The sequence below is a fragment of the Lissotriton helveticus genome, chromosome 6, assembly GCF_964261635.1.
Source record: "Lissotriton helveticus chromosome 6, aLisHel1.1, whole genome shotgun sequence".
Taxonomy (NCBI): Eukaryota; Metazoa; Chordata; class Amphibia; order Caudata; family Salamandridae; genus Lissotriton; species Lissotriton helveticus.
Window position 1 is genome coordinate 652,033,384 of NC_136067.1, and position 144,179 is coordinate 652,177,562.

General features: G+C 44.4%; 1 long non-coding RNA gene across 2 annotated transcripts; it reads left to right on the top strand.

Annotated features, from left to right (window-relative positions):
* The first annotated feature begins 18,744 nt into the window (after positions 1-18,744).
* On the top strand, positions 18,745-84,307 carry LOC144762838 (uncharacterized). Of its 2 annotated transcripts, XR_013596150.1 has the most exons (4): positions 18,746-18,777; positions 40,005-40,093; positions 57,273-57,302; positions 67,493-67,586. It is a non-coding gene; the product is annotated as an uncharacterized LOC144762838 (long non-coding RNA). The 2 variants fall into 2 exon arrangements; XR_013596149.1 differs by lacking the exons at positions 40,005-40,093; positions 57,273-57,302; positions 67,493-67,586 and adding exons at positions 83,355-83,570; positions 83,650-84,307 and having other exon boundaries at positions 18,745-18,777.
* Positions 84,308-144,179: the final 59,872 nt, after the last annotated feature.

Genomic DNA, 144,179 nt, shown 5'->3' on the forward strand with positions numbered 1-144,179 from the left:
TCTCCTTTCCCTTGGCAATGAAGCAACCACTGCAGGCCAACCCAGCAAACAACACACTAGAAGAGGGGCATTACAACTCCTGCAGCTTCCTTGGTTCTTCTCCTTGGCAGAAAGGTTTCTTGTTCGAGAAGTGAACTAATTTCTTGGGATCAAGGTCCCAATATTTATACCCCAAAATCCTTTGTTCTCTGTCCAAACCAGTTCCTGAGCTCTTTGTTTACATGACTCTCTTCTTCTTTTCACTGTGCAGGGCAGAAACATCAGACGCCCCACAGGAGGTGGAGCCAGCACAGGGGAGGGAAGATACAGCTCTGGAGCACTCTGTTGACATGATTCCTCCTCTCCATTCGCAGTGCAGGGCAGAGACATCACACAAGCCACAGGGGGTGGAGCCAGCACTGTAGAGGGAAGGCCCAGCCCTATTCAGGTCCCAGGTGCAACTCCTCCCTCCCATCTAGATGCAGATCTCTCTGTTCACCACCGGGCTGCCCCAGCCTGTCTCCTGGAATCCCCAGCCCTGTCACTCACAAACCCAGACAAGGAATACACAACCCAGCAGAGGCAGGCTCAAATGGTTAGGCAAGGAAATACCTGCTTTCTAAAAGTGGTATTTGCAAACTCAGAATATTAAAATAAACTTTACTAAAAGATGTACTTTATTATTCTGAGTTCAGGCATACTAAATTCGAATTTCTACCTTGTTCCCTGAGTCAGTTAGGATTATAAGGATGTAATAATCTAGCTGCTCATTGTGACCTATGAGAACAGGTAACCTTCAATAGTGAAAAACGAAAATGGCTGTAATTCACTATTAGAACATGCTACACACATCAGAGCATGCCCTACCTTATAATTACAATGCACCCTACACTTGGGCCTACCATAGGGGTGTCTAATATGAAGCAAAGGGAAGGTTTAGGGACTGGCAAGTGGGTGCACTTGGCCAAGTCGCCATGGCAGTGCTAGAATGCTCACAGGCCTTGCAATGGCAGGCCTGAGACACACTTTACAAGCTGCTTCTGTGGGTGGCAAAACCAGTGCTGCAGGCCCACCAGCAGCATTTGATTTACATGCCCTGGGCACACATGGTACACTGTACTAGAGGCTGACAGATAAATCAAATAACCCAACCATGGAATAACCAATTAGTACATTAATTTAACATAGGGAGCACTTGCACTGTGGCACTGATTAGCAGTGTCACAGTGCCCAAAGCATAAATCCAGCAAAACATATCAAAACAGAGGAGGCAATCCATCAAAAATGGAAGGGAGACTCACGCCAATGATGCCAGGTCTAACAATACCCAACAAACCTACCGAACTGCAGGTGCCAAGTATTAGTAGGGAGGTATCACACAACCACAATCAGCCAATCCCAATTGTGGTCATGACCACGCCCACAACGCTCGCCCCTCTCAGAGTATACAGCGTGAAGTGTGGCGATCTTTAAACATACAAACTGCGGAGTCGCGAGTTCCATAAGGTCATACTCTTAGGGACAACGGTCAAAAATCAATCAGAATAACATCACCAATACCTGTGTCTTTAACAAAGAAACAAAGGTATTATGTTCATCATCATCTGCCCACCTCTATCGCGGTCCTCTCAAAGTGAACATTCGTGAGGTGCAGACAACTTTAAGCATGCAAAAGGCAGAATTATTACATTTTCATAGTGACAGTAACCAGTAAGCGACTTGAGTAAAAGGATAAATATTTCAAGAATCCAAGGTGCAAAACATTAGCTGAGATGTATCACATGACCACAATCAGACAATACAAATCGCGGTCCTGACCACACCCACAACACTCGCCCCACGTAAAGTACAGCCATCTTTAAACATGCAGAATGCGGAGTCGTGACTTCCGTAAAATCATAATCCGAGGGGCAGCGGTCAGGAATCAACACAAATAGCATCACCAATATCTATGTCTTTAACAAGGAAACAAAGATAGAATGCTCATCATCGTCTGCCCACACCTACCGTGCCTCTCAAAGTAAACACGTGTGAGGTTCAGCCATCTTAAAACATACAAAGAATAAAATTATTACATTTTGATAGGTCAGAAAACAGTAAGCGACCTGAAAAAAATGGTGTATAAGTAAAAGAAGAAAAATATTCCAAGCAAGTTGAAGAAGCTTAACCAGCAGATATAAAAGAATCAAGCTGGTTATGAAAGCGATAGTCAAAGGACGGCTTGAAGGTATAACTAAAAAAACATCACCCAACGTTATAGGGGATGTGAGATTAAAAAATAAACAATAATAGCCTCCTTACATATCACAGTCATACATTAGAACTTATATATCAAATAAGGGTTGTACATACTAGTAAACAAGGTTCAGTATAATTATAAACAAGAATAAAAGGACCATTAGCAGGATACAAGAAATGTGTTTTGGTTTGACCATGGACATTTCACTCAGATTGTCACTCATCAATGTTTTGTCATATCTTCCTGCAATTAACTTAAAAAAAATGAAATTCATCATTGGTATGGTGGCCCTGGACAATCGCCCATAACCGACAAATCCATTTAGCTTCCCTCTGTCTCAGGAACAGCTCTCTGTCCCCTCCTCTATTGCCCATTCTGACATATTCAACCCTTTGAAGCCAAAAGCTGAAATCAGTTGGGAGAACTTGTTTGTAATGTTCAGCCATGGGATACCTGATGTCTCCATTTATAATGGCTCTACAGTGCTCCTGTATTCTAAATTTCAAACATCGTGTTGTGATGCCCACATATATCATGTGTGCAGTTAATAATCTGGTTAACATTGTATCGTTGTATGGTGTTAAATCAAAACTCTTTAGTTTTATTCTTCCCATATAGGCAAATATTACAAGAATTACATGTGGAAAAGCCATCATGTTTAGGAGGCAGCCATGTCTAAACCCGTTTAGCTGATGTTACATAACTGGGCCAGAGTTTGTCTTTCAAAGTGAACCCTCTCCTGTAGGTTACAGAGGGGTTCTGAGTTAGTGACTTTTTTAGGCTTGGAATATAATTCAGTAAGTGCCAATTCTTCTTCAGAATTCTAAAGATTTTATCACTGTTGATGATGTATTTAGTAATAAATCTGAGATTGTTATTATGATTGTCTTTTTTCTTCACACATGTGTTGGTCATAAATGCTGCGTTTCTATTCAGCTGTTGTATCCTGGTCTCAGCACTTTGCAATTTTCTCATTTTATATCCCCTCTTAAGGAACTGTGTTCTGGTATCCGCAATGTTAGCTGGAAGGTGGCAACCTCACTGCAATTACGCCGTACCCTTACCATTTCCCCATAAGGGATGTTTGTGATCACTGTTTGGGCATGCGCCCTTGATGCATGCAGCACTCCATTAAAAGCCGTTACCTTGCAGAACAATGTGCTTTGCCCCACTCCATTATTTACATAAAAGTGCAGATTTTTTTTCTTTTTAAAAGAATTTCTTAAATGTCCTCATGTCACGACCGATCAGCAGTTATTGATGTTCCCTTCCTGAGTGCCCGTAATCGGCTCTGGATGAATCAGAATTACTAGGTTATTTCAAAAGTTACCCTGCCCTCCCTGTTACTGAAATGAGAGGGTGTAATAATTGGACAAAGAGGTCTTCAATATTTTAGCAAGTTCTAGAACCCAAGACTATGTTTATCCATTTCCTTTAAAAAACCCACAGAGATCTTCCAACTCTGCCAAGAAGGGGTCTCCGGTTGAACCCAAAGTTTACAGATTTCTCTTCTTGACAATAATATTAAGTAGAAAATCAAATAATGGCAGTTTACTTGCAGATCGTACTTATCTTTAATCTACTGGGAAATCCCAAACATAATTAACTCAGGGCTTACCTCTATGTTGACACCCACGGAGCGCAAAATGGTCCTACTCACTGCTGACCAGAATCCTCCCAATTTAGAGCAGTTGGCAAACATATGCACGTCGTCAGCATCTCCGCTGCCACATCGCTTGCACCTTAGATCTGTGCCTCCTTTTATCTTTCCCAGCCTTTTTGGGGTCCAGTAGATTCTATGCAAGGTAAAAAAGTGTTTTTTTCTTTAACACAGCAGGTTTAACCACCAAGTAAAGTGTCGCGCAAGACACTTGCCATAAATCTGACACCTCCGTGATTGGCAAGCATCCATCCCATACACTATGTGGTGATTTCATTTCCGCCAGATCTGCGTTCAGAAGCAATTGATACCATAATGCCACCTCTTTTTTCCTTGCCGTTGCGATCTGAAGTTCTAACTCCATTTGTTTTGAGACTCTTTCCAACCCATCCTGGCTCTTAAGCCAGGAATTGATCTGGTAGATTTTAAATCTGGATATTGTCATTTTTGTCTTGTAAAACCAGTAGCTCCAGGTTAGGTTTTGTCCATCATCTATCAGTTGACCCCACTGCCTAACTTATTTATTCAGTGGATTTGCTGGGCTAGCTACTAGACATTCCAGGGTACCTGGAGAGACCCATATGGGGGACAATCTGCTGTAGTACGGTACCCCCAGGACTGATCTTATCTCATACTAAGTTCTTGCCATTGACTGGAGACATTTTAATCTGACTTTCTTTGAAAATTTTGGAGCCCCATATTTATAAGAGAAACCATCCTTGGGGAGGCCTACCAGCATAAATTTAAACATAACCCCTATTAGAGAGTCATCAGGTCTTTGTAAAAGCATTCTGCTGTTTTTAAGTTGGAACACCCAACAATAGATCTGAAAGTCGGGAAGACCCATACCTCCCACACCCACTTTCTGTCTCAGCTTTTTCCATGAGAGGCGTATTCCTTTGCTTGTCCATATGAAGGGGGAAATCTTCCCCTGCAACTTCAGGAGTGTTTTCTTTTTGAAATGCAATGGGATATTGTCAAAGAGAAAGGTGAGTTTTGACAGGATGGATATTTTCACCAAATTAGTCCGACCGTATATCATAAGTTGGACATTCTGCCATCTTTTTCATAATATGTCTATCTACTTTCCTACTCTTTCCAAATTAACAGCCACTATCTTCCCAAGATCTTTAATTATTTTAATCCCCAAGTATCTCAATTCCGCCACACATTTTATTTCTCCACTATCTTGGTTCCATATCATGACTTCTGTTTTTTCTTCGGTTGCCGCATATCCCGCCAGTTTACCAAATTCCCTCACTTCCGCCATAAGATGCGGTAGAGTTGATACCACGTCCGAACTATAAACCATAAGGTCATCAGCATAAAGCGAGATCTTCCTAAAATATGCCCCAATTTTAACGGATTTAATCTCTTCATTTAACTTTAAACTTTGAGCAAAAAGGCTCTATGTAGAGATCAAATAATACAGGATACACAGGACAGCCCTGTCTTGTACCCCTCTCAATTCGCACAGGGGAAGACAGGTTATCATTAACTAGAATCGTTGCCGTTGGAGCTCTATAGGTTTAAAAAATAGTGTCTATCAAATTTTCACAAAAACCAAAATGTTCTAATGTGATCTTTAAATACTTTCAATTGATGCAGTCAAATGCTTTTGCAGCATCTACCGTGACAATTGCTAGAGGTACATTATGCTTTATAGCTAAATCTATGGAGCCTATCAGGGGATAATTAAGTTCATTCATATATCTCCCAGGGAGAAAACCTTTTTGGTCTTGGTGAATCAGCAGCCCCATTACCTTATTCAAACGTGTGACAAGAAGCTCAGAAAATATCTTATAATCATTATTAAGTAATGATATTGGGCGAAATGATTGGCAATATGTTTAGGTTCATGCCTGGCTTCAAGATTAAGGACATTACTGCTTCGTTCCATGTCATTGTGATGGGGCCTCCATCTATCAAGATAGAAATAAATAATTTGACCCACACTGGAATAATCTCTTCCCGTGATACAGAATATATTTTGAAAGGGATTCCGTCTGGGCCTGCAGCTTTACCATGTTTTTGCTTTTTCAAAATGTCCAGAATTTCACTACCATCTGTTTCTCGTCCTAAATAGAGGGCTTGAGCTTCTGTAAGTTTAGGAAGCTGCTTACCTAAGAGCCATCCATGTTTTTCTTGCTCGGTTACCTCAAAACCTTCTGTATATAACTCCTGAAAGAAGTTAGAAACACGGCTCTGATTTTTTTGCTTTCCTCAACTTCTTCTAGGATTTTCCCATTAAAGTTTTGATTTATTTCCAACCTTGACTTCCAGGACAGGAGCTTTCTACAGCATTACCCCTGTATGATATCCCTGGATCTGCTCACCCTCCACTGTTGAGTTACTTCCTCCTCCAATTTGATTCTGAACTTCAACCGTAGCCCTTCAAGCTTACCTACCCATTCCTTTCTTTCCCTTTCCAAGCCTTTGTTAACCTTTAATAGGTTTTCCATTTTGCTTATCTCCTCCTCTAAATATTAAGGTGTTTTTTCTCTTCCCTAAGCCTATATACTGTTAGATTTTTAACAATACCTCTAAGCCATGCCTTATAGGTGTTCCATACCGTGTGCATGGGGACTGACCCTAGATTCCATGAGAAAAAATCCTCAGTGTTACAACACACCTTCTCTATTATCTCGGACTGTAGCATAAACCTTCTGTTCATCGTCCACCTACTGATTGTTTGGGTATCTTTATTCTCAATTATTAATAACAATGCTGCATTATCCTAGAGATGTATAGGCAAATGGTCAATCCCGGCTACCAATTCCACTCCTTTCCTTTCCATAAGCAGGTAATCTATTTTTGAGAAATGCCCTTTCTTCTTACTGTCGAAGGAATAACGCCTAGTCTTACTCTTAACTCTGCGGAAGACATCACACAAGTAAAAATTCTCCATCATATCTAATAGGTATGCCCTCATCTCTGGGGGTGGAAATTTGAGTCCTAGCTGATGAGCTGTCAAGATCATTATTCAATAGAACATTAAAATCCCCACCAAGAATAATGGCAGGTTGAAAGTCGACCAGATTAGAGAAAAGCTTAGGCAAAGGTGTTACATCATCTTTATTTGGGCCATAATAGCTCGCTAGTGTATTTGTCGAGGGAGTTATTTTAATTTCGGCAATTAGCCAATTCCCCTCCTCATCAGCTCTGTATCTGAGAAGCTCAATCCCTGAGTTCACTTTTAATTTTATTACTATCCCTTTAGTACAATGAGTTTGGCCACTTTCCAATCCATCTTTGCTCGGACTAAAATTCCCCACATTCTTACCTCAGAAGATGCGTCTCCTGCAGCATAATTATTTGGGCGCTCTGATCTTTTAAATATAGCGCTATCATTCTCTGCCTTCTTTTGACCCACAACCCATTCACATTCCATCATAGAATCGTAAGATCTTTCTTATTCATACTTCTTCAACTTCCTCATTTCATATCCCTGAGGACCTTGTTTTGATGAATTATAACAGGCACTCCTTTTACTGACTTGAGGACAAAACATTTAAAAAAAAGTTTTTTCCCTATGCTCCCTACCACTTGTGCACCCTCCAGTGAAAACCCTCCCAAAAAGAAATATTTTATAGGCATCCTTGCTGCCAGGGTTGGATTGGGCAAGAAAATCGGCCCGGGCACGCAAAAAAAAAAAATCGGCCCCCACATTTGCATAATCACTCCTCGGTCAAATCACTGCTTTGGCGTAATCTTATAAAAAAACGTTTTTTTGGGGGGGGTAAAAAAAATGCACGCGTTAGTTTACAGTGGTGAAACAAGTTAGGCCACTTCTACTCAGGCCCCCTGCCCCCACTCGGTATGTGCACACATTAATGGGCCTGCGAGCGAGACAAAGGGAGTGACACCTCTGCCTTTTGCAAAACAGAGGTAATGAGCGCCCATCTGCCTCTAGAAAGGCCATCCAGACACCTACTGGGCCGCTGGCTGATCGAACAATAGAGACAGCGCCCAAATGACCACCCCAGACTGCTCAAAAAAGCAGCCCACAGCAGAACTCGGACGCCGGCCCCTCGGGCATTGCCCGAATGCCCATGTTACCAATCTGACGCTGCCTATTGAGCTTGTGCTTAAGGGAAATCAAAATTACCTATATTACCATCACCATCACCACCACCCGCCGCCTACCTTCTATCTATAACTAGTATTGCCTGTTTTCACTTCCTGGATAAATGTATCCACTTCAGCTGGGTCTGAGAAGTTGTGCATTTTATTCTGCCACATCACTTTTAATAAAGCCGGGAACCTCAATTGTACAGATGCCCCCAGATTCTTTAACTCATCCATTCTGTTATCCAGTTCCCACTGTGTATCGGCTGTCTCCTTTGAGAAACCCGACCTAACTTTGTAGGACGTACCCATTGCTTGTAAAGATTTTTTCTTTTAGGGCTAACCCCAAGAATTTTTCTTTTATCGAATACGAGAGAATGTTTACCAGGATATTTTGTGGTTTTTTTCGACCTGGGTGTAGTTTAGGAAAGGATCTCTATGCACTCGCTGAATTTCTGCTTCTAAATTTAACAGAGGGACCTCTTGCGGGAATGAACTACTCAGCAAGTTTATCACAAATGATTTTATATCTCATCCTTCCAACCCCTTAGCTACACTTAGGATTGTATTATTATTTCTCCTGGCGTTGTTTTCCAATCTTTCAAGCTTTTCTGATAGTTTCCTCTCTCTGTGTTTTAACCGCTCCATCTCTTGTGTATTTGTTTGAGCTTTAGCCTGTAGATCTTGAAAACCCAGCTCCAATTCTTGTGTTCGTATAGCAAGACCTTCTATATTTCCTTCCTGGTTCAGACAGGTTCCCTGAAATTCTTTCTAATTAGCTTCTGAAATATCGAAACGTTCTTTAATTTCTAGAGAGAGGCGGCACAGCATCTCCTGCAATGCGTTCTTACTATCTGAGCTACTGGTGCTCTTATAAGCTCCCTCTGGTGTGGCTAACCCATTGACCACTTGATATTGTACTGAAATATCATCTCCTTTGTCACAAACCGCAGAGGGTAACCACTCCGCATTCAAAGACAAGAATCTGTTTTGCGTTGTAACTATTGAGAGAACTGGGGATATTTCAGGCTCACTGGTAGGAATAGTTTTCGTGATGGACTTCTTTGCTCTGTTTTCCTGTCTTACTTTCCCCAGAGTATTAATTTTACCATCCATGCTGTCTATACCTCCCTCCGTGCCTTTGGGCTCGGTCCTGAGCTTAAAATAGGATCTAAGTGAGGGGGTAATTTTCTGAAGGTTTTCAGCTGAAGCTAATTTTTCCCCTTCAGCTGGCCTGTACTTGCCGATTTAGTAGTTGCTCTTTTGGGTTGGGAGTGCAGTTCTTTATTAAGGCAAATATTTGTTCTACCTTTCCTCCGACTGACCTGTAATTTTACAGTGGTTGCGAGGTAATCTTTTCAGTCCCACCACCCTCTTCCAAAACCCACGAGGAACAAATATGTGATCTTAATGTATAGCGTCTGTCCAGCGGGGCCTGAGAAATATCTATATTCTTGGGGCTAATTTGCTAATGTCCTGCTTACTTCTCCTGCTGTGGCACTACCCATAGGCCAATATGACCTTTTGTACCCATCTGTCCCGCACTATTGCTGTTCTTTTCATGGTTCAAGTGTTTGCCCACGTTCAATTTCAGGTCACCTACCGCCTTTCCATTGCTTGGTTGTTCAGCCAGCGTTGCAAAATCTCTTTCTGAGCACCAGCTGCTTGTGCTGCTTAAGCTGCTTGTGCTGACTCTGCCGGCTCTATACTCCTCACTTCCTCGTAGCTGCTGAGCCAGACGAAGCGCTTGCAGCGTGCCTGCCGCCGCGATCCAGGGAGGAGATCCCAGTGCCACCATTTGCTTCAGACCATAAGTTCCTCAAGAAATCTTCCCATGTATACGCCAACAAGGCAAACTGCACCGGGAATCGCCATGGTAAGAAAAGAAAAAGAAGCGCGAGGGTAAACGGCAGCAGCGGTGAGTACAAATTATATTTACAAGGTTCTCCCCCGCTAAGCTCCAGACTGGCGTCTCAGCCGGCCGCCATGTTTTCCCGCATAGAGCACCTACATAAAGTTGAAGATCAAGGAACCATGAGCCAGCATAGGAAGATGATTGATTTCATTGATCTACATAAAAGTGAGGATCAAGATAATCAATCATCTTCCTACGCTGGCTCATGGTTAGTCTAACACTGTAGGGATTATTGTTTTAAAAGGAGAAGTGCTCCAGAAGGGCCTCATCTGGGCCTGATCACAGGCAAGTAGTATCATCAATATACTGTCGTGGGGCTGAGCCTTGCATTCACACTGTGTTAAGTTGACATGAGCTTATTAGAAGCCTTTTTTCCTTTCTGCTGCCCTTTGCACACGGCACACATTATAATAAATGTTTAGAGTTTAGCAGAGTGTTGTGCTTCACACAAGAATAACATGTTTTTCTATATTAGCAGCCTTGCTTGGTAAGCATAGTCTGAACATTGAATGCCGAGGCCTTCAAGGTTATTTCAACACAGTGGTTGTTGTTCTGACTGATCAGCGCACGTTCTAGACATAACGTAAATGCAGCTGTGGCCACCTCTGAGATTGGCGCGTTTAATAATGCACTGCGTAGGCATGATCACACACACTTAGAGAACATTCGCATGCCGAGAGCTGGTGCAGAATCTGATGTGATCCACTTCTACTAAATACAAGAGGTATGGGGCCACCTATGTAATCCCAAGAGACCTTCTGTAGATATAAAATAACCTACTAGCAAGGGAGGGTGAAATATAGGTATATTTTAAACCTGTTTCCATTTAGCATTATAACATGCTTTCTCCCTTTGTATTTTATGGAATAGTAAATATGCTGATAATCTTGGTTCTGATAATATGCCTGCTTGTATTAGCTAAGATACTGCGTATGAGAACACGGCATTAGAAATAAATATTTCAAACTTGCACGTGTCTTCTTTTTACTCCCTGTTTTGGACTGGTATGAGAGTATAACGGAAGAGTGTTCATATGTTCCACATTGCCTGAGGTAATTTAAGTTCCATGTTCTGGGTTGTCTAATCATTGGTATTTTGGAAGAGCCAATGAGACACGGATGCTAGTCTGGTAGGGGATGTTTGGTACTAAGGTGAGTTTTTGGCAAACCCTAGTTCACTGAGGTTCCAAGTCTCTATGCACAGTTCTGTATAGGAGCAGAATCCCTGCTACAATACCTCCCCCAGAAGACTATATATTGAGTCCAGTAGGAGGCATCCCTACCCCATGCGTGCTCTTTCTCATACTAGCCCATGAAAAGGCAGGCATAAGAGGGTGCAAACCTAGAGCCCAGGGCCGTACCACGTACTTGATGGTACCACTGCCCGTCATGGAGAAAAAAAGTTTTGGTTAATATCAGCTCCATCATATCCAAAATCATGTTATTATGCACAAAATGGTCTGTACCCTCCTTATCCAGGTAGGAACGTTCCCTCTTCTGCCTGCCTTTTCATGGGCTGGTATGAGAGTGTCATGATTGGAGAAGTGTGGCTCAATGGTTAGAGCGGCAGACCCTGATGCAGAGGTCTATCCCGGACCAGGGTTCAATTCCCCACCTCGGCGAGTTTTGGGCTCAAAAATTCCACGGACCTGATAATTCTCGCCTCGGTGCCTATTCCAATCATGGAGTCCCACTCTGCAACTCTGGGCAATAGCTTGCTTAATCTCCACAACGGCCCCCACAACGCTAAGGATGCCTGGCCTCCACCTTGGGGGTGCCCAGGAGTGGACACCTCACAGGGAAAGCCAGGATGGGTTCCACAGCGGTATTCGTACAAGCGCCTTGAGACCCTTGCGGGTGAGTAGTGCGCTATACAAGTATCAATTTACATTTTTACATTTACATCCCTTATTTGGGAATGATAAGGGTCTGGAGTAATTGTAGTGAGGTTGCCACCTTCCAGGCTAGCATTCACGATATCAGAACATGGTTCCTTAAGAGGGGATATAAAATGAGAGATTTGTGAAGTGCTGAGACCAGGATACAACAGCTGGATAGGGACGCAACACTTAAGACCAACAAATGTGTGAAGAAAAAAGACAATCATAGTAACAATCTCAGATTTATAACTAAATACACCATCTCACTGTGATAAAATCTTTAGAATTCTGAAGAAGAATAGGCACTTACTGAACGATATTCTGAGCCTAAAAAGTCACTAACTCAGAACCCCTCTGTAACCTACAGGAGGGTTCACTTTGAAAGACAAACTCTGCCTCAGTTACGTAACATCTGCTAAACGGGCTGAGACATGGCTGTCTCCTAAACCTAGTGGCTTTTATACATGTAATTCTTGAAATATTTGCCCATATGGGAAGAATAAACTAAAGAATTTGGATTTAACACAATGCAACGGTACAATGTAAGCCAGTTTATTAACTTCAACACCACATTTGTTGTATATGTATTGGGCTGCAAATGTGAAATGATATATGTGGGCAGCACAAAACGATGTTTGAAACTGGGAATACAGGAGTACTAGAGAGCCATTATAAATGGAGACGTCAGGTATCCCATAGCTGAACATTACAAACAAGTTCACCCAACTGATTTCAGCTTTTGATTTCATGGAATTGAATATGTCAGGATGAGCAATAGAGGAGTGGACAGAGAGCTATTCCTGAGACAGAGGGAAGCGAAATGGATTTGTCGGTTACGGGCGATTGTCTAGCTAACAATACTGATGATGAATTTCATTATTTTTTTGAGTTAATTGCAGGAAGATATGACAAAACATTGATAAGTGATAATATGAGTGTAATGTCCATGGTCAAACCAACACACATTTCTTGTATCCTGCTAATGGTCCTTTATTTCTTGTTTTTAATTATATTGAACCTTGTTTACTAGTGTGTACACCACTTATTTGATATACATTTTCTAATGTATATCAAATTCTAGTGGAGTGGTGTGGCTCACTGGTTAGAGGCGGCAGACCCGGAAGCAGAGGACGGCCCGGGACCAGGGTTCTATTCCCGACGCGGCAGGGTTGATGACCAGGGTCAGCGGACTCGATAATTCTCACCTCGGTGCCTACTCTAACCAGGGATCACACTCGGCAACTCTGGGCATTAGCTTGCCTCATCTCCACAACGGCCCCCCACATACGCTGGGGATGCCTGGTTTCACCTTGGAGATACCCAGTAGGGGCCATCTCACAGGGAAAGCCAGGACGGGTTCCCCAGCGGTCTACAGCGCAGAGATACTCCTTCGGGAGTCGATTCTAGCGCTTTAGAAACCCACAATTAATTAATTAATTAATGTATGACTGAGATACGTAAGGAGGTGATGATTGTTTATTTTTGATTCTTGCATCACCTATAATGTTGGGTGATGTTTTTTAGGTTTCGACCTGGCGAGAGCACGCAGTGCTCCGCCCAGGGCGAAAACTTTTGTCAACAGTATGGATGTTCGGCCCGCCTCTGTTTCCCATTGGCTAGCTCCATAAATGGACGCTAGCCCTTGGCAAACAGAGGCGTCCGTCATCCTGCGAGGTGACTCGTGGGCGTTCCTGTGATCTTTTTCTCATCCTGCCCCTTTTTGCTCGTCATGCGGCGGTGGGCGGGGTTTATTTTTTCCGACGTCGAGGTTTCATTTGGTCATTCCGCCGCCGGAGGAAGTCAAGGTGAGTGCTTTTCTTGCCATTCCCTCCCCCCTCCCGCTGTCCGTGTGCCTGCCCGCCCCCCTCCCGCTGTCCGTGTGCCTGCCCGCCCCCCTCCCGCTGTCCGTGTGCCTGCCCGCCCCCCTCCCGCTGTCCGTGTGCCTCCCGCTGTTTTTTTTTTACACAATGCTAGTCCTAAATGAGTTCTGTTGGTAAATCTATAAAGTGCACTATAATAGTATAACGTTAGACGTTTTGTGGTGATTTCATGTTAAGTAGTTTATCAGCAAGGAGGGATGAGGAATTAAAGCGTCCGTTTCTTTCCCCAAAGTAAGTAATAGATTAATCAAGATGAAAACGGACACTTGTGACACTTCTCGACCATTGGCTAAAAAGTATATTGAAATACCCTCAAAAACTCAATGTTATATGGAATGCGGTATATATGTTTCCTCCGCCCCACATTGTAGTTATGGCAGTTATCATTGGGTATTCCAATTAGTGGTAATTTGCCAGCCTCAACCAGAGGCACCTCTGGTCTAGAGTGCAGTGTCCAGAGATGAAAAAGTGTGAAATCAAATTATTGGAAAAAAGGAAAAAACGTTAAAAAGGGGAAAGACACCCCAACTTTTGGTCGAGAAGTGTCACAAGTGTCCGTTTTCATTTTGATTAATCGATTTCATGTTAAGGTCTTCAGTACTCAGTATGGCAGCTCCATGCCGGGATTGCCCCCGAAGCGGGGATAAGCGTAGCAGAGCGGGCACACCGTAGCCTCGACGTAAAGCCGACAATACCGGCAGCCGGCCAGCAATGCGAGGATACGGGGCGGATGTAAAGCGCACCCAGATCGTCCGATTTTTAGTGGGATTATGCCAGCAGGGGCTGCAAGTGCTAACAGGACAGAGTAAGGGCGCAATCTAGGGGGGAAGGATGGACACGGCGTATAATCGGAGCAAATCGGCCCGAATATACAACTGCAATGGGGTTTGTCGCCCGGTTTAAATTAAGTCACGTTAAATGTCAACGTCAATGAATCATGCATTGAGGCATAAGGATGGTTTATTAATTTCATTGTTCCTCTCGCGCAAGTGGGTGCTGGGCATCATCTTTCAACTAAACGCGATTCAGCACTAATTCGGCGGTCGGCGCGGGTAAACGCGTGTATACCCGAAATCCACAGTAAAAATTTAGACCCGGTTAGATTAATTGCCTTTCATCAGAGGATCGGCCTGGGGGCTCCTGTTACGGTCATAACAGCAGGGTTTTTGCTCAACCCTACTAGGGACGGGAAGCAGAAGGAGGGTTCGAAGCTGCAGTAGGACCACGGCTAAAATAAACTGTATGTGAATTCTCCTCACACAAAACACTTTCATTTACGTTAACACCCATCCGGTTTGGGCAGGATAAGGAGCCCCCCCCCCCACCACCCTGTGGATGGCAGTGGATAGGACCAAGCGAGGCGGACGCCATATATACCCAAAAGGCAGGGTGAGGCCGCCGGGTGAAATGACGAGCGGCGGGAGAAAGGGGGTTCGGGCGATAGACCGATGGCAAATGATTCACCCAGCCTGCGATTAGGGGGGGGTCGGCGATGACGGGATTCGAGCCCCTCAGGCTATTTATGTTACAAATACGGGAGCAATTTCACTTTTAAGAAACGTGACTAAACACCAGGCGAGTTTATGCGGATTGGCAGGCCGAAAGGCGTTACTCAGAGTAACCTACCCTGCCCAACAAGTCATGCATTTGGACATTTACTTGCAGCGCTCAGAATTTTAAGGTTTCCAGTTTAAACGTTTTCTTGCTCCGTGGTGTTATTAAGCCTTCTGGAAGTCCCATGGAACTGAAACGTAGCATAATATGCCTATGGACTGCGAACTGAAGCCACTGTACATCCCTGAGAAAAGGGGGGTGGCTAACAGAATAGGGGACTAGGTCAGAAGAGGCAATAGGTCACACTTCTGAGGCTGCGGTAAAGTGTACTTTGCTTAGGGTCAGTTCCAGGTGGACTAAATCCCTCAAGTCTAGGCTGCCGGTAAGAGAGGTGATGTGACCTGCCAAGAGTGCTATCTCTCGAAAAGAGAGGGTTTCCTTTTACGTCAAACATATTCCCGTGCCTGGGAATGCCTTACACTCCCCGTGCAAACAACAAAAGGGGAGACCTTTTCTTAATTTAACTTTCTTGGGTTTTTGTTGTACACAATGCTAGTCCTAAATGAGTTCTGTTGGTAAATCTATAAAGTGCACTATAATAGTATAACGTTAGACGTTTTGTGGTGATTTCATGTTAAGGTCTTCAGTTCTCAGTATGGCAGCTTAGGTACGACAAGGGCAAGACTGGGCGCCCTCTGGGGTAGCGTCACTTAGTCAGTCTTCCGTGTGTATGGGCCTTAGTCTGTCCTCTGAGTTGGAAGTAGCGAGACCAGCCCGAGGGGTGGGCCCATGTGTGGGGGGGGGGCTCCTGTATGGCATCTGATGTAGTGGTGGGCGGGGGATGGAACTCTGACAGCAGCAAGGGCCAGCGGCAGCTCTGATCCCAGCCACCGGAGAAGCAGGCATCACACAGTTCATCACCACCACCCCCCTTTTCTGAATCATCACACAGTAGGCAGCTGTGTGGCTGTGGTGCCCCCAGTCGGCTGCAGAGGGACCACCCAGCACACGTAAGAGCCTTCTCACTGTAAGGCAGGTAGGCTGTCTTTTCTGTTCTTCCCTGCACCTCTTCCAATCCATGCTCAGCTTTCATTTTCTTTTCAGAGTTTCGCTTTTCTGTTGCCTGTTTTGTCTGCGAGATCGAAACTCCAGTTTATTCATTGCTTCCTGCTGAGAGATCAAGAACTTCGTTGGTCCCCTAAGGGGTGTGGTGTGCCATCTTAAAAGGGGTACCTCAAACTTCCACGGGTGTATGTTTCTCCGTAGCTGCTGCTTATGTCTGGCATTTCCATAATTTCTATGTAATTATGAGTGACATTCAACGACTATGAGTGACACTTTCTCAAGATCAAAATCAAGCGATGACCAAGAGTGGAAACATATCAGAAATTACACCCATTTGAGCAACGAGAAACTCAAAAAAGATCTTAAAACTGCTGCAAAGCACCAGGGAACTAAGGACACTGCAGGATGGATAAGTGTGTGTGCCAACCTTGCAACACATCTCACATTAGTGGCCTTTTTCTGTTAACACACATTTATTAGTAATGTGACTGGTAGCGCACTCTCTCGGTCCTGCATGGAATCATACTCGTAACTGTACACATTCGGTGTTTGACATCATGACGAATAAACCAACTACATGTGTGCGGAAAATAAATTAGCATGACAACCACCACTGCCCCCACCACTAGTGCACGTGCACCACACCTTCAGCATGCTTTACTCAAACCATTCTGATTTACTTAGGACTCAGGAGGCAGCTTTTGATTTGTTTGAGGATGTGTAGAAACTGATTTGTGGAAGAAACGTGAGCTGTCAAAAGTATTATGTTATGGAGACAGTCTGTGACTTGTATGTTTAATGAGTTTCGAATCTGCAGTTTCCAGGGATGTGATTGAAGGGACCAGGTAGAGCACGCTAGGACATGAACAGGCTCTGGTCACTTGTGTACATTTTGTGCCTTTGGGAGGAGTTGTGTGGTGGACATTGGAAGTCGAAACAATCAGCAGCCTGGAAAACAGTCGTTCTCTCCTAGCATTTCTACTGAGGTAGCCAAAACAATTCCAGGCACTGCTTATTATGTTTATTTTTGGCGATCCTGTGTCCCTTTTACTTCCCACATACACATTATGAAATCATGTAGTCCGACAGCTTATGGTCTGTCTGTGTGAACAAGTAGCTTTCCCAGCGCTCACGGAAGGAGCACAGTTATTACCACATAGTTGAAAGCCCAGATATGATTAAGTGAGCTTAGAGCTTGAATGCTGGTAAATACCTCACACATGTGTTCCTGCTGATGAGATGTTGACGACGTGAGTAAGCGTGTTCTCCACCACTGTATATTCAGGTGGGATGGCGTAGCCAAGAACACACTGACGGTGATAGTGTGGAAACTGCCACTTTAATTAAACAGGTGCACACAACTCAATCTAAAACCTTGGCACTGAGCCTTGGCACTGAGCCTTACATACCTTAATATCAGCTGCCTCTGTATTTCAAAGAGTGATGGAGGGTGTTTTGGTGTGTGTGTGTGTGTGACTGCTCCAGTGTGTGTGTGTGTGTGACTGCTCCAGTGTGTGTGTGTGTGAGACTGCTCCAGTGGGTGTGTGTATGTGACTGCTCTGGTTGTGTGTGTGTGGGGGGCTCTGGGTGTGTGTGTGTGGCTCTGGGTGTGGCTGGCTCTGGGTGTGTGTGGCTGGCTGGCTCTGGGTGTGTGTGGCTCTGGGTGTGTGTGTGGGTGGTAGTAATTGCTGTCTGCTGAGCTCGTCCGTAGGGTCCAATAGTTCTCACATTTGCGAGAGATTAAGCTATTGGCAATGTAAATGACAATGCCATTTATTTATCTGTTTTCAAAACCAACACATAAATACAAATTTTGTCATTTACAATGCCAATAGCTCTAACTTCTCCAAAGGTGAAACCGTTGCATTGTAAATGCTTGTTAGTTATACTTTCAGGCTGCCCTTTGACTGTCACTCTCATAACCATCTTGATCCTTTTGTATCTGCTGGTTAAGCTTCTTCAAAGCGCTGCGAGGCCTCCGGGTGGTTATGCGCTATATAAATGGAATTTTCAAATCAATTCAATTTCAACTTACTTGGAATATTTTTCTTCTTTTACGTATTCTCCATTTATTCGGGTTGCTTACTGTTTTCTGCCCCTATGAAAATTTTATGATTTTGCCCTTTGCATGTTTAAAGATGGCTGCACCTCACGCACGTTTACTTTGAGAGGCACGATAGATGTGGGCAGACGATGATGAGCATTCTACCTTTGTTTCCTTGTTGAAGATAGATATTGGCGATGCTATTTAGGTTGGTTCCTGAATGCTGCCCCTAGGAGTATGATTGTATGGAAGCCACAACCCACTATCTGCATGTTTAAAGATGGCCGCACTTCACGCTATATACTTTGAGAGGGGCGAGTGTTGTGGCCGTGATCATGACCACGATTGTGATTGGCTGATTGTGGTCGTGTGATACCTCTCTTCTAATGCTTTGCACCTGCAGTTTGGTAGGTTTGTTGGGTATTTAAATGCCATATGATGGGCGCGTCTTTCGAACGTGAACTGCAGTTAGACGAGAAAGGACACTTATCATGGTAGGTTTGGAAAAGGTCAGGCTTTTTTTGTAAACTGGAGTACCTGTATTCTTATTTAAATGTTTGGTGGCAAATGTGGAGTCGTGGGGCCTTTTTTATTTAAGGTTGTTTGGGCCATAGGTGTCCGTATTTAGGGAATGCTATTTAGTGCACCGTTTGTGTTTTAGATGGATTAATTTTTCCCATTTGAGGGCATTCCTGTGGATAAATTGTCCTTTCTAATTTGATATTCGTGGGTTTCTCCTAAGGTGATGGTTGAGATTAACTCTTGCACTTTCAAATTTGGTTTCTAAACACAGCAATTTGTGATTACAATAATGTGTTCTGATCTGCGAAGGTGAGTAGCTTGGCCCTAGTGTGATATTGATTGGGGTTGACTCTGTCGACTTCATGTATGACTGAAAACAACGGCCATTTTTCAACATTGTAATGTCCTTAACCCTTATTTTGGGTCTTTCTGGGGGTGTCTCCTTGCTTTGGGACATACACAATAGGGATTTCGACATGCGTTATATTTAAGTGTATCCAATTATGTTTTTAGGTCGAGCTGGAGATAGCAATGCGAAGCATTGCGTCCAGCTCGACAACTTATGTTGCCCGTCTCCTGGGAATCTGAGACAGGGATCGGCCACGCGCTTCTGGTATCTGAGATTTTTCCGTGTGTGCGCGCTTTTGCTGCTGGCTGCTTGCAGGAGATGTTATTGTGTGGGCGCGCTTTCGCTTTTGGTTATGTCTTTCGGAACACGTGCAGTGCTGGGCGCTGGCATTCTGCTTTTTTGGAGAGCGCTCGTGAGAACATGAAATGGTTACAGTTTGTGGGAACAGATTAAAATAAATGCTTACAGTTTGCGTTTTTTCGCTTTCAATTAAGTCTTTCTCATTACGTGCAGTGCTGGGCGCTGGCGTTCTAGTGTTTAGAACGCGCTTGTGATAACATATATAAAATGCTTACAGTTTGTGAAAACTTTCGGAAAAAATGCTTTTCCTTTAGTCCTAGAATCTCGTGTGGCGGCATGTTACGTGCATTTTTTTTTTTTATTCACAGCAAGTGCGAACAGACATTTTCCACCTGCTTTTAGAGACAGCGTGTATAAAATGCTTACAGTTTGTGAAAACATTTGGAAAAAATGCTTTTCCTTTAGTCCTAGAATCTCGTGTGGCGGCATGGTGCGTGCATCGATTTTTTATTATTCACAAGTGCGAACAGACATTTGCCACCTGCTTTTAGAGACAGCGTGATCTTAAGCCGTCTTTAAACAGTTAGATCTTGTAAAAGGTGTCGTCATGCTTCTTCGTTATGCAGTGCGAGTGCGAAGACTCAGCAAAGGGGGGATTTTGCAAGACGCTTTAAAAACAGCGTGATCTCAAAGTGCTATTAAATGGTGCGATCTTCAAAAAGTTGGCGCCATGCTATGTCTGTTGTTTTCTTTGTTATACACTAATAGTGTTGAAAGGCTCAACAAAAGGGTGTTGGGCGCTGGCGTTCTGGTGTTTAGAACGTGTCATTTGAAAATAAAATGCTTAGACTTTAGTCTTAGAATCTCCTGTGGCGGCATGTTATGTTCATGTTTATTTGTTGTTTAATGCTTTAGGTCGACGATAGGGCCATGCAAATGTGAGGTGCACTTTGCCACAAGCTGCCTATGACAACTTTTTTTTTTAGCAATTAACGTTTTTGGGGTGCAAAAAGGTGGTGCACTTTGCCACTAGCTGCCTAGGATGTTTAGTTATTTGTACTTTAGCCTAAAGCTGGCGCCATGCACATGTAGCCATCTTCTATTACCGGTACATTAATGCTTGCGTTTTCCCGCTTTTAATTGAGGCTTTCTTATTACGTTCCCTGCTCGCGCTGGCGTTCTGGTGTTTATAACGCGCTTGTGATAACGGTGTGCACACGTTACAACGCAACTTTTATAACGCATACTTTTACAACGCAATTTTTACAACGCATGATCCATTACAACGAATACCGTTACAACGCATTTTTTTACAACGCATATACCTTTACAACGCATACCATTACAACGTAAGTATAGGTAAGTAGGGTTTTTGGGTAAAGGGGTATTTTTAGGGTTCAGGGCTAGGTATGGGTTTTTGGGTAAAGCGGTATTTTTAGGGTTCAGGGCTAGATTTGGGTTTTTGGGTAAAGGGGTATTTTTAGGGTTCAGGGCTAGGTTTGGGTTTTTGGGTAAAGGGGTATTTTTAGGGTTCAGGGCTAGGTATGGGATTTTTGGGTAAAGGGGTATTTTTAGGGTTCAGGGCTAGGTTTGGGTTTTTGGGTAAAGGGGTATTTTTAGGGTTCAGGGCTAGGTTTGGGTTTTTGGGTAAAGGCGTATTTTTAGGGGTCAGGGCTAGATATGGGTTTTTGGGTAAAGGGGTATTTTTAGGGTTCAGGGCTAAGTTTGGGTTTTTGGGTAAAGGGGTATTTTTAGGGTTCAGGGCTAGGTATGGGTTTTTGGGTAAAGGGGTATTTTTAGGGTTCAGGGCTAGGTTTGGGTTTTTGGGTAAAGGGGTATTTTTAGGGTTCAGGGCTAGGTTTGGGTTTTTGGGTAAAGGGGTATTTTTAGGGTTCAGGGCTAGGTATGGGTTTTTGGGTAAAGGGGTATTTTTAGGGTTCAGGGCTAGGTTTGGGTTTTTGGGTAAAGGGATATTTTTAGGGTTCAGGGCTAGGTATGGGTTTTTGGGTAAAGGGGTATTTTTAGGGTTCAGGGCTAGGTTTGGGTTTTTGGGTAAAGGGGTATCTTTAGGGTTCAGGGCTAGGTATGGGTTTTTGGGTAAAGGGGTATTTTTAGGGTTCAGGGCTAGGTATGGGTTTTTGGGTACAGGGGTATTTTTAAAAATTAAATTAAATTAAAAAAATTAAATTAAATTGAAATTAAATAAAATAAAAATATATTAAATTTAATAACTTACATTTAAAAAAAAAATTATATACTTACCTATACTTACGTTGTAATGGTATGCGTTGTAAAGGTATATGCGTTGTAAAAAAATGCGTTGTAATGGTATTCGTTGTAATGGATCCTGCGTTGTAAAAGTTACGTTGTAAAAGCATGCGTTGTAATAGTATGCGTTATAACGTCATATATCCGTGATAACATATATAAAATGCTTACAGTTCGTGAAAACATTTGGGAATAAAATGCTTAGGCTTTAGTCTTAGAATATCATGTGGCGGTATGTTACGTCCATGTTTATTTTTTGTTTAATGCTTTAGGTCGACGATGGGGCCATGCAAATGTGAGGTGCACTTTGGCACAAGCTGCCTATGTCAACGTGTTTTTTGTGCAGACAACCTTTTTTTTGTGCACAAACGTGGTGCACTTTGCCACTAGCTGCCTAGGATGTTTTGTTATGTGAGCTTTAGCCTGAAGCTGGCGCCATGCAAATGTAGCCATCTGCTATTACCGGTACATTTGCTGTGCTTTCTTTCACTTGGTAAGTTGTTTTACGAGCAAGGTTGTAAATAGGTGGGACTATCAAGTGTGACACGGTGATTTGATTCCTGTTTCATTATGTTGGGACTGTGTTAAAACTCACAAAGGAACTTGAAAAGCCTTGAAAAGCTGTATGGAGTTCGAAACGCGTCGGCAAAAAGGAGTCTGAAAATTTCTTTAATAATAATCACTGAACTACAGAACTGATGAGTCTTGACATCTCCTTCTAACTGTGATTTTTTCCATTATTGTTCCTTATACTTCAACTCATTTATGGTCATTTAGGCAAGGAATTGTGACTTGCCCGTTGGAACAAGTGGAAGTAGAAATATATGTGATGTTGTGTACAGTGATTGTACTGTTTATGTAGTAATGTTCTTGTTTTTTTTTTTGGTAAATGTTATTGTCAAATTGTTGTTTATATATACTATATATGTTGTGTTTTTTACTCTGACATACAACTAAAGATTGTTTTTGAAAAGTACTTGAAGAAAAGGTAAATAAATATACCGCACATGTCTAATTAGGATTGATGTGTTGCTTATCAGTAAGAGCTTACAAGTAAGGTGGGGTGGCATTTTTTTGTGTGATATATGCACTGTTATTTAAAGCTTTACGTGGGATAAACTACCTAGCGTTATTCAAACGTAAGCATCTGCTATTAGGACTGAAAACTGCGCTTTAAAAACAGGTCTCCACTTTAGAGATGGTGAAAACAAGAGTTTGAATATGCCCCATATGGAGTAATTACTAAATTCTGTGTTCACATGTGTGCCCTAGCTTTATATTACGTTTTGTAAATGCAATTTTGGGGATGGATCTACTGCCATGCAAACATAGTCATCGGCTTTTAGGACTTTTTTGAAATACGGCATTTTTTTTAAAAATTCTTTTATTAATATAAAGGCATCGTAGTCAATGAGATCAATACAGATAATCGGCATAGTTACGTTTATACAAGACCAAACCGGCATCATTTGTTGTGGCATACCTGTTACATCATAATCACATTCTGTCTGTCTAAACCCTGCATTTGTATTACTATTCATCAGACACATATTACCAGTATTGCTTAACATGTTAAGTAATCGTGCTACGATGCCCAACCTGTAAAAATGTCTTGTAACTTTCAAGAAACATTCCCCCCCCACACCCCAACTCAGTGTCATCACTTTTATTTATGTTGCACACTTCTCCTCCTCCTAACAGGCCTCACCGCCCTATTGTCTTATCTCGGTGCAGTCATCCCAACACGTCGCCACAATTAGCACAGAAAATCAGAACCCTATAGCCTCAACCATCACTCCTCCTCATCCTCGGAGTCCAGGTCATCTCCCTCCGGTAAGGGTTCACAGATTTCCCCCCTGTAAACATTCCACCCTGTCCATACCTTGTTCCATTTGCGGGGTGCAGCTCGAAGGGCATACACAGTTCTTTCCGTGACCATCAGGATGTCCATGTGCTCAGCCCATCTGTCTGCAGTGGGCACGTCTGGAGCTCCCCATTTCTGTGCAATATCACGTTTCGCCACTGTCATAGCAAGTGTGGCCCAGATGATACCATATCTGTTCAGGTCATTGGGGTCCCATATGTTTAAAAGGCACCTACGCGGGTCTGGCAGAGCGGAGACCTTAAGTGTCTGGGATATGGTGCGCATTATCAGTGTCCAGTATCCCTGAATTTTGGGGCAGTCCCAGAGTGTGTGAAATAGTGTCCCTTCTTCCCCGCAACCTCTCAAGCAAAAGGGAGTGGGTGCTCTGTGTATTTTGTGGAGTAGAGTCCTGGTGTAGTAGATGCGATGTAAAATTTTCAGTTGTACTAGTCTAAATTTGGCCGAAATGCCTAGTTCCATTCCGTTTCATCCATCATTCCTATCTCCCCCTCCCATCGTTCCTTAAGTTTTGTCGTGGGGTCCTGTAAGTTGTTTATTAGTTTTTTGTAGGTGAGGGACGTGGCGCTCTGTAGCATGTATTCCGTTAACAGCCTGTCCTCAAGTGGCGAGGAGTCCGGCAGATCAGTGCCCTGCGGGATCGCTTGGAGCAGTGCATGTCTAATTTGGACATAGCGAAACGTTTCAGTGGGTCTGAGGTCATACTGTTGTTGCAGTTGTGAGAATGGGAGCACTGTGTCATTGTCCCAGAGGTCCCCCACCGTGGAGATACCTATCAGGTCCCACTGTGCGAACCCCTTGCATGTTCTAAGGTTTCCCAATGATTTCGTGTCCCACAGTGGCGTCATCTTGGTAATTTTCCCCGTCCAGCCCAGCCGTGCCTGCGCTATGTGCCAAAGGGCCGCTGTGTGTCGTGTCGGGCCGTGTAGAGTTTAAGCTGTGGTTTATTATACAGTACCGATAGCATGGAGTCTGACCCTAATTGTGCCCAATCGGCCCTGTATGCAGGGTCATTTCTCGGTGCGTGGACCCATTGGTTAATTATTTTAAGTTGAGCTGCCCAGTAATATACTTGAACGTTGGGAAGTGCGATCCCCCCCTCATACCAACTTTTTACCAATTTGTCGTAGGCTATTCGCGCTGCACCATTGCTCCAAAGGAGATTGGAGACCAATGCCGCAATCTGTTTGAAGTAACGTGGAGGGACAAGATGTGGGGCGTTTTCCAAGATGTAAAGAAATCTGGGGAGTGCCATCATCTTAAATAAGGCTGCGCGCCCCAGGAGGGTGAGGGGTAAGGTCGCCCAGTGCTTAACGTCAGCGCGCAGGCGGTCCAGAGGTGGTCTCAGGTTGCTAGTGAAGAAATCTGTCTCAGATCGCACGATGATAATGCCCAGGTACTTGAAGGAGGTCACCGGCGCCGCTAGAGGGCAATCATCCGGCAGGTTCGGTGCCGGACCCTTCAACGTGTAGATCATCGATTTTGACCAGTTCAGGGTATAGCCCGACGTCTCCCCATGCATGTTACAAATGTCCAGCAGAGCTGGGATGCCGTTATCAGGGTCTACCATGTAAATGAGCATATCGTCGGCATAGAGGGAGATCTTGTCTTCCCATCCCTCCTGCCACTGAATGCCTCTAAATAAGGGCGTGTTTCTGATCAGAATTGCCAAAGGTTCGAGTACCAGTGCGAAGAGCAGGGGTGACAGGGGGCACCCCTGTCTGGTACCCCTGCCCAACGGGAACGCCGGCGAGATGTGGCCATTAGACACCACCTGTGCCACTGGTTTAGTATATAGTAGCCGTATCCAGGCTATATATTTCGACCCAAAGCCCATACGCGTGAGCACCTCGAAGAGGTATTCCCACTCTACTAGGTCAAAAGCCATTTTTGCATCGAGGGAAAGGATCACCGCCCTCTCAGTGAGTAGGTGTGACCGTGCCAGCACCCCATGTACTCTCCTAAGGTTCAGCGCCGTGCTCCTGTGGGGCATAAAGCCTGATTGGTCGGGGTGGAACAGGGTACTCAGGTGCGGCATCAGGCGGTTGGCCAGAAGTTTAGCCAGTACTTTGGCTTCTGTATTTAATAATGATATTGGGCGATATGAGGTACAGTCGTCTGGGGGTTTACCCGGTTTAGGTATGGCTACGATCGTGGCCGTGCGTTGGTCTAGCGGCAGTTTAACCCGTTCCCTACTGTCCAGATACATATCCAGTAAGGGACTACTAAGTTCTGAGGCCATCGATTTGTACCATTCCACCGGAAGCCCATTAGGTCCCAGTGCCTTGCCTGATTGTAGTGAATGAATCGCTAACTGGATTTCCTCCTCCGAAGGATCTGCCTCTAAGTCTCGTGCAGCCTCTGGTGTTATGCCGGGGAGAACAATGTCTGCCAGCGACATCGCCGCCATTTGTGCAGTGATGTCGATCAGGTGTATATATGGTGTGAAAGTGACGTGCCAAAGCGCGCACTATGTCTTCTGGGTGTGTGAACACTTGGCCGTCGCTGCTAACGATCCTCTGAATCCCTCTCGCGCCTCCCTCCCTCCTATCCAACCACGCCAGCATTTTCCCCGCCTTGTCGCCAACTTCATAAATTCTATGTTTAGTGTTTGCAATGTAACCCTTCTCAGTCGTTCTAAGGTGTGTTTGATATTGCTGCTGTCGTAACTGTAAGGCGTGTGTCGTGGCCGGGGAAGGGTCTGCCATGTGCGCCGAGTTGGCATCGTGGAGTGCCAATTCGAGCTCCGTGAGCTCCCTCCGGGAATCACGCTTGTGTCCCGTAATGGCTGCTATCGCAGCCCCTCTCAGGACGGTCTTGTAGGCTTCCCATAGAATCGATGGGGAGGTCACTGACCCACTGTTCTCCGCATAGTAGTGTGTCGTCGCCAGTTTCAATTTCCGTCTTATTTTAGGGACCTTCAGATAATTCGGGTAAATGGGGTAGATCCTGGCGCATTTCCGTTCTCTAGTAGTAAGGGTGAGAACGATTGGTGAGTGGTCAGATATGCCCCTGGGTAGAATGTCGATCGTGTCCACTGTGCCCAGACCCTCCCCCAGGAACAGAAAGTAGTCAATGCGAGACAGGCTATTGTGGACTGCGGAGTAGAAGGTGTATTGGGTCGCTGCGGGGTGTAAATGTCGCCATATATCCACAATGCCTAATGCCTCTAAAAATTCAGGAAGGGGAGCAGGTCCTCTCGAGCGGGTCCTAGTGGGAAAGGCGTCTAACGCTGAGTCTACGATGGCATTCAGGTCCCCCCCAATGATTGTGTCACCCTCAGGGAGGTCCAGCAGGAATTTTCCCAGTGCAGGTAATGTCACGGAGTGTAGTGCCGGGGGGATGTATACCGAAACCACATTAAGCGGTCTACCCTCCCACTGGCCATGTATCGCTGCGAAGCGTCCCTGGTCGTCCGCAACATGTTTCGTGAGTATAAAGGGTGATGACTTCTTCAGCAGTATCCCCGTCCCCCTGGAACCCGAAGTGAAATCTGCATGTGTCGCCATCTTGTATCCGCGCCGATCAAGCACTTTGCAAGTCGTTCCCGTAAGGTGCGTTTCTTGGAGCAGAACCACATCTGGGCTCTGCCGTTTGATAGCCTGCAGTACCAGGCCCCTCTTTATTTTGTCCCCCAATCCCCTGACATTCCAAGTTAGCATGCGCAGAGGGGGCACCCTCACCGTTACTGTGGCATTCCCAGCGGGTTGAGTCTGAAGTGAGTTAGCCATGAGACCGTTGTGAGATCGTCAGTAGCAACGTGTCGGTGACTGTCGCGATGAGGGCGAGGAGTATGCCATGATCTAGGGTGGCTACAGGACGTGTGAAGTGAGTGATGACCAGAACCAAAAACACAAACAATACAACTTGAACCCCATCCCCCCTCCCTGCTCCCCTGCTCCACGGACTGTAACCCGCCCGTCTCCCCAACTTCGCAGAGTGCTTTAGTCCTTCCCCAACTATCTTACTTGCTCGTGGGGTTGGTGAGGCCCCTTCAGGCACTAAATGCGCCCACCCTACTCAGCGGCATCAAGTCCAAGGCCCGGCGCGGCATCCCCAGGCCATCTCATTGACCATCAATTCTCAGATTAGTGTTGGTCGCCCTGGGTTAGCGGATCTTGTGTCGAGTCGGATTCCGTTGCCGCCGTGTCGTCGCGGCGAGGCGGAGGGTCAGAATGGCCGTCCAATGGCGAGTTGCTGCGGTGATTAGTCCGATCTTTGCGTGGACGATGACGTTGACCCACCTGTCGCCAGCCCTCCAGCCAGTCGTGAGCAGTCTCAGGTTTATCGAAGAACCACGTCTTTCCATCAGCCACCACCCGTAGCTTGGCGGGAAACAGCATGGAGTACGGCAATTCCCTGTCTCGCAGTGCCCTCTTTACCTCCGTGAATGATTTGCGGCGTCTGGCCACCTCTGCCGTGTAGTCCGGGAAGAAGGATAAGGTCGCATTTTGAATCTTGACAGGTGGGGAGACCCTTGCCGCCTGCAGGATTGCATCCCTGTCTCTAAAATTGAAGAGTCTCGCCAGTACAGGCCTCGGCGCCGCTCCCTGTTTAGGGGGCCCGCCCGGAACCCTGTGTGCCCTCTCCACCGAAAAGAAATGGGATAGTCCTTTAGGTTTCAATTAGTTCTTGATGAGGTCCTCGACGTAGAGGTCCATGGCCCCTTTCCCTTCCGACTCCGGAAGACCAAGGATACGCACGTTGTTCCTTCGTGAACGCCCTTCTTGGTCGTCCAACTTGTCTTGCAGGAGTTTGGTGACTTTTTCCATGCGTTCCATGGCAATCTGGAGTTCGGATGTGTCCTCTACCAATGATTTCGTGACTACCTCCACTTGGGACACTCGTTCAGCCATTTTGTGAAAGTCCGCACGCAGGAGCGTGACTTCAGAGGAAATTGAGCCCACTGTTGACTTGACTTCCGTAAGGGTGTTCATAATGTCTTCCAATGTTATTTTTGCGGACCCTTCCGCCGCCGGGGTGGCACCCGTGGAGTTGCGTCCATTGTGCTGTGACTGTCCGTGTTGGTTGTAGGCAAATTTTTCCAGCCTGACCTGGGTAGATCCACTCCTGGTGCTTTTGCCCGCCATGATGTTGATACTCGTGGAGAACGGGTCCCCCCTCCGGGTTGTCGTGGATCGCTGAAGGCTATTGCCGCTCCACTCAGCACGTATGCCAGGGGATTGCAGGCAGTGGTGTAGTTCAACAATATACTTTAGCTGGGCCGGAGTCCTTCTATACCCCCAGCGCAGGCACACCGACCCTAGTGCAGGATACCACCGGCTAGCCCCAGTGCGTCCTAGTGTTGCAGCCGCCTAGAAGGCCGCCGAATCGGCTGTAGCGGCCTTGCTAGCCTAGTCCAGGAAGCGGGTGGGTAAAGAATTGCGTTGCTGGCAGGCAGAGGTTATGCCGTAGACAAGAGGGAGGCACGTTGGTATTCGCGGCCAGGGTTCAGGCTGTACTTAGCCAGACGGAGCATCACACCAGACGCATTCAGCCCCCTTAGCGTGAGACCTCGGTGTCGTGGTCAGAGAGGAGGCCGGGGACGCAGCAGGGTGCCCCTCACTGTGTGGTCGTGCTATTAACAGCTGGTCAGGATCGCCAGTTCAGCCTCCAGCTTGCCAGGTTAGTCGGGTGCCAATGGTACTCTCCGCGGTCACACGCGGTATAATGGTGATTCGGGCTGTCCCCCGGGGGCACCAGTCTCTTTCGCTGTCGGCTCACCGCTCACGCTCTTCTATGCACCTACCCCGGGCGGGGGGGTCAGAACAGGCGAGGTCCCCCGTTGGATCTCGCAGACGTGAGTCCTGTAGGTTGTGGCCGGAGGGGGGGGGCTCACCGTCTCTCAGGCCGCTCCGTCTCGTCCTCGCCCCCGCGCTCCTCCCGTCCCCGGCGCTGTCCCACGCCGACACCGGCAGGCGGACCGGGGTCCACAGTAGTTCGCCGCTGGTCTGAGGGCACCTCCGCTGCTCCGGTGACAGGGTTTGGCTGAGCGCGAGTTGTCAGCGGGGCTCCGGACAGGGTCGCTCACCGCAGGCCGGCCTGGGCTCACTTCCGCCGGGGCTCAAGGGGCACGCGAGTCCGGTGCTTCCCTATCAGCATCAGGCCCTCACGCGTCAGTGCTTGGTTCGGCGGGTTCCGGACCTCGGCGGCATTCAAAATTACTCCCGGTGCAGCCGCCCCGACCCCGGACTCGATTGCCGCCGCTTCGGGCGGGTGGTGTCTCGGATGAGAGTGCCGGATTAATGATTAGGCCACGGTGCCTTCAGGAGCTCTCGAACTAAGCAGTCGCCATGCTGGCTGCTAGCCACGCCCCCCCGAAATACAGCATTTTTAAGTGACTTTTTTTCAATGTTCGCCTTCTGTGTGTTACAGTTCAGCTTACAAAATCAAAACATGCCCTTTAAAAATAGGTCCTTAGTTTAGCAAACGTGAGAAGGGGAGTTTAAATATACTCCATATAAAGTCCTGATTGAAGCTTGTATTTACATCTGAGCCCTAGCAAAACTTTCAGTGCGTTTAACTGGAGGGGGGGGGACGTCTCAAAGTGGCATAGGCAATGTGATTAAGCATGTAGTTTTAGAAAACAAATGTTATTTCCTTGCTTACAAACAACGTGCTTTTCTGCACCAGAGCAGCATATCACTGTTATTTATTAAATGCTTTGGGCCCAAGGTACTGCCATGCAGACATAGAGTACACTTTGCCACAGACTTTGCTTTTCATAAACTATGCTCCTTACAGTTACTTCTTTTTGTATGCCCATCTATCCTACATACATGCCTTTATCGTTAACAAAGTATTTTTTGTATATCAAGCTATTTTTTGACACCTTTTACGTGCACATACAGCATCTCCAAACACCTTTAGTCCACAGAATATCTTATAATGCTTGCACCAGAGCAGCATATCACGTTTATTTATTTAATGCTTTGGGCCCAAGGTAATGCCATGCACACATAGGGTACACTTTGCCACAGGCTTCGCTGTTACATTAACTACGCTCCTTACAGTTAACTGTTTTTGTATGCCCATCTGTCCTACATACATGCCTTTATTGTTAACACAGTATTTTTAATAACAGGCTATTTTTAGACACCTTTTGCGTGCACATACAGCCTCTCCAAACACCTTTAGTCCACAGGCTAAATTATAATGCTTGCATCAAAGCAGCATGTCACGTTTATTTATTTAATGTTTTAGGCCCAAGGAAATACCATGCAAACGTAGGATACACTTTGCAGAGGCTTTGCTTTTTCATTAACTACGCTTCCTACACGGAACTCTTTTTTTATGGCCATCTATCCTACATACATGCCTTTATCGTTAACGCAGTATTTTTTGATTTGCACGCTATTTTTACACAGCTTTTACGTGCCTATACAGCCTAACTAAAAACCTTTAGTCCACAAGTTAACTTATAATGCTTGCTTGCATATTTTTCTTGTAAGTACGCATCAAATGTACTTTTAAATGCTGTCTCTTTCTTACAAATACAGTACAACTAAGTAACAAATACTAAATATTCCTGTGCTATACTGGCAAAGAAACCTCACTAAATATTGTATTTGCTATTCTTTTCATGGAACAGAAACTTGCCTACATTTCCCAGCATTTAACTAGATTTCAGAAAACGAAACTGCTTGAAGCTAACGTTTACCTTTGCCCTTTTCGTTTACATTGACAATTGGCAGACAAGCTTTTTTCACACTTAGCCATTTTTCTCACTATACCTATGCATTTCTTTCTCGTGTGGGCCTTGCATTTTTTGCCCTTAACCTCTGCTATCTGATCAAAAATCCTACTTAACCAGAAAGCTTTACCAGTTGTTAAACACATCGGTGCTTGCCCTAAACATCGACAAACTTTTGGATTTTATTCTCTGGTGATTTCTCCGATTCGGCTACATATTGGAAAACTTTCGGATTCGGTTTTCAATCTATTTGTAAAAGGTAAGCTTGCTTCCGACTTTTTCCACTACTTTTTGGGGGAAAACTTGATACTACTTACATTTCACTGAATATACTACAGTTAGTCTGAAATTCCCAAAATAATACATCTGTAACTATCTAGTTTGTTTTTGTTAAATTTGTATTTAAATACCGCATCCAAAACAGCACACTATATAACACTTATTATATATGCATTACAGACAACAGTTACACAAAAAAATAATTTAAGAACGCGCACATCTTAGACCATTTACATTACATTGTCTCCTACAGCGATAACACACTAGCATTAATTTCATTGTTGCATTCCATGGTAGTATTCTGATAATACATAAATATTTTTTGCCTTCGGTGTTGAAAATTAGTACGTTTTGGTGAACATTATCTGCGCCATCTTGCCTCTTCCCCTGATGCCACACTTTTGTCGTGCGCGCCCGCCATTTTTTTAAGATGCCCCGATCAGAACGAACCCTTTTGCATGCCGCTGGCCCCTGACATAGCCCTTCGCCTTCACTAAGCCTGCACGCTGACCACCCCCTGCTTGCACCTGCCTTGAGTCATAAACCCCTCTTCGGCGCTGCTCTGCCCCAGGCCCCCATCCTGTTCCCAGCGCGACACCTCCCTGCTTCCCTTTCATGATCTCCGGCCCTTAGATGCAAACCCCCTTTTCCCCGTGTGCCCGTTTTGTCTTCCCCGTTCCCAGGCCGACACCCAGCTCTGCCGATACCATTCCTTGCCCCTCCCCGTACAATAGAAAGCGTCCCCCATCAAAGGATCCCCGGGTTGATCAAAGCCCCCACTCCATGAGACCCGATCAAACCCCCCACATTCTGTGAATCAGCGGAATATCCAGCTGCGTGATACTCATCACCTGTTATGACTAGGGTGGGGATTTCAACGGTAAATGTGTGTGGGAACGGGCCCCAAAGGGGGATTCCGGGAATGTCTTTCCGTATATCAAAGCTTTGTCACATGTATGTAAACTATAATAAAAACCACAAACACTGTATATAAGGGGCCAGGCCTCAAACGTAAGTTAGAGCACCTCAGAACGATACCTTCTGTCCGTTTCGTTGTGTTCTCCTCCGGAGAGAATAAAAACCCTTGTTTCCTGCTTTCCAGTCTCCAGCGCCTGCCTCTTCATTGATTAAATAACTAGAGGGTCACAGAGGCAATACCGCCGGGCAAATATCGATTGTCCCCGACCCGACCCAGGTTTTTTACAATTGGCGTCCCAAGCGTGGGGCCCATCAGCGACTCGTGGATCCAGTGGGAGAGGTCCCGACGACAGAGTGAACGACTGCAACGATCGGGAGAGCTCTTGCCCAATAGACCCTCGTCTGGCAGCCGATCATCCGAACTTCACTAGTTCCGAACAGACCTCTCTCGAGCGATCTACGGTCCTGACTGGGAACCATCAGGAGTGCCGTGAGAAATACGAGAAAAAGAGGACGATCGGGCGCTGGATTCGGAAGACAAGAAACTGTCCATACGGTCCGGGTAAGGTCGTGTTACCACGACAAGTTGCGAAAAATTGCTTGATTGCTTGTTTGTTTAAAAATACTAGTATTGCTCTTTTTTATTTGTTTGGAGATTCACTGTCTGCAAACGGAGAAACAACGGGCTCTCTCTCTTTGCAAGCAGTGGAGGATAGGCAGGGCAGCAACCGTGCTTATTTTTTCTCCCCCACGCAATAATTACTTGAAACTGAACTGTTGTTCGCAAAACTATTGTTTCCTGGAGATTCCCTGTCTGCAAACAGGGAAGAGACCACCCTTTTTGCAGATAGTGAAAAGGGTAGGTAACGCAGATCTTTGCGGACCTACTCATTCTCCCCATTGTTATTTATTGGTCGTTTGGTTTTTATTATCATTTTTTTTTGATCCATGAGGTATTCACTGCCTGCAAACAACGTCGAATAGAAATATTCTGTACGGTCTTTGCACCTAGTGATAAGATAGGCAGTGCTGACTTTTTAGTCCCTCGTTACGAGCCGTCATGTCTGTCTTCTCCCCACTGATAAATAGCCTGTTTAGCCCGGACCGCGTATTAGAGGTGGACCATATAGCTCCACTAGAAGGCACCCCTAATAAGGACATGTTCATAAACTATGGATTAGTCACCATAGCCTATAATAAATTGTGGCACAGGTATACCGAAGAGAGCCAAGACAAACAGTGGCCACTGGCAGGATCCTTTGACCTTGATAAAATAGAAACGTTAGAAATAACCCTTCGAAATAATAAGACAACGCCAATTATGCTCGACAGTCTCGGTATGTGGCGCAGAGAGGCTACGAAACGACAGAGAAAAGACGAGGACAAACCAAGTAGAGAAATATACCGACAGGACAACCCCAGGACACCGCTACCCACAACTTATCCCCCGACACTGTGCAAAAGACGACTAGACTTAGGGCCAGACCAATGCGCTTTCTGTAGGTATGTCGGACACTGGAAAGCCCAATGCCCGACTCTACTGAGCGTGAGTAAAGGCAAAGGGCCGACAGGAACGACAGACCGGCAGTACGGGAAAAAGCGCGAGACAAAGAAGAACCCGACTTACATAGACAGACCAGACAGAACCACCACGTTTGATTATGCCCGATGGCACAGATTTCGCCAGGAAAATCTCAGCGGCATGCTCAAGTTCTCCTAGGTCGGGCAATGTCAAGACAGGAACCCAGCCTCGTTTCAAATTCACAGACGGAAAGAGATAATTATGACCAATAACTGTTTTATATTCGTCTTGGGTCTTTGTATGTCGTACTTGTACTGTCCCCCGTCTGAGTTTGTGTGTATGTAATGTACAAATCTGCGTCATCCCTCTACACGTGTTTCCGTGTTACTCAACCTCTGTTAGCAGAAACTTAGCATAAAAGCAACCTTGAAAGAAAGAAATGGTAAAACAAAATCCGTAGACCATTAATGAACTTGAACTTTTAATTTAGCACAACAAACAAGGAATAATAACGGTAAAACTGTAGAAAAATGAAAGTCAAACAGAACATTCGCCCCCCCCCCCATTCTGGAACCTTCCAAAGTTGGGCAGGGTTACGGCTACGCCCAACCAACGGCAACCCATATAAGGCGGGCCCGGCCGCCAACTCTTGGTCAGGAAATCTTAACGTATGGGGGAGCCGGAGGAGAGGCAGGAGCCAGCAGCCCGGGCTGTTGTAGGTAGTCCCGCCACATGTCCAGAGGAGAACGAGGCACCTTTTTTCCTTTTCTCTTCCGTAACAGCCGCAGCAGCTCTGGACGGCGGGATGTCCTGCACGTACCTCCACAACAATTTGTCCAAGTTGGGCTGGGAGGGAGAGGCGACGCGGACGAGCCTCTCCCACCTCCACCGGTAGGAGGTTTCCCAGCCCCCGGCCCGACGCCGAACACCCCCAGTCAGGCGATGGTGCCCATACTTCCACAGCACCGAACACACCATGGTGGCACCCCAGTACTTGCGCAGCACCGAACGTGCAATGGTGGCCATACTCCCACAGCACCGAGCACAGGACTTGGGGAACACCGGATGTGGAGAAACCTTCATGCGGGGCGATGAAAAGGAGCGGCATGGAGTGCACCGGGAGAAGGAGACGATGCGAACCAGTCTCCCTCGCCCCCCAGGTGGGGGCATCACAGCTGCACCCCAGCCGAACGTCCCGCTTTCACAAAACAGGGACCTCTTCCTTTCACTCCGAAGGGTCTCTTCCACTCTTGCAAACTCGACGAGAGTGGCCCCGGTAGGGCCTCAAAATGGCGTCTGGGTCCGCTGGAAGACGGGCCCCGGCCACTAGAGTAACTTTGACCAGCCATATAACTCGAACATTTGCCCCCTGGAGCACGAACCCCCATCTCCGACAGCATCTCCGCAGCCTTGAAGATCCTACAAAGGTCCCCGACGGAACCTTCGGCCTTTGCAGGTTTCCGGTAAGGGACGGCTGCCTTGATCGCCAACGAAACAAACATGACATTGCCACTCCTTCTGTTAGCATGAATTCTAGAACTGCCGAAAAGGACTCTGGTCCAAACTGCCAGTAATGGGAAACATTTCCCCTGATGCTGCTTCCGGACTGAGCCGGCCCCGCCCAAAATGGCGCTGGTATCAATCGGAACTTACGAACACCTCGTGGTGTTCCTTCGCACTAATATAAACTTGATGTTCTGAGATTTTATATGATCCTTTGTACACTTGGCTAGAAAAGACAAGGAGAACTCACTCGACGAACAGTATGAAAGGATCCCCGTTACAAATGTTGATTACAAATGTACAATGTATTATATTTTTATAATTGATGTAAACCTCATTTACGACGCACACGTACGGTATGCATATAGGAAATCTGATTACAACCATTGTGATTATGCTTCTAAATTATGAAAATAAATGCCCCCGAACCCCCAGCCAATTAATAGACGTTTTAGTTTCTTACAAATGAAATGAGTAAAACTTTCCGATGTTTTTGCTGCAAGCGACACCCCCCCACTGTAAGCACTTTAGCCGTTACCACGACCGGCCAAATACGACCGCACCCTCATAATCCACATGCTGAAATAATTTTACAAAATAAAGTTTTTGAAACTATGGACGAGTATTGCATGCTTTATTTTAAAAATGTGGGATCGGTGGGAAAGTTCTTTTCTGTGCACCCTACTCTGCTCTCTCTTTAAGGTTAAAAGAAGATGGTTGCCCAGCCCCGGAGGACGGATCGGATCGACAACACGACACTCCGCCTTCAAAGTACGCGACTGACCCATGAACTCTCGCGTAGAGGAAGACCTTGACTTCCAAGGATGGGTAAAACGAACGGTGTAAATGAGGGAATGTAAAAGGAGGGTGAAATGAAATAATATAAATGTTATAAAGTACCACGTTCCAAAGTATCAGGGACCCAAGAACCGAAGAACCTTAGAACGCCACAGCGTTGAAAGAGGTTTAAGGACCCCGATAGTGAGATACATCCTTTTGACTAGATACCTCGCACTAGGCACCTCTGGTTTCCTTTTTACGTTTCCCCGCACACGACCTATATGGACACACTACCCCCCCTCGACTCCAGAAACCATATCCCCGGGGACCCTGCCCCAAGGAGGAAAGACGAGTAAGAGGTAAGTAAAGGACTTATGAATCCATGTATTTGAATGCGCGCGAATGCTGTCTCCCCCACCCCCCTTTTTTCCTCCCTCTGCAGGTTACATCAGAGATTACAGCCAAGGTGTGGCGAAGATCTGAAGCCTCGCCATGTCTAATACACGAAGCGGACTGGCACCGCAAGGTGGTGTCTAAGCACGCCTGCAAACTACTCACGTATCGAACAAACCCGAAAGAAATTAGCACAACCTGATAGAAAGTGATCACCCTTAAACCAGACCGGACGAATGAACCCATGTCACGTATGATGCGAAACTATGAGGGAATGTGTGTGTGTGACTGAGGCGTTGACCCAACTGGTCGAAGGACCGAGAATGCGAGAAGTGCGACAAAATGGTACCTCCTTTCTTCTTTCCCTTTTTTCTCAAAGCACGTCCCCTCTACCCTGTCTAATGCTCAAACTGCATGATTACAAGATTCTAACGCAGACCCGTGAATGCCTTTTACTGTGTAATGCACTAAATAGCCTTTCTTGAATACACTGCCACCCTCTCTGTTGCACGTGTACTATTTAGTCTGCCGTTGCACTCTCTCTCTCTCCCTCTCTCTCTCTCTCTCTCTCTCTCTCTCTCTCTCTCTCTCTCTCTCTCTCTCTCTCTCTCTCTCTCTCTCTCTCTCTCTCTCTCTCTCTCCCTCTATTTTTGCACTCCCACTCTTCCGAGTGATTAGCCCCGAAATTGGCAGACTGCCACCCCTAGCACACCACCTAATTGGCTTCAAATACCGTCAGTATTTGCAACAAAAAAAAAACTTGTCTTTAATACAATCACCCTGAGGCCGCATCGTTACCTCTCCTTTTCCGCTAGAAGTCAATGAACCAAGGTTGGGCCGTAAGGGAAAGGACAGGTAAGACGACAGAAGTTCCCTAATCTGACCCGAAATAAGGGAACTACATGTCAACGGCTCCTATGGTATAAAACAAGGACCTCAGAATACGCGACCCTCCCCTCCCCGAATTGTCGCAATACCCAAACCGGAAAAATGATCACCCCTGTTACCTCCCCTGTATCAGCCGCCCAAAACTGGAATTATGACACTACCCCCCCCATTTCCGGTTGTGAGAGATGGGTCGATTTGTGCCCTTACCACAAGTTTCCTATGTCCCTGGTTGTTTCCCATAAAACCCCTGTCCTTCCTAATTAAGTAATCGGGCTATAAAAGGTTACGTAGGACCCAGAATGATGTTTTACAAGGTTAACAGACTAGTCCAAGGTAAAGAAATCATCAAAATGAACCCCGTAGTAGTTGAAAAGCAGGATGCATCCATAGAAAGGAAATGTTTAGCCATGTTCGTCTCTCAGCAAAATACCTGTGTAGTAACTAATTGTAAAGGAAAGTCATAGTAAATCCAACAAACCCGTCACCGGTCATTCATATGCCAGTTGTAAACACTAACATAACGGGCATTTTTCATTCTTTGCCTGGAGCTGGGAGAGAAATAGACTTTTTGATTATCTTCATCTGCAAATTCACTAAAGACTGTCTTTTCAAACTTGTTTAAGGGTACTGCTGTTGGAGGAGAGAAGGACCGGATGTGGGAGCACGAGGCCCGACTGCAGACTAAGGAACACCTGCGACATTAGCCAAGGCGAGACCACGACTGAAAAGAGCTGCAGGACGAGGCACTGTTTTCGACAACATGAGAAGAAAGGGTCGACCTGATGCCCCTGCTCGATGTCCAGTGCCTGTCGACAAGTCCCCGCTCTCTGAATTCGGTCACACGCCCGCCTATTCGAAGTCTCTCGTTCCCCTAGTTTGTTCCTAATTTGGCCTTGCTCCATCCCCCTTTTCCTCTGACCTACCCTATGGACTGTTTTGTACGCTCTCCTTCCATTTGAACTTTCTGACAATCACCTCAAAGGACACAGGGCGAAAAGGACTTTTCCGACCAGAAACGCGAGGAAAGGGTCGTGCCCTGCAACGCAGAACTTAGAACAGAGCTGGACTTGTAGCTCCACCGCCGGTGCTCAACAGCGCCAACGAAAGGCAACAAAGAATAATGAGAACTCGTTAAACTTCGAACATTTGACATCCCCAATCGCCGTTTCTGCTAGACCTCATTTCTCTCCCAGCCGCCATTGTATTGATCATGCTCCAATCCGAACCTGATATATATGTAATAACCTGCCAGTATGAAATATGCTTGCTGCTCACGCTACAGAATCGTTTTTGTATTGCATTTCTATGACTTTCCTGCTAAAACAAATCGATCAAAGTTTATCAAATAGGCTCACCTCCTAAAAACTAGAAATGTTAAAATGTATTGTTTACAACTCTTTTCCTCTAGGGTTCCTACCGTTTCCTTTCTCATGCCCATCACAATAGAACCAAGTAGAAAATGAACCAGCAAGATGTCTTGAATATGTTAAAGGGAGGACTGTTGAAAATTAGTACGTTTTGGTGAACATTATCTGCGCCATCTTGCCTCTTCCCCTGATGCCACACTTTTGTCGTGCGCGCCCGCCATTTTTTTAAGATGCCCCGATCAGAACGAACCCTTTTGCATGCCGCTGGCCCCTGACATAGCCCTTCGCCTTCACTAAGCCTGCACGCTGACCACCCCCTGCTTGCACCTGCCTTGAGTCATAAACCCCTCTTCGGCGCTGCTCTGCCCCAGGCCCCCATCCTGTTCCCAGCGCGACACCTCCCTGCTTCCCTTTCATGATCTCCGGCCCTTAGATGCAAACCCCCTTTTCCCCGTGTGCCCGTTTTGTCTTCCCCGTTCCCAGGCCGACACCCAGCTCTGCCGATACCATTCCTTGCCCCTCCCCGTACAATAGAAAGCGTCCCCCATCAAAGGATCCCCGGGTTGATCAAAGCCCCCACTCCATGAGACCCGATCAAACCCCCCACATTCCGTGAATCAGCGGAATATCCAGCTGCGTGATACTCATCACCTGTTATGACTAGGGTGGGGATTTCAACTGTAAATGTGTGTGGGAACGGGCCCCAAAGGGGGATTCCGGGAATGTCTTTCCGTATATCAAAGCTTTGTCACATGTATGTAAACTATAATAAAAACCACAAACACTGTATATAAGGGGCCAGGCCTCAAACGTAAGTTAGAGCACCTCAGAACGATACCTTCTGTCCGTTTCGTTGTGTTCTCCTCCGGAGAGAATAAAAACCCTTGTTTCCTGCTTTCCAGTCTCCAGCGCCTGCCTCTTCATTGATTAAATAACTAGAGGGTCACAGAGGCAATACCGCCGGGCAAATATCGATTGTCCCCGACCCGACCCAGGTTTTTTACATCGGGAAATGTTATATTTATAGAAAATAATCGTTTGCTACATTTTCTTACAGCATTTATTACTTCCCGGTACTTCGCCGCAGCGTTTACTGCATTAACGAACAAAAAACCCTATTCTGCAATCAACTTTACCAACAACAACGTGAGTACTTGCGGACCTTTTTTATATTCATTGCTTTTAAAGCGGCGTTGTAATTGTAATACATTGACATGCAAGTATACCAGTATTATGTGCTGCAGCGTCTAGCTTGCAAAGTACGGTTTCTGAAATATACATGCATTTTTACATATTTATGCATGCACGCGTGTAAATTTGCCTACAATATTAATGCCTCCATGAATAGACCTTCACTAGACATGCCGCCCACACCGTAGCGAAGATTCATATCAAGCGGTATTTTAGTGCATTTTTTAAACATCGCATTGCAATTAAAAAATACACAATATTAATTTTATGTCAGCTAACTTGGCGCACTAAACATCCAATTCCTATATTTCTACTTATCCTTAACAATTGCATACACACCGCCAAATACGCTACGTTTAAAAAATATACATGTAGTTTTAGCTATTTATGCATGCACGCGTGTACATTTCCCTGCAATATAAATGCCTCTATAAATAGACCTTAAATAGACATACCACCCACACCCTAGCGTATTCATAGCAAGCGGTATTTTAGTACATTTGTAAACATCCCATTGCAATTTTAAAATACACAGTATTTATTATATGTCGGCATACTTTGTGCTTTACAAAGACGCTATAGTCATGGCAATGCGCAACTATAAAAAACGGCTACTCTATTAGGCTGCAAATAATTACATGCAACTAAACGTACATACGCAACGTACTACCAACTCTACTCTGCAGAATACAGTTTGCCAAACTCGCATTTTATAAACGCACACGACAGCAGATTATGTCACTGTGCTACTCAGTCTGTTCGTTAAACGTACATATGCGACCCATACCGTAGCGAATATTAGTATGAAACATAATTTTGCTGTATTTGTTGGAATTCACATTGCACCCAAAAAATAGACAGTTAAAAGATGCCAGCATACTATGTGCACTAGACTTCCGATTTCAATATTAAAAGTTACCCCGAACAACGGCAATCACACTGCCAAAGACGCTATAGTCATCGCATATCGTAACTATAAACAACAGTCAGTCTGTTTGTTGAACCTAGATATAATACCCACAGCGCAGCAACTATTGATACCAAACAATATTTGTGTATGTTTTTAAGACATTGCATTACAATCAAAAAATGCACAGTTAAAATATGTCAGCAATCTCTGTGCACTAAAACTCAATTCCTATACTCCAGGTGGCCCCTAATAACAGCATTATTAACAACTGCTAGAGAAGCTATAGTCATAGCAAATCGTAACTATAAAAAACGACTACTCTATCGAACACAAATACATATCCTAGGGTTTAGAATGTGTAGCACACAATCTAATGAAGTACACTTAACTACATATAAATAATCATACAAACACAGCGTATTGCGCTTCTTCTCTGTAAAATACACTTTTGCAAACACATTTTGTAAGTGCACTCAAAATAATGCTATACACATGCTTCTTCAATATCGGCTTTTTATCACTGCATTACTAACTAAAATGCCATTTAATGGATAGCCAACAAAACTAACATACCATGTCTAATAGTATATTTCCTCACCAAAACAAACATTTACATATTTGCATGCGATAAAAGCCTTTGTACACGTATCTAAATACGCTAACAAATCGTAAAGAAAACATTACCTAGCGACGAGATACACGCGACACTCCTTTCACAAGCACCGCCGTAACGCAATACAATTTTTACGCGCGTTAATTCGTACGTTACGTTACGTAATACAATGCTGCAATATTATTGGCTGCACCAAACGTCTATCGTAAAATACACGTACACCTGAGAAGAAAACTAGACCGTGACATTTTGAAAATAGAGTTACTGTGCAACAGTATTTTTAGAGCCGCCACCTTTTTACAATCAGCAAAAATGCAACACATACACATTAAAACATGTACGTGAAACTAAAAAGAAATAAACACGCTTAAATATTTAAAAAAAACAGATTTTTAAGTGCGACTTAACCCAGGGCCCCAAAATGCTTTCATCTGTCCCTGTGTGTTCCTGTGGATGTTTGTATGCACGATGCTGTGGTGCTTCATGCAACCTGCGATTGTATTGTATTGTATTGTATTGTATATTGGATTTGTATAGCGCCTTATCACCCAGGGGTCTCTAAGCGCTAGCAGAGAGTGAGCACCATGCTCCAAGGGGAGAAGTTAGACATTACCCCAAGCCTCCTGAAACAGCACCGTTTTTAGCTTTTTTCTGAAAGATAAAAGATTTGTTTCTTTGCGCAGGCTCTCTGGCAGTTTGTTCCATGCACTGGGAATTGTATGGGAGAAAGTGCGCCCTCCAAAGGAGGATAGTTTAAAACGTGGACAAATCAGCAGAGCAGCATCTGCTGATCGTAAATTCCTGCTTGGGGCGTATGGAACTAAACATTTCTTGATATATTTTGGAGCTTGTCCGTACAGGGCTTTATGCGTAATGCATAGGCCCTTGAATTTGGCCCGCTGTTTCACTGGCAGCCAATGGAGTTTATGGAGGAGGGGGGTAGCCTGAGTCCTTCTAGGTTTGTTGAAGATCAGTCTGGCGGCGTCGTTCATGACTATCTGAAGTCTGCTCAACAATTTTCGAGGGATATTGTCATACAAGACGTTGCCGTAATCCAGACGTGCCAGGATCAGTGCTGATACTGCTCTTCTGAGCGTGTCTACCGTCAGGATAGGGGATAATTTGCGCAGTTGTCTCATTATCCCCACACATGTGCCCACTACGGCTGAGACCTGGGCAGACATAGTAAGGCTGGCATCAATGATCAGGCCCAAGCTTTTCACTGCTTCAACTGGTATTGGGGATGGCCCTAATTCGGTAGGCCAGAGGAGATCGTACCAGGGGCTGGATGCCGTTGTGATCGCCAACACCTCGGTCTTATCGGGATTTATTTTTAATGAGTTGGTCGTCATCCAGTTCACGGTGAATTTTAAGATATTCTGCATTCTCTGGTATGCCATTGGACAATTGTCGATTTGAATAATAATCTGCGTATCGTCGGCATAGTTGTATATACTGCAGTCCATCTGGTTTAATGTTGAGATGAGGGGTTGCAGGTAGGCATTGAACAGTAAAGGTGATAATGCCGAGCCCTGAGGGAATCCGCATGTAATGCCTGCTGCCTCCGATACCAGGTTAGCCAATTGCACTCTCTGGACCCGTGACTCAAGGAAGGATGTCAGCCAGGCATGGGCGGTGCCCTGAATACCGAGATCCCACATCCGCGACAACAATAGGTCTTGCTTGACCATATCGAATGCCGCGGAGAGGTCTAACAGCACCATGGCACATGGGTTTTTCCTATCCGCTCTAAGTCTCAGGTCATCCAGCACGGAAAGCATGACCAATTCCGTGCTATGGTGGGCCCTGAACCCAGCTTGGTTGGGCTCTAATAGGGAATTATTTTCTAAATGTTGAGAGAGGGTGGGCAGTACGTGTAGTTCCAAGATTTTTGCTAGGAACGGTAGTTGTGAGATGGGCCTGTAATTTTTTAAGATCTTGGTATCAGCCCCTGCCTATTTCAAAAGGGGTATCATGCGGGCCTCCTTAAAGTTGGATGGAACCTGTCCAGTTGTAAGTGAACTATTCAGGAGTGATAGTATGTCGTCCTCCAGCCCTAACCATGCTTGTTTAAAAACCCTTGGAGGACATGGGTCCGTCGGTGAACCTGATTTAACTCGGCCCATCACTGTTCTATCAGTTTCCTTAGTAAGTAAGGGTATTGAGATAAGGGGCTGGGTGACTGTTGGGGTAGTTTTTGTCGGAATATCGGGACAGTCCAGTCTGGGGGTCGTCTTAATTTCGGATAAAAGATCAGTTATCTTAGTAGTAAAAAAAGACTGACATTTTTGGCAGTCTTCTTGTGAGGAGGGGGGCTGTTCCTTCTTTTTCCTCAATTCCGACAGGACCTTAAAAATTTCTTTCTGGGGATTGGAAGAGGTTGCGATTCTGTCTTCATAAAACTCAGCTTTCCTAGCCCTAATAGCTTGTTTATATATAGTTAGCTCTTTGGCATATAAGGTTTGACTGTCGGAATCATACCCCTTGCGCCAGGCTCTCTCTGTCCAACGCAGGGAGCGTTTCAAGAGCCTTAGTGCCTCATTGAACCATGGTGCACTTTTCTCCTTATCTCCAATTTTGACCCTTCGTGCAGGTGCCACCACCTCAATGACGCTTTCTAATTTTCGTGATAGTTTGAGACTGGCTGTCTCAGTGTCATCCTCTGGTTGTCTATTAAGGTGAGGTGGTAGTCTATCTAAAGTGGAGATAAGTGTGTCAGTGTTGATTGTTTTCCACCTTCTCACGACCTGCCACTCAGCGTGGGTGGGGCGCTTTGCCCTGGAAATACTATTCTACCCTGCAACAGGTGGTGATCCGACCATATGCATGGCGATATAGTAATGGGGCCTAGCATTGGGACTGACGTCCAGATCAGGTCCAGTGTATGACCTTTCTCATGAGTCGGACCAGTCACCCTCTGGATTAGGTCTAACGAAGTCAAGGCCTCATCTAGTTGTTTTGACAGAGCGTCTTTAGGGGATTCCTCCCAATGAAGGTTAAAATCTCCCATGACCATGAGACCCTCATACCTAGTTCGTAGTTGGGGGGTAGTGCTGCTACCAAGTCGGGCATGGACGAGTCTTCTAGCCAGGTTTCCGTAACCCCCAAGACATCTAGGTTATCTTCTTGGAGCAGGGAGAACACTTCCAGATTGTGTTTTTGGAGGGAACGTGTATTAAGCAGAGCGATGCTCTGTGATGTTACTTTTCCAGATTCCCTCCTCAAGTTAGTTTTGTTTGTAGGTGGCTTAGCTGTATTTTTCAGCAGTCTTTCCTGCTTCAGTGTATCCAATATGCATGGGCATAGAAGACTGGTGTTCTTATTTAGTGCGAGCAGGGATTCCCTGGAATAATGAAGCCCTGGGCCAGGGATTGTGGCCCCTGGACCCGGCCGTACGTGGATGGGCGTAGACGGGCCTTACTCTGACGCGACTCCGGCGCGAGTCAGGCGCGTCCGCTGTGCGCGTTCGCTGCGCGAAGGCATGTCCATCCCCTTTTATGTGCGACTAGAGCGCACTCGATCCTACCCCACACACAAGATGGCCGCCGCTAATTTAATGCTCGGGACCGGCTCCACAGAGTCAATACTCGGCTGGGAGTGGTCCTGGGCTGCGGTAAAGAGGGGGAGCAAGGTAGTCTACTCTATAAAATACACTTTTGCAAACACATTTTGTAAGGGCACTCAAAATAATGCTATACACATGCTTCTTCAATATCGGCTTTTCATCACTGCATTACTAACTTAAATGCCATTTAATGGATAGCCAACAAAACTAACATACCATGTCTAACAGTACATTTCGTCACTAAAACAAACATTTACATATTTGCATGCGATAAAAGCCCTTGTACACGTATCTAAATACGCTAACAAATCGTAAAGAAAACATTACCTAGCGACGAGATACACGGGACACTCCTTTCACAAGCACTGCCGTAACGCAATACAATTTTTACGCGCGTTAATTCGTACGTTACGTTACGTAATGCAATGCTGCAATATTATTGGCTGCACCAAACGTCTATCGTAAAATACACGTACACCTGAGAAGAAAACTAGACCGTGACATTTTGAAAATAGAGTTACTGTGCAACAGTATTTTTAGAGCTGCCATTTTATGTAACCTTTTTACAATCAGCAAAAATGCAACACATACACATTAAAACATGCACGAGAAACTAAAAAGAAATAAACATGCTTAAATAGTTAAAAAACAGATTTTAAGTGCGACTTAACCCAGGGCCCCAACATTCTTTAAGCTGTCCCTGTGTGTGCCTGTGGATGTTTGTATGCACGATGCTGTTGTGCTTCATGCAACCTGCTATCTTCATCACACTTCATGTTCCATTATTACAACGTGCTAAGTGTCTGCCTTACTAGGCCAAAGAACCATTGAATATGTAAATAAGTTAGAGTTAGATATAGATTGCAGCGCAACAAACTCCTCCTTCGGCTATCTGCTGTCTTTTTTTTATCAAAAATGTCATAAGACTGTATTTTGTTGGTTTTTTTCGAGCGACTGGCAAGGCCTTCTATCAAAATATTGGCTGCATTTTGGGCCTCTTTTTATTTTACTTTGCAAATGTCTTCTCAAGTTTTACTGTTTCAGTGATGTTAGGTAAAATACAGCTTTCAAATTATACGACTCAACACTGTTCTAGCAAAGATTACAAAGGATTAACTTGCTGCCGTTTCAATGCACTCGGAGATTTTGCTGGTGGGGAGGTAAAATAAAAGCTATACGTATAGTAATGCGTTGGTGTTAAGTCACTAATGTACGGACGGGACACTTATTTGCTAATAATTAAAAGTGTGCAATTAATACTGCTTCTGTTCCCTTTTTTAATCGTATTTAAAAAGGCTTCATTTTTTCCCCATGCGACTGACAAATACTACCATCCAAATATTGGCTAGATTTTTGGACCTCTTTATTTTGCTTTGCAAATATCTTCCCGTGTTTTGCTGTCCTAATAATGTACTGTAAAATACAGCTTTTGAATTACACACAGTGCTTCTGTTCCCTTTTTTAATCATATTTAAAAAGGCTGCATTTTTTTCCCCATACGACTGACAAATACTACCATCCAAATATTGGGTAGATTTTTGGACCTCTTTATTTTGCTTTGCAAATATCTTATCGTGTTTTGCTGTACCAATAATGTTCTGTAAAATACAGCTTTTGAATTACATGCCTCACCATAGTTCTAGCAAAGATTAAAGAGGATTAACTTGCTGCCGTTTCAATGCACTCGGACATTTTGCTGTCGGGGACATCAAATAAAAGCTATACGTACAGTAATGAGTTAATGTTAAGTCACTAATATACGAATGCGCGCAGTTATTTGCTAATAATTGGAGGCGTGGAATTAATACTGCTTTTGTTGCCTTTTTTAATCGGGTTTAATAAGAGTGCATTTTTTCCCCATGCAACTGACAAATCCTGGTACCAAAATATTGGCAGTATTTTTGGGCCTCTTTATTTTGCATTGCTAATCTCTTCTCGTGTTTTGCTGTACCAATAATGTTTAATAAAATACACCTTTCAAATTACACGCCTCACTACAGTTCTAGCAAAAATTAAAGAAGATTCACTTGCTGCCGTTTCAATGCACTCGGACATTTTGCTGTCGGGGAGATACAATAAAAGCTATACGTACAGTAATAAGTTCATTTGAAGTCACTAATATACGGATGCGCGCAGTTATTTGCTAATAATTGGAGACCTGCAATTAATACCTCGTTGTTTTTATTTTAAACACTCCTCCCATGTACATCTAATTTTAACTGCGCTTGGCTCAAGTAATTATATTACCAAGTGCATTTGGGTTATGGGCAGACAGCAGCCCTTTGTCACCTGTGCAAACAATCTCGCTAGCCCCGCACAACACATTGCCATACCAGAGTTTGTAGGCATGGCTAGAAACGGCCTTTCTAGTTTGGGCAGTCTAGTCTGGTAGTTTGGGAGTAGCTGTGAAATAACTGAAAAAACAAAATAACTTACCTTACACGAGGCGATACAGCAAACAAACGCGACAATCATAGTCATAGCAAATCACAAATATAAAAAACATGCTACTTTATCATGGCACAAATACATTTAGTCATCTACAACATCTAGGATGTGTAGAACAGGTACTCTCAATATACAAACTAATTTACTACAATGCACACGTATAAATTTGCCTACAATAAAAATGCCTCCATAAATAGACCTTCGATCTGAACTATAAAATAGACATTGTAGCCTACAAAGTGTGTTTTCGAAATAATACATACAATTTCTGGTAAAAATGCATAGACGCGTGTACATTTACTTACAATAAAAATACATACGCTAATAGGCCTTCAATATAAACTCCAAAATACACATTAGCTAAGCAACTATATTAAAATTGCGCCTAGGACATACAATGTATTTGCCAATTTATAACACAACAAAATATGTCACTGTGGCATTTAGTCTGTTCGCTAACGTTACATATGCCACCCATACCATAGCAAATATTACTATTAAACTGTATTTTGCTGTATTTTTGCAACTTTGCATTGCGACCAAGAAATACACAATTAAAAGATGCGAACATACTGTGTACGCTAAACATCCAATTTCAATATTCGAAGTTACCTCTAACAACGGCAGTCACACTACGAAAGACGCTATAGTCATGGCAAATAGCAACTATAAAAAACACTTAATTTATTCGTTAAACCTAGATATGCCAGCCACATCATAGCAAATATTCATACGAACAAATTTTTTTTGTACGTTTTTTTAAAGATTGCATTGCAAGCAAAAAAGACATACTTAAAATATGTCAGCAAGCTGTGTACACTAAACATCATTTTCTAGACTACCCCTAATAACGGCATATACACTGCTAAAAAAGCTATAGTCTTAGCGAATTGCAAATACGAAAACAACTACTCTATCTAGCCACAAATAAATTTCCTAGTCTGCAGGGCTTAGAATGTGTAGCAGACATTTTAATGGCATATGTTTAGTTTAAACAAAAAAAAAAGCATACAAGCATAGCGTATTGTACCTGCCCTCTGTAAAATGAACTTTTGCAAACACACATTTTGTAAGCGCACTAAAATAATGCCATATGCATGTTTCTCCCAAAACAGCTTTTAGTTAATACCTTACTAACTTAAATGCAATTTAATTAATAGCCAACAAAACTAGCACGCCATGCCTAACAGTACATTTCCTTACTAAAACAAACATTTACTTATTTACAACCGAAACAAACATTCACACATGCATATAAATAAGGCGAAAATTCTAAAGAAATACATTACCTAGGAACGAGGCACACGCCGGGAACACGCGACACTCCTTTCACAAGCACCGCCGTAACACAATACAATTTTTACGCGCATCAATTAGCACGTTACGTTACGTAATGCAATGCTGCAATATTATTGGCTGCGGCAAATGTCTATCAATAAATACACGTACAGCTGAAAAAAAACTAGAACGCCACATTTCAAAAATAGAATTGCCGTTCAATAGTATTTTTATAGCCGCCATTTTATGTAACCTTTCTACAATGTGCTAACATGTAACACATACACATAAAAACATGCATGGGGATTAAATACCAGAAAAACACGCTAAAATAGGAACAAAAACAAAATTTTAGATAAAACTCCAGCTACGATATACTGTTTATCAGCTATCTTTATTACATATGCTCTTGCACTTTCTCTTAATATATCGTTTACAGATCAGTGTAACAAAAAATTTAAGCAAACGTTATTTGTTATTCGCGAAAGAATGTCTTTTATGTTGCCATGCATGTCCACTTGACATTGTATTACAGATTCAAAGCTGTTCCAATCAGTGGCCCCCAAAATTACCTTTAGCCCAGGGCCCCGAAATTCCTTTAGCTGTTCCTGTGCGTACCTATGAATGTTTGTATGCACAATGCTGGTGTGTTTCATGGAAGCCTATGATCTTCATTACACTTCATATTCATTATTACAGTCTGCTAAGTCTCTGTCTTACTAGACAAAAGCACTATTACATATGTAAATATGTTATCATTACATATAAATTGAACCGCACCAAACTACTCTTTGAACCATCTGCTTCTGTTGCCTTTTTTCGTGTGGGGAGTCTGAATAATACTTGTGGAGTTAGTGTACACGTAAGTTAGGAGCTGGTAGGTTCAAGTTCGAACAAGGTTGATTTGTTGAGAGATGTAAATACCTCTCGAAGTTTGAGCACAGATTTTGGCCTTACACTATGTCACGCAAAACTAATCAAACATGGGTCATCATCTATCATGACCGTGTTTTCTTCTGCAGTTTACTTTAGGCACCTGGCAAAGATGTTCTTGAGAGCTATATGTGGGAAAGCCGAGGACAGCGGACACCCTTTATTCAGTACAGATCACATGACCCTTCAGGACCAACTAGGGTTCGAACGATATAGCTAAATATATTAATTAAACAGTTTTTATAATGCAGACTAAACAAAGTGGTGTTAGTGCGCTTTACAGATCACAGGAAACAGCAATTAGCAAGCCCCACCAATTTAAGAAGAATTTCATAGTTACACACATAAGGAAAACAAACACAGGTGTGCAGAAAAAACTATTACTGAACACACAGGAATCCGTAATTTATAGGATGAATGTTATCTTAGTGTAGCTATGACCAAAAATTGTGGGGCTAGAGAACCTCTAGTTCCATCCCTCAGTTGGCACACACATTCACGATGTTCCTTTCGTGAAAGAAAACTACTTCCATTCAAAGTTCATTTTACATCTTGTGCATTTATTTAATGTTCATTGGTGTGATATATATTTCAGTTATTTCTTTTTCAAGTTCAAACAAATCCATTTATAAATCGGGCATGATTATTCTCCACATATCCAATGCATTTCGAGCATTATTGGCATGCTCTTCATCAGGGAAATAGACTCTCATACGTGACAGCACAGGGTGACGTTGGTCATAGTTGCGACGTCGCAGGACACTCGACGCCTCCTTGTTGTGCACCACCAAAGTGTATACCATAGATCACCAGTTGACTAAACTAAATAGCAGTGCATCTATCCAAACAGAACTATATCATCTTAGTGTAGCTGCCATACAACAGATGACTTTTTTTAGCTTTACTGAAGGCAAGCAGTTTTAATACAATTCTCAAGTGACTGGACAGAGATTTGTAAAGACTATGAATTTCGGTGCATGCTTTCTACATAGGGAGTGTTTTCAAGCACGTAGCCATCTATACCAGACATTGTATTTACAATTAAATATCCACTCCCAAAGCAGGCTGAGTATGCCTTTTGGAATGAGCATCATATTTTTAGACCAATGCCTACCAGACAGCATAGCTGCCTGGTTTGCAAAGACTTCTTTGGATCATTTGAACTGTTTCTCTAGAAATATATGCCACCCATTTCTTTTCATTGGCTTGTTGTTTTTGTGACTCACAGTTGCTTGCTTTTCATTTCCTGGCTTTATTTGTTTTAGGCTGACCAGTATGTCTTTTTCTTCACATGAAGCATAGATTGTTTACTGTCTTCTTCAATCAGTGCTTACTTTCAGCGAACAGACCATTGCATTTTTTTCATATATTGTCACATTTTCTGTGCATTCAATGACACTGATCAAATATCGGCCTATGTTCTCCAAGGGAGTTTGGCATTTACTTTTCTTTCTTTGACTTCAAAGATTTATGTGACGATCATGATGAGTACTGGGTGTGTGCTAGAAGAAGGCTGTATGATGCTATTATTTCCTAGCAAACAATTACATTTAAATGCCTGTGAATTGGCTGTGCGAGTGTTTCAGAATATATCAGAAGTAGAGAAGCACTAATTAAACAAACTTCCTTCTATGCTATGCCACTTTGATGTACACCACTCTAGGCCACATCATTTCACGCCACTTTACACCATCCCACAACAGTCTACTCTGCTCCACTCTATGCAACTGTATGCCATTCTACTCCTCTCCACTTTACGCTATATCAGTCTTCGCCACTCAGCTTTATGCTATTCCTCTTTATACCATTAAACTCTATACCACTCCACTCTATGACATATTACTCAATTATACGTCACTTTACTCTACTTCACTCTATAGCACTCCACTATATGCCACTCTATGCCACTCCACTCTAACCTACTTCACTGTACAACGCTACACTCTACACTACTCTATCACACTCTACTCCATTCTACTCTACTCCATTCTACTTTACTACACTCTATCACACTCTACTGCACTCTGGCACACTCTAGCCCACTGCACTCTATGCTACTTCACTCTAGGCCACTCTATTCCAGTCTGTGGCACTCCATCCCACAACACTCCACTCAACGATACTCCTCAAGATGCTGATGACATGATGAGAACTCTGACTATCTTAAAAAGAATTTAATCAGATGAACTCCTTCCCGGCTATTTTGGTCCTCTTCAGCAGTCAACCTTATAGTACCCAAATAAAAAAAAAATCTGCTGTGGTAGGAGAAGCTTTATCTATGGATTTACCAAATGGCAAGAACGCCTTACATCTATGCTTAAAGAATAGTCCATTCAGTCCTCTTTTACGATAAATTTCAAAACATTTTAACGTATAACTAATGCCGAAACTCTTCAACACTCAAGCGCTTTACAGAAATCATTTTCAGGTTTCAGGTTTTAAAGTCTTTATTTCGATATCAAAATCATAAAAGACGATATTAAAACACATTTCATTATAATTACATTATTTTTAAAAAACACTAACGCCATTGTTTAAAAAGTTATTAAACATACAGAAATACAAGACAAACCTGACCACAGCATATTAAAATTTATGAAACAAACAGAAAATGCAGGGAACATACCTCAGACTGTATACAGTATTACAGAATTAGTTGGGGGTAATGTAAATGATCCTTTGTAAGGATTTATGAAGCCCTGATATGTTGTCTACTTCTTGCCCTAATGGCCCAGGCCCACCCTAAGAATTTGGCTACACTCACCACGATCATTTCTGAGGTATTGGTTTTTAAAACCTGAATAGCCTCCGAGGACCTTCTGAAAGGGAGGTGCTGGAACAGAGGTTTTAGCCATTTGGTACGGGGCACTGAATAGATCGGGCAGGCGAACAGGAAATGGCCCTCTGTTTCTTTATAGCTTGTACAACAACTACAAAATTCGGTTGTTCCGTTAGCCCATTTTTTTGTAAAGGAGTTCAAGGGCAGTGATCCTACCCGAAACTGATGGTAAAGCTTCTTGTCCAGCTGTTTCGTAATAATGTCCCAGTAGATCTCACGGGATGGATCCAACTTAATAGTTAGGAATCTCCCCGTGAGACCAACAGAGCTGGAGGCAGTTATTAATGATAAGCGGGCCGAGGCCCAATACAATGACTTGAAATCCTGTTTGGATGGGAAAGCATTAGTGCTAGGGGAAATCCACAAATGTTCTAAACCCATTTCAATCAAGATGGTTTTTACGCTTTTTAGCCAGGGGATTCTCCCCGATCCCCCAATTGACCTAACTTCGGCCAGTTCCCTAGCAAAAAGGATAAGGTCAGGGGATGTCCATAAACGCCTCCAGAAGGCCACCAGTCTAAACCTAGCCATCTCATTGATAGGGTTACATCCCATATCCAAACACAGGGGTATAGAAGGTGAAGATTGGGGTAGCCCAATCAAGCCCCTTAAGAACTTACACTGGGTTCTGAATAGGCTGGAGAGATCAATATAGCCCCAGAGATCAGCACCATATAAAATTGCGGTGTTGATCTTGGTGTCATAAATTTTTAATGCTGGGGAAACACGTTTGGTAATTGATCTCCTTTGCTCACTCAGAAGGCAACCAGTGAGTCGGGCAAACTTGAGCTGTTGGGCACTGACCTGATCTTTCCAACCCAGACGACGGTCCAGGGTAACCCCCAGGTACGTCATGGTTTCAACTTGTTCCAGGTTAACTCCACTCAGGCTTACGGAGCTCCGGACAAAATGTCTCCTATTGAGGACCATGAACTTGGTTTTACCAACGTTTACCTTAAGGTCATTAATGGCACAAAACTCCTCGAAGCGGTCCAGCGCCCGCTGGAGTCCGCTACGTGTTTTCGAGAGGAGCAGAGTGTCATCGGCAAAGATAAGCATTGGAAACGTCAACCCTGCCAACAAAGGGGCGTCAGTGGGGGTATCTGCAAAGAACTTGACCACTTGATCAATAAAAAGCAGAAAAAGTGTTGGGGCCAGGACGCAGCCCTGGCGAACACCACGGGTCACGGGAAAGGATTTTGATACTTGTCCCTGGCCTCCCCATCTCACCCTAGCATAATTATCCTCATGCATTTTAACTATCAGAAATCATTTTCATTTCATTTTCTTTTAATTTACCAACGCATTATACCACTCCAAAGAACTCAATGCCATTCTATGCTACTCTACAACATTCTGTATAACTCTATACAACCCTACACAACTCCATAATACTCTGTACCACTTTACTCCACTCTACACTACTCCACACCACACCATCCCATACTGTGCTATTTACTCTACTCTATGCTACGCCACTTCACTCTATGACACTTTACTCCACTCTATCACACTCCACATGCCACAACTCTACTCTATGCCACTTTACTCTATGACACTGTACTGCGCTCTGCACCACTCCATTTTATAAACTTTTACACTACTCTATGCCACTCTACTCAATGCCACTCCACTCTATGTCACTCGGCTCTCTGCCACTCTACATACTCTACACCACTCCACCCTACGACACTTTACTTCAAATTATAAGACTACATTCAGCCCATAACACTTTAGTCTACTCTATTACACTCTACTTCATAAACATTGATGCCCTTCCACTCTACTTAACTCTATGATAATATACTTCATTCTATAGCACTTCACTCAACACCACTCCACTCTACCACCCTTAATAATGCTCCAGTCTACTCTCCTCAACACTAAAGGGGGGGAGTACCCTCTGTAAGCATGTCACCCCAGACATTGATACACCCACACTGTAATGTACACATGTAATTACTAACTTGCTAAATAGACAACAAGGAGACTTGCACACATTCAAATTCCACACACTCCTAGCTTATTACGAATTCTGCAATCTTCACCTCTTACGTATATAATTATAGCACTGTACACATGCTCTCCGCTGCGTCACTAATGTGTAGCTCAAATTTTACATGCATGCACATTGTACTGTATTACTATTATTTATAATGATGTATTTTTTGCAAGTATAGCTATGCGTCCTAAGTACTATGGTAATAAATTGCCGTTCATGCTACATTAACATAACACAACATGATGCAAGGGTGTAATTACTAGCTTACTAAATTAACAGCCGAAAGTGTTATGTACTTTCAAACGTCACCCACTCCTAGCTTATTACAAATTATGCAATTTTGGGCAATTATATATATTTTTTTTACAAAATAAATGATAACAGAATGTCATTGCCAGGTCCCTCTAAATAGCTTAGAAAGGTAAAACTTGAGGGGGGCAATGCAGGACAGACTATTTGATTTTTCATGCACTCTCTCTCTTGTTCTCTCTGTATTGCAAACTCTCACAAACATTCTTACTGTCACCAATATCTTTTTACACTCTTACTCTTGTATTCTCTCTTGAATACTCTCTGTCTCACTATCACTCTCTCTGCACTACTTCACTAGTATTCTCTCTATATTCTTCTCTATGTCACACTTTCTCAGTCACATTCTTTTGCTCACACTCTCTCACATTCTTTCTTTATAAACTTTAGTATACATGCACTCCAAAGTCTATTGTACACTGTCTGCTGACTTTAAGCTCTATCTTAATAGCACTGTGAATGCCCTGGGAACTACATCATTATAACACTGTACATATGCTCTCAGTTCTATCATAGTGCTATACATACATTCTAAACTCTATCAAAGTGATGCTATACATGCACTCTAAGCCTATGAATGTAGCACTATACATGCACTCCAAGTTCTATTGTACCACTGTCTATGCAGTCTAAGCTCTTTCTAAAAAGCACTCTGCATGCCCTCTTAGATATATCATTATAACGCTGTATACATACTCTCTAATGCATCATCAACATGTTGCACAAATGTTACATGCATGGCCATTCTGCTGTATTAATATTGTTTGTAGTAATATAATTTTGCAAGCATAACTGTATGTGATAAGTACTGTGCTAAGAAATTGAGATTCATGCTATATTCACACCTACACCATGATTAAGGGATCCACAGCACTTACGGACTTTTAAATCCTAACAACTCCCAGTTTATTACAAATTGTATGATCCTGGCCTATTAGCTATATCATTATAGCATTGTACACGTGTTGTCTGCTGCGTTGCAAATGTATTGCAGAAATGTTACAAGCATATACATTTTCCTGTAATAATATTAGTTATAATAATATATTTTGCAAGCTAAACTGTGCATACTAAATGCTGTACTGAAACATTGCAGTTCATTCTACATTCACACCACACCATAATGCAGGAGTGTAATTACTAACTTATTAAATAAACAGCCAGGAAACTTACAAAAGTTCAAATCCCACCCACTCCAAGCTTATTAAAAATTCTGAAATCCTTAGCTCTTACCTATATTATCATAGCACTGTACACGTGCTCACCAGTATGTCACCAATGTGTTGCACAAGTTTTAAATGAATGCGCATTGTCCTTTATTACTATTATTTATAATAATATATTTTGCAAGCATAACTGTACATGCTAGGTGCTCTGTTAATACATTGCACTTCATGCTATATTAACACAACAACATCATGATACAGGGGTGTGATTACTAACTTACTAAATACATAAAAAATGATAGCGAATTGTTATTGCCAGGTCCCCCTACATAGTTTAGGAATTGAGAACAACAGGGAAGCAATACAGAGACACTATTTTCTCTTTCATGTACTCTCTCTTATACTGTCTCTCTTGTTCACTCTATGTTACAATTTCTCACAAACATTCTCTCTCTCACCATTATCTCTTTACACTCTTACTCTTGTACTCTCTCTCACATACTCTGTGTGTCACTATCACTCTCTCTCCACTACTACACTCATATTCTATCTAGTTTCTTCTACATCTCATACTCTCTCACTCTCATTCTTTTGCTTGCACTCTCTCACATACTTTATTTGTACACTCTAGTGTACATGCACTCTAAGTTCTATTATAGCACTGTCTGTACACTCCTACCTGTATTTTAATAGCACTGTACATGCCCTGTCTGCCATATCATTATACTGCTCTACACATGCTCTCAGTTTTATCATATTGCTATACATGTATTCTAAGCTCTATCGATGTAGTGCTGTTCATGCACTGTAATCCTATCAATGTAACGCTATACATGCAATTAAGTTCTATCATAGCGCTGTCTGTGCGCTCTAAGCTCTTTCTAGATAGCAGTATGCATGCTCTCTTAGTTATATCAGTATAGCACTGTCCACATGCTCTCCACTGCATCACCAATTTGTTGCACAATTTCTTTATACATGCATGTTGTACTGTATGTTGCTGTATAACAACAAATTATATAAATACACGTATAAACAAAAACTTTAATGACACATTCATTTGTCTTACAGGTTCTTCAAACAGAAGAAGCTACCAACAAGGTAAACAACTTTTATTATAATAAATGAATGTCATTTACAAGTCATTATATATATATACATTCTTGAGTTGCTTTTGCTATTTTATGTTAGCCATACTATATAACACACAGTACTAGTAACACATTACTTTTAATGCATATTACAATACAACATTAATATATCGTACACATACCTATATGCATTAACACTTACAAAATTACATATAAAAAGTAATATTGATACACTTAACAAGTACAATTAAGGAGTAATACTTTAATACAGTATCTTATATAAACATATTAAAATGCATAACGTCATACAAGCTCAATACCATCAAGGACATGAATATTTTTCAACAAATTCAAGAGGTAAACAATGCTTACCAAATAGTATGTTGCTATTATTCACAACCACAATAAAGTAGCACATATATGGGATGCAGAAGATTTACATTATATAATGGACCTTGGAGATGCATTATATATACAAATGCACTCTATTAATAAACAAGATTTTATGCATCCTGATCTACCAAAATATATCACACATGGAAATGATGTATATTCAATTAGACTTGGGCAACCTTACTATGGTAACATATTTACACGTTTTGATTTATTATATCCAGACATACAGGAAGCATTAAATGTATCAATAACACATTCTGGAGTCTTACTTTGCATGGATATGTATGTTATTTCTATCTTTAAAAATGACGATAGCTATTTTATTTTTGATTCACATAGTCGAGATAACACTGGGAGGCCACATCCAAATGGCACATGTGTAGTGCTACAAAAAAAAACTTTTCAATTTGTAATACATTATGTTAACAGTTTAGCAAATTGCATAAAACTAATTAACGCAGTAGATGTCCAATTTGAATTAACGCCAATCAATGTTAGAAAAATACAAACAAAATCATTTCAAAAAGCTTTACAATTAGAGCACAAAGACACAAAAAAAGGCAACTTTTTTTGTACATAGCACAAACATTTTTGCACAGCCAAATAGCAATAGTAGCGAAACTGGAGAAGCATCAACATCCAAGTTACATGAAAGACAGACTAATACCAGTACATATACACAAGTAGGAAGTTCATTATTAAATAAAGTACCTGAAACTGTTACACAAACAAAAACAGATAAAAGAAGACATAATGCAAATAAAATTAATTATAAAGCTCATAAAAAAATTAAAAGTAGCACACTGTTAGAAAAAAATATAATACAAACTACAAATATAGGCAAGCAAACATAGGCAAGCGTAATTACCCAAGACTTTCCATTTACTGAACACCTGCACAATGTCACAATATGTGACCAGAAAGTAGTTAAAAAGAAAAACAGTAAACAAAACATAATTATAGAGAAGGCATTAACAACAAATATACTAACAGATATTAGCAATCATAACACTGAAATTCATAATGAAGAAAGTCGTGACAAAAATGCAATACAACAATCTGCAGTACATGAATTAGATGCAAATGAAACAAGCGTTCTTAATAGTAAACATACAAATAGTGACATATTAATAGAAGTAAATTTTAACATTATAGATACTGTCAAGAATGGAGCGTGTTTACCACTCCTTCACGGACGCACAGCGGGTTGCTTTTTAAACAAACGATGACTCAGTTAGATCCTTTTGAATCCGTATATTTATTCATTCCTCCAATGTTTAGAGTATTTCAAACGTGAAACAACAATCACATATAAGACACGTAAATGCCTTTCCATTTTTTCAAGTACTGCAGTTTGCCAAGCAGGCCTTTTTTTCCCGCAGCACGGCGGATACATTCAAATAAACATCCTTCATCCAATGCATTTCGGGCTCTTTCTCAGCCCTTTGTCAGGGATTAACTGCAAATATTTAAAGCAACATCATTACCACGTGAAACTCAATGTTAAAATTCACTGTACATAAAAACGTTTCCCATGTCTGTTAAGCCCCAGCCCTTATTAAACGGTTTCCCTCTACTAGTGCAGTACGTTGTTAGATATTTTAACAAAAGGGTATTAACCCCCACTTCAGCGTAAAACCTTCAACAAACTCTTTACTAGTTGGTTACCCTAATTCAAAGTTGTCTCATGACCCCTTAATCAACTCTTCTCTCCGTACCTACATTTTAACATTTTCAAAGCATTCCACCATTTTCCTTCCTTCCTTACTTCACCGTCTCATCCCTCTGACTCCCATTACTAGCTTTTTATACAGGTCATAATACACTCCACCCCCTGATTCAACCAATTATGAGGCACCCTTGTTTAGCCAAACTACATCTCCCAACATGCCTCCCCGCTATTAGTGGCTGTGTTGATGTCGATACACTGAATCGTACTGCTAATACTTGAAAGTTGACAAGTCAAATACACCGCCCACCCTAGAATGTATAGTACACGCTCAATTAGAACTATGACGCATGGTTGCATGACATAACGTTAAAACAATGAACAATCAAAATATCATTTCGCAGTGCTGATCCGAGCATAAATCACGAGTATCCATGTCCTTTAATAATGCGGATTTCAAAACCAGATGTCCATATGTCTTACATGTGGTTGTTCTGAGAATTTTTAATGAACCATGATGGGTGCAACATGTCCGGTAGGCAACCTAAATCAATTACATACATCTGTGACGAAATGCACACCGTATTTTATCCTGTTTAATGAAAATCGCTTTTTCTTTTTCCTGGAATTTCTCTCTCTTTGCGTGCATTTCGTCACAGATGTATGTAATTGACCACAATTCTCGGGCTGCACGCAAAGAGAGAGAAATTCCAGGAAAAAGAAAAAGCGATTTTCATTAAATAGGATAAAATACGGTGTGCATTTCGTCACAGATGTATGTAATTAACATTATAGATACACAATTGCAAGAAAACCAAATAGATAACATATATATTTGCAATCTTATATTTGCTATTCTTTATAGTAAAATTACAAATATAGAAAAATGGACTGTACAAGATATGCATAATATAATGCAACTTGGCAAAACAATGTATATGGACATGATACCTTTCTATCACAAACAAAACATGAACATTGAAGATATACCTAATTACATTAAATACAATAATATAATATATTCAATTCAGATGCAAATGCAACTGATACATAACATGTTAAAGAATAATACATTAGAAGTAAACATAACATTAGCTTTGAAAAATCCATTAGCTATACATGACTGTCATAATATCTTTAAATGCATTTTCTAATTGTCATTACTAAAACTAATGACAACTATTTTATTTACTATTCATATACAGCCCAAATTAAGCAAAAATCACATAGTGATTGTACAGCAATGGTTATACTCACAAAAACATATGCAAATTTCTTCCGATACATAACAATGCTTGCAAATAAAATACTACCACTTAATGATAATTTAATAATACTCAAAATAATACCCTTCACTGTAACTGCAATTCTTAGAACTTCATTTAAAAAAGCCCAAAAAAGATTAGCTTAAAACAAAAACGTAGAAACACCTAAACAAATGCATATACATTATAGTGAGAAATCATCCACTCTGATTATAGCTCTTATGCCTGCAAATATTGAAAAAAAATTTAGTGACATAGAAAGTGATAGCAATGTACAACTAACAAAAATCATTAAAAGTAGCATATTACCTAATATAATAATTAAAGACTCTCAAACTAAAGCACCTATTAAAAGCCAACAAAAAATAAATGATACTTCCATTGAAAATCGTAATACAGGTGCCACACAAAATATAGATGCTAATATATTATTAGAAATACCTATAATAGATGACTTTCATAATCAAATACAGTATGGGCCAGAATATATATGTACTATTTGTAACCAAATGTGGCACAAGCAAACAGTTAGAGATATCTGTAATATTACTAAAAACAAAACTTTCATGTTATGTAACATTAGTTATCATCAAACACATTATATATGTAATACATGCTATCAATACATAAGTAAAAACAAAATACCACCATGTTCAGTTTATAATGGAATGAGTTTTCCTGATATACCATCTGAACTATATTTGTATGATTTAGAAGAAAGATTAATATCTCCAAGAATACCTTTTTTGCAAATTAGAACACTGCCACGTGGATTTCAGAAAGCATTAATAGGTGCTGTTGTTAATGTTCCAGCTGATGTTATGACAACTATTACAATATTACCAAGACAAATAAGTGATAGTATGACAATACCTATTAAATTAAAGAGAAGGTTACGTTATAAATCCTACACACATTATGAAAATGTAAGACCTAACATAGTAAAAAATGCGGCTTTATAGTTAGCTTGCAATAGTGATTTGTTTAAAGAATTTGGAGTAACCATAAATCCAGATTGGGAATATACACCATACCTGACAACTACTAGTACAAATACTTCTGAAACAAATAATACTTCGAGTAGTACAGATGACATACCTGTAGGCAATTTAGACACATTATTAACAAATGAAACAATTACAGCAGATAACATCAATGTATTAAATTTAGCTCCTGCTGAACATAATACACCACGTGGATTATATGAAGATAAAGATTCTGAATATTTAGCATTCCCAACAATATTTTGTGGGAAACGAAGAGCAGCTAATGAAGATAGACATATACCAGTACATTATAGTACAATATGTAAATGTGAATTAAGAAGTTATGACAAAAGAGTAGCTAATAGTATAACAAATATGTTTTTCAAATTGAAAAAATTGCAAATTAAACAAATACAAGACAAAATATTTATATCACTTAGAAAACATTTTACTAACGGCAAAGGTATTACAGTAAAAGATATAAAAGACAACTTACAAAGCATACTACAATACAACGAAGGATACAAAATATTAAAAACAATACGGAGTTCTCCTCCCTACTGGGAAAATTGCAAGAGAGATCTGTTTGCAATGATAAGACAATTAGGTATCCCAACTTTTTTTTAACTTTATCAGCAGCAGAAACAAAATGGTACCATTTTATTAATATACTCTTACGTATAAAAAATAAAAAGGAATGTACCAGAGAAGAATTCAAAAGTATGTCTTGGGAAACAAAATGCAGTTTAATTCAGCAGGACCCTATAACATGTGCACGACACTTTGATTATCAAGTAAGGAAATTATTTAACTGTATTTTATTGCACAAAACTAACCGGATAGGTAAAGTAACAGATTACTTTTACAGAGTTGAATTTCAACAAAGAGGATCACCACATATACATGCATTGCTATGGATTGATAATGCACCACAGTATAGCATAGACAAAGTTATTAGTTTTATTAACAAACACATAACATGTAACAAGGCAGAACACACATCTTTAGAATGTTTACATCCATTACAAAAACACGGCCATACTAAAAATTGTCGCATTAAACATAAAAGAACATGCAAATATCAATACCCCAAATATCCTATGGCATGTACTATGATATTAAAGCCATTTCAATTAGACAAAACAGATACTATCTTAAAGCAACCCATAGATATCATTCATTCGACAATGAATACAGAACATTTTCCAAGTTACACATATGAAGAGTTTTTACAGCATATATGCAATTAACTGAGGAACAATATATAGAATGCATACACTTACAAATAAACAAAACAACTATTGTTTTGAAAAGAACACCTGCTGAATGTTTTATCAATAATTACAATAGAATAATTTTACAAGCATGGCAAGCTAACATAGATATACAGTATGTTCTAGATGCATATGCTTGTGCTGTATATATTGTGTCATATATTAGTAAATCTCAGCGAGGGCTAAGTAAAATAATAGCACAAGCTGCAAAAGAAGTTTGCCATAATGTCAACATTAAAGAACAATTAAAGCACATTGGCAATACATTTTTAAATTGCACAGAAGTTAGTGCACAAGAGGCTGCTTACCTTATATTGCAAATGCCATTAAGGAAAAGTTCTAGATAATTTGTATTTATCAATACAAGTATACCAGACAAACGAACATACTTAATGAAAGACATAAAGACAATAAATATGATGCCAGAAACATCAACAAAAGTACAATTTGACAATGTAATTAATAAGTATAGCAAGCGTCCAATAACATTAGAACAATGTACTTTAGCTGATTATGCATCTAAATATGATTCAACACAAAAAACTAACAAGAAGAAAGTGCAAAGCACCTATGATGATTTACTTTTAGAAACTAATGTTTATAGCTCAGATGACAAAGAACTTCCAATAGGTGAATCAGTTACTAACACAAACAGCAAAATATACACTCGTCTTAAAAAAAACAAAATAATACGCTATCGCAAGTTTGATAAAGTTAATGATCCCGAAAATTATTACAGAGAATTACTAACGCTTTACTACCCATGGAGGATAGAGAGTAATATAATTTCACAAAAAAATACATACTATGAAAGATACTTACAAGTACAAACAGAAGCCGATAAAAACTATTACTTATATAATAAGTAAAACATAATGATAAAGAAACACATAATGATGACAATATGCTAACACCACCAGCATCACCTACAGCAGCAATATCAATAGATGACAAAGAAATTAACACACAAGATTATCAACAAGATGCACAATATGACCTAGCACTAGATTTAGGAATTAGAAGTATTACAGAAGAAGAATTATTGGTAAACAATTTACTACTACAAGAAGAATACAATAGTATTATGCAGAATTTAACATCTGAACAACTAAATTATGTATATCACCATTTGAATTGGCTGAAAACACAAACAACGGCTTTCTTTACTTTTTGTACTGGTGGTGCAGGAGTAGGCAAAAGTTTTCTCATAACTGCACTTTATCAAACTTTTCTAAGATACTTCAATACTAAAGCAGGGGAAAATCCTGACAACATTTATATATTACTTACAGCACCAACAGGAAAAGCAGCACATAATATAAATGGACAAACATTACATAGTACATTTAAAATCCCAGTCTCTCAAACTTTAACATATAAACAATTAACACATGAAAACAGAAGTGCACTACAAAGTAAACTAATGCTTTTAAAAGTATTGATAATAGATGAAATTTCAATGGTAGGTGCAAATATGTTCACCTTTATACACAACAGAATGCAAGAAATAAAAGCTTCAGACAAGCCTTTTGGAGGGATATCTATATTAGCTTTTGGAGACTTTTACCAAGTAAAACCAGTTTTTGATACATATATATTTGAAAACTCAAAACAGATGTATGGACCATTGAGTACAAACTTATGGCAAACACATTTTAAATGATATGAACTCACAAAAATTATGAGACAAATAAATGATTTACCATTTGCACAAATGCTTAATAGACTAAGAATAGGTGAGCATACAAATGATGATGTAGATAACTTAAAAGCTCGCCAAATAGAGCCTGACTCAAGTATAATAGAATCTATACCATATATAATGTCTACAAACAAAGAAGTTAATGAAGTAAATAACAATGTTTTAATGCAACACATAAAACACTATCCAATGTATACAACAGTAGCAATCGATACAGTAGCAGCAGACCTAAGTGCAGAAGTAAAAGAAGCAATAATAGAAAGATTACCTACAAACTCAACACAAACAATGGGCTTGCCAAAGATATTACATATTGCCATTAAATTACGTTATGATCTAACCTCTAATATTAATGTTAATGATGGTTTAACTAATGGTGCAACAGGAATAGTTGAATATGTAGATAATACAAATGATATTCCAATTGTTATTTGGGTAAATTTTGACAATCACAAAATAGGTACACAGACAAGACAACAAAACAAACACCTATACCATACAAATATTTCTCATAGTTGGACACCAATATTACCAATTTCTCGTCATTTTCAATATAGCAAAAAATGTATAACAATTATACGGAAACGATTTCCATTACGCCAATCATCTGCACGCACTATACATAGAACACAAGGTGAAACAATAGAACCATAATATATACATTTCAATAACAGCAAAACACATCACTTACATTATGTAGCAATCAGCAGAGCAAAATCTTTAAAAAACATATACATACATTTTTTTAATGAAAGTAAAATATTAACACACTCAAAAGTCCATGAAGAAATGTTCCGCTTAAAAAACATATATGTTGTTAGAAATATCTATAACACGAATACAACAATATAACAAATGTTTCACAATTATAGCACATAACATAAGGTCATCATAAAAACATTTCAAAACAATAAAAGCTGATACTAATATATTAAATGCTAACATATTATGCTTAACTGAAATCAATATTACACACAAAACACCTTACAAGACGTATAGTATTGATCATTATAATTGTATGGTACTTGACAAATTTTATAACAAACATACAAAACATGGAATTGCTATATATTACAACAAACAACATATAATACATCCCATATTTACAACTCAACAACAAATTGACATTTTGCAATTCACACAAACTATCAACAACACAGACTATCTGATAGTATTTATATACAAACCGCCCAAAGTTGCAATACAAGCATTGTTAACAATTTTAGTTTCAAATGTGTTTTATTGATTTTACCAGCAAAAGTAAAAGAAGACATCATGACAAGTGATAGAGGCAGTAGGCATATACAGCGGACGGGACAGACAAGCATGTCTTCCCTGAGATTGAAAGGCAAAGCGGAGTACATATGCCAAAGGGATAATACGATATCATAGATGCAAGTGTCAGGCATTGCAAGAAGGCGAGATAATAAAAACATCAATAACCAAAACCCCCCTCCCAACTCGGTCCCGGTACCCCCTCCCCCCCCCCAACCAGTGTGCCATTTGGTAGCAGAGAATCGATAAGCGGGCCAGTGAGGATTAGTGCGAGTGGCCGAGAAGTCATAGAGAGTCATGTGCGGAGTCAGTGAGGCGTACAATCCTAAGATATTTAGGACATGTGACTTCATTGAAGTCTTTGGACAAGAGGGACAACAGTGGAAGCCACGTTTTTTGAAATGCATCGATAGAGTTGGTAAGTGTGGCCTGTATGCGTTCCATCCCAAGGGTGAACCAAAGCTTGTGTAGCCACCCCGTGTGCGTGGGTTTAGTGGTCGAGCCCCATAATGATAGGATATGTTGCGTGGCTGCCTGTATGGTGATCCCCATTTGACGACCCCGTAGTGATTTCAAAGGGAAGGTTAAGGCATTGGGGAGTCCCAGTAAAGCATAAGCAGGGAATCTTGGGAGTTCAGTCTCAAAGGTAGAATCAATGTCATTCAGCACCATCTCCCAGTAGCTCCGAATTTCTTGACAGTCCCAAAGGAGATGGGTTAGAGTGCCTCGTTCTCGGCAGCCCCTCCAGCAAAGCTCGCTGCGCGATGGATTCCCTTTGTGAAGCCAGACCGGGGTGAGGTGCCAGTACATAGCCAGTTTCACTGCCGTTTCCCTTGCCGCTGTATTACGTGTGGTGTGCGAAGCCCTATAGTATACGGAGCGCCATTCTTTAGCTGTTAATGTCCTACCTAATTCCGCCTCCCAGTGCCTCTGACCTGGTGTTTTATCTGGAGTGTGTGGTGGTGTGAGCATTTTGTAAATTTCTGAAATGAGGTGTTTGTCTGTGTCTTTGGTTAGTAACCATTTTTCAAAGGTCGTCATTGGGCGACCCACCATGGTGGCGATGGCTGGGTCAGTGAGCCAATGTCTAAGTTGGAAGTATTGGAAAAGGTGAGGATTCTCTATTTCGTACCCTTGTTTGATGTCTGCGAAAGGAAGAAATCCTCGTAGATCGAAAAGGTTGCCAGCAGAGCGACACGCAGTACCTCGCCATTGTGAGAATGCGCCTGTGTCATTGCCCGGGGGGAATTCTGGGTTATCTAGTATGGGGATTGTTAACAATTTTAACTACTACATTGAATGCATACCCAAATCATAAATATGTCATAATGGGTGTTTTTAATACTGATTTACAACAATCGACACACAATACCAAATTGCTATTAAGTTACATGAAAACACATTTTAATTGCGAACAAAAAATAAACACACCTACAACAGACCGCAACTCTTTGCTAGACCACATTTTTACAAATGTACATCTTACAAATTACGGCACATTAGAATCATATTATAGTGATCACAAACCAATATGGATAGCTATTTGAATAAATACATTCGTTTGTTACCTTTACAAATTGTTCTTTTTAAATGATTACCTAAAATGTTTCTTAATTACTGCATTATTTTACAGATGATTTCCATTGAAGAATTGAAGAACATCAAACAAGACGATACAAAGACACCAAAAAGCAATACGCGTCAACATTATTAGATGTTCATCAAAGACTTATTGTTGTTGTAATACTTTATTTCGATAAAATAAACTTTATCATAAAAGTAAATACAGTTCATTGTTAAAAGGAGTGTAAAAACTTTAAAAATAGAGAAATCCTTTCTAGAGCAAATGAAGACAATATACAGTTAAAAGATAGATTAAATAAAGTCCTAAAACAGAAAAACTGTGATATTCTGGGGCATTATAATACACAGTTTCCTACCCCATTCTCGATTTTATCAGTCTTGAATGTATCTGCTAGGCCTTTCCCAAAAACTTGGCAACTCCGCAAAAAAACATCAAAGATGTTGTGTCCGTTACCAATATGTGGAGTGCCGTCGCATAGTGCCTGACTCCTAGTTCTCTGCACACTGGCTTTAGCCACCTTCTCCTCGGTCCACTATATGCTCCACAGGCAAATAAAAAGTGTGCTAGGGACTCATTGGGATTTACACATCCAGGACAGCTAGAGTGGTTGGACAGAGAGGACTTCCAAGCCTGGTAAAAGTGTTCAGGGGAAGTGTTCCATATCTAAATTTTAAGAACAAGGCTCTGTCTCTAGGTGCTTTAATAACATCGAGAAAGGGTTCAAGCTTCCTCACCGGCTTGTGCTCTAAGATTTGATCAGTTAAAACCCCCCAATTTGATTTTTCAAGCTCCTTGGCTTGAACCCATTCCCAGTATATTTTTTTTATGGAATCTTTCGGGGGTGGTGTCCTTCTCAGTCGCACCCAATATAGTAGTGGTCGAAGGGTGACAATGTCTTTAATTGCACGACGGCCCATGTCCTGAAGCAGTGGTTTCAAAGGGGTAGAGACTGGGAGGCCCACCAAGTCTCTTAAAAACGTATTTTCGGTTTTCGTTAGTTCTGTAATATTGTCAAAGCCCCATAGTTCTGACCCATATGTTGTTGCAGCCAATGCTTTCCCCTCATAGATGGCAAGGGCAGGGGCGATGGGCCTACTTGCGGAGGCTCGGTGTTCTCTGGAAATGGCTCCCGTAGCCCTTTTCAAATTCAGGTGCATTTTTGCTAGATGGGAGTCCCACTTCATTCTCCGGTTCACCCTTACTCCCAGATAATCAAATGCATCAACCCCCTCCAATGAACATACATTAAGTGCAACATTAATCTTCCTAGGTCTCTTTGCTTGGGACAGTACCATTAGTTTAGTTTTGTGGTATTGATTGTTAACCCGCGTTCCTCACAGAAAGTATCAAACTTGGTCAAAAGTTTTTGAAGACCAGAGGGGGTTTTGGGCATGAGGAGGGTGTCGTCCGCAAAAAGGAGGGTCGATATTTTTTCACCTGCCAGGGTGGGAGCATCCACAGGGTCCTCCCTCAAATGGCCTGCCACCCCATTTATGAAAAGGGAGAACAAAGTGGGAGCCATCACGCAACCCTGACGGACCCCCCTGTTCACTGGTATTTTGTCAGTTAATTGGCCCTCGCTCCCCCATCTAATCCTTGCATAGGTGCCATCATGCAATCTTTTAACCAGCTCAAGGAGGTAGCGTGGGTAACCCATGTCGTGGAGTACTTGTCATAATTTAGTGCGTGGGACAAGGTCGAAGGCGGTTTTCAGGTCTATAAGCGCCAAATATAATGACCCTTTCGCCGACAGAAACAGTCTTCCAGTAAATCGCAGTGAACCGGAAGACTTGGTCTATTGTGCCGACCTTCTTTCTAAAACCCGCTTGTAGGTGTGTTAGAATATCACCCTCCTCCAACCATGTCACCGTTCTGGATGTGAGGACCCTGCCAACCACCTTCTGAATTACATCAATCAGACTGATTGGTCTATAATTGGCAGGGTCCCCTCTGGCCCCCTTTTTATATATCGTGACCACTTCTGCTCCTTTCCATGACTCAGGGACTGGGTAGCCCTGGGTCAGGAAATTCACTAGCGGAAGAATAAGATTAGCCCATAGGGTCGGTGAAATGGTGGCACCAACACACAGGAGAAGTATTCTGGAGAAGGAGTTTATTTGAAGGAAGGGAGAGCCGTCCCAGCAGGCAGGAGGAAGCAAGAGCAAACTGTCTCTCAGAGAACACCACAAGAGGAACATTCTCAGTGACATGGAGTGGTTCCATATTACGCAATACATATCACCACACCTCCCCTCTTTAACAAGAAGAACAGCAAACAATAAATACAATAAGAGGAAAATGTAACACATGAAGAATCACAAGAAAAATACAAGAGAATTAAACATAATCTCGTAGTTTGCTAGGTCTGACAGAAACTCTGGTACTTTTCCTAACCTCATTCCCCTCTGAAACGTTCTTGAAACTCACACTATTAGGAGAGCCAGAGGGATCTTTGGCAATCTGAGAAGTGCACCACCAATTGCCATTGGTCAATTTAACAGCATTCTTACGAGTATCCACCACTTGCTGAGAATCTGAAAACTTAGAAAGACCCTTTCTAACTGAAACAGGATTCTTAACCCTGATCCAATCTCCAACCTGGATGTTGTGAGAAACCTTCTTTCCAGGCTTTGCATATTTAGAACACATATCAGAGGATTAGCTACAAAACACTCCTCTACCTCAGTCTCCCAATCTTGCTCATCATTATCGGGAATGGGAATGGGAAGCCTAGAAAGGCAGTCTGCCCTGCAGTTTCTTCCCCCTGGTATGTATTCTACACTAAAGGTGTATTCTAATAATTTTGTTGACAATCTAGCTAAACGAGCTGTCGTACGTTTGACATTTCTTCCATTTAAAATACCGACCAATGGTCGATGATCCGTTTTGAGAACAAATGACCTACCCCATAGGTATGATTTACATTTTTCCACACTCCACGTGCAAGCTAAAAGTTCTTTTTCAATGACGGAATACTTCCGTTCAATGGGACGGAGAGTGCGAGAAGCAAATCCTACTGTGTACTCTTTCCCTCCAGAATATTGAGAAAGAACTGCACCTAATCCATACTCACATGCATCAACTGTGACAAAAGTTTGTCTAACTTCAACAAATGCTTGTAGAGCTGGAGCAGAAAGTGTGTGATCTTTGATAACCTGAAAACCTTTTTTACATTCTTCTGACCAAACAAAAACAGCTCCCTTTTTCAACAAGGACCTGAAGCACTCAGTGCTTTTCGCAAAATCTTTCATAAATTTTGCATAAAATTCACACAAACCGAGAAAGGATAAGAGTTGTTCTCTATTTTGTGGAGCTGGTGCTTCAATAATGCTCTTAACTAGACCTGGTCTCGGTTTAATACCTTTTTCCGAAATAATATGCCCTAGGTACTCAATTTCTTTGGTTTTGAAAATACACTTACTCTTCTGCAGTGTTAAACCTCTGTTCTGGAGTACTTCAAAAACTTCACTAATAGCTTGGTCGTGCTCACTCTCTGTATTGGAAAAGATGAGGATGTCATCTTGAAAAACAACTACGTTGGAATTGTGAGCAAACATTTCTGACATGAGTCTCTGAAAGACTGCTGCCGCTGACGCCAGTCCAAAAGGAAGACGACAGAATTGGAAAACACCATCTGGAGTGACAAAGGCAGTGAGATGTCTGGATTGAGGGTGCAACTCTACTTGGTGATAGGCAGCTTTGAGATCAAGCTTCGTAAACCACGAAGATGACCCCACTTTGGCAATGAGGTCTTCAATTCGTGGTAGAGGAAACCCATCGGCCCAAATGGCTTCATTGAGGGTGCGTAAATCAACACACATTCTCAAATCGCCAGACCTCTTCTTGGCTAAGACAATGGGGGAAAGCCATAGGGTGGATTCAACTTTTTCAATGATCCCTTGATCACACAGAGTTTTCAAATGCTTGGATAGATCACTTCTGATGCTCAAAGGAACATTACGTAATTTATGCTTGGTGGGAATGACATTGTCTTTAACTCTGATGGAATGCTGAAAGTCGGTGATTTTACCAAGGCGATCCTCAAAAATTTTGCTAAATTTTTGTTCCCAATCATTGTGAACATGAGTACCGGACGTAGAGTTAGATATTATAGTAGTGGAAATATCTTCTCCAATCTGTTTGTCAATGAATACTGGATTAGCTAGTCCTGGTTTAATAGTTAAACCAATTTCAGCCTGATGGATAAGACCAAGAACATTAATTCCTTTTTTGGCCACATATACTTTCCCTTTGATGGTTACTCCCAAAACATTGATATTAGCCCAGAAATATCCGAGTAAATTAATTCTGCTACCTTCAAATGCTACAGTAAGAATATCCGGGGGCAGTAAACTTTTATCGGACCAAAACTTGACGTACTTATCTTGTGATATGATGGTGATGCGTGCGCCAGTGTCAACTAGCAATAAAACATGATCTTTCTCAATGACAACATCAACCTCGGGATCAGAGATATGTTGAGGATCTCTTTTACCATGGGAATCTTTGACTACCACAACATATTCTTGAATCATGACATCCTCATGTGAAAGATCATTCTCGTTTGAAAAATAGTTATCATTATCATAAGTACCATCGTCATTAATGACACATCGAATATTTCCCCTTACACTTCCTCTCCTGCCTCTCATGCATATCTTAGCAAAATGTCCCATTTTACCACATTGACCACATTGTTGATTGATGGCAGGGCAATTTTTAAAAGAAGAAACATGAAAGGAAGAACCACACCTATAACAAAACATTCTAGATTCAAATTGTCTGAATCTGCCACCCCTAGATATATTAGGTCTTCTGAAATTACCACGTGGCACAAAAGGAATTTTAGTTGTGGGAGTACTAGAAACAGCGCCGGACACAGTGGTGTTGGACAAGGCTGTTTCCAGTTGTTTTACATCATCCATGGAGGTTTCTATACTTTTCGCTATGTCAACTGCTTTATCTAAAGTGGGATCTTTGCACGTAAGTAACTTCTTTTGGATTTCTTTGCAATAGCATCTAGCAACAAGTTGATCCCTAATGAGTTGTGACGTGAAATTGTCAAATTCGCAATTTGCGGCTAGCATTTTTAAAGCAGTTATAAAGGTATCAATATTTTCATCACTTTTTTGCGTTCTTGTGAAAAACTTATATATATGTACAACCAAATTCTTAGTTTTAGTAAAGTATTTTTATGGTTTTGCTAAGGCTATTTCAAAGTCATCAGGATCTTGACCTTCAGGTGGATCATATTGAGGTAAATGGTCAAAAACGTTTTGACCTTCGACCCCCAAATGATAATACATAAGGTTCTTCTTTCTTTCTGGTCTATACCTCTGGCCATCGATAGCGCCTAAGTAGGCCATGAAAGATCTAATCCATAACTTCCATTCTAATGGGGGATCACCAGGTATTTGTAAAAATGGTGAAGGTGGAGTAACACTCTGCATCTTGTGATGGATATAAAAGTGATAAGTAGGTTAAAGTTGCTTTATGAATAATATAAGTAATCCAGATGTAATGCAATTCTTTTCCAAAAATATGCGTTGTCTGTCTTTTCTGTGTCTGCCGTGAAAGCGAGTAAATTTGTTCAAATAAGTCAACACTGCACGCTCATATTGTGAAAAAGGAATATTTGACAAACACGTGTGGATGCTGTGTGTGTCAGCGCAGCGTTACAGAAGTTATTTGGTATGATGAGCAATTCGAATGTCGATTGAAAGCGTAAACAGCGCAAATGTTAACTTGGTGCGTGTGATTTTCGATAATAACAAAAACTAGGGAATTGGATAAGTTTCGGATGAGCGCTGGCGTATGTGACTGTTAAGCGCTGCCAGCTGTTGTTGAAGTCAGTTGTTATGGAGATTAGAAGTCGTCATACGTCACTGCGCTAGGATGTGCATGTAATTGGTTGGGAATGCACGGGAGGCAGTCACGTGGCTCATTCAAGGTTTGGCCACGTCATCACAATGATGGAGGCAGCGTCAGTGAAAGATCTCTTCAGCTCCGTGAAATACGGTGAGGAAGATAGCCCATCCGGTAATTTTCCCTGAAATATTTCTTTGGTATTGTTCTAGAGCGGAAATCCGTTAGAGGGGATAAGCAGGACAGGTCAGGTTTTCCCCTTTTTTTTTTTTTTTTGGAGGTGGATGTTGCAAGTGAGAAGCAGTAGATCGTGAGATGCTGGTTGGTGTTGTTAAAGTTAGTTAATTGGGTACGGCTCTCCCGAACGGATCCTCGTAGTAAAGATCAAAGAAGGTACTCACGGTTTTGCGTTGTGTAACTTGGCGTTGTCAGTTGGGGTGTCGGTGTGAGAAAAAAAAACGGAGCAGGAGGAAAGTTCTTCTTCTTGATGAGTCTGAGGGATTGTAGAGTAGATCCCGTCCTCTGTCGCCAGTGAAATGGTGGCACCAACACACAGGAGAAGTATTCTGGAGAAGGAGTTTATTTGAAGGAAGGGAGAGCCGTCCCAGCAGGCAGGAGGAAGCAAGAGCAAACTGTCTCTCAGAGAACACCACAAGAGGAACATTCTCAGTGACATGGAGAGGTTCCATATTACGCAATACATATCACCACAGTCGGGTCATGTAGTAAAAGATCACCAGGCAAGCCATCCGGGCCAGCAGCCTTTCCCGGGGCAATATATATATATATTTTTTTTAGTAGTATAAGCTTTATTCGAGATAACTTCTCATAAAAGCACAACATATAATCAAATACAATACAAATAAAACAACTAGTACATTCATCAATATACATATACAAATACAATTTCTAAAAACAGTTGTGCAAGCAAATACGATACTATGTAAGACAAATTTTGTACACAAATAAAAAACAAGTTACATTAAAATCACATTAAAATTACATTAGTAAACTACATTAGTAACCCTACCTATCGACCTCCTCCTGATGGACCAAACCCACCCCAATTATTTGGCCACACCTAGAGCAATCGACTCGTCAGTGGATGTACATAGAATTCTCATAGCCACTACACTACGTCGTGTCCCAAGATTTTTGCAAACTGGGGTTAGCCAAACCCTCCTTGGTAACGAATAAGCATCACAGGCAAATAAAAAATAGCCTAGACTTTCAGTAGCAGCTTTGCACACTGGGCAACACTTAGAGGTCAGATTCTGCCATCCTGCAGTCAATATTTTTAAAGGGAGGGATCCAGACCTTAATTGGAAAAATAACTTCCTGTCCATTGGGGCAGTAATACTGTCCCAATAGTTTTCCAATGTTGGACAGATTTTAACTTCCAAAAAACGGCCAGCCATAGAATCAGATCTCGTGGCCCTCAAAAGGCTACTATCCACCCAATCCCAATATTGAGAGTTGAGGGTTTCTTTGCTTGGGAAGACTTCTCCCTGGGGATTATCCCACAGATTGAAAAGGCCCAATTTAATTAACATAGCCCTTAAATTTTTTAGCCAGTTGATCTTATGAAATTTGTCTTCCTTAATTATTGCCAGGAATCCATCTGCGTAATGCTTAATCTCTGGAGTTGTCCAAAGACGTCTCCAGTAGAGAATGGGGCGCAATCGTGCTCTATCACTGATTGATCGTCTGCCTAGGTCGGAGCGCAGTGGAATTAAGGGGGTGCTCTGGGGTACACCTGTGATTCCTTTTAAAAAACCTGTTCTCTGATGTCTGTAAAGTAGATAGGTTTTCCCAGGCCCACAACTCTGCCCCATATAGGGCCGCACCTAGAGCCTTTGCGTCATACACTATAAGGACAGGCTTTATGGGTTTAGTTTTGGATTTCCTATGTTCCCCCCTCAGTGCCCCCGAGATTTGCTGGTGTTTTAATGCCGTTTTTTCCAGATGATGTGACCAGCCCAAGCCATCTGTTATTTGGACCCCTAGGTATGTGAATTCGCTAACCACCTCTAGCTTGATGTTGTTCAAAAATACCCTAGGGTGGGCTTTATGGCGCGGGGAAAAGACCATTAACTTCGTCTTGCCCACGTTTACTTCAAGGCCATGCTCTTTACAAAAATCATCAAATATATTTAGGGCACGCTGTAAACCTGCAGGAGTCTTTGACATAATTAGTGTGTCGTCAGCGAACATCAGGATCGGGACCCTGACGCCCGCTAACGAAGGTGCATCTACACTAACATCTAACATCCTCCCCACAATCCCATTAATAAATAGTGAGAATAGTAGGGGTGCCATTGCACAACCTTGTCGGACCCCCCTTTCTACCGGGAAATCTGAGGATGCCTCGCCATTCCTACCCCACTGAACCCTTGCAAAGTTACATTCATGCAAACGCATGATAAGGGTAAGGAGTTCAGCTGGTATGGCTAATTTATGTAATACCATCCATAACTTTTGCCTTGGGACCAAATCAAAGGCTGCCCGCAAGTCGACAAATGCAACATACAGGCAGCCTTTGCCAAGCAATACTGTCCTCCACCGCAAAATGGTAAAACGAAAGACTTGGTCAATTGTGCTGGTTGCCCTCCTGAATCCTGCTTGGTAGGGGGAAAGGGCGTTATTGTCATCCACCCAGTCCATAAGCTGATTTACAACCATTTTCCCCATAACTTTTTGTATGGTTGCAATCAAGCTTATTGGCCTGTAATTAGCTGGGAGAGATCGATTTCCTTTTTTGTGGATGGGTATAATAATGGCACCTTGCCACAGCTCAGGGACCACCCCACCCTTGGCAATTGCATTACCTAATAGTAGGACATATCTCGCACACCTTTTCGTGTCGTGTATGAAGATATCTGACGGTATTCCGTCTAACCCTGGTGCCCTCCCCCCTTTAACAGAGCAAATAGCTGATTCGACTTTCTTAAGGGAAAACAGGTTATCAGTAGCAAAAACTGGCGGTAACACCTCCCCTATCCCATCCTTCTTTGCTTCAGCATATTGAGGTCTAAAATACTCAACCCAGGCTTCTTCAGCTACATTGTTTTCTGGCCTATCAGGGGTACCGCCTCTACCCCACTTTATAATCTTCCAAAAAAGCCTGGAATCCTTGCTACTGGAAGCCTCCTTTAACTCTGCCCAGTGCTCTTCATCCCATTGTCTCTTAGCCTGGAGGATACGTATATTGTAGGATTTTCTGGCTACACTAATCATAGCCCTATCTCTTACTCTGATAGCATGGCCCAGTGCCAATCGAGCTGACCTACACTGTCGATTAAACCACCTGGCCGCTTTAGGAGGTCTTTTGCCTTTAGTACTTTGTAGTTGCATAAAGTGTGGTCTTAGGAGGCAGAAAACTTCATTGTGAATATCTGTAATTTCCCTGGAACCAGGGATTATAGGTTTTGCTGCTTCCATAGAAATAAGAGCCTTATCAACCTCAGCATTAATAGTAATCATGGATTCTTCGTTTGCTAAGACACTTGGCCATTTCAACCTTCGCATGTCGTTGGCCATTACTGGAAGTTGTTCGTTTCTTGTGTACATATTTTGAGGCCCAACACTCCACCATTTATGGGTCACACAAAGGGGATTGTGATCACTTTCCAATCTAGCTTTAATGACCATATCAAAAACCCCCTGCCAGAGTGAAAGACTACATATAACATAATCTATTCTACTCCTGCTATGGCCATTATCAAAGGTACAGGCACCTTCTTTGTCCCCTGGTGTCCTCCCGTTTAGGGCTCTTAACCCATGCTCCAAACACATGGCATTTAATAGCAATATGTCCTTCGTCCACCGCTTGATAGGATCTATACTCAAAGATGGTATTCCCCAAAGCATATCCTCGTCCTGGCCTAGGGGATCATTTGTACTGTCAAGTGGTTCGAAGTTCCTGTTTAAGTCCCCAGCTACTACAATTCTATTACCTAGGGACTTAGTTTCCAAGAAGGAGAGCAAGGCCTCTAGAGTGGTAGAACTCCCCGAATTTGTTCCTCTAGCATAGATGTTATACAGATCAATCACATCCCACTTTTCTGAGGACAATCTTAATATTTGAATGTCACTATGGCCCAATCCAACACTTTAATAGAAATGTCCAAATCCTGCTTTATCCACACTGTAAGCCCTCCCATTGGCCGACCCCTAACCCCTCTGGTAGCTGGAATTGAACAATGTAAATACCCACAGAGGAAAACAGGGTCACAGGCCCATGTTTCTTGAAAGCAGCACACATCGAACCTGTTAATAAAATCTACCCAGGTTTGTAATTCAGACTTGCTACACAGCCCAGCAATATTCCAAGATAGGAACTTCCCGGGACTAAACCCATCCTCACATACTGCATTTGTTAAAAAACATAGTTGTGGATTCATTAAACTTGCATCAATCCCGACAATATTTTTAATAGCTGCTTGGACCTCAAGAAAAGTAAAGGGATCAGCTAGTTCAGTATTCAAGTTAGCTGACTCAGGGTCTAGATGTAGGTTTGGCAGTTGTACGGAGTCAGCCTCACAAGAGTAAAGATTCAGGAAATGGGAATACCATTGCTTTTCGGTTATATGATGTAAAACAGAATCCCCTCCCCTTCTTGATGATTTATTTATTAGGTCCCAAAAAAGAGTTGAGTCCTTTAGGGAGGCGGCCCTCCTAAGTTCCTGCCAATGGTCTTCCTCCCATGTGCGTTTTGCCAATTCTACTGTTTTTTTATATTCTTTTCTATCTACCCTTAAAGCTGCTGGGTCCTTTTTTCGAATTGCTAGTGAAATGGCTTTCCTCTTTTTCCTGCAGTCTACTGAGAACCAAGGGTTGACATTTTTAGATGTATTGATTTTCCGTCTGCTCGGTCCTGTGATTTTGAAGTAAGAGCCCATACTTTCTATGAAGTCACTATAAATATTACCCATGTCTGAGCTAGGGATATCACCCTGTAAAATGTTCAGCATACTAAATTCCAATCCCTTAGATGCCACTAAAAAGCCTATACTTTCCAGAGTTTTCTCATGGGGTGCCACCTTATGCCATTTTAGCCTTCTATTGCAATTGGATGGGACTACTTCTTTAGTGTATAAGCGGTTATTTGGAGTTTTCCTTTTTAGATCCCATCTGATTTCAGCGGAGAGTGGATTATGGTTGCTGTCCGGCATCTGCTTAACATCCATATCGACAACATTCCCCCATAATCTTGTGTCCAGGAGGATGTAGTCAATACGAGATTGGCCATTGGGGTTATTAAAGGTCATGGCCGCGTTAGGGTCTGAAATTGTTCTTCCATTTAAGGCACGCAAATTACATTCCAATGTCAGAGCATTGATCTGCAGTGCTCTAACCGACCATCTCTTAATAGGTCTTAAGTTCAATGGGGGGATAGACTGTTTAATATCCTCCTCAGTAACCCCTAGTAAATTATCCTCAGTTAGGGGTTCATACGTGCAGTTAAGGTCTCCTCCCAATATGATGTTAGATCTTGGGGGTGTGCCCTCTAGAGCCATTTCCAATAGAGATATTATTTCCGATTTTTTACAGGCTGGCGCTCCTCTGACATAAACGTTAAACAAATCTACTCTGTTGCCCTTTAGTGGGCCCTTAAAAGATAGATGCAAGATATCTTCTGAATTTGTATTATGACAAGTGATGTCCAAATTCATTGTTACCTTGACCCATACGATGAGACCTCCTGATGGACAGCCCCTGCCTTGACTAACAGCAGGGACGAAGAAGGTGGAGTAACCCGATTTATACAGGGGTGTCGTACTCCAGGTCTCCGGGAACATGCAGACCTCATGTTTCTCTATAAAATCATTCCATTCTGGAATTACCAGGTGTTTTTTAAGGCCTGCAATGTTCCAGGAGAGGATACGAATTGTATCTAAAGTGTCCCCCACTTCTATGTTATTTTCAAATCCTGCTTTGAGAGGACTGTGCTGTAAGGGCTAGGTGGTTCATTCACTGTGGTAATTGTATTTCCCACAGTGCCCATATTGAGGCTACTTTCCAGATCAATAGTAGAGTTACCTTTGTGTAGTCAATCTATTCTATTTAAATCTGAAAATTCATCATCTTTGGTAATTGACCACCAAGGGGAAGATCTAAACTGTATATTAGAGTGTCTCGGGGGGCATGTTCGAAACTCTAACGTCACTAGATTTTCAGCCAAAAATGTATTACAAAATTGGATTTCAATGCATTCAGTGAGGGAGCTGGGCAGGGACAGTCTCTTAATACTAGTTATATCCTCCCTTATGATAGATCTACAGCCCCTCACATGTCTTATCCAGTGGATAGCTTTGTTGTGGATTGATTCTCTTGTTTCGTGTTCTGAATTCAAGTTTAGTTTAGGGACCCCTGTCATATAGACTGTTGTATCTGGGTTCCTTATAAAACTTGATTTAGATGTTATGTTTTGGCCTATCTTAGAGTTCCCAAGTCTTCCCAACCTTATACCCTTGGGGGGAGATACCTGGTTAGTCAAGGTCTTATTACCTAGTGCAGTACCCCTTGGCATCGTGATTTCCGCATATGACTTAGTACTACGACTAATCTGCGCCACAGTTGTACTTATCACTCCCGTACTACTATCCGACTGCACTTTTTTTGTTATGACATTTTTACTGGGCATTCCAAGAATTGTAGGTTTTGTTGAGTTGAGTGGTGTGATAGGTAATGCAGGTGTTTTGGACTGCTGAATGGTATTTGTTATATCAATCTTTCCTTTCTGAGTTGGGGGATTAAGTAGTTTTTTTATAAAAACTATGTCCCTTTCTAGTTTCTCTAGTTTCTTCAAAATTGCCCTATTAAAAGACCCACATTTTAGGCAATCTTCTTCTAGGTCTGTATTGGTGTCCGTAACTTTGCTACCCCTTTTGATAGCCTGCGCAATTACATCTGCAGCTTCCCCTGACTCTCCTTCCAGGACAGCAAATTTATTAGTGCATATAGTAGCTAGCTCCCCTACATTATTTGGGGTATCCCCCTGGTCATTATTTCCCAAGACGTTGGTTGCAGTGTTACTCTCTCCAGAAACGTCAGGAATGTCCAGCCCAGGGCCGCCCTCTTGAGAATTATGAACAATACAAGTTATTGTATTTTGTTTTTTTATTAATTAAAAATAGCGGGTATCACTTTCCCTCGGCACTGTCCTTGGCTTTCTACCCCACTGTTGGGGTTCTTCTCCTGTTGAGTATTGGGGTTATTTATCAAGATTTCCTCAAGGTCATTCACGAGGGCTTCGATACGGGTCATAGTACAGTTTGTACCAGGATGGGTGACCTCTTTAGCCCTTTTCCCTTTTTTTGGTTGTGATTGTTGTGCCATCCCTTCCATAGTCTTTCTCTTGCCCATTGTATAAGAAAGCAGATGATTGGAAGCACTCTCGGGGCCTTATTAAAGTGAGTCAATACGGCAGGTTATAAGGACAGAGTTTAAATGGTCAAAGCCCCCTTCACTCCCCACAGTACCTTTTAGTCCTTGGTTCCTTTTTCCGTGATACAGTAAAGAATGGGCAGACGTTAGATGTAAGGCCCAGCCCAGCCTCGGTCGGCCCCAGACGGCCCGCCCTTTGCCCGGGCTTCGCCCGGCGCTGCCCGCGTCTCGCGGGCCGGAAACAGGTGCAGACAATATCCGGTAGGAGGGGGGCGTGGCCAGGTAGCGCTGGTGCCTCTCGCGCTTGGCTGCTGCTTCCCTCGGTGTTCCTGTCAGCTGGACGCTGCGTCTCCCTCGGAGCGGGAGACGCGAGGTAACTTTAAAGGCCCCGGTAGAAAGGGGCGTGGCCAGGTAGCGCTGGTGCCTCTCGCACTTGGCTGCTGCTTCTCTCGGTGTTCCTGTCAGCTGGACGCTGCGCCTCCCGCGGAGCGGGAGACGCGAGGTAACTTTAAACGCCCCGGTAAAAAGGGGCGTGGCCAGGTAGCACTGGTGCCTCTCGCGCTTGGCTGCTGCTTCCCTCGGTGATCCTGTCAGCTGGACGCTGCGTCTCCCGGGAGACGCGAGGTAACTTTAAAGGCCCCGGTAGAAAGGGGCGTGGCCAGGTAGCGCTGGTGCCTCTCGCGCTTGGCTGCTGCTTCCCTCAGTGTTCCAGTCAGGTGGACGCTGCATCTCCCGCAGAGCGGGAGACGCGAGGTAACTTTAAAGGCCCCGGTAGAAAGGGGCGTGGCCAGGTAGCGCTGGTGCCTCTCGCGCTTGGCTGCTGCTTCCCTTGGTGTTCCTGTGAGCTGGACGCTGCGTCTCCCGCAGAGCGGGAGACGCGAGGTAACTTTAAAGGCCCCTGTAGAAAGGGGCATGGCCAGGTAGCGCTGGTGCCTCTCGCGCTTGGCTGCTGCTGCCCTCGGTGTTCCTGTCAGCTGGACGCTGCGTCTCCCTCAAAGACTTATTATCGAAATGCTAAACAAGAGAATAAAGTTTTATACCATATGGCTTTAGCAGATGAAACTGGCTGTATAAAAGCAACATGTTATAATGAGGATTACTATAATCAAACCAAAGAACAAAATGGAATAATAATTCGAAATTATATTATCAAAAATGCTATATTGTTATTGACAAAACAAACAAAGATTGCAAGAACGCCACCGCTTAAAATTTCAGCAGCTGTTATCCAGGAGGCTGAATACATTTTACAGCCACCAGCACCACCAGTGTCTCCAATAAAGGCTGTAAGAGGAGCTACTGTGAAGACACTACTGAGTGTGTCAGGAACAATAACAGAGGTAAGCTACATTCAATTACTTTTTTATCTGCAGACACTTGCCTATGTTTCTTCCCCCCCAAAAAAATAAAAATGTTACAACTATATAGCTATAACTAATTGCCTCTAATTAAATGCACTTTGAAATGTTTTGAAGTATGAATTTTAATTGACAACTTGCAACATTCCGAGGCTCATATTCAAGGAACTATTTTAGTATGTTTACTATAGCCTCTAGAGCAATGCTTTTTTTTCCAATTAGGCCAACATCCTATGACATACAGAAAAACATCAATTAACCACCAATATGAAGTAAGTAAAGCGCTTTATATATGTTACTATTTGCAAAATATTCCTAAATACAATGCAACTCACCTATAAACAGCATTTACCTGTCTCAAACAACTACTTGTACAACAAAAAAAAAATGTACAATGCTATTTGTAACAGGTAATTGCTATACAATTGTTTTTTTGGGGTTGCTCTGACTTCCTTGCTTCTTTTTGCTGGCTTACCATCCTTGTCTTATGCTTTTCATTCCTTTACAGCATACTTTCAATTTCATTACACAACTTGCAACTTTCTACTGCTATCATTCAATATTTTTTTTTTCAAACCTAGCCTACAAAGCAAGGCATTTTTTTATTCCTCCGCACATCTTATGCTACTCCCAAAAATGCTCTCAATATTGCCCCCAACTTTCCTTTTTTGTCTGTAAAAGCACCACAATTAGTATATTACATGTTTATAACTAAACAGCAAATTACACACACCTACTAAACATCAGTTCTAACAAACATTTATCTACGCCAACTCAAAATGTTACAATTCTACATGTAACAACTAATTGCTACCCATTTGCTTTTTTGGCTGGTCTAATCCCCTTAGTGTTTAGTTGTTAACTTACCATCCGCTTCTTTTACTACTCCCTCTCTTGCAGTATAGCTAAATTTCAATAAAGAGCTTGCAACATTGCAACTGCTCACATTCCAACAATTAAACAACAATACAAAGTAAGTAAAGCGGTTTATAAAATTTACTATTTACAGAAAATAACTAACTACACTGAAGCTCACCTACAAACAGCATTTACCTATCTCAACAACTACTTGTAAACAACTTAAGACTGTTGTATGTTATTTGTAAAAGCTGATAACTATCAGTTTGATTTTTTTATTACTCTGAATTTATTTAGCCAAATCAGCAGCAATTCCTTTACTATGCCTTTTCAATAAGTTAAAATTTGTACATATGAAACAACATGAAAAGAACATATTGTTTTACCTAAATACAACTATATGCAAGAACAGCAATGAATCATGATTTTATGTACTACAGGTAGAAGCTACAAATAATATATTCGTCGAAGGACAAGAAACAAAGATTAAGAGTATAACAATTAGTAATGCCACCGACTCTGTGAAAGTTAGTCTTTGGAGAGAAGCAACAGATTTTGCTATCGAAATTGGGAAATATGTACAGATAACGCATCTCACTGTACATGAATTCAATGGAGAAAAAATATTAAACACGACTAGACACACTACAGTACAAGTAAGTAATAATTTTTTAACCTGTCATACTGCAGAAAGAAAAACACAAAATACTTTGTATTAAAACACTTTCTCTATAGGTCATACAACCAACAAAGGAAAACATTACTGTAACATTATATGGAGTCGAGAAAACATACCAAGAAAAAAGCACAATGACAGTGCAAGTAGAAACAAGTGAAAATTTCCAATCGATGGACATAAACAATACAACTTTGATGGACTTCCTAGACATTGATACAGATACAGAAGATTTTGAAGATGCTTTAATGCCGCATTTACCAATAACACTAAATATACTGTTTTGCAATGGGTGTATAACAGACATAATTAAACAAGTGTAACAACGTAACAAAAACAAACACATTTTGTGTACTGCAAGAAACTGCTTTTTAGAAAAAAGAGAAAATCGCTAGCACATAATGTACACATTTTTGCATAATGTTCTAAATGTAACGTTTTTTATCACAATGCTAGTGCACAACTGTTTTTGCTTTATACTACATTAGTTCTTTTTTGTTGTACTAATTATTGCAAGTACTACACTTTTACATTGTTAAGTTTTCAAGCATTATCCTCCAAAAAATGTGTATTGCAGAAAAAAAAACTTGCATTTAACTGAATAATATGTTATTACTTACCTTAAAAACAATGATGTATATACAATTTTTCATATTATTTAAAAATAAACAATTTGTGAACAATGCATATGTAGAAAAGATAATACTGTTTTACTTGATATTTTTTGAAGTTTATAAATTGTACAGTATTGGCAACTGCACATAAATATAGAAATGTCTTTGTCTACATCATTAAAATATGTACACTATGTTAAAAACCATCATTCTAGTCCTTCTTTTATGCGAACGAAAGCTATGCCCACAAACATATATTCAATTAATGTTGGAACACTTAGAAATAATGATCTTGTCAAATGTTAATAGTTGTCTTTAGTTATTTTTTACTTGCTTTTGTGCCCCTTTTGCCTTCTGTTCGACTCGTGTCCCCAGCCACTGTACCACCCCCAGCCCCGCACCCTTACTGCCGACTGCCCATTCACTGCCCCACCTCCCGATTGTATTGTTGTAGTGTCAGCACCCCTATGCCAACATTCACAGCTCTTGTGTGCTATTAGCACACATGCATGTTTCACTTTTCACTGCAGCTACAGGTGTCTCATTTTCGAAAATTAAAAGTATTGCCATTGGAAATGGCAAAACTATTAATTTAGTGTTTTTCAAAAACAACACATAAAAAAAATTGTCATTTACAATACCAATATCTCAAACTTTACTAATGCGAGACCTATTGCATTGCAAATGCTTGTTTTACTAAGTGGCTGTTATTGGGCTTGGGAATGCCCATATATACTAACGTTTGTTGCTTGAATATTGAGGATATTAAAGGCCTATTAGCCTACTTAAATATAAAGAGTTTTCATTGAAATTTCAGTCAACTGCCATGTTTTAATATTTTCGGGTGTTTAACTTAATTTTGTTACACACACTTTTTTGGGACAGAGCTCTTGCAGAGTCTGCTCTCACTCGCTTTATCTTATGATCATTCGCGCTTTCCTTTCTGCTTCTTTCTCTTTCTTTCTGTGCACTGTCTTTGCTGGGCCTTTAGTTATATTTATTTAAACTTTCCTATCTTTCACATAGGAGATTCGTATCTTCGTGGTTTGGAAGAGGAATCCTCAGTTGATTCGATAACCATCAATCAGTAACATGAGATTGAACGTGAATTCCTCCTAATCTCGTACGGAAATTAAAAAAGTTTTGCATTTGTTTTGCTTTATGAATTCATGTTTTATAAATGTTCATATCTTGTGTCTTTAGTAATGTGGCTGAAAATTCCTCCTTTTTCTTAATGCGTTTTTGAGTATGTCCTGGGTGCCTTCTTTTTACTACTTTTTGGTTTGAGATAACAAGTGTCTTTTTAAATGTGGTAAACGATGTGTGGTACTGTTTGTTAAAAATGTATGTGTTTTATTTGATTTATTACAGCCCTGACGACGTTCCATGAGTGTTTGTTTGGAACAAAATGTGTTGGCTGGATTTCATATATTGTAAATGAATTTGTAATAAAGAAGCTTTTACACTACGTATGGGACTTGATTTGTTTTCCTGGTGCACATCCTTACTTTCAACAATTTTGGATTCTGTCGTACAGTGCAGCTGAAGGGCGACAAGTGCCGGAAGATTTGTGCACAGGTCATGTTCACTACCATTCTCAGATAAATGAGGTGCAGCCTGGCTAGTCTATCGCCTCTTTCAGTTTTTATGCTGTGTATGATGTACCTCTACATGGGGAATGACACACTGCTGCGTATGACGTACCTGTGCTTGGGGAATGAAACACTTCTGTGTATAATATAGCTGTGCATTGGGAATGACATACCACTGCGTATGATGTACCGTGTGCATGGTCAATGACACTGCAGTGTATGATGTACCTGTGCATGAGGAATGACACTGCTGCGTATGATGTAGCTGTGCATGGGGAATGACACACTGTGTATGATGTACCTGTACATGGGGAATGACACACTGCTGTGTATCATACAGATGTGCATGGAGAATGACACACTGCTGCGTCTGATGCACCTGTGCATGAGGAATGATACTGCTCCGTATGATATAGCTGTGCAGAGGCAATGACACACTGCTGCGTATGATATAACTAATCTTGGGGAAGGACACACTGCTGCCTATGATGGACCTGTGCATGTGGAATGACATACCACTGCGTATGATGTACCGTGTGCATGGTCAATGACACACTGCTGCGTATGACGTACCTGTGCTTGGGGAATGAAACACTTCTGTGTATGATGTAGCTGTGCATTGGGAATGACATACCACTGCGTATGATGTACCGTGTGCATGGTCAATGACACTGCTGTGTATGATGTACCTGTGCATGAGGAATGACACTGCTGCGTATGATGCACCTGTAAGGAGCACTTCCCCTTTAGGAGACAGTTAAAAACCTTTTTATTTCAAAACTAACATGTTACACTGCCAGTACTGTTTATTTGCAATAAGGCTGCCAAAGGCGCGGAGATACTCCTTCGGGTTGTGATCCTAGCGCGATACAAACTCGCAAATAAATAAATAAATAAATGACACTGCTCCGTATGATATAGCTGGGCAGAGGCAATGACACACTGCTGCGTATGATATAACTATGCTTGGGGAAGGACACACTGCTGCGTATGATGGACCTCTGCATGTGGAATGACACTGCTGCATATAATGCACCTGTGCATGTGGAATGGCACACTGCTGTGTATGATGTAGATGTGCATGGGGAATGACACACTGTTGAAAATTAGTACAGTTTGGTGAACATTATCTGCGCCATCTTGCCTCTTCCCCCGATGCCACACTTTTGTCGTGCGCACCCGCCATTTTAGAATGCCCTGATCAGAACGAACCCTTTTTCATGCCGATGGCCCCTGACATAGCCCTTCGCCTTCACTTAGCCCGCACGCTGACCAACCCCCTGCTTGCACCTGCCTAGAATCATAAACCCCTCTTCGGCACTGCTCTGCCCCAGGCCCTCATCCTGTTCCCAGCGCGACACCTCCCTTCTTCCCTTTCATGATCTCCGGCCCTTAGACGCAAACCCCCCTTTTTTCCCGTGTGTCCGTTTGTCTTCCCCGTTCCCAGGCCGACACCCAGCTCTGCCGATACCATTCCTTGCCCCTCCCCGTACAATAGAAAGCTTCCCCCATCAAAGGATCCCCGGGTTGATCAAAGCCCCCACTCCATGAGATCCGATCAAACCCCCCACGTTCCGTGAATCGGCGGAATATCCAGCTGCGCGATACTCATCACCTGTTGTGACTAGGGTGGGGACTTCAACTGTAAATGTGTGTGGGAACGGGCCCAAAGGGGAGTTCCGGGAATGTCTTTTCCATATATCAAAGCTTTAACATGAATATGTAATCTGCAATAAAGCCATAAAACAGTGTATAAGAGGCCAGGCCTCAGAAATGTAGTTAGAGCACCTCAGAACGATACCTTCTGCCCGTTTTGTTGTGTTCTCCTCCGGAGAGAATAAAAACCTTGTTTCCTGCTTTCCAGTCTCCAGCGCCTGCCTCTTCATTGATTAAATAACTAGAGGGTCACAGAGGCAATACCGCCGGGCAAATACCGATTGTCCCCGACCCGCACCAGTTTCAACAATTGGCGTCCCAAGCGTGGGGCCCATCAGCGACTCGTGGATCCAGTGGGAGAGGTCCCGACGACAGAGTGAACGACTGCAACGATCGGGAGAGCTCTTGCCCAATAGACCCTCGTCTGGCAGCCGATCATCCGAACTTCACTAGTTCCGAACAGACCTCTCTCGAGTGATCTACGGTCCTGACTGGGGACCATTAGGAGTGCCGTGAGAATTACGAGAAAAAGAGGACGATCGGGCGCTGGATTCGGAAGACAAGAAACTGTCCACATGGTCCGGGTAAGGTCGTGTAATCACGACAAGTTGCGAAATGATTGCTTGATTGTTTGATTGCTTGATTATTTATAAAATACTAGTATTACTCTTTGTTTGACCTATTTGGAGATTCACTGTCTGCACACGGAGAAACAGTAGGCTCCTTCTCTTTTGCAAACGGTGAAGGATAGGTAACGTAACCGTCGCGCCTATCTTTCTCCCCCACTGACTCTATTATTTCTCAACGGTTTTTGGGAGACTCCCCACTCCCTCACTGATTAACTGGGTTCTTTAACCCCGAACTACTGTTCACAGATTGTCTTCTGGAGATTCTCTGTCTGCAAACCAGAAACAACAGCTTCCTCTTTGCGGTTAGTGAAAGGGTAGAGGACGCAGACTTTTGCGCCCTACTCACTCTCCCCATTGTCCTTTTTCTATCCTATTTATTTATTTATTAATTGCTTGATTGTTCCGCACTCTTGGTTACTCTTTTTTATTTTTTGTTCATGAGGTATTCACTGCCTGCAAACAACGTAGAATAGGAATATTCTGTCTAGTCTTTGCACCTAGTGATAAGATAGGCACTGCTGACTTATTAGTCCCTCGTTACGAGCCGTCATGTCTGTCTTCTCCCCATTGATTGATAATTGGTTCAGCCCGGACCGTGTATTAGAGGTGGACCATATAGCTCCACTAGAAGGCACCCCTAATAAGGACATGTTCATAAACTATGGATTAGTTACCATAGCCTATAATAAATTGTGGCACAGGTATACCAAAGAAAGTCAGGACAAACAGTGGCCACTGGCAGGATCCTTTGACCTTGATAAAATAGAAACGTTAGAAATAGCCCTTCGAAATAATAAGACAACGCCTATTATGCTCGACAGTCTCGGTATGTGGCGCAGAGAGGCTATGCAACGACAGAGAAAAGACGAGGACAAACCAAGTAGAGAAATATACCGACAGGACAACCCCAGGACACCGCTACCCACAAGTTATCCCCCGACACTACGCAAAAGACGACCAGACTTAGGGCCAGACCAATGCGCTTTTTGTAGATATGTCGGACACTGGAAAGCCCAATGCCCGACTCTACTGAGCGTGAGTAAAGGCAAAGGGCCGACAGGAACGACAGATCGGCAGTATGAGAAAAAGCGCGAGACCAAGAAGAACCCGACTTACATAGACAGACCAGATAGAACCACCACGTTTGATTATGCCCGATGGCACAGATTTCGCCAGGACAATTTCAGCGGCATGCTCAAGTTCTCCTAGGTCGGGCAGCGTCAAGACGGGAACCCAGCCTCGTTTTAAATTCACAGACGGAAAGAGATAATTATGACTAATAACTGTTTTATATTCGTCTTGGGTCTTTGTATGTCGTACTTGTACTGTCCCCCGTCTGAGTTTGTGTGTATGTAATGTACGAATCTGCGTCATCCCTCTACACGTGTTTTCATGTTACTCAACCTCTGTTAAGCAGAAACTTAGCATAAAAGCAACCTGGAAAGAAAGAAATGGTAAAACAAAATCCGTAGACCATTGATGAACTTGAACTTTTAATTTAACTCAACAAACAAGGAATAATAACGGTAAACTGTAGAAAATGAAAGTCAAACAGAACATTCGCCCCCCCCCCATTCTGGAACCTTCCGAAGGAGGGTAGGGTTACGGCTACGCCCAACCGGCGGCAACCCATATAAGGCAGGCCCCGCTGCCAACTCTTGGTCAGGAAATCTTAACATATGGGGAAGCCGGAGGAGAGGCAGGGGCCAGCGGAGTCCAGCCGCAGCGGCCCTGGACAGTTGCAGGCAGTCCCGCCGCATGCCTCCTCGGCCCAGCCGCAACGGGCCTGGATAGACTTAAGTAGTCCCGCCACATGTCCAGAGAAGGATGGGACACCTCTTCCTTTTCCCTTCCGTAACAGCCGCAGCAGCTCTGGACGGCGGGATGTCCTGCACGTACCTCCACAACAGTTTGTCCAGGTCGGGCTGGGAGGGAGAGGCGACGCGGACGAGCCTCTCCCACCTCCACTGATAGGAGGTCTCCCAGCCCCCGGCCCAACGCCGAACACCCCCAGTCAGGCGATGGTGCCAATACTTCCACAGCACCGAACACACCATGGTGGCACCCCAGTATTTGCGCAGCACCGAACGTGCAATGGTGGCCATATTTTCGGAACACCGAACCTGCAATGACTGCACTGATACTCGTGCCGCGCCGAATGCGCGCCACAGGTGGCCATACTCCCACAGCACTGAGCACAGGACTTGGGGAGCACCGGATGTGGAGAGACCTTCACGCTGGGCGATGAAAAAGAGCAGCATGGAGTGCACCGGGAGAAGGAGACGGCGCGAACGAGTCTCCCTCGCCCCCCCCCAGGTGGGGGCATCACAGCTGCACCCCAGTTGAACGTCCCGCTTTCACACAACAGGGACCTCTTCCTTTCACTCGGAAGGATCTCTTCCGCTCTTGCAAACTCGACGAGAGTGGCCCCTGTAGGGCCTCAAAATGGCGTCTGGGTCCGCTGGAAGGCGGGCCCCGGCCACTAGAGTAACTTTGACCAGCAATATAACTCGGACATTTGCCCGCTGGGGCACGAGCCCCCATCTCCGACAGCATCTCCGCAGCCTTGGAGACCCTACAAAAGTCCCCGGCGGAACCTTCGGCCTCTGCAGGCTTCCGGTAAGGGACGGCTGCCTCGGTCGCCAAACGAAACAAACATGACATTGCCACTCCTTCTGTTAGCATGAATTCTAGAACTGCCGAAAAGGACTCTGGTCCAAACTGCCAGTAATGGGAAACATTTCCCCCTGATGCTGCTTCCGGACTGAGCCGGCCCCGCCCAAAATGGCGCTGGTATCAATCGGAACTTACGAACACCTCGTGGTGTTCCTTCGCACTAATATAAACTTGATGTTCTGAGACTTTATATGATCCTTTGTACACTTGGCTAGAAAAAAAACCAAGGAGAACTCACTCGACGAACAGTATGAAAGGATCCCGTTAAAAATGTTGATTACAAATGTACAATGCATTATATTTTTATAGATGATGTATAACCTCATCTACGACGCACACATACGGTATACATATAGGAAATCTGATTGCAACTATTATGATTGTACTTCTAAATCATGAAAATAAATGCCCCCCGAACCCCCAGCCAATTAATAGACGTTTTAGTTTCTTACAAATGAATGAATAAAACTTTCCGATGTTTTTTATTGCTGCAAACGACACCCCCCACTGTACGCACTTTAGCCATTGCCACGACCGGCCAAATACGACCGCACCCTCATAATCCACGTGCTGAAATGATTTTGCAAAATAAAGTTTTTTTGAAACTACGGACGGGTATTGCATGCTTTATTTTAAAAAAAAAAAAAAATGTGGGATCGGTGGGAAAGTTCTTTTCTGTGCACCCTACTCTGCTCTCTCTTTAAGGTTGAAAGAAGATGGTTGCCCAGCCCTGGAGGACGGATCGGATCGACAACACGACACTCTGCCTTCAAAGTACGCGACTGACTCATGAACTCTTGCGTGGAGGAAGACCTTGACTTCCAAGGATGGGTAAAACGAACGGTGTAAATAAGGGAATGTAAAAGGAGGGTGAAAAGAAATGACGTAAATGTTATAAAGTACAACGTTCCAAGGTATCAGGGAACGGAGCTGACCCAAGAACCGAAGAACCTTAGAACGCCACAGCGTTGAAAGAGGTTTAAGGATCCCGATAGTGAGATACATCCTTTGACTAGATACCTCGCACTAAGCACCTCTGGTTTCCTTTTCACGTTTCCCCGCACACGACCTATATGGACACACTACCCCCCCCCGACTCCAGAAACCATATCCCCGGGGACTCTGCCCCGAGGAGGGAAGACGAGTAAGAGGCGAGTAAAGGACTCTTGAATACATGTATTTGAATATGCGCGAATGCTGTTCCCTCCCCTCCCCCCTTTTTTTTCCTCCCTCTGCAGGTTACATCAGAGATTACGGCCGAGGTGTGGCGAAGATCTGAAGCCTTGCCATGTCTAATACACGAAGCAGACTAGCGCCGCAGGCGGTGCCTAAGCACGCCTGCAATCTACTCACGTATCGAACAAACCCGAAAAATGAGCACGACCTGATAAAAAGTGATCACCCTTAAACCAGACCGGACGAATGAACCCATGTCACGTATGATGCGAAACTATGAGAGAATGTGTGTGTGACCGAGGCGCTGACCCAACTGGTCGAAGGACCGAGAGTGCGAGAAAGTGCGACAAAATGGTACCTCCTTTCTTCTTTCCTTTTCTCAAGGCACGTCCCCTCTACCCTGTCTAATGCTCAAACTGCATGATTACAAGATTTTGACGCAGACCCGCGAATGTCCTTTACTGTGTAATGCACTAAATAGCCTTTCTCGAATACACTGCCACCCTCTCTGTTGCACGTGTACTATTTAGCCTGCCGTTGCACTCTCTCTCCCTCTCTCTCTCTCTCTCTCTCTCTCTCTCTCTCTCTCTCTCTCTCTCTCTCTCTCTCTCTCTCTCTCTCTCTCTCCTCCTCTCTCTCTCTCTCTCTCTCTCTCTCTCTCTCTCTCTCTCTCTCTCTCTCTATTTTTGCACTCCCACTCTTCCGAGCGATTAGCCCCGAAATTGGCAGACTGCCACCCCTAGCGCACCACCTAATTGGCTTCAAATACCGTCAGTATTTGCACAAAAAACTTGTCTTTAATACAATCACCCGGAGACCGTGTCATTACCTCTCCTTTTCCGCTAGAAGTCAATGAACCGAGGTTGGGCCGTAAGGGAAAGGACAGGTAAGACGACAGAGGTTCCCTAATCTGGCCCGTAATAAGGGAACTACATGTCAACGGCTCCTATGGTATAAAACAAGGACCCCAGAATGCGCGACCCTCCCCGCCCCGAATTGTCGCAATACCCAAACAGGAAAAATGATCACCCCTGTTACATCCCCTGTATCAGCCGCTCCAAATTGGAGTTATGAAACTACCCCTCATTCCCGGTTGTGAGAGATGGGTCGATTTACGCCCTTACCATAAGTTTTCTATGTCTCCAGGTGTCTTCCGATGAGACCCCTGTCTTCTCTAATTTAGTAATCCGGCCGCGAGAGGCTGCATAGGGACCAGAATGATGTTTTTTTGCAAGGTTAAGATTAGACTGAAGCAAAGAAAACCATTACACTGTACCATGCCGAAAGCGAAAATGTTTAGTTGAAAAGCAGGAGGCATTGATAGAAAATAAATGTTTAGCCTATGTTCGTCCATCAGCAATATATCTGTTTAGTGCCATGTCGATAGCACACAGTACCCTTGGTAAATATAAAGCCCTAGAGAACGGTACATCTTTGTCAAAACCCGTCTTACGAAGGTGGGTCACCATCAGATGAACTGTCGTGACTATAAAAAAATAATTGTGAAGGAAAGTCATAGTAAATCCAACAGGCCCGTCACCGGTCATTCATATGCCAGTTGTGAACATTAATATAACGGACATTTTTCATTCTTTGCCTGGAGCTGGGAGAGAAATAGACTTTTTGATCTGCAAATTCTCTAAAGACTGTCTTTTCAAACTTGTTTAAGGGTACGGCTGTTGGAGGAGAGAAGGACCGGATGTGGGAGCACGAGGCCTGACTGCAGACTAAGGAACACCTGCGACATCAGCCAAGGCGAGACCACGACAGAAAAGAGCTGCAGGACGAGGCACTGTTTTCGACAACATGAGAAGAAAGGGCCGACCTGATGCCCCTGCTCGATGTCCAGTGTCTACCGACAAGTCCCCGCTCTCTGAATTCCGTCACACGCCCGCCCATCTGAAGTCTCTCGTTCCCCTAGTTTGTTCCTAATTTGGCCTTGCTCCATCCCCCTTTTCCTCCGACCTACCCTATGGACTGTTTTGTACGCTTTTCTTCCATCTGAACTTTCTGACAATCACCTCCAAGGACACAGGGCGAAAAGGACCTTTCCGACCAGAAACGCGAGGAAAGGGGTCGTGCCCTGCAACGCAGAACTTAGAATAGAGCTGGACTTGTAGCTCCACCGCCGGTGCTCCACAGCGCCAACGAAAGACAACAAAGAATAATGAGAACTCGTTAACTTCGAACATTTGACATCCTCAATCACCGTTTCTGCTAGGCCTCATTTCTCTCCCAGCCGCCATTGTATTGATCATGCTCCAATCCGAATCTAATATATGTAATAATCTACCAGTCCACGTTATGAAATGTACTTGCTGCTCTCGCTACAGAATCGTTTTTGTATTGCATTTCTATGACTTTCCTGCTAAAAACAAATTGATCAAAGTCTATCAAATGGGTCCACCTCCTAAAACCAGAAATGTTAAAATGTATTATTTTCAACTCTTTTTCATCTAGGGTTCCTACCGTTTTCTTTCTCATGCCCACCACAATAGAACCGAGTAGAAAATGAACCAGCAAGATGTCTTGAATATGTTAAAGGGAGGACTGTTGAAAATTAGTACAGTTTGGTGAACATTATCTGCGCCATCTTGCCTCTTCCCCCGATGCCACACTTTTGTCGTGCGCACCCGCCATTTTAGAATGCCCTGATCAGAACGAACCCTTTTTCATGCCGATGGCCCCTGACATAGCCCTTCGCCTTCACTTAGCCCGCACGCTGACCAACCCCCTGCTTGCACCTGCCTAGAATCATAAACCCCTCTTCGGCACTGCTCTGCCCCAGGCCCTCATCCTGTTCCCAGCGCGACACCTCCCTTCTTCCCTTTCATGATCTCCGGCCCTTAGATGCAAACCCCCCTTTTTTCCCGTGTGTCCGTTTGTCTTCCCCGTTCCCAGGCCGACACCCAGCTCTGCCGATACCATTCCTTGCCCCTCCCCGTACAATAGAAAGCTTCCCCCATCAAAGGATCCCCGGGTTGATCAAAGCCCCCACTCCATGAGATCCGATCAAACCCCCCACGTTCCGTGAATCGGCGGAATATCCAGCTGCGCGATATTCATCACCTGTTGTGACTAGGGTGGGGACTTCAACTGTAAATGTGTGTGGGAACGGGCCCAAAGGGGAGTTCCGGGAATGTCTTTTCCATATATCAAAGCTTTAACATGAATATGTAATCTGCAATAAAGCCATAAAACAGTGTATAAGAGGCCAGGCCTCAGAAATGTAGTTAGAGCACCTCAGAACGATACCTTCTGCCCGTTTTGTTGTGTTCTCCTCCGGAGAGAATAAAAACCTTGTTTCCTGCTTTCCAGTCTCCAGCGCCTGCCTCTTCATTGATTAAATAACTAGAGGGTCACAGAGGCAATACCGCCGGGCAAATACCGATTGTCCCCGACCCGCACCAGTTTCAACAACACTGCTGCGTATGATGTTGCTGTGCATGGGGAATGACACACCACTGTGTATGATGTACCGTGTGCATGGTCAATGACACTGCTGTGTATGATGGACCTGTGCAAGAGGAATGACACTGCTGCGTATGATGTAGCTGTGCTTGGGGAATGACACACTGTGTATGATGTACCTGTACATGGGGAATGACACAGTGCTGCGTATGATACAGCTGTGCATGGATAATAACACACTGCTGCGTATGATGCACCTGTGCATGGGGAATGACACACTGCTCCGTATGATGTAGCTGTGCAGAGGCAATGACACACTGCTGCGTATGATATAGCTGTGCATGGGGAATGGCACACTGCTGTGTATGATGTACTTGTGCTTGGGGAATGACACACTGCTGTGTGTGATAACGCTGTGCATGGTGAATGGCACTGATGCATATGATGTAGCTGTGCATGGGGAATGGCACACTGCTGTGTATGATGTACCTGTACATGGGAAATTACACACTGCTGCGTATGATGTACCTGTGCTTGGGGAAAGACACACTGCTGTGTATAATGAAGCTGTGCATGATGAATGGCACTGCTGTGTATGATGTAGCTGTGCATGGGGAATGACACTGCTACATATGATTTACCTGTGTTTGGGAAATGACACACAGCTTCGTATGATGCATGTGAAATGACACACTGCTGCATACGATGTACCTGTGCATGTGGAATGACACACTGCTGTGTATGATGTAGCTGTGCATGGAGAATGACACTGCTCTGTGTGATATACCTTGTGCATGGGGAATGACACTGCTGTGTGTGATGTACCTGTGCTTGGGAAATGACACACTGCTATGTATGATGTAGATGTGCATGGGGAATGACACTCTGCTGCGTATGATGTAGCTGTGCATGGGAAATGACACACCACTGCGTATGATGTACCATGTGCATGGTCAATGACACTGCTGTGTATGATGAACCTGTGCAAGAGGAATGACACTGCTGCGTATGATGTAGCTGTGCTTGGGGAATCACACACTGTGTATGATGTACCTGTACATATGGAATGACACACTGCTGCGTATGATACATCTGTGCATGGATAATGACACACTGCTGCGTATGAATGCACCTGTGCATGGGGAATGACACACTGCTCCGTATGATATAGCTGTGCAGAGGGAATGACACACTGCTGCATATGATGTACCTATGCTTGGGGAAGGACACACGGCTGCGTATGATGGACCTGTGCATGTGGAATGACACTGCTGCATATGATGCACCTGTGCTTGGGAAAAGACACACTGCTGAGTATGATATAGCTGTGCATGGGGAATGACACACTGCTGCGTATGATATACTTGTGCTCGGGGAAAGACACACAGCAGTGTATAATGAAGCTGTGCATGATAATTGGCACTGCTGCGTACGATGTAGCTGTGCATGGGGAATGACACTGCTACATATGATTTACCTGTGCTTGGGAAATGACACACAGCTTCGTATGATATAGCTGTGCATGCGAAATGACACACTGCTGCATATGATGTACCTGTGCATGTGGAATGACACACTGCTGTGTATGATGTAGCTGTGCATGAGGAATGACACTGCTGTGTATGATGTACCTTGTGCATGGGGAATGACACTGCTGTGTGTGATGTACCGGTGCTTGGGAAATGACACACTGCTACGTATGATGTAGCTGTGCATGGGGAATGACACACTGCTGTGTGTGAAGTACCTGTTCATGAAGATGACACATTGCAATGTAAGATGTACCTGTGCTTGGGGAATGACAAACTGTTGCGTATGATTTAGCTGTGCACGGGCAATGACACACTGCTCCGTATGATGTAGCTGTGCAGAGGCAATGACACACTGCTGGGTATGATATAGCTGTGCATGGGGAATGGCACACTGCTGTGTATGATGTACTTGTGCTTGGGGAATGACACACTGCTGTGTGTGATAACGCTGTGCATGGTGAATGGCACTGATGCATATGATGTAGCTGTGCATGGGGAATGGCACACTACTGTGTATGATGTACCTGTACATGGGAAATTACACACTGCTGCGTATGATGTACCTGTGCTTGGGGAAAGACACACTGCTGTGTATAATGAAGCTGTGCATGATGAATGGCACTGCTGTGTATGATGTAGCTGTGCATGGGGAATGACACTGCTACATATGATTTACCTGTGTTTGGGAAATGACACACAGTTTCGTATGATGCATGTGAAATGACACACTGCTGCATACGATGTACCTGTGCATGTGGAATGACACACTGCTGTGTATGATGTAGCTGTGCATGGAGAATGACACTGCTCTGTGTGATATACCTTGTGCATGGGGAATGACACTGCTGTGTGTGATGTACCTGTGCTTGGGAAATGACACACTGCTATGTATGTATAAGTGTATGTATAAGTGGAGAAGCGTGGCTCAGTGGTTAGAGGCGGCAGACCTGGAAGCTGAGATCGGCCGTGGACCAGGGTTCGATTCCCCGCCTCGGCGGGTCTCGGGCTCAAAAATTCCACGGACTCGACAATTCTCGCTCCGGTGCCTACTCGACTCACGGGGTCACACTCTGCGACTCTGGGCAATAGCTTGCTTAATCTCCACTATGGCCCCTCGCGGCGGGATGCCTGGCTTTCACCTTGTGGATACCCTGCCGGGGTATCTCACAGGGGAATACCAGGATGGGTTCCCTAAGCAAGCGCCTTGATGCCTTCGGGTGATACGTGCGCTATATAAGTCGCAATACATTTACATTTACATATGATGTAGATGTGCATGGGGAATGACACTCTGCTGCGTATGATGTAGCTGTGCATGGGAAATGACACACCACTGCGTATGATGTACCATGTGCATGGTCAATGACACTGCTGTGTATGATGAACCTGTGCAAGAGGAATGACACTGCTGCGTATGATGTAGCTGTGCTTGGGGAATCACACACTGTGTATGATGTACCTGTACATATGGAATGACACACTGCTGCGTATGATACATCTGTGCATGGATAATGACACACTGCTGCGTATGAATGCACCTGTGCATGGGGAATGACACACTGCTCCGTATGATATAGCTGTGCAGAGGGAATGACACACTGCTGCATATGATGTACCTATGCTTGGGGAAGGACACACGGCTGCGTATGATGGACCTGTGCATGTGGAATGACACTGCTGCATATGATGCACCTGTGCTTGGGAAAAGACACACTGCTGAGTATGATATAGCTGTGCATGGGGAATGACACACTGCTGCGTATGATATACTTGTGCTCGGGGAAAGACACACAGCAGTGTATAATGAAGCTGTGCATGATAATTGGCACTGCTGCGTACGATGTAGCTGTGCATGGGGAATGACACTGCTACATATGATTTACCTGTGCTTGGGAAATGACACACAGCTTCGTATGATATAGCTGTGCATGCGAAATGACACACTGCTGCATATGATGTACCTGTGCATGTGGAATGACACACTGCTGTGTATGATGTAGCTGTGCATGAGGAATGACACTGCTGTGTATGATGTACCTTGTGCATGGGGAATGACACTGCTGTGTGTGATGTACCGGTGCTTGGAAAATGACACACTGCTACGTATGATGTAGCTGTGCATGGGGAATGACACACTGCTGTGTGTGAAGTACCTGTTCATGAAGATGACACATTGCAATGTAAGATGTACCTGTGCTTGGGGAATGACAAACTGTTGCGTATGATTTAGCTGTGCACGGGCAATGACACACTGCTCCGTATGATGTAGCTGTGCAGAGGCAATGACACACTGCTGCGTATGATATAGCTGTGCATGGGGAATGACACACTGCTGTGTATGATGTACTTGTGCTTGGGGAATGACACACTGCTGTGTATGATAAAGCTGTGCATGGTGAATGGTACTGCTGCATATGATGTAGCTGTGCATGGGGAATGGCACACTGCTGTGTATGATGTACCTGTACATGGGAAATGACACACTGCTGCCTATGATGTACCTGTGCTTGGGGAAAGACACACTGCTGTGTATAATGAAGCTGTGCATGATGAATGGCACTGCTGTGTATGATTTAGCTGTGCATGGGGAATGACACTGCTACATATGATTTACCTGTGCTTGGGAAATGACACACAGCTTCGTATGATGTAGCTGTGCATGTGAAATGACACACTGCTGCATATGATGTACCTGTGCATGTGGAATGACACACTGCTGTGTATGATGTAGCTGTGCATGGGGAATGACACTGCTGTGTGTGATATACCTTGTGCATGGGGAATGACACACTGCTGTGTGTGAAGTACCTGTTCATGGGGATGACACATTGCAATGTAAGATGTACCTGTGCTTGGGAAATGACACACTGTTGCGTACGATGTAGCTGTGCACGGGCAATGACACACTGCTGCTTATGCAACAGCTGTGCATGGGGAATGACACACTGCTGCGTATGATATACTTGTGCTCGGGGAAAGACACACTGCTGTGTATAATGAAGCTGTGCATGATGAATGGCACTGCTGCGTACGATGTAGCTGTGCATGGGGAATGACACTGCTACATATGATTTACCTGTGCTTGGGAAATGACACACAGCTTCGTATGATATAGCTGTGCATGCAAAATGACACACTGGTGCATATGATGTACCTGTGCATGTGGAATGACACACTGCTGTGTATGATGTAGCTGTGCATGAGGAATGACACTGCTGTGTGTGATGTACCGGTGCTTGGGAAATGACACACTGCTACCTATGATGTAGCTGTGCATGGGGAATGACACACTGCTGTGTGTGAAGTACCTGTTCATGAAGATGACACATTGCAATGTAAGATGTACCTGTGCTTGGGGAATGACAAACTGTTGCGTATGATGTCGCTGTGCACGGGCAATGACACACTGCTCCGTATGATGTAGCTGTGCAGAGGCAATGACACACTGCTGCGTATGATATAGCTGTGCATGGGGAATGACACACTGCTGTGTATGATGTACTTGTGCTTGGGGAATGACACACTGCTGTGTATGATAAAGCTGTGCATGGTGAATGGCACTGCTGCATATGATGTAGCTGTGCATGGGGAATGGCACACTGCTGTGTATGATGTACCTGTACATGGGAAATGACACACTGCTGCGTATGATGTATCTGTGCTTGGGGAAAGACACACTGCTGTGTATAATGAAGCTGTGCATGATGAATGGCACTGCTGTGTATGATGTAGCTGTGCATGGGGAATGACACTGCTACATATGATTTACCTGTGCTTGGGAAATGACACACTGCTTCGTATGATGTAGCTGTGCATGTGAAATGACACACTGCTGCATATGATGTACCTGTGCATGTGGAATGACACACTGCTGTGTATGATGTAGCTGTGCATGGGGAATGACACTGCTGTGTGTGATATACCTTGTGCATGGGGAATGACACACTGCTGTGTGTGAAGTACCTGTTCATGAGGATGACACATTGCAATGTAAGATGTACCTGTGCTTGGGGAATGACACACTGTTGCGTACGATGTAGCTGTGCACGGGCAATGACACACTGCTGCTTATGCAATAGCTGTGCATGGGGAATGACACACTGCTGCATATGATATAGCTGTGCATGGGGAGTGACACCCTGATGTGTATGAAGTACGTGTGCACAAGGAATGACAAACCGGTGCGTAAGATGTACCTGTGCACGGAGAATGACACACTGCTGCATATGATGTACCTGTGCTTGGGGAATGACAAACGTGTGCATGATGTACCTGTGCATTTGGAATAACACACTGTTGCATATGATGTACCTCTGCTTGGGGAATGACACACTGATGCGTATAATGTACCTGTGCTTGGCAAATGACACACTGCTGCTTATGATATAGCTGTGCATGGGAAATGACTCACTGCTCCGTATGATGTAGCTGTGCATGGAGAATACCACACTGCTGCGTATGATGTACATATGCATGAGGAATGACACGCATATGATGTACATGTGCATGGGGAAGGACACTGCTGCATATGATGTAGCTGTGCATAGTGAATGACACTGCTGCGTATGTTGTACCTGTGCATGTGGAATAACACACTGCTGCGTATGATGTACCTGTACTAGGGGAATGACACACTGAAGCGTATGATGCAGCTGTGCATGGAGAATGACACACTGCTGCATGTGATGAAGCTGTGCACAGGGAATTACACACTGCTGCAAAGGATGTAGTTGTGCATGGGGAATAACACACTGCTGTGTATGAAGTACCTGTGCACAAGGAATGACACACTGCTGCTTATGATGTAACTGTGCATGGGGAATGAGACACTGCTGCAAATGATGCAGCTGTGCATGGAGAATGGCACACTACTACATAGGATGCACCTGTGCATGGGGAATGACACACTGCTGTTTATGATGCACCTGTACATGCAAAATGACACACTGCTGCACATGATGCACCTGAACATGAGGAATGACACACTGCTGCTGCTGATGTACCCTGTGCATGAGGAATGACACTGCTGCATATGATGTACCAGTGCATGAGGAATGACACACTGCTGCGAATGATGTACCTGTGCATGAGGAATTACACACTGCTGCATATGATGTAGCTGTGCATAGGGAATGATACACTGCTGCATATGATGTACCTGTACATGCGTAATGATACACTGCTATTTATGATGCACTTGCAGAAAGACACTCTGCTGCGTATGATGTAGCTGTGCACGGGTAATGACACACTGCTGTTTATGATGTACCTGTGCTTCGGGAATGACACACTGCTGTGTATGATGCAGCTGTGCATGAAGAATGACACACTGCTGTGTATGATGTACCTGTACATGCGTAATGACACACTGCTGCGTATGATGTACCTGTTCATGCAGAATGACACACTGCTGCGTACAAACATTTTAAAGTTGTTGTAAGCAAATTAAGCAAGTTTTACCAGCCCCTGAAAGGAAATTCCCTAACATGCTGAGCCAAAAGGAAACTAGGCAAGTTGCAAGAGAAGTCAAGCAGAAGGTGTAAGCAGGAAACACTGAACCACGGCACTCTGAGTAGTATATATACAGTTCGTAAATCAATTTACACTAGCGGTAGAGAACAACATATGATGATGGAAGAGAACTTCCAAAGCCAGGTTTAAATAGGCAAAATGGAATTAAATAATTATGCAATAATTTATTACAACAAAGGCATATAAATTGTATTTCAAAACAATCCAAACATTTGGAGAAAACACCGCTTCATTTGATGTAATGAAGGTTTCAGTTCTTGACTTGGTTGCACAGAAACAGCCAACGCGCGTTTCGTCACCACCGTGACTTGCTCAAGGCTGTAAGGAGTGAACATGAAATACACTAGTTGTCACAACAATTCAAATTAACTTAACGTTTTCTAATTATATCTTAAAAGGGAAAGAAATGAATGTGCAAGAAAGAGTGGTGTCATTAGAAGAAACCACAAAGAACAAACCCAGAGCAGACAAAGCTACACAAAAGTGAAAAAGAACCTACCAAGATTAAACAGACCAAGCAGTTTTAAAAACACATGACTCAAAGCTTGTGTGACTCTGACTCATAAGCAGTTCCTACTGCTGCAAATAAATAGCTAAGTAAGTGAACAAAAGCTTAGGAGTCAGAGCTTCAAAGAAAAGAAGAGAAAAGGAAAGAAAGACCCCATATGTGTACCGAAAAAAGTATGTGAAATTCGCAAAACCGTTCGAACATCCCAGCAGTAAGATTACAAGACATTTCATTTTGAGTTAACCTTAGTTTGATGGCAGATGAGCCCGTCAAGATGCTTCAGTTGTGGCTCTGTATGTTCAGAATGCTGAGGGTCCCTTGTCAGTACTAAAAAACAATGTGTTGATATTGCAGGCAAACGTTTGGTTAGTACCCAGAATAAAAATACTCAATAAGACATAGTTGAACTGGTTTAGGCTAGGGGAACGATCAGGTCAGGCAAAGATATTTAAAATATAGTCACCTCCAAGTTAAGGTGTGTCGATCTAAGAAAATAATCCGATTGACAGCTACTAAGTTTTCAAGAGCTTAAGAACCCCAAATGAACGTTACCAACGAAAGTCTGAAAGTACACAAAAGCATTTGTTAGTGTCAGTCAGAAAATGTCCATAAAGAGGGACCAAGGTACAAATCCGTTCTATGTATTCAATATCTAATAGCGCTTTGTTCATGTCCCCAAACCTCCATAGTCCAAAAAGAAAGCTGTATATTGTAATATTTAAAAAACTTGCACTATTATTATTAAGAAAAGATGCTTTGGTCTAAGATATCTTGTATTTAAAACCACCTATATTAAAGAGGGAGTCCCTCCAAGCAAATTACTCACATTCTAATGTTCCCAATCCTGGCCATACCTAACATTTAAGTACTTTTGCTTGATAATAGTATTCCTAGGTACCAGAAAATCGTATAGAACTATCTACAAAGTTAAAAATCCAATGTCCCATAAGGCTTACATAGCAAATATGTGAAAGTCTGCACACTAGCCACTAATTCCACAGTAGAAGTTTCTTTGAACACTGTGTGGCAAGATAGAGTTTCTTTCTGTGAAAGAAGATAAAGTATGGGGCTTAATCACAAATAACGTAAGAAGTGTTATTTTTTATTTAAGAAATAAATAGTGATCCATTTATAAAATACATTCAGGACAACTTACATTCGCACGAAGAGTGTGTCTTCCCAAAACATAATTCAGGAAGCATGGAGAGACATCTTACGTGGGTGCTGTGATAAGACCCTGAATAAACAATAAAAAAAAGACAAATTGTTCGGGAGAATGTGACATTTTCAAATGCCTTCAATGGATAGTCAAGGGATCCATGATAGATAGAAGACCCTGTGCACTACCTTCCATATACACTATTAGAAATGATGCTCGTCGGGTAACATAAAACCATTTTGTAGACCCTTCCGTGTACAGATAGACCCCTTCAGGTTGGGGACATTCATCATTTAAATTAATGTCCCCCTCCAAATTAAAAAGGCTCTAATGAGATCTCTTCCCGCCATATCATTATAACAACTAACACAAGGCACCCCACGGGTGGATAAACCCGCAGGTGGCCCTTTAAGTCCAACTCGCTAGTTCACAGCTTGCATTTACCCAAACGTTGCCCTTTTAAGAAACATATGACCGCCGGAATGTCGCTTACAGCGTTTGACCGGCATTTCATAGTAGGCTAGCCCGTACCACAGCACAGTCACCAATCAGCGCACTTACCAGAGTAGGCGTCCTTCCGCGATACCGGCACCTTCGCACGCCCGTTTTCCGTGTCAGAGTAAAGTGAAACAGCGTGAGGCATTTAAAACAAGCAATATACCCGGAAGTGTACGTGGCTACGTCCCAAAAGACTGGGAAACTAAAGACGGACTAAAAAACTCATCAGTCCCACGCGGACATTACTAAATGATCAAACTGTGTATTGTACGTAAATATATCAGATCTCCCATGTTCCATTTTTCAATGTAACATATACAAAAACGCAATAAAAATCCATTTCTGGAGGCGTAGCCGCGCCAGCGACCAAGATGGCCGCTTAAGGTCAGGCTCCGCCGACCCTTCTCACCCGACTCGCCATCCTAATCTCTATCCTGTTCCCCGACCCCACTCTCGGGCGGGGGAACTGTCGCGGTGCCGGTATCTGGAAGCCCGGTTATCCTGCGAGGTCGGGTGCCCCTGCACGGCCGCCCAGAAGATTGCGGCCTGGCTGCCCTGGAGACCGGAACCTCGAGTGGCGGCCTGCCCGCCCCGCAGTTTAACAACATCGGGCTCGGGTGGGGCCGGTCCGGTCGGAGGTTGGCTCCAGAATTGGCAGCGGGTCCCTCGGGGGCTCGGCTGCTGTTATGTGAGGTCGAGGCTTGGGGGCAACGGAGGAGCACTGTGGTGCACTGGGAGGGGCCAGACTGAAGCTCGGGCCGGACTGTGTGCTGGAGGTCGGCCTGTGGGAGCAGCTGACTGCGGGTCCGGCGTGGTGCTGTGACTGGGCCATATGGTGAATTTACTTTGGTGGCCCACCGAAAGGAGAAACATGGAGTATTGAGCCCTTGTGGCTGGTGGTGCGGCGGGGGCCCTGATTGTTGCGGAGACACCTTGGCATGCATGGACTACGGCAGGGGTGGGAGGCGGAGATGCTGTGGCCCTAGGATTCGGTCCCCTGACTGGGGCGTGGTACGGCCTAGCAGAATTATATTGGTGCCTCTGTCGCCTGGGATCAAGCGGGCCCTGCGGCGTGGTTGGTGGCTGGTCCGTGGGTGCACGGAGCGTGTGACCCGCTGCTCGTCGAGACTGTCTGGGGGTCGCTTCTGCGCTCCTCTGCACACCCGGGTGTCCGTGGCGCAACCCATGGGAGCCTGAATTGAGGAGAGAAGCGGGGCACCACCATTCCTGTGGAGCAGTTGAAGGTATGCCCTAGGTGTTGACGGAGCTTCTTCTGCCCCGTCGGAGCCCGAGCAGTGATTTGGAGTGGCCCCGAGGTGCGGACCGGACGGAGGCGAGTGTGGTGCCCTGAGAGACAACCTGTTGCCGGCGACCGGGGTGGGCAGTGACGCTGTGGCCTTAACAAAGGAAGTGGGAAGACGTTCTGGATCTCAGGGAGTACGATGGCGGCGAGAGCAGAACCGGTTAAGACCATCACCAAAACCGCGAGGGGGGCCAGGCAGGTCCAATCCAATAAGTTGAACCGCTACACCCTGCCTAAGGGGTCTCCGATGGAGGGGAAGAGGGGACCCGCGGGGGCTCCGAAGACTATCCTGTGAGAGATGAGCCTACTTTGACGGATCTCATGGCTGCAATAACAGGAGTTCAGACCTCCCTGGGCCAGAAAATGGAAGCTATGGACAGCAAACTGGACACCGTCACTATAGAAGTGGGTCTGATAAGGGCAGATCTCACGAAGACAAGTGAGAAAGTAAAATCCCTAGAGGTTAAGACAACCAGTCACATCGATGACGTCAATCTGCTGCTCACGGATCGGAAGCTCGACGATTATGAAGAGCGCGCAAGACGCAACAAGATACGCATATTGGGAGTGCCGGAGAAATCGGAGGATCCTGTGCCGGACTTGTTCGTAGAAAATCCCATTTTCAATCATCTTAAACCTAAGGGCCTGAGTAATTTTTTTACAGTTGAGCGAGCACATAGAGTACTGGGCGGCAGACCTAAGCCGGGGCAAACCCCCGCCCTATGATAGCTAGAGTCCTTAATTTCCGAGACAGGGATGTGATCCTTCAGGCGGCCCGGACGACGGCCCCATTGGCATTTGAGAACGCCTCCCTCCTGTTTTTCTCGGACTTCACCCAACTGGTGCAAAAGCAACGACAGGGTTTCCTGGTGGTCAAAAAGAGACTGAGAGACAAGGGCATTAAATACGCCATGATGTACCCAGCCTGCCTTCGAGTGGAGATTGATGGTAGGACCTGGTTTTTCGACAATCCTCATGTCGCTGCGGACTGGCTGGGTTCCGAGACCCGTGACCAGGCAGAGTCTGCTGATCAATGACATTGTCTCTATGGGGTGGTTGTGACGAGTTGGGAGGGGGTAGGGGGGAGGGGGTGGCGGACCTGTCAGATGGTCCTCCTCTATTTTCTACTTTTAGTTCTTTGTAGATTAGATTGGGGGAGACAGGCACACTGCGAGTTGGGGATGAGTGCAAGCCACATGCAGGGGTGCAGGGAGGGGGGTGGGGGGACATATGTTGGGAATGTTTTGTTGTTGATGTTAATTTTTTTCTTATGCATTGGGTGTCACGGATTGCTTCAGTATTGATGTATTACCATAATGTCTTCCGGTAGACGGGGTTTGGGGATCTCCACACTTAGTTGGAACGTGAATGGGCTTGGAGACAAGATAAAGAAAGGAATGGTTAGTCAGTTGGTCAGAAGGCACTTGCCGGATGTGGTCTTGTTGCAAGAGACACATCTTGTGGGTAAGCAATGTTTGGCGCTACATAGGGGAGGATACAAGTTAGTGGCACACGCCGGGTTCACCACTGGCTCAAGAGGGGTGGGGATATTGATGAAAAACTCTTTTCCGCTAACTATCCAGGCTACATGGGCTGATAATAGAGGCAAATACATTGGGATCTCAGGGTTGTGGGAAGGGAGAACTGTCACATTTCTGTCTGTCTATGTCCCGCCTACCTTGCAGTTCGACGCCTTTCGTGACCTGTCCAAAATCTTTTTGACGTTGCCTGTTGGGATATTGTGGGGGGGGATTTTAATGCAGTGATGAATGGTGAAGTGGATAGACACCCTACCCGGACTTTGCTGCCGTCCCGTAGATGGTTGTCAGATTTTGTAGAAAGCACTGGACTGGTGGATGGGTGGAGAATGAAAAACCCTGCTGTAGCCCAATACACACATGCCTCGGCGGCACATAATTCCCTCTCAACGATAGGCTATATACTGGTGCCAGCGTCACAGGCAGCATGGGTCCATGAGTACGATATGATACTAACCTGGTGCCCCCATTGGCTAGGCTCCGGAGGGATGTGGCGAGATGGAAGTCTCTGCCGCTCTCCCTGTTGGGACGTGCTGTCCTGTTTAAAATGATGGCCCTTCCCCGCTTCCTATATGTACTCCAAAACACCCTGGACCCGGTACCCCCCTCATATTTCAGGGAAATTTAGTCCCTTCAGAGGCAGTTACTCTGGGACGGCAGGCCACGGATTGCGTTCACCAAACTTACGTTGCCCTGGTATGACGGGGGGATTGGCTTGCCTAATGTCCAGAAGTATTATTGGGCTTCCCAACTGGCGGCTATCAATCAGGCAATTTATGGATCGCCGCTTGACCCCGCATACGCGATGGATCGCGGGCAGGTGCTAAGTGGCGAATATACTAGGGCTCTTTACGCCAGAAAGGGGCGGTTTCCACTGGTCGGGCCGGCGGCAATCGCGGTACGGGTGTGGCATGAGGCTAACAGATCACTCAAGTGGGACGGGAAAATAACTCTGGCTACGCCGCTGTGGAACTCGGAGTGTTTGGGAGGTCTGTGGAGGACAAAAGGCTTTGATAAGTGGGATCTCATCGGGATCTCACAGGTCGGAGATCTGTGGGGGAAGGAAGGGATCCTCACATTTGAAGCTCTGCGGGAGCGGATTCAATTGCAGGAAAGCGAGCGGTATCGGTATATGTAGATCCGACATGCGTTGCTAGCCAATATCCCCCATGGAGTTACTCCCCCGGAGGTCTCTCCGTTGGAGGAGCGGGTGCTAGACGGGCATCTTCCGGTTAAAACAATTTCTCTGATTTATAAAAAGCATATCAACCACACTGAGGACCCACTCGTAACTATTAGGGAACAATGGGAGACAAATGGCCTAGTTTTGGATGAGGAGGACTGGAGAGAGGCTGTGTCCTCTCCTAGAGTGGTCGCAATACAAATGAGACTCAGGTTAGTACAGTCGAAAATCCTACATCGCTCTTACGTGACTGGGCTGAAACTGGTACGAATGGGTCTGGCAGTGAATGATGAGTGCCGAAGGGGTTGCGGGGAGGTCGCAACATTCATGCATATATTATGGGATTGCTCAGACATACTGAGGTATTGGGTTGAAGTCCATGTAAAAATACGAGAGGTGTGGGGAGTGGAACTGGAGTTGGAGGCACGACGATGTCTCCTAAATGTTTGGGAGCCGACTGATCTTACTTCACACGGGAAGACATGGGTTACATTGGCATGTGCAGTAGCCAAGCGCAACATCGCCCACCTTTGGGGTGCCCCCCAGGCCCCCCAGATGGGAAAATGGATGGAGGATTTAGTCTGGTGTATGTTCAGAGAAAGATCGGTATATGTCGCTAGGGGGAGGCCCCGGAAATTAGGGAAAATCTGGGGTGCCTGGAATGGGTACAGAGGAGATATTTGTACTCCCCCAGTTGCACAGGATGTCACTGTGGTGTTGGATTCGCACTGATTCCTATTAAACTAGTATGGTAAAAGTTTTGAAGAAGGAAGATGTACCATCAGATGTTTTGTGATTGAGTGTCACCCGATGTATGTGTTTTATTGTTATATGTGTTAATAAAAAAAGAATAAAAAATATCCATTTCTGCTGTATGGCTAAAGAGAAATTGAAGAATGGTAAGGTGTCTTTTTATCAAGTGAGGGGGGAGGTAGAATGTTGATCCATTCAGTTTCCAAAGTCAATATCTTAATCAAAGTGTGGGAATGGATCACTTGTCCTGTACAACCTTCGGTATGCAGGTAAAATACAGGAAATGGGGTGTCCCAATCTAAAATGACCCTCATGCACGTGATGGGTGTGTTTGTCGTTAAAGCGGTATATCTTGGTTCTCCGCTTTTAAATCACGTGTGTGCATAATCATTGGGTCGGTCAAGTTATGCAGCCTCCACCAGGAGGTTCTTACCCAAGGTTGATGCAGTAGTGAGCCAGTGAAAGGGGAATTCTAAAATAGTTTTAAAAGGGGCCACGAAAACCAGGGTATTATTTATTGGTCTGGCTTCCGGGTCCGGAAACTCTTTTGTATAGTGCACGTTGGAACTGGATTATGAGTAGTAAGTGTACTCAGAGTCTAGGGTTCTTGAATAGTGAGAGGAAAGTTCTAAAATGGTCGACATGTTTCTGCCATACTGCCTGGGTTCTGACTTACAGGCATTCTTCAGGACCGTTAAGTGAATAACGTGAAAGTAATATAAAGTGGTGCTCAAAAAAGTGATAAATAAAGGTTGTTGACCTGTTATTCTTGTTATGAAGGTCTCATTGTACCTCGCGCAAACAATTTTCGCGCTCCTGTCGGATTGATTAAGCTTCAGGGGGACTCTTGTGCCCGTCCCTGGCGCCTACTGTGCGCGTTGCTCAAATCAAACCGGAAGCCAGACCAATAAATAATACCCTGGTTTTCGTGGCCCCTTTTAAAACTATTTTAGAATTCCCCTTTCACTGGCTCACTACTGCATCAACCTTGGGTAAGAACCTCCTGGTGGAGGCTGCATAACTTGACCGACCCAATGATTATGCACACACGTGATTTAAAAGCGGAGAACCAAGATATACCGCTTTAACGACAAACACACCCATCACGTGCATGAGGGTCATTTTAGATTGGGACACCCCATTTCCTGTATTTTACCTGCATACCGAAGGTTGTACAGGACAAGTGATCCATTCCCACACTTTGATTAAGAATGGTAAGGTGTGTCATGCAAGTGTGCCCATAAGTGAACAAATAGCATCAGCGAAGCACATAGAGAAAGGAAATGACCCTGCTTTTTACACTATACGGGACAGACAGAAAGATGGCAAAGTATAGTCCAGTACAGGTGTATGTAGGTGAGAAGAACAGTAGAACTAGAAATCGTCTCACGGATGATTAGTTTGACCTAATATCAACAAAATAGAGTAACTCTTTTTGTTACAACAATCTCATAATTACTCAATACATCTGTCTAACCTATGTATCTCACATATTTACACAAATTTGCAAAGAGACAGATCAGAGCATTAATTCATCCGGATATGTCAATTCAGTCAACATGAACCAATATATAAATACAGCTTCATAGATTAGACATCAAGTTTGTCCCTTAACACAGATACAACATTTGTCTTGTCATTGTAATCTATATTGCAAGTTAGGTTCAAATACATGTAAAGCCAAATTGAATCTGACAGAAAATCTTTGTGTGTCAGATATACTGTTTGTGATAGTAAACAGGCATGGCAAAGTACAGAAACAACATATATCTTGTCCTAATAATCTATGCTACAAGTTAGGATCAAATACATAAAAAGCTAATTTAATCTGGCAAATAATCTTTGTGTGTCTGCTAAATTGTTCGCGATGGTGGAGAGCATTAGAGGGTTCAGTGATTCTAGGCAGCTTAGGGACTTACTCAGTCAAGAACACATGTAGCTCCCTATCAGAATTCAAACCCTGTTCGACCGCTCTCAGTTTAATAATCCATTGGGTTTATGACCTCCGTAAATTTAGAACTCGGTCCCCCCCTCTCTGGTGTGGTTGCGTATGTCTAATGCCGTGGAACCTGATGCCCATCAAGCTAGTGCGGGGATGTGCTTCATTGAAATGTACTGCAAAATGGTAGTCCATGTTGTTATTTCGGACTGACCTGATAAGCCCCTGAATTCTTTCCTTCAGAGGACGTACTGTACTCCCTACATATGAGTCCACATACACAGATTAAACAGTAAACTACATACTTAGTGTTACAGTTTATGAACTAACGTATTAGATGTCGAGTAGGGTGTGTTATGTTGGAAGTCAACAAGTTTGTTCAAGGCGAAGGGACAAATGCTACATTTCGTACAACTAAAAAAACCTGTTGGTTTGTTTGGTAGCCACGTTGTACTTTGGCTAACCTGTGAGAGAAAACTAGGACACAGAATATTGCGTAGCGTAGTCCCCCTTCTGTATGCCACCCTTGGTCTTGTGGTAATGTATTTGCTGTTTGTATTGTCCAACAGCAATTGGTGCCAATGTTTTTGTAGGATCTTGTAAATGTCGTGGCTCTGTGTACTGTAGCCAGTGACAAAAGCCAGTCTGTTCTTTTCTTGTCCTTTTTCTTTTTCGTACTCTGTAAAACTGAATCTCTTGGAGTTTGCAGTATTTTTGTATTGGCTTTATCCAACACCTTTTGTGGGTAGCCCCTCTGTATGAAGCGATCCTCTGAGTATTTCAACTCCAAAAGAAAGGTCGATTGTTCGCTACAGTTCCTTCTGACCCTTGTCATTTCGCCCATAGGGATGGCATGGATTTGCGAACTAGGGTGGGCACTGGAGGCGTGTAAGACAGAGTTGCATGCTATGTCCTTTCTGAACAATCTGGTCATAAGCTTATCATTATTGGCATATATGACAACATCAAGAAATTCAATTTCCCGCCAACTGAATTTATGCGTGAAACTTAGATTGTAATTATTGTTATTAAGATGATCCACAAGTTTCAGAAGGGTTGTCACATCCCCTGACCAAATCATAAAAATGACATCGATGTAACGTGACCAATAAATTATGTGTTCAGTGATTTCAGGAGGACCTGCCCTCCAAAGATGTTTTCACTCAAGTTTCCCATATACAAATTTGCGTATGATGGCGAAAATTTTGAGCCAATGGCAACTCCTACAGCCTGTCTACACCAATCTTTTTGGTGTAGAAAAACATTATTCTCTAAAATCAAGCGAGTTAGATCAAGGATCATCAAGGTATGCTCGTACAGTGTAGCATCTCTCTGACACAGGGCTTCACTTAGTGCTTGCAGACCCTTTTCAAGCGGTATGCATGTATACAATGATTTGACATCCAGTGTCACTAAGGTGAATTCATTAGACAACTCAACATCCTCCAATTTGTTTAAAAGATCCCCAGTGTACCTGAGGTAATTCACTAATATCATTGCTGTCATGGTGGGGTATTGGGAGGACAGGAATATTTTTAGTTCTTGTTTAAAAACTGTCACTGTTAATAAATGATCATTTCAATACAGTGGTATACTGTCATGTATTTCCTGCATGGCCCAATGTGATTTTCTCTATGTTGGCCTGGCTATGCATGTTGTAGGTCTCATTTTCATTTGCACACATTACTATATAAACACACTGGCTTTTGTGCCTCATGATACTTTTCACATGGAACCTGCATATGTTTTCGCTTTCTGTTCTTTCCCCGGTATTTGGTCTGAATATCATAGAGAAGGTAAAACAACAATGTCCCTTGTTATTCTTTCTACCCAGGCACTAGCACTTTGACATAACACAGAAATGGAGCTATTGTTTAAGTGCACACATGTCTTGTGGTTTAGATGAACACAGGAGCTAAAAACACACACATGGAACAGGAGTTCTGAGACAACCTCACTGCGTCTGCTAAGATGTAGAGCGTCCTTCTGTGTATACTAAGGTATGGGGTCCGTCTCTATTCCAGAGATCTTTTATATATAATCATATAGCCATTGACTGGCCGACCTGTATAGGCACTTTACCAGAACCCAAAGACCAGAATAAAAGTCTTGGAGTATGGCTAGACAGCACCTTAGGTTTCAACCATCAAGCCACCAAGCTCTCCGCTACTTGTTTCGGCCTTATGAGGATGCTGAGGAAAATTCTGTCTCTCCTCCCCTTTCAGGCCCGCAGGATCATGGTGCAGGCTATTATCCTGTCCTGCCTCGATTATGGGAATGCCCTGTACTTAGACGCCCCGGCGAGCTCCATCAAAAAACTTCAGGTAACTCAGAACTCTGCAGCACGCCTATTGCTAGGACTGCCTCTGAGACTCTCAGAGTCAGCTGCCTTGAAAAAACTCCATTGGCTGCCTATACAGGCCAGGATCCAATTCAAGGCGATGTGCATAGCCCATAAAGCTATGTGGCACGCAGGCCCTGCATTGATCTGCTCCTTAGTCACCCCCTACCACCCCCAAGAAATCTACGCTCCAGTACCACCTTCCTGGCAGTAACTAGATGAGGGGGACGTTCGTTCTCATGGAACGCCGCCTCCTGCTGGAACTCCATGCCCCTTACCCTACGTAGTGAACCAGACCTACTTAAGTTTCGCAAACTTTTGAAAACCTTCCTCTTCCATTAACTGCACAGTCTGATGGCTGTCTCCTCCCACCCGTTCTAAGCGCTATGAGGCCTCAGGGTAGACGTGCGCTCTATAAAACCCCATTTAATTTCATTTCATTAGCTTCAGTAGCAGGGGAGGGAGGTTTATGTTACTCTGTCCTATAAAAGGACAGGTCTTTTTATGTTATACAGTTTATTAATCATGCTAACAGTATTTTCACTATGCATTTGTTTTCTAATTGTGTCACAATTACGGCATTTGAGAGCACAATAGTTAAAATAAATATTATAAACTTCCTCCGTCTCTCCTGGTTATCTTATTGTGGTCAAATACAAGTGAGAGAGCAAAAGGAGGGTGTGTCCTGTTACTGCGGCTCCTTGTGAGGGACGAGAGTGTAGTGTTCTGGGGTGCCAATTTGCTTGCTTCTCAGGTACGGTTAGGAGGGCAAGTGTGGCACTATAGCTCGTCAGACTCGGGCTTATGGATATTGAGGTGGTATGGTGACTCAGTCCTTGCATGCTGAGGTTTTATGGTCCTAGTCATAGTTCTGTTAAAGAACAGAATCCCTGCAACATGGCGCTGTCAATGTTTGGTCTGGTACTTTCTTGCGGGAACCCCGAGTAGTGCTTGTGTTTGTCCAAAATACCCTTGCACCCTTTCTCTGAGGCATCCGTGGTGTTAGGGATTACTTCTCCACAGTTTTTTAGGGAGCACCTAGTGCTGTTGGGTTTTCAGGCTTGAATATTAAAAGGTTTACACCCTGATTGTGCTACACCTTGATTCCTTTTTGGTTTAGTTATGGCTCAACCCATTGCTATTGCTGCTAATTACTCTCTGGCAATAACCCATCCAACAGGAAGTTTCTAATGCAGGAGCTGCTGTGATTTTTGTAATTGGAGCTGACACAGCATTCCACTTTTAAATTTTCTATTCATGGGTCACTTTTCCAACTGTGGACGCTAATGATAATACTTTCCATGAATACACCATACCCCCGGCTCTTAATGTCAATCAAGGTAATGCACTTGCTGAAATTCCTCTTACCATTTGGGAACACCGGACGTGGTTCAATGGCGCTCTTCCTCACATGCTCGGCATTGTCCAAATGGGCCCCTTTAGTACTGAGGGGGCCACTTGGCCGGCACTGGCAGGCTATATCCTATACCCAGATCTGGCTAATATAAACCTAGTACAGACATGCGCTATTTACAATGTTCTTGTTGTCTATTAGAGAGGCATGACCCAATTCATTCCACGTGCCTTGATGGCTGTTCCAGGTACAGTTGCCCTGCAAGGGAACCTCTGGTGCCTGCAGTTCATGTTATAAGCCCTGTAATTGTTCATTCAGTTATGGGCAAATGACCCACAAATCGTGAAAAAACACCCTTTTGAGTTGCCCAAAAAATAGATCAACTTGAAGCTGTGTTTCCCCTTGAGTAACCACACGACAAGCACATAATTGTAACTATGTGCTTACCAAATGGCAGGGTTCCCTCTCTAGCTGACTGCAATACCTGAGGGACTATTTTTGCCACTGTCTACACTCTTTGTCATGGCACTCCCTTGATGGCTGTTCTACTGAATGTCATCAAACAAATGCAGAATGAGCATGGGGCAGGTCCTGCCCTGGGTTTGGGGATGAAACTTATTTGGAATTTTTCCTTCATCTCAGAAATGATTCTTTCTAATGTTAAAGGTGAAGCAGCATCTTAGGCTATACGCCAGTGGATTGCCATGGTGGAGGTAGCCGACCACGAACGCGAGTTGCTCATCAATATTGCTAATGTATATACATCGTATAATAATAGTTTGGGAACCAGACCTTCAGTGGCACCGCTTGGGAAGCCTAGTTCTGACAAGCATGTCAGACCCACTGGTGAGTTTTCCTAAAAAACCCTGGGACAAATCTAAACAACCACTGTAGAAAAGTAGACCACACGGAGATTGTCCGCCCCCAGAGTCCTCTGAAAGGTGATATGATTATTGAGATCGCACTCAAATCGAGACTCTTGACAGGTATCATATTCCTGATCTCCATTCTCCTCGTTCCTTTTAGGACTCGTCTTACCATCAGTACAACAGGGTACAACAGAGGACCTGATCTGACCACAGACAAGAAGAGCACATGAAACCGAAAAAGGAGACACACAGTTCGTCTGATGTGAAGTTAAAGAAATACGATAGACCTTGTCCTTATAAAGCCACTTCTCAGAGAAATAAATGCGAGGCCTCAACAGTAACAGCTAATTATGCGGCACACAGTGAAACACCTTGTCCTGAATAGGAGTTGGGCGGTGACTCTCCTCGCAAACCCAGCAGAAGTCACCATAGTACGCCAGAATCTCCACCAATTTCTGGTAGTGAAAGCAACTGAAACACTTATTACGGTTGAAACCACAGACACCCGCGTGTCCCCATCAGACAGACTATATCACGTGGATATTGAAATCGAAGGTGACATAAAACGCACCATTAAAGCAATCTTTTGGGACAATTTAACTACGTCTTATGGCATTCTCTTGGCATAAGTTGACTGGCTAGCACATTTTCTTCTTGCATGCTCCCAGGATGAGGATGTCATTCTCCCTCCTTTCTCACATCTTGTCCCTGACGTAGTAAAACAAGCTTATGCCTCTGAATGGGCCCTCGCATTGCCCCCGCACTTTTTCATAACAATACCTGTTGGGATAAGGATTCTCCTTACAATGTTATTCCATCCATACCTCAGGTAGAACAACAGTTTCCTATTAAACGGGATGCTAAAGTACCGGTCAAAGAAATTATTTTCCAACTGGTGTACTAGAGAGTAATTGGACCCTGTATTTCTCAAATAAAAAATCGCCTTTTTCCTGTTCTGAAACTAGAACATTCTTATTGTATTGTTTAGACATTTAAATAGCCATACACACACATTTGTGGTGCAAAATATGTTCAGTCGAGCACTTATTAATAAAGTGGTCTGTAAAAAATATAAAACCACATTGGATATTTCCAATGTTTTTTCCAGTCACAATTTGGCTCCAGTTAGCCGTGACTGGTTCGCATTTAGCGCCCTTGGCTTTCAAATGCGGTGCTCATGGCTCCCTATGGGCTATAAGAACAGCACAGGACTTTTTGAGGCAGAAATTATGTTGATTCTGCATGACATTGACCCTGATGTTCTGTCCTACGTGGATGACATCTACTTAACAGACAATGAGTTAAACCCTCATTTAGCAAGAGTGGATCGCATAATATCATGTTTGCGGACCTTGGTTGCAAATTTAGCTTCAGAAAATCTTACATAGCTTTTCTCAGTGTCTTTTTCTTATGATATTAACTTACAAATGAGGGAAAGAGTCTTGCCCCTCATTTTTTTTTAAAGTGTGCTCAATTGCAGCCTCCCAGTACACTTAAAAAATTGCAGTCCCTTCTTGGATTCTTTAATTTTGGCAGGACATATATACCTGAATACGGGCAACGTGTTAAACCTAGTTATGCCTTAATAAGCCCTGATTTTTCCACTTCCCTTTGTACATTGGAACACACTGGCAAACTCAGATCTTTACTCTCTGATTTGTATGAAACACACCATTTACATACATGTGTCAATATTACGAACTTGGTCATCCTTGTTTTAATGGTTGCAATTGGATTTACATATGTCACCTTTAATGAAGGTGAGACAATGCCCATTGTTTATAAATCGCATTTATATTCACCTGCTGAAAAGCATTTTGCATCTACTGAACAAATACTGAATGCAGTGCAGATGGCCATCCTTAAAGAACAGCCCCTTGTACAAGGAAAATGCGTTATTGACGTTACTCCAGTCCCAGCCTCAGAAACTGTCACAAAAGCAAGCATTCCTAACGGTAAGGGTCTTAATCAAAGATGAATACAATGGGCTGCGCCTTAACAGCCGTGGATGTAGACTTTGACTTTAACCCTTCTTGGCAAACACAAGAATTCTTGCAATATGAACATGTTTATCCTTTGCCTTCTTCGATTCTACCTCTTGACCAAGATAAGTCCATTATTTATACTGATGGTTCTGCACAATCTGCATTAAGTTCTAAGCAGCAATATTCTGCAGCATGCGCCATCGTTCTTGGCACTATCTCAGATGGCATTTTTTTACCATCAAACTACTAGCACGCAGTTTCATGGAGACTGCCCTGCGCAGTTGGGTCACCTGAAGGCTTTACTTCTTGTACTTGAACATATGCATCCTAAATTCCCCACACTTATTGTGTGTGATTCATATTATTGTGTGCAATGTTTTAATGATAATTTAAATTTTATGGCGACAAAATGACTTCAGAGATGCCAAGGGTAGCACAATTAAGCACAAGCCGGTTTGGGTTAAAGTGTCTGATCTTAAGGATACATTTCCACTAACTCATGTTATACATACATTGAGTCATCAACATGTGGAAGCACACACCGTAGGGAATTCTCTGGCCGATGAAGCAGCCAAATCTGCAGTTGCCACAGCTAAAATTGCAGTGATAACGCGTATACCATGCAGATCACAGAACTGAGTGTGAGTGAACTATGAGCAACTCAATAAAAAAATGAAATGTATGTCAGAGAGAGGCTGTGGTGAGATGAGGCGCTCTGTTAGAGAGTGGTAGTCAGGGGCGGTTCCTCCACAATGGCAGAGGAGCGTCACACCACTGGCTCAGAGCCATCAGGTGAAAAATAAAATGATATTCTATAATTGTTTAATGTTTCACCAGATGGCTGCGCCAGCGTGCGTAGGGAGGGCAGGGGCCAAGAGGGGTGGGGAGAGGGCAAGTTTGTGCACTTCTACGTGCACATGTGTATTTGGCCGACCGTCTTAGGCCAATGAACACACATGCACACTTAGGTTTCTCCAACCCAGCTGCATTGAACAGCTGGGTTGGAGAAACAGCACAGACTCCCTATTGTGAGCGGAGCATCAAACCAGCCTGCTCAGGCCAATCATAGCATGAGAGCAGTGCTGTCCCAGTGTCTGCTGGTACCAGAAAGAAGAACACAGAGGTATGATGCGGGAGGCAGCTGGCAGCGTTTTTTCTGTTTCGTGCTTCTTTGGTTTGGTGCCTGCTCTGTGCTCTCGTTTCCTGCTTTAAACCTTCTCCCTGCTCACTGGCTGTTCTCCTTGAGATGAGTCTAATTTCCTACCCTTTGATTTCTTCCTCTATTATCCTTCACTTGCTCTCTCTTTATGATTTACATCTCCTTCGCTCCTCTCCCCTCCATGCTCTCATAATAGCTTGTGTTCCTTCTCTCTTGCCAGCCGTCTTTCTCTTTCTCTTCTTGTCATTTCCAGGCCGCATCTCAAACACCGTGGCTGTTTGGCTGAGCACCCGGACTCTCCTGGTACTCTGTGCACTCTGTAGCCAGTAGCAAAGCATCAAAATACGACAATTACTCATTTTTTTCTCCATTAAACGGGAAATATTCGCAAAGCCCCGGGAATACCGCGGCCTTTGTTTGTGCTGATCTGAACAATACATATATGTCTCATTCAGAATCACCCAGTGACACATTTTCAGAAACCACATTAAGCAGTTTCATACTCAGCAGTAAATATATACTGAGCATCAGCATAACATATTCTAGTACCCTCGTATGATGTATACACTGTAATCCTAAAACATTCTACTGACATACATGGAATATGAACCCTGATTACTGTCAGTGTTGTATCGGACATAACAAAAGATCACCCTGTATAAAACAGCACCTATCAGGTCATTAATATTTCTAAATAACTTTTTTGCTGCGGGAGGGCCGGAATCTGCAATATCTATCAAGACATGGCAAATTCCTATCCTCTGTCGGGGCTGTTGCACAATTAGCAGCCTGCTTCATGGTGAAAGTGTGCCTGCATTTTCTGCGTTGTAGGAAGGAATACTTTTCTGAACAAAAACAATCCTTGGAGGCATTTCCCTCTTTCTACCTGTGCTGCAGAATGCAGCACACGTAGAAAGAGGAAAAAACAAGGATAAATAAAGATATTTCCCTTTGTTACGCTTTAGCTGGAGAGGCGTAGCATGTTTACGCATTCCTAGGTCTACCACTAATGGTACATCTAGTAATGCTCCAAAAGCCATGAGTGCGCTGCCTTCTGCCCTCTTGCCTGTGTAAGAAGGACTGGACCTGCATCTCCTGACCCCAGACCCAGAGTGGCTCCAAGGGCTAGTTGACTGGCCTCCTGACCTCTTGACCCCCTGCACCTGGACTCTGCCATCTGTAAGTCTACCCTGCCAAGTGATGCCATCCCAGTTCTGGACCCTTGAAAGTAGGCCTAAGGTGCTCATCAACACAACTGACAGATCTCTCTGCTGAGCATGCATCTAAGAGCAGAACCAATGCATCTCCTTGGCTGAGCGGTGCATCGCTGCTGCCTGGATTAGACCCATCGCAAAAGACTCACATTGCTGGCACCTCCCGCAGCTTGGGACCGACACATTACCTTCAGAACCACCACTGCGCAACCCTTTTCCAGGGCATGCTCCTCGCATCCCTTGTCAACGGCAACCTCAATGACACCACCGAAACGCTGAATCGCAGCTTCACCGCTCCTCAGAATCAACGCATCGCCTCTGCTGCGCCTTGCATCCTCAACACTGGACTTTGCATCGCAAGCTACATAGACAAGATCCTTGATGTCAATGAAACAGTCTCATCTACTAGGAGTACAGAGGGATTTACAGGACCAGGTCGCCCTCCACTCAATCAATCGAAAAGACAACAAGACCTAGTCCGCAGGGCAATCGTTTAGTGTATATCTGTGGGTATAAGTGGATATGTCTACAGATCTTTCCACCACACCTTTGAGTTTACCAATAGGTGTATTACTCCAGATGCTTGCCAATAAGTCATAAAAGTAGCCAATCTCTGATACATCTAACTTTAGACAACACAGGACATACATTCACAAGAGAGACGACACATGAAAAAATGTGTGAATAGCTAGAAGACACCTCACGGGCGCACCACCATTGGGGCCCCTGGTTGGTACTCACAGGGGCCCCAATGGTGGTGCGCCCGTGAGGTGTCTTCTAGCTATTCACACATTTTTTCATGTGTCGTCTCTCTTGTGAATGTATGTCCTGTGTTGTCTAAAGTTAGATGTATCAGAGATTGGCTACTTTTATGACTTATTGGCAAGCATCTGGAGTAATACACCTATTGGTAAACTCAAAGGTGTGGTGGAAAGATCTGTAGACATATCCACTTATACCCACAGATATACACTAAACGATTGCCCTGCGGACTAGGTCTTGTTGTCTTTTCGGTCAATGAAACAGTACCTTTAACCACAGCCTCAACACATCTCGGAACGACTGCAATCGCCTCAGCTGCACAATGCATCTTTTACATGGATCCGCACAACTCTCCGCAACCAGAATTTAAGGAACTTTGTTCAGTAAGCCTAACTGGGTCCCCATAGCCAGCCTGCACTCTTTTGTGGTAGGCCTGAACTTGTGACTTTGTCCCAGTCCAATGCTACCGGATACCCCCAATAATGCTGTGTGCTTCTTGGCGCTATTTTTTAATTTAAACTTTAAAAAGCAATATCTCCAGTTCTACTATTTGGATTTTTGCTGTTTTGGATTTCTTTTATTCATTTAAATCAGAACTATTTTTCTAACCTGGTGTGGAATCATTTTGTGCAGTGTTTCTAATGATTTATTGTTTGAAGTGTTGCACAAATACTTTACACAGAGCCTCTAAGTTAAGCCTGACTGCTCTGTGCCAAGCTTCCAGAGGGTGAGCACAGGTTAAATTAGGGTTGCCTGCCTCTTACCATGAGTAGGATTGTGGTTGCTGCTTGACTAGGGCTCATACCCCAGTCAACCAGTAAGTGAGGGACTGATTAACAAAGGTAAACTTACACTTTTGGATTTACGAATAGTATCTTTACAAGTGCGGAATCTCCACACATAAATCCTATCAAGCTCACAGTAAGCTGACTGACCCCAGGAAGCTTGGTAAGGAGGCGGACCTCTAGGCTAGCATCAGAATATCCAAGAAGGTATCTGGGGGACTCCCACGAAGGTGGTCAGAGTTCCAATCAGAAGCAGGAGGGGGGAGAAAAACCTAATAATAAGGAGGTCTCTAAAGGTCCCCAAAATATTTCTCAAGGAAGCAGTGATAACCAGATAGAGACTGAACCTAATAAGAAGGGGTTCTTTTATAAGAAGACAGGGAGGTGTGTACCTAAATTTACTGAGTGCTACAAGTATGGGCACTTCAAGGGTGACTGCAATGTCCCAAGAGGACCCAGCCCCTCACTGGTCTGCAGACATCTGGGTTAGTGGGTGTAGTGCTCGGGGAGGAGATAGTCCCAGTTAGCTTTGGGGAACAGATAGAGGTAACCCTACTTCCTGTGGGGGATAAAGAGACGGTACAAAAACTCATATGACTGCCAATCCTTCCAAGTACAGGCAGTGGGTCGCCATCGATGGGCAATGGGTGGAGGCTCTGAGATACACAGGAGCCATCATGACTAGTGTGAGGTGTCAGCTGGTGTCTTCAGAGCCGGTCCTCCCTAACACATTCCACCAAGTCATGGTCTCGGACAGTCATGAGAGTTCATTACTGATGGCTTTGGTTCCCTTTGAGTGGGAGGGAGGGGTCTCAGGTTCTCTAGAAGACGCTGTGATTGCTGCCATGCTTGTAGTTTATCTGTTGGGCAATGACCTGGAACCCACTGTCTGGAGGGAAGTAGAGCTCAGGTCACACTTGGAAGATGCTGGGATTGTCTGAATGGGTCTGTATAACCACAAGGTCCATGGCTGCCCGGGAAGGGAGTCAATGGCACATGGAACTATGGCCCAGACAGCTGCCAAGAATAAGAGGGGGCAAGGGGTGTGAGAAACCAGCCCCTGAAGTTCCCACTGTAGAGGTTGACGGGGAACACAAGGAGTTTGCCCCCAAGTCAACCAGAAAGAACATTGCTGTCCTGAGTGACCTGCCTGAGCTTGCTGGTTGGCAAGCTGAGGGTGGGCCCACCAGGGAGGAATCCTTCAAGGTGTAGAAAGAGTGCCCCACTCAAGAGGGCTTGAAGCAGAAAGCTTAGGCCCAGGCAGTAGGTGACATCTCTGGAGATCACCTGATCTTTTTGGAGAATGACCTCCTATATAGCAAGCCTAATGCTCCTGGATCTGGGGCAGCCGATGTGCTAGTGGTCCAATGTTACAGGACCTTTTTACTGGGTTTAGCTCATGACATGCCCCTGGCAGGACATCTAGACCAAGACAAGATATTTGCAAGGCTTATTGTGCATGTCTATGGGCCCTGAAAGAAGACAGCCTAAGATGCATTTTGTAGTTCCTGTCCTCCTGTCAGGTCAGTGGAAAGTCAGGGAAAAAGCTCAAGGCCCCCCTAACCCTTGATCTGCCATTGACACTCCCTTTGCAAGGGTAGGCATCAACATTATTGGACCCTGGGACTCCAAGGCAGCTTTAGGCAATAGGTTCATCCTGTTCTGGGTCGACCATGCTGCTCGCTACCCATAGGTCATCCCTCTGAGGTTAATGACTGCACATGTGGTGCCTTGGGTCCTGATGGGGACTTCTAACCATGTGGGGTTCACCAAAACAGCAGTGTCTGACAGAGGCACTAACTTCATGTCAGTGTCCAAGAAGTCCATGTGGGATGAGTACGGGGTCACTCATAAGTTCCCCACAACCTGTCACCCCCAAATCAGCGGTCTTGTGGAGAGATTCAACAAGACCTTGGGGCATGATAATGGGCCTACCTGAGCCCCTGAAGTGTGAGGGGGACATCCTTCTTGTATGCATTCTCTTTGCCTAGAGGGAGGTGCCACAGAAGGGAGTAGGGATTAGCCCCATTGTGCTCATCTATGGCCACCCTGTTAGGGGACCTCATAGCCTTGTGAGAGAGGGGGAGAGCAAGCTCCCAGGATGCCTCTCCAGGATGTGGTCAGCTACATGGTGGCCCTCCTCAACAAGATACATCACTTCTGGAAAAAGGCAAAATGCAATCTTGAAGTCAGACACGAGGGTATGAAGCTCTGGTATGACTAGAAGGCCACTCTGGTATAGTTTCAACTTGGCCAGAAGGTGTGGATTATGGGGCTTGTAGAGCCCAAAGCTCTCCAGGATCGCAGGCAGGCCCATATGAGGCGAAGGAGCAGAAAGGGGACTACACATACTTGGTGTATCTTAAGATTCCTGGAAACCCCTTAAGGATGTTCCACATGAACTGCTTCAAACCACACTTTTTGAGGTCCGAAATAATCATTCTACTGGTGACAGATGAGGGAATGGAAGAGGAGAGCGAGCCTCTCCCTGACCTCCTGTCTGTCCAGAGACACGATGGGTCAGTGGAGAGCATCAACCTCTCTCCCACACTGACTCCAGAACAGCACAGTGACTGCTACCAGCCACTGGGGCAGTTCGCATCTCTGTTTTCCCTCATCCCTGTACTCCCACACCTGTTTGTCCATGACATTGACACTGGAGACAGTCACTTGTTAAAAATGAAATATATAGGTAGTCAGACAAGCTGATGCTGGCATTAATGGTGTTTGAGTACTCCAACAGTCCCTGATGCAGTCCTGTGGTGCTGGTACCCAAAGCTACCCCACCATGCGCAAAACCAGACCTTAGGTTCTGCTTGGACTACCAGGGTCTGAATTCCATTACGAAGACTGACTCACACCCCATCCCTCGAGCTGAAGAGCTCATAGACAGGCTGGGCGCTGTTAGATTTCTCAGGTCCTTTGATTCAGCATCATGGTACTGGCAGATCTCTCTGACTGAGGGGGCAAATGAGAGGTCTGCAATCTCAACCCCAGTTCTGGGTGATGTCCGTTGGTTTGAAAACTACCCCTTGCCACCTTTCAGAGGTTGTTCAACAGGGTCCTGGCTGGAAAGGAGATTTTCTGTACTGCCTACCTGGACGACATAGCCGTCTACAGTTCCAGCTGGGAGGAACACCTGTACCACCTCCAGGAGGTGCTTCAGGCTCTGCAGCAGGTAGGCCTAACTGTCAAGGCCAGTAATTGCCAGATAGGGCCGGGTTCCATGGTGTATCTGAGCCACATAGTGGATGGGGGCAAGGTGCCGCCCCTGCAGCCCAAGATTAAAACTACCCTGGCCTGGCAACTCCCTAAAACATAGATTGAAGTGAGGGTCTTCCTGGGCTTCATAGGATACTATCAGAGGTTTGTTAAGGGATATGACACCATTGTTGCCCCCTTAACAGAGCTGGCTTCAAAGAAGCAGCCCAGACATGTGATCTGGAGAGAGGCCTGCCAAAACGTCTTTGATACCTTCAAGGAGTCCATGTGCACAGTACCCGTACTCAAGGCTCCTGACTTCTCCAAGGAGTTCATGGTGGAGAGAGATGCTTCAGAGCATGGCATAGGGGCGGTCTGAGCAGAGTTAAATGAGGAGGGTCTAGACCAACCAGCAGCCTTCATTAGCACAAGGCTACTTCCATGGGAACAGAGATGAAGTGCAGTTGAAAGGAAGGCCTTTGCTGTAGTCTGGGCACTGAAGAAGCTGAGACCATACTTGTTTAGTACTCACTTCCTGGTTAAGACAGTTCACAGGCCCTTCAGCTGTCTCATGCAAATGAGGGGTGAAAATTCTAAATTTTTGAGATGGTCCATCTCCCTACAGGGAATGGACTTCACGGTGGAACACTGTCTTAGGTCAGACCACTCCAGTGCTTCCACCTTAGTCATGTGAACTCCCAAGGGTTTGGGTAGCTCTCCCCACTTTCAGCTGTGGGGGCACATGTTAGGCCTGTGAGCCTTAGGGTGGTCTTCCCTCCAACTTTGTTGCCTCCCTACTCCATTTTTTCTTTTCTCATTGTTGGTAACATTGGGACTCTGCACACTTTGCCACTGCTTACCGGTGCTAAAGTTGCACACTTTGCTACTTCATACCAGTGCTAAAGTGCTTGTGCTCTCTCCTCTAAGCATGATAATATTGGCTTACAGCCAATTAGCACATTTCAATTACTTATAGATCCCTAGTAAAGTGGTACTTCATGTACCCATGACCATTAAATTTACATGCTACTAGTGGGCAGGGACATATCTTCGCGGCGAGAGGCAGGGGCACTCCCCCAATATTTATAGTCAGTCAGACAACATGTCACAGCTGACTGGATGGTTGGGTCGGCTCACAAATTTACTGTTCCCATGGCTACAGAGCACAGGACGGAATGCACGTGTTCTGAAATCTATACTTTTGCACTGACTAGGTCCTTGTCACAGTAATTCCAGTGACCCAATGCAATGCATTATTGACAGCATTGGTCAGAGTCAGACACAAGACGTCTGTGCACGATGAGGCCAAGTATACCTCTTTACCATATTACCTTTTGTCCATAATTGAGGTGGCTGGGCCTGTATGAGGCACATGGAGATAGAGGCCAGAAAGGTAAATTCTTGTCTGGGTCGGATCTAAGGGGTCCTTGATTGAGGCATCCTACTCTGTCATTCCAGCAGCTGATTGATCCAAGGTTAAGTTGGGTCTCTGGATTCCCAAGTTCCCTGCTGCTTTCAAGCAGTGTGGCATTTTTCACTGATGCTGTGGGACAGGGAGGGAGGCTGCTGCTCTGCTTTCACAGATAAAGCATAACCATGAAATTTAGCAAAAAATAAATGTTTTGAATGGTGATGGTGTTAGTGTACTTGAATGTGTGTACTTGTAAGCATGTGCACTTACATTTGTCTGTATGTGTGAGCATATGAGAGTAGTGAACATGAATGTGTACATAGGTGAGTGAAGGTGCACAAGTCTGTGTACATGTCAGTGGGTGAGCCTATGTGTGTGTTTGTGTGTGTGTTAAAGTGAGCATCTGCACGTCTCTGTGCACACCAAATTCATGTTTATATGAGCAAGTGCTCACAGAACAGTGTGTGAATAGCAGAGTGTGTGTGTGTGTGTCTGTGTGCGTGCAAGAATCTGTGTTTCACCTCATGGTTACAAATCCTGGCGGGTTTTCTAAGCCTTTCATTCTTCTGAGGTCAATAAAATGAGGACCATTGAGCTAGGTAAAAATAAACATGTTATCCAGAGCCACGATATCCCAGAAGATGTGCTTGTGAGTGTGTATTCATGTGAGTGTGTGTACATGAGTAGGATTACTGACCCAGTACACACTCTCCCCAAACTAACCTTAGTCAAATCACAGTATACTGTCTCGAGAAGATTCAGCCCCAGAGAAATTATCCCTAGCTGAGTGCAGGTATCCTGGAAGCATGTGCCTTTGAGAACACTTGCCCTCACTCATCTGATGGTGGCATGCTTCATCATTGAGCTGTGCTCCTTCCTAGGCTGGTACTATAATGCCTGGCGGGCCCCGCAAGAGGGCTCTTTGTCACAGATCTTTTAATAAATTCACCGACTGAGCACAGTAGGACAGGGAACGGTGTGTTCTACAATGTGAGAAGATTAGTGAAAAGTGTGAGAATAAAATCAACTCTCAACCAGATATCACAAAAAACCTTTAATTTGATATTCCTGGTTGATATTAAGCTCACAAAGAAGGCAGAGTAACTCAGAATATAATAGTCCCTGTCTCTGCAAGTGAGACTGCGTATTGGTCACCTACAGACCTGTTAGCAAGCTCAGGTCTAAGCTATAGCTCTTTTTTTTTTTTAGCCTACAGGACTTGGTATTCTCAGACGAGCGGCTCCTCCGTTAAGGTGGAGGAGCTCTGCCCCAATAAGTGTAAAATGAAAAAGAAAATAATAATAACGCAACGTTACTAACATTACTTTATTATAATTTTCTTCTTCTGTAAGGAGCAAGCCAGATTGGGGCGGGGCTGGGCTTATCACAGGGAGAGAGAGGAGGAGTGGTTGTTGCTGCACCAAGTGCGCATGATGGTTTGGCTGGCTGTCTTGGGCCAGCCAAACTGTCATGCGCACTTAGCATGTATTCCACCGGCTGTGTTGTACAGCCTGGGTGGAGAACATGCACAGCCTCCCAGTACTCGCTGTGCACAAACCATGGCACTCAGACCAATCACAACACTGCTGTCATGGTGACAGCAGTATAATGATTGGCTTAGAGGAGCCTGGAAGGCTTGGGGCTGCCAGGAGCCAGGAGAACAGCGAGGATGGAGAAGAAGCTGTGGCTGGTGACTGGCGATGACATGGCAAATCTTTTTTTTTTCCAACCCTCCCTCCCTGCCCTTGTCCCTGCCACCGTTCCCTACCAGCCACCACTGCCTACAGCACTTGGTATTCCCAAGTGTATCACAATGATTAGAGCACCATCCAGACGTTCAGAATAGAGTGCATCGGCAAAAGTATTTATTTTCAGTCACAAATAGCTAAAGGAATTGCTTTCCCAGGTAGCATATTCACTGTGTTGGTACCAGTGTGTATGTCAATGAGGGCTAAATGTCAGGATAGTATTAGCATAGCTCAGTGTGAGTCAATGGGCCTTGGCTAACACTGGATCTCTTCTAGTTGCTATCTACAGGCCATTACCAAGAGCTCTGATGAAGCCCTTTTTCCATCAGTTGTGGAATATTGGAAAGCTGGTGGTCACGGATTACAGCCTGCATGGAGAACATGCCCAGGCCCCCATATCTGACTGAGCGCCAAACTACGGCACTCAGACCAATCACAACCCTGCATTGCAGCGTTGTGACTGGCTCATGGGAGCCTTGGTGCTTAACAATCACAACGCTACATAGCAATGTTGTGATTGGTTGTGGGGAACCTGGGTGCTTCCCGGTCCCCATTAGAGACTCACTCGACTTGGGACAGACGTGGCGATGAAGAGACGGCACCCAGATCAGGTAAGTAATTTATTTTTATTCAAAACCCACTCCCCCCGCTCCGCCACCCTCGTACCTTAGCGGCCGCCACTGGTGAACCATCAGAACAGTGGGCTTTACACTGAGAACTAAAGCGGTGCAGGTCGGGTCTCATTTACACTTTTAATACAAATTGCATGGTACCTGACTGATTGGTGTAGGGTACTGCAAATCAGGTGTGCCAGCACAGCTCTGTGTATCAATCACGAGAGTGAGTACATGCTTGTGTGTGCTTCAGAGAGTGTTTGTGTGTTTAAGAGAGAGAGAGCTGGAACTGCTGAAGGTCAGTAGCAGTACTGAGGTGCATTGGCAGAGTTATGTGTTTCACTCAGCAATAGAATGATATTGAAAGCTGCAAGTTGATACTGATCACGACGAAAGTGCATTGCCACAGCTGTGTATGACCTGACTGGTTGCAGGGAGTGCTTGAAGAGCAGGAATCGGTTTCAACGTGCTGACAACTACAAGGTTCTCTATGTCAGGAAAGTGAGAGCTTGCAGGGCTGTGTTAGGGCTGAGTCCTGCACCTAAACTTGAACCCATGACAATACCTTGTCAGTTGCAGTGTAACCTACTTCATGTATGTATGTATGTTTGTGTATATTTCCGTATTGCGAACCTAGCCAACAGTCAGGAGAGCACTATACAGGGGCATTGGCAAAGGAACTGTGATTGGAAATGTGTCTGGGGTTTCAGAGCATTGTTACTGCATCATGAGGCCTCTATAGTTCTTTTCTAAATTGGGGCAGTATTGGGCTGATCCCATGGGTATGAGGTTGAAATTCCAGAACCTGGGTTCACAGGTGGAGAAGGCATAATACCTTGTTTTTTCTATGTTGCCCTTTTTCGTTTCCAGTCGTAGCTGTGTGGTTGCCAAGAGTCACCAGCGATGGTGAGCTTTCTGAGGAAGGGAAAGCAGGTACCAATTCTATATCCAGCAAAGACTAGTTTTCTGTGTGCCAACTTGGGCAAAAGACAGTAAAATGGTTTTGCTCCTGAATAGTCTAGTGGGTAAGATTTTTTTTAATGAAGACCAGTACAGGATTGAACCTGCACTAGACCCCAGGCTTCACTTGTGGGAGGGGCTTTTGCAGTCATAAGTACATAACACTACACATGGGCCCACAGCTTCCAGCTGGAATGCAGTTCTGCCTATGATGAGATGCCTGTCTGACTTCTGAATAGGTTCCTGAAATGACAGAAGCATCCCCAACGTGAGGTGCAAAGTCTAGAAATGCATACCCGCTGCACTCTGCAGACTGCAGATATTGCAACAGTGAAAGAAAGCTCTGGTGGTGGAGTTGATCCAGTGGCCAAGGGAAAAAGGACAACAATGATGTACAAAACAGCAGGTGGTGAGTTCTGGGGTAGGTACTCTGGCTGGTGAGCTTGCTTAACCGCATCTACAAAAGAACCGTTAAAATTCGCCCTCTGCAAGATTCCTATCATGTGCCACATCCTTCTTGTCTCCATCATGCAAGGGATTATGCGTAGGGGTTAAGATCTTCTTTATGGTGGGCTTTGAGGATGTCGAAAGATCACTAGAATTTGAAAAAACGTTTGAAATATAAAAAGTCCACCAGTAGTGGACCCTGTGAGCCTTGACCAAGAAATGTCGGATTCAATTCTTGTGGACCCAGGTTCTCTTGCTTTGGAAGGCACCAAACCTAAAGCCAACAGACTAGATAATTGTTTGTATATAAAAACTGGTTTCCAGTTTTTTTCCCCTAAAACTTCAACTGTTACCGGACATCTTCAAGCTGTTGGTCTTAAATTCCAACCAGTATAATATACAGGATACATTTTAACGTTCTGTGTGTCATGCAAAATGCCTTCCAAAGGAAGGGACCATGCTACCTACAGAGGTTGCCCTCCTTTTATGTTCTGACATTGGCCCTGTGATATAAGACCCCAACAATTGACCAACCAATGTTCAAGTCACAAAAAAAAAAACCTGAAAACTTGTTCATCAAGTGTACAGGGGAGGATGCCTTGGGTGTTCTTGAGGTGATATGCGAGTATCCCTGAGAGGAAATGCAAGCTACCCTGCTCTTAAATAAATTCTTGTGGACTGACTATTTAAATAAAGCTGTTGCTCCTCACTACAATGAAAGACTAGTCAGCGGAGGTCCCCAGACTGCCCACTACTACAGATGAGATGAAAATTATATTGCTGTTGGGCCACCAGATGAAAGATGAAAAACTAATATGGGGATTTTTTCATGAAAAGGAGAAGCAATTGCTTAAGGGTATTGTTAGAAACGGGACCCTGGCCGGCCAAGACTCGCGTCGAGGTCAGTCAGGGATCACCATTTCCAAGGTCAGGGCAAGGGAGTCACACACCAAGATAACCCCCGCTCACCCTCTAGGTAACGTGGCGCGAGCAGCAAGGCTAATCTCAGAGGCGATGTGTAAAGCGTTTGCGCGCGCACCCCAGCGACAACAACCAAAGGCCCACCACAAAGGAAACTCCACACAAGGTTATATCAAAAATAGCCTTTGTATTATAATAATAAAAACACATTAGATAACACACACACTTTACAATGTGCCAACGGGCACGGGCAAGATTTACAAGGGATTATGTACAGGACAGGGCCACCTGGACCACTGTCAGGGGTATGCACTTGTTAGAAATAATACTTGTAGGTATAACACTTTAGCACATAAACATACAATGACTGTAACACAGAAATAGTAAATGTAGCATACAACCAGTAACTACTGGTAAAGAGAAAATACCTCCTACGCCACCCTAGTCTCTGTAGGGAAATCACGCAGGGAGCTAGGACCTATGGAAGGAAAACCTATCACCTACTACGCCACCCTAGTCTCTGTAGGGAAATCACGCAGGGGGAAGGAAACCTATGGAAGGAAAACCTATCACCTCCTACGCCACCCTAGTCTCTGTAGGGAAATCACGCAGGGGGAAGGAAACCTAAAATAATCACCTAGGCAAGTAACATTTAGCAAAGGCAATCAAACATCAACATTCCTCTAAGCAGGTTACTTTTAGCAAAGGGAAATAAAAGAACAAGGCATTACCTAAGCCGGTCACTTTTAGCAAAGGTAATGACACCAACAATCCTCTAAGCAGGTCACTTTTAGCAAAGGGGATAAACACATAAAGAATTACCTAAGCAGGTCACTTTTAGCAAAGGGGAATAAAAGAACAAGAATTGCACATGTAACATTAAAACACATTCAGAGGTGCAGGTTAGAACTTTTGCGCAAGAATCATATAGCAAAGAAATCACAATGCGCAGGGTGCATGTAGCACAACCCTCAAAATGTCCCTCAGGCCAACTGGCCTCGAAAGGGGCGGAATGCCCTGAGTCTCAGTGTCAGGGGGTCTGCGCAGGCAGCACAGACACAAAAGCCTAAACGTAGCAACTGTCCACTAAGTGCTGGACAGTTGTGAATAGCGAGTAGGCAACGTTGGAGCCAGGTGGGCTCAAGAACAATGACTGGCACCCAAGAGCCTCTCTGGGGCTCTAGAACAACTGTGGGCGCTGTGAGCCTTTCTGGCTCTAAATAAATCAACTGCCCCCTCGAGCTTCTCTGAGCTCGCAAAACAAAGTAGGCAATGTAGAGCTCCTGCGCTCTAAATTAATCAAATGCCCCCAGAACCTCCTGTGGGCTCTAACTAAATAGGGGCGAGAGCCTCGTGGGCTCAAAGAACAACTAGGGGCAATGAGCCTCGCCGGGCTCGCAGAACAGAATGCCCCCTCAGAGCCTCATGGCTCTCAAAAACGAATACTGCCCACGTTGGAGCGGCCCTCTGCCAACCGGGGCCGCTCAGAGAACCAAGGTATGCTGCTTTGAAGCCCTCGTGGCTTCACTCCATCAAATGGCGCGAGATCGCGCTACCGGGGGGAGAGGGGGCGGACACCGACAATGTGTCCCGGCGCCCCTCCCTTCTGCCTCACTCACCGGCTATCTCAGGGCGGGCGGGGCTCCTCTCGTCCCGGGGCTCCTCTCTCCACTCGGGGAGCCTCGGGGACACGACCGGCCGCCTCGTTCGTCTCCCGCCTGGCCTTGTCTCCTTTCCCTCCGCCTGACTTCCGCCGGGGCCGCCAATGGCAGCGCGGCCCTGGGGGTCAGGAGGCGGGACTTCCGGGTCGCAACAGGCAGCGGCCCGGCAACGGATTTCAGGGCTCCCGGGCTGCGGCGGTGAACACGGGACAATGCGGCGTGGGCAGCCGCTCTTAAACAAATAAATACCACGGGGCAATGCCGGGTGGCACCGGCCTTCAAAATAAAGGTAAAGCGAGGTAGGCACTCGCTAGGCCAAAAAAACGGCAAAAAGCGCTCCACAGCGCTATAATAGAAATAAAGCGCACCCAGCGCTTAGGGGCTAAAGGAAAGCGCTCCTAGCGCTACAAATATCAGCAAAGCGCTATTGAGCGCTGTGGCACCAGGAAAGCGCTCCTAGCGCTATAAATCAAATAAGAGCGCCCCCAGGCACTCTAAGTCAAAAGCAAAAGCTCCAGCAGGGACTGGAGGCAGGCAGAGGGGCAGGGCAGGGCCAGAGCCAGCACACTGGGTCTCCAGGCAGGGAGACAGCCAAGTGGCGGTCCTCTTGGCCCCAGCAGCAGCAACAGCCCCCTCTGGCAAGGATCCACAAGTAGAACATCCTCTGTGGGGACACAGCCCCATATTTATACAGAGAATTCCTTTGTTAGGAGGTGCAGGGTGGGGGGAAACCAGTTGCAGCTGGCTTGGGAGTACCCTTGATGGCCCAACCACCCCTTTCATTCACTGGGGAGGCTAGGGTCATTAGACAAACCACAGGGGGGCGGAGCCAGCATTGTGTGGGGAAAACCCAGCCCATCCAGGACACAGATCTACTCCTCCCACACATCACTCATGCTGATCTCTCACTCACCACCGGGCAGACCCATCCAGACTTCCTGGAGCCTGGCATGCCAGCCAGCTCCAGCCAATCACGCTCCAGTATCCTCACTGCACACATACATCAATGTCCAGAAGTAGCACTTCCCTTCTAGACACATACAAGCCGCACATACCATTGCGCAGCATTCACTCTCACGAGTTCATACATACTAAACTCGAGCCTGCACTCCCCACACATCAGGAACTACCAGGGCACACACATTCCCCATGCATTCCTATGGGAGAGCAGGCCAGCCATACTACACGCACGCACTTTCACTCTGGGACACAGGGAAAAAGTGCGCCAAGACCCAAAAATCACTACACAGGGTCATAAATAAAGGCAAAAAGATTCGGGGTGAACCTGCCCTAAGGCCCAAGTCTAACACGACCCCCTTCCAGCCAAAACGCAGGGCAGACAGATCACCACCGTGATGGGCTTCCCTGCTTGGGGCGATAAAACAAGGACGCGGGCCCACAACTGCAGGGACACCCTCCTGTTTTACGCCACGGTGAACCCCTAGGGTTCCTTCTAAAACTACTGTAGGGACTAACTGGGGCACCCCACTGATACTCTCCAGCTGCCCTCGGCCAGGACCAGGCCCTAGGCCACCCAGGTACCACTGGATCCTGTATACTCACAAAGTGGGGGGTAGTAACCCCTGGCACATAATAGCCATGCTCCACTCTTCCTGTCTGTAAGACAGGGCTAGACTTCCACTGGTTCTCCAACCTAGGGTCTACAACCTCAGGCGGACCAGGAGTCTCAGGGAAGGCTCTCCTCCCCTTACCTCTTCTCCTAGGGTTCCTCCTCCTCCTGCGAGGGGTACCCTCTAAACACCAGTCTCCCAACCTAGGGTTTAACCCCTCAGGTGGTAACGGGGTCAGAGGTGGGCTCTCCCACCCTCTGCATCCCCTTCCAGAGTCCTGCTCCCTCCCAACCGGGGCGGTACCTCTGGAGAAAGAACTGGTTAGGACACTGATTACAGTAGTCCCACCCTTCAGGTCAGGCTGATCCTGAACCTGGCCATCCAACCTCCGGTCTACAACCTTTGGTGGAATCACTGCCTGGCACTCCAGGACTTCTGGGGATTCACACACCATCCCCCTGAGGCTAGCAAATGACACATATGTTGGGTGACTGTCTGCCTGGCGCAGATCTCCCGCCTCCTGTCCACCTGACAGTGCGCAAAGATCCCCCAGCACAGAAGTGGTGTCACCATGGTCACTACACGGGATCCTAGCCCCACTGGGTAGTCCCTGACCCACTGGTTCTTCCACTGGGGAACTCCCCCAATCACTCCTCACGCTGGACTCCGGTACTCTCCCTACTGGAGCAGTACTGCCAGACTCTATAACCATGGAAGCTCCGCTTACAGATGCTCCAGGTTCTCTACCCACTAGGAGATCTCCCTCAAGTGAACTAACAGGCAAGTCTAGGTTCCCTTCCTGGTGTTCCCTAAAGGAACCATCCAGACTCTGTGACAAGGCTTCGGGCGTTTGGGGACTCTCGGTCACACACTCACTCCCGCTCCACTGAGACAGGCAGTCAGCCCCTACACCCTCCTCACTAACCAAGGACCTAGCTGGGCTACTCTCACCCTCCTCCACCACACTGGGCTGGAAGACACCTGACCCACTATTGTTGGAATCACTCACTAGTGACTCAGAAGAACCTCTCGCACTGTCCCATCGCTCTGCTTCCGCTGCCAGCTCACATGCGCCAGACAATCCACACCCCAACAGGTGTGTGCGCAACCCTGGTGAACAACAACTGAGCAGGTGCTCTTTGACAATCAAATCAAAAAAGATGTCAAAATCATCTTCCGTGTGAACCTTTACCCAATCAAACAGTGTCCCACAACATTCGTCCTCAAAATCTTCCCAAGACTGGTGAGGCAGTTTTCTAAGATTCCTGAATCTCAACCTTAACTCCTCTTCTGGGAAAACAGGCACCATACTCGGGGAACTGAGAGTGGGACTGTCTACACTTATATTTAAAAAGCTGCCACCACTGGACTCCACCCTCTCTGGGGAATCCAGACAATTACAACTGTGCGCAGGGGAGAGTCTATCCTCTAGGGCTGCTCTCTCACGGATGATGGCCCTTCTCTCCACCTCTATCCTCTCCTGCGCTAAGAGTCTTTCGATCTCTAGCTGCGCCATAGCCTGGGCATGCTCTAACATGAGCTGTTCCATCGCTAACTGGTGCTCCCTTTCTTTCTCCCTATCTTCCCACTCTTCTGGGGACAGGACAAGGGATGGGGCGCTGGTACTGACACTGGGCCCAGCAAGGGACTCCCTACCTATGGGGTCCTCACTATCTGCTGGGGCCCAACCACTGTCATCATCCAACTCACATTCTTCATCAGAATCTTCAGGGCTCCCCACAGACTCACCACCCTCATGGCATGTGGCCTGGTCCCTTTCCTCGCTGCGCTCAAGATCCCTTTGATCCTTATACCATTGGATCAGGTGGTTCCTAAGTTGGTTCTCAGTATCTGACTCATCCACCCCTATGTCTCTCTCTCTACAGAACCTTTCCAACTCCTGCATACTGTACCAAACTAGATCACTGAGATCAAAAACAGGCTCCATTTTGGCAGACGTTCTAGAGACGAGATCACACAGGGAACCTGGGGGTCTGAGCTAAACAGGAGTATACAATCAACAAAATTCAGCAAGATTCCTATCTCAGAACTTGCACTCCACTGTCCAGTGTAACACACCACTCATTCACACACACCCTCCCCTCGGACCGGTAAGGCAGTTTCTACCACCCCTGATTATCTCAACCTGACCACTAGCGACACAGGTACCAAACTCTGGGAGCAGGGCGGGGAACAAGGTACTGGACAAAATACAAATGACACCTTTCAGGAGAAGCAAAACTGAACTTCCCTAAAAAACAATAATCCCAAAAATGTGGTTATCTAAAATTGCAGAGTTTTGAAGTGTGGCCCGTCGCCACTGTGGTACAACGCAAACGCAAGTCCAATCCGCACCGCTAGCCACCAATGTTAGAAACGGGACCCTGGCCGGCCAAGACTCGCGTCGAGGTCAGTCAGGGATCACCATTTCCAAGGTCAGGGCAAGGGAGTCACACACCAAGATAACCCCCGCTCACCCTCTAGGTAACGTGGCGCGAGCAGCAAGGCTAATCTCAGAGGCGATGTGTAAAGCGTTTGCGCGCGCACCCCAGCGACAACAACCAAAGGCCCACCACAAAGGAAACTCCACACAAGGTTATATCAAAAATAGCCTTTGTATTATAATAATAAAAACACATTAGATAACACACACACTTTACAATGTGCCAACGGGCACGGGCAAGATTTACAAGGGATTATGTACAGGACAGGGCCACCTGGACCACTGTCAGGGGTATGCACTTGTTAGAAATAATACTTGTAGGTATAACACTTTAGCACATAAACATACAATGACTGTAACACAGAAATAGTAAATGTAGCATACAACCAGTAACTACTGGTAAAGAGAAAATACCTCCTACGCCACCCTAGTCTCTGTAGGGAAATCACGCAGGGAGCTAGGACCTATGGAAGGAAAACCTATCACCTACTACGCCACCCTAGTCTCTGTAGGGAAATCACGCAGGGGGAAGGAAACCTATGGAAGGAAAACCTATCACCTCCTACGCCACCCTAGTCTCTGTAGGGAAATCACGCAGGGGGAAGGAAACCTAAAATAATCACCTAGGCAAGTAACATTTAGCAAAGGCAATCAAACATCAACATTCCTCTAAGCAGGTTACTTTTAGCAAAGGGAAATAAAAGAACAAGGCATTACCTAAGCCGGTCACTTTTAGCAAAGGTAATGACACCAACAATCCTCTAAGCAGGTCACTTTTAGCAAAGGGGATAAACACATAAAGAATTACCTAAGCAGGTCACTTTTAGCAAAGGGGAATAAAAGAACAAGAATTGCACATGTAACATTAAAACACATTCAGAGGTGCAGGTTAGAACTTTTGCGCAAGAATCATATAGCAAAGAAATCACAATGCGCAGGGTGCATGTAGCACAACCCTCAAAATGTCCCTCAGGCCAACTGGCCTCGAAAGGGGCGGAATGCCCTGAGTCTCAGTGTCAGGGGGTCTGCGCAGGCAGCACAGACACAAAAGCCTAAACGTAGCAACTGTCCACTAAGTGCTGGACAGTTGTGAATAGCGAGTAGGCAACGTTGGAGCCAGGTGGGCTCAAGAACAATGACTGGCACCCAAGAGCCTCTCTGGGGCTCTAGAACAACTGTGGGCGCTGTGAGCCTTTCTGGCTCTAAATAAATCAACTGCCCCCTCGAGCTTCTCTGAGCTCGCAAAACAAAGTAGGCAATGTAGAGCTCCTGCGCTCTAAATTAATCAAATGCCCCCAGAACCTCCTGTGGGCTCTAACTAAATAGGGGCGAGAGCCTCGTGGGCTCAAAGAACAACTAGGGGCAATGAGCCTCGCCGGGCTCGCAGAACAGAATGCCCCCTCAGAGCCTCATGGCTCTCAAAAACGAATACTGCCCACGTTGGAGCGGCCCTCTGCCAACCGGGGCCGCTCAGAGAACCAAGGTATGCTGCTTTGAAGCCCTCGTGGCTTCACTCCATCAAATGGCGCGAGATCGCGCTACCGGGGGGAGAGGGGGCGGACACCGACAATGTGTCCCGGCGCCCCTCCCTTCTGCCTCACTCACCGGCTATCTCAGGGCGGGCGGGGCTCCTCTCGTCCCGGGGCTCCTCTCTCCACTCGGGGAGCCTCGGGGACACGACCGGCCGCCTCGTTCGTCTCCCGCCTGGCCTTGTCTCCTTTCCCTCCGCCTGACTTCCGCCGGGGCCGCCAATGGCAGCGCGGCCCTGGGGGTCAGGAGGCGGGACTTCCGGGTCGCAACAGGCAGCGGCCCGGCAACGGATTTCAGGGCTCCCGGGCTGCGGCGGTGAACACGGGACAATGCGGCGTGGGCAGCCGCTCTTAAACAAATAAATACCACGGGGCAATGCCGGGTGGCACCGGCCTTCAAAATAAAGGTAAAGCGAGGTAGGCACTCGCTAGGCCAAAAAAACGGCAAAAAGCGCTCCACAGCGCTATAATAGAAATAAAGCGCACCCAGCGCTTAGGGGCTAAAGGAAAGCGCTCCTAGCGCTACAAATATCAGCAAAGCGCTATTGAGCGCTGTGGCACCAGGAAAGCGCTCCTAGCGCTATAAATCAAATAAGAGCGCCCCCAGGCACTCTAAGTCAAAAGCAAAAGCTCCAGCAGGGACTGGAGGCAGGCAGAGGGGCAGGGCAGGGCCAGAGCCAGCACACTGGGTCTCCAGGCAGGGAGACAGCCAAGTGGCGGTCCTCTTGGCCCCAGCAGCAGCAACAGCCCCCTCTGGCAAGGATCCACAAGTAGAACATCCTCTGTGGGGACACAGCCCCATATTTATACAGAGAATTCCTTTGTTAGGAGGTGCAGGGTGGGGGGAAACCAGTTGCAGCTGGCTTGGGAGTACCCTTGATGGCCCAACCACCCCTTTCATTCACTGGGGAGGCTAGGGTCATTAGACAAACCACAGGGGGGCGGAGCCAGCATTGTGTGGGGAAAACCCAGCCCATCCAGGACACAGATCTACTCCTCCCACACATCACTCATGCTGATCTCTCACTCACCACCGGGCAGACCCATCCAGACTTCCTGGAGCCTGGCATGCCAGCCAGCTCCAGCCAATCACGCTCCAGTATCCTCACTGCACACATACATCAATGTCCAGAAGTAGCACTTCCCTTCTAGACACATACAAGCCGCACATACCATTGCGCAGCATTCACTCTCACGAGTTCATACATACTAAACTCGAGCCTGCACTCCCCACACATCAGGAACTACCAGGGCACACACATTCCCCATGCATTCCTATGGGAGAGCAGGCCAGCCATACTACACGCACGCACTTTCACTCTGGGACACAGGGAAAAAGTGCGCCAAGACCCAAAAATCACTACACAGGGTCATAAATAAAGGCAAAAAGATTCGGGGTGAACCTGCCCTAAGGCCCAAGTCTAACAGGTATTGAGATTATTTTGTCAAAACAAAAAGATTGTACTTGATAGCAAAATATGTGAATTTTCATAGACTGAAAAGCTGGTATTTGGTGGCAACATTATTGCACTAGTACTGTTTGAAAACCTATTATGTGAAATTAGTTTAATCAGTCTGTGGTAGAAGCCTTGAATGGTGTGCTGACTCAGATTGCAAGATTGTGTATTTTTGTTGTTGCTATTTTCCCCCTTTCGATAAGATTTTCAGTTACAACATATTATTGAAAATTTGCGTGTATGGTTCAGGAAAGCAAACACATTGTCAACATGTAGTTAGATGCTAAGGTGTGTGATAGGCCAAGGGAAACTGCCTTTTATGAACTCTATCACTTGTAGCTTTTTAGAAATTGTGCTAAAAAATGCAAAATGTTTAACACAACTTGTTCAAAACCCTTCTGGGAAGAAGGAATCTGCACCACTTAAAGGGAGGGTCAAGCTTGCTTGGTACGCCTTAAAACGACTGGAAATTTTGCCCAGTTAATGGATATGACATTTTAACAAATTGTGGTACAGTAAATTCCCCATATTATCCCTGGAGTTGTGAATGCCTTATTCTGTTACATGCTGCTAGGTATTTCCGTAGCTTTTTCTGCTATCTCACAATTTTTCAGCAAGCAGCATTTGTAACTGTTATTCCTCATTTAGCCCATGAAAGCTCTTCGTGCACCAATAGTATGCTAGGCGGAGTCTGGGTGCCGAAGCTGTTGTGGATTTCGGCGATCTTGCGGCGAAAGAACATGGCGAGGGAGTTGCAGAGGTCTTGCGATGGTGTGATGTCGTTGCTGCTGGCACTGGGATTGGAGAGTTCTTTTATGATGCTGAAGAGTTCCTTACTGTTGTGTGTGTTGTTCTCCAGCCGTTCTTTGAACGATGTCTTTTTGGTGGTGCGGATCAGCTGGTGGTGTTTGCGAGTGGCTTTCTTGAGGGCTGTCATGTTTTCTGTCATCTGTTCGTGGCGCCAGGCTTTCTCGAGGGTTCGGCAGGATTTCTTTGATTCTTTGAGGTCGTCGGTAAACCATGTTGTATTCCTGTTGCCGGGCTCGCCTGGGGGGTTCTTCAGTGGTGCAAGGGCGTCGGCACAGTTGACGATCCACTGTGTGAAGTTGTTCACCAGTTGTTTGAGTCCGAGGTTGGCGAGGTTGGCGAGCAGGGTGGTGGTGTTGTTGTCATTGTTGTTCTCCAGGTAGAAGTTTAGGTCCCCTAGGAGGATGTAGTCTGATGAGGTGAGGGCATGTGGGCTGATGAAGTCGGCGATGGCTTCACTGAATTGTGCGCGTGGGCCCGGGGGTCTGTAGATAAGGGTTCCTCCTTGGGGTCGGTGTGGATCTGCAAGTGTAGGTGTTCGGTGGTGGTGAGGGCATCTTCGGAGTTGGTCATGATGCTGATGGTGTTCCTGTAGATGATGGCGATTCCTCCTCCGGTTTGGTTGACGCGGTCCTTTAGGGTGATCTTGTAGCCGTCCGGGATGGCTATGGCGATGTCGGGGGCTGAGGAAGCGTTCATCCAGGTTTCTGCGAGGAAGGCGACGTCTGGTGCTGTTGTGTCGAAGAGGTCCCAGAGTTCGACGGCGTGCTTGTGGACAGAGCGGGTGTTGAGCAGGATGCACTTGAGGTGGTTGTTGTTGTTGCCTGGTCCGGGCGTTGGGGTGCAGGTTAGGACGCAGGTGAATTTGCAGGTTTGGCAGGAGAAGGGTCAGTGGGTGCGCTTTGGGGTGGCTTGGTAGCAGGCAGATGGTCGGCCGGTGTTGAGTGCGTGGAGGGTGGTGGGGTCGTACTTCCGTTGGGGGACAGGGGTTCTGGAGCTGGGTGCTGTCCAGGCGCGGACGGGCGCAGACGGACTTGCCTTTGGCGCTGCACGGCCACTGTGCGGCCTCCATATGAGGGGCTGAGGGAGGGAGGAGCAGCTGGGAGGCGGTAGTGGGGCGGGAAATGGGGCACCACGGGGGCGGCCGCAGGGGAGGCAGCGGCGGGAAGCGCGAGGGAGGAGAGTGGGAGGGAGGTGGTACAGAAGAAAAACAGGGGGCGGGGGAGAGGGCACAAGGGCACGAGGGGTGGCAAGAAAACATGTAACAGAAGTGACAAAGTAAATCAGAAATAAAAAGAAAAAAAAAAAACGAGGAGCAGCACAGGACGGACTCAGGCAGCGATCCTGGTCACAGCGGGTGGCGGCAGCGGGACAGCGGCACAGGAGGACCATGTGGTGGCTGAGGGGGGCAATCTACCTGGTGGCAGGGTCATGGTTCGCGGTCTGTACATGTGTCTAGTAGCCCATAGACTGCACTCCAATATGTATGTAGTCTGTGACAGCTCCACAGTATGTGTAGTAGTCCAGCCCCTGGTTCTGCGCAATGCGGGCCTGCTGCATCTGTGCGGTGGAAGTACTTGTTGATCGTCTCGGGTGTAAGATATGCTGTATGGACTATGAACAGTTGTATTTGTCTGAACCTCATGTTCCTGGGTATACGTACTGGGATTTTTATTATCTTTTCCCATTTCCTGACCTCTACCTGTCACCCTGGATCTGTTTCCCATTTGCGGCGGAGTGGATCCAGACTTATCGCTGCATGTGTTCGGAGTGACGCCGCGAACCAGCAAACCAAATGCCTGCTCCGTCCCATAACGTGGAGATACTGTATAGTGAGGAGTTGGCTCGGCTCCGTGTTCATGTCCCCCCGTCTAGCAGTTAGTGTCGCAACTAGTGAGTGGTGTCTTAAGAATTGCCCTGGCGGCAGTCCCATTTCCTCTACCAGGGATTCATATGGTATAAGTGTGCCATCCCATTATAGATCTCCCAGGGTCCGTATGTCTGCTTCTCGCCATTCCGTGAGTGCAAGTGATGTGAAAACCCCTGACCCACTAGGGGAACCCTCCAGTGGTAGTGCTGGCGCATAGGGGACTCGTGCTCTGGTGAGGTAAAGGCTACGGTGGTAGCACTTGTACGCCACCGCTAGGAGAAGCAGCGTTGGTGTTGCAGCTTTAGTGGCCGGTAGAAAGAGCTTGGTTATTTGCTCCAGGGAGCGAGGATATAGCGTGGTCGCAGTGTCTTCACAGCCCCTATCTGCAAGCCAGCGTGAACTCTCTAGCATTTGTTTATTACTCAACTGGTCTTTGAATTATCTTCAGCTCACATAAAAAGGTGAAAATGCCTCTAAGGATTGTTTTTGTTCAGGAATGTGTCCCTTCCTGCACAAGAACATTCCTGCCTACAATGCAGGCACCCTTGCAACATGACGCAAGGGTATCTGCATTGGCACTAGGCAGCCAAAAGTGTGCGAACGCTAGGAAATGGCAGGAATGCACTGTATAGTGGTTAATACAGTGCATTCCTGCCCTTTTCCTTTCATGCAGCACAGCGCCGCACAGCAAGGTTGCTTGCTGCATTGTGCTGCATAAAAGAACGATACATCGGTCCCTAAGTATCTTGCTGATAGCAGTTTTCTCAATGTGGAGCATGGCTAGAGATATTAGTAAGATCAATGAGAGCCCCATCCATGTCACCTATGGGAGAAATATGAGATATTTTCATACTGTTGGCCTTGGACTGGCTCTTCTTTCAGAGATGTCAACAGCATGGACAACTACAACGACAAAAAGTGCTGTAAGTGAGAAGGACCGTTCAAGACATGTTCATCACATGTAAAGCTGCAAACAAAGTAGGAACCCTGCAATGATCTGTAAAGAGGCAAACTGAGACAATACATATAATGGGGCATATTCTCAAGGACTTATCGTTGAGTTATCAGCACTTTAGCACAGCAAAAGTGGTGAAAGAATTATCGCCCCATTCTCAAGCTGGTTCAAACTGCTGATATCGCCAGTTTTCCAGCGATAGCTTCCGCAAAAAACCTTGCCACGGATGAGAGCGTCAACTAACGCTAATGATATGCAGAGTAGGGGTTCCCGTGCATAAACACATGAAAATACCACATTGCGATATTCTCAACGACCAGCCAGATCTGTGATGCAATCCAAAAACAGGCGATAAGGTATGTTAGCAGCAGGGATTTAACACCTGCCTTTGACTGGTGTAAAGCAGGACAACTACCTGCAGTATGAAAGGGAGCCCAGAGCCACATCTGAAGACCAACACATGTCATGGAGACACTGATCATGCAGCTCGGAGACCCAAGAGGTCCACAACACCCAGCGCCACCACCCCCATGCCCCCGACCACCCCCCCTGGACTACCACCAAGGCAGCGCAGAACAGGACAGCGGACGTTCCGAAAACAACATGGCCCATCAGCCACACAAGAGCAGAATGTGGAGAGAGGTGGAAACCAAGTGAAGTCACCCATGAATAAAAATGCACACAATGCCAAGTGTGGCGGTGATGTAATGGACAGACCTTAGTATGCAGAGCACAGACCTGTCCATGTGGACATATATTGCTGGTGTTTGTAGTGTTGTGTACTGTAAACACAACCATGTTACCGCAGGCAGTGGGGAAGACCTCG